General features: G+C 41.6%; 2 protein-coding genes across 3 annotated transcripts; one reads left to right on the plus strand and one right to left on the minus strand.

Annotated features, from left to right (window-relative positions):
• Window positions 1-12,906: 12,906 nt before the first annotated feature.
• plekhm1 (pleckstrin homology domain containing, family M (with RUN domain) member 1) lies at window positions 12,907-73,146 on the minus strand. 2 transcript variants are annotated; one of them, XM_060848928.1, is made up of 12 exons: window positions 73,008-73,146; window positions 56,195-56,268; window positions 54,227-54,465; window positions 47,602-48,249; window positions 42,376-42,892; window positions 40,724-40,949; window positions 38,394-39,314; window positions 35,701-35,846; window positions 34,785-34,978; window positions 33,770-33,833; window positions 30,084-30,241; window positions 12,907-14,471 (listed from the first exon to the last, which is right to left on the minus strand). In XM_060848928.1, exons 2-12 carry the CDS (start codon window positions 56,246-56,248, stop codon window positions 14,363-14,365), a joined length of 3,276 nt encoding a protein of 1,091 aa, XP_060704911.1. In that variant the 5' UTR covers window positions 56,249-56,268; window positions 73,008-73,146; the 3' UTR covers window positions 12,907-14,362. The 2 variants fall into 2 exon arrangements, with proteins under 2 accessions (XP_060704911.1, XP_060704912.1); XM_060848929.1 differs by lacking the exon at window positions 73,008-73,146 and adding an exon at window positions 72,907-72,929.
• A 61,545-nt stretch (window positions 73,147-134,691) lies between these two features.
• Window positions 134,692-136,338, plus strand: ifnphi4 (interferon phi 4). The gene is made up of 4 exons (XM_060848584.1): window positions 134,692-134,823; window positions 135,177-135,266; window positions 135,902-136,141; window positions 136,240-136,338. The coding sequence occupies exons 1-4, from the start codon at window positions 134,692-134,694 to the stop codon at window positions 136,336-136,338; spliced, it is 561 nt and encodes a 186-aa protein (XP_060704567.1).
• The last annotated feature ends 7,841 nt before the right edge of the window (window positions 136,339-144,179 follow it).

The raw sequence follows: 144,179 nt of genomic DNA on the forward strand, positions 1-144,179 counted from the left end.
CTCAGTTCTGCATTGCAATGCCATATTATGTTCAAGTTTCAAAGGAATGCGATCAGCTATAGATTAGCATTCTTTGGCCTGATGTTTTTCCCACTTTGCACTTCCCTATGTAGTGTGAATGGAACAGGGAATTAAGTAAACTAGAGTGAGCTTACAAGCTTCTCTACTTCATGACTGAGTTTCATGTTTCAAAATGTTATACGGAACTACAGAAGAAGAAGATGGTCCTTTTGTGTGTGTGGTTTTTTTTGAGCAAATTTGACATTGTGAAATATCCCAAAACACTTCCTAATTTTGTAGCAGAACTGAATATGAGTTAAGTTGAGGGTTAGATCTAATGACACAGAGTGGTCTAAGTAGTGAACTTTAAGATGACCTTTGAAATGTGGCATAGATGTAGGTCTAGGAAAGAAATTCCAGATTATGTGAAAATGAAGGTTCTGTCAACAATCCTGGAGAATGAGGAGGGAGACCTGGTTAGCACTTTTCTCTGCTACATGAAACGAACATCAGATTATATGTTACATAGACAACAGACCAATGAGAAACAAATTACTTTTGCCAACCTCTTAACAGTTTTTGTTAATATTTCACTTCAACAACAAATAAAACACTGGTGAAGTTAAGCGTCACAAGCAGATACCAACTCTCAGCAGTCTGCTGAAAGTTTCATAAATAACTTGCATGTGCTCTCTGAATCTTGCAACTATGAAAATTTACAATGAGTTCATTTGTGACAACATTGTTTTCTTCCATAAATTAATCATTAAAATTCTTCAATCAACTCTAGAAAAAGAAGTTCAAAGAACAATGAGTATAGAATTTCTGAAATTCTTCAAGAAGCATTATACAGAAAAGGTTCCACTTAATTCAGTGCATTTTACAGAGTACAATACAGCATTTGACAAGAGAAGCTAAATGTCTTTTCTGAAAGATGAACATGACAATATGAAATCCTAATGCTACAGAATCGTGTCACAGATATGGTTCCAAAACTCTACATCAGCAAAGACAAAACTATCCAACCGTACTCCTACAAATGTAAACCCTGTAGGAAAAGAGATGACTTTTCAAAGACGTGGCACATTCTGAAGAGCATACTGAGCATGAAACTAAATGGCTTCTAAGCCGATATAATTGTTCACATCTTGGATATGAATCTTGAACAACAGGTCAATATTGCAATGACACAATTTCTTTATATGAGGAAAGCCCACTATAAATGAACAACAGTACGCTTTTCTCAAAGAGGTAAAACTATTAACCCGAAATGTCATTATTAAATCGAGAAGAATAAACAATTTAACTTATCCATATGTTCTTGCAGTTACATCAATACAAGTACTACTCATTCAGGCCATGTATAAGGCTGCCAGATTGATTAAATCTTTGATCTAATGGAAATCCACAAGTATATCTAAAAAAAATCTATTACCTAACTAAAAGACTTACCAACTTCACCTCAAGTGTTTCTGTACTTAGTCATAGAATTTCCTTCTCCACCTATCACCATTGATGCATAAAGTCAAAAAATGGGGAGAAATATAGATATAAGGGAAAACAAATGAGGAGTAGATATTATAAAACGAAGTAACCTAAGTAATTCACATGAGGATGCATAAAAAGGTAATCCAATGTTGATGACAGGTGGAAAAACTGTGGGGAAGTGTGTTATGTAAGGGTTTTAGGATCCTTGAGGAATCTCATGATTATGTCATGAAGTCGCTTCCTGCATAGTACTATTTCGGCAGAGAGAGATAGAAAGTGGATATATCAAAAATGGAAGATCAATAGAGCTCACATAACAATATTTTTGTGGGCGGCACGGTGGTTAGCACTGCTGCCTCACAGCGTCAGAGACCCGGGTTCAATTCCCGCCTCAGGCGACTGACTGTGTGGAGTTTGCATGTTCTCCCTGTGTCTGCGTGGGTTTCCTCCGGGTGCTCCGGTTTCCTCCCACAGTCCAAAGATGTGCGGGTCAGGTGAATTGGCCATGCTAAATTGCCCATAGTGTTAGGTATGGGGTAAATGTAGGGGTCTGGGTGGGTTGCGCTTCAGCGGGTCGGTGTGGACTTGTTGGGCCGAAGGGCCTGTTGCCACACTGAGTAATCTAATCTAATCTAAAAAAATTTTAATAATGTCAAAATAAGGTTACAACCTGGTGGATCTCAGACTGCCATATATAGTTGAATATAGTGCTAACATGGAATAATAGAGTTTTACAAAAACATACACTTTAAGTGACTTCATGACTTTGCTTTCCCCTGGAGCAGTCTGTCTTCAGTCCAAACTCTTACATATGGCTGTAATAGTACATAACAAAAGAGAAACATTAAAACTATAAGTGCCTTATCCTCAAGTATAAATACTAGTTAAATTACTTTTTAAAATTATTTATGGAACAAGCTTCCACCACATTTATAGCTAAACTATTCCAGAACACATCAGCTCAGAGTAGGAATGATTTCTTGATCTTAGATTTGTGCCATTGATTTTAAATTTAAGGGAAAATCCTTACTCTATTATAAATTCCTTATTATCTGGAAAATCTCTTCAGTCATCTATTAATCTTTTCTGTTCCAGGAATGTTAGTGTTAATTTACCAGCCTCCACTATAGTTAAAGCACCTCACTCACAATGATGCCTCAGTAAATCTTCTCTGTTCCCTGACTGAGGATTTTGTTTGTTTATCGAACTCTATATTTTTAATGCAGCCCATGTAAGTTTGTACGCTAGTTTGGCCTAACTTCCTAACTTGTCATTTTAACTTTCAAGCAAACAGCCCTATTAATTATTTGATTTTTTAAAAAAATGGTCTTAATCACGTGCATTACTAATTTCAATGGGTTGTGACAAAATAGTAACATTGCAACGTGCTTCCAAATGGATTCAGTGCACAAAACTATCAAGATGATCAGACTGTTACTGGTGTGATGACTGTTATTGATGTCTTTAAGTACAGTTAAAGAGAACAATTTAAAATGAACATTTTGAACAGCTGAGTATGCAGTGTTTGTATGTTACATACAGTAGTCACAGTAACAAATGATGTGGATTCTACTTTAATACTGTTCTTAGGCACATGAATCAATTCACAAACTTTATTTTTTTGAAATACGCATTCATTAGGCTATTTATTCTTAACTCATCTTCTGCAAGAATACAGCCCACAGCAATATCTTTTAAGAAATTACAGATGAATTGATCTTTGGTTCAGTTGTGCTGGTTAAGGCGGGAATGTTAGTCAGGATATTGAGAGAACTTCCTGTATCTCAACTGTCTAAACCACTTGGACAGATAGAAATGGAATAATTCAGCTAACATCAGGTCAGAAAGCCAGCTCACTCCAAACAACATTGCAGTTCTGCTTCAATGGAATATAAAATGAGGTGAGATTATTGGGTAATTTTCTATGTTGATTTGACAGTCCTGCAGGCTAGAAAACTCCCCAGTCAACCACACAGAACAGGAAATAGTGTGAAAAATTAGCTCTTTGAAGCAAGTAAACACAAACATTATAATTCTGCAATAAAAATAGGATATTCTGGAAGTATTTGACAAGTCAAGCACAGTTTATGGAAAGAAAAATAAAGATAGCAGCCTGAGTTAAATAGCTGGGTTAGGGTGGACACATCCTGGCAGAAAGGTGGAGTTAATCCTGCAACAGCAATTTTCATATGCCCTGACGGATGTTTTCTAAGTAAGAGAAAGTGAGGATCGCAGATGCTGGAGATCAGAATCGAAGAGTGTGGTGCTAGAAAGGCACAGCTGGTCAGGCAGCATCTGAGGAGCAGGACAGTCAATATCTCAAGCATTCCTGATGAAGAGCTTATGCTTGAAACATTGATTGTCCCGCAGACTTTTTGTAAGTGTCAATCTGGCTACTCACTAGCTGCCTGCAATTGTGACTCCCATTCCTTTCAGGATGGAGGTCACCGTGCTCCCTCTCCCCAATCCAAAAGAGTTGGCAGCCAATTGGAGGGCCAACAAATCTTTGGTCTCAGCAGCGCCATCAGAGGTAGTGGCCACCACAGCAGACCAGGGTCAGCAACTGTAAAGGAAGCCCTGGAGTGAAGGAAAATTGATTGATTCAGCAGGACCTAGCCAGGGGCTGTTTCTTCATGGAGGATATGGCAAGGGGGGGCGGGGGGGGGGTCTCTTTCAGAGAGGGGGGACCTTTCTGTTCAGAGGACCCTTCATGGACTGAAAGTGCCCAAGCAGGAGGATGTTACCAATCCGACTGTGCAGGAGAAACACCAATCTTTTCAGTTTCCCCATGTAGTGTGTCAGCCCTGTGATACCAGCACAATTGGGGTACTGCCCTTCAGTACCATAAACTGGCTAATTACAGATATCCATTGGCCTCCTGACCAGAAAGTAATTCTAGACTTCCCCAACCTTAACTTAATCATGAGGCACCACACTCCAGCACCTTCCTTCCTGGTCCCTCAGTGCCTCTCAACGCGTTCCTGGAAGTGGGGTGGATATTAAATTCCAACTGTTTCAGATTGAAAGTTGGAGGTATAACATCTACAAGATATACTCCAGTTTCCTCCCACAGTCTAATAACACAATGAGCCTCCAACAACAACTTTGTAATGCAACCCAGAAGAATTGCAGCAGTTATAAGCAAGAACCATCACCTGCAAGTTCCCATCCAAGCCACTCACCATTCTGATTTGGAACTATGTCGCTGTTCTTTCACTATCACCGAGTCAAAACGTGGACCTCCTTCTGAATTCCACTGAAGGTATACTTAAGGACGAGAGCTCATCAGCACCTTCTCAAAACTCATTCCTGGACTTACCAGCAACATCTGCATTCCATCTATAAAAAGTAAACAATTTGCTAAGAAAAAATATTGCCAATGGACATGTTTTTGATGAATAAACCACACTTGTGCATTTGATTTAGATGTGAAATTACTGTGGCAGTGCTCAAAGGACTGGTAGCTTACAGTGATTGTCTCAATGATCTGAAACTTGTCACATGCTGAATTCATTGAGATTCTGATATCTGTCATTTCTGACCATTTCTAAATCCAATGCCAACTGTGAGCAACTTTTTTTTTTATCTCTTATGAATAGAAACAACGATCAAAATGAAATTGATTTGCTAAAATTAACTAAGTATTCCTTTACTTTATCTATTTCATCTGATTCCAGTATTTATCATTTATCTTAGACATTTAAATTTAATTTACTATATTCTTTAACATAGTAAAATGCTTCAAAGAGTTTTGTAGTGAGGAGCAAGAAATCCATAGTCAGAACTTAAGACACGATCTTTGATAGTAAAATAAGATAGAAGTAGGCAATTTTGGTGATGGCAATGAACTGATTGAGAGGTTTGAAATTCAGGTTGGATAACTACCCTGCAAGCCGTCAGGGGGCATCTAGCAACATAAGTGGATTTTCATCATTTAATTGGGCATTTGTCTCCTTGTTGTTTGTGTGGGTTCATTTTCCCTCGCAATGCAACAATATTTCATTGACCAAAACAATTGGGACCTACGACTAAGCCAAGAAGGGCACGAAAAAACATTAGAATTGTCTTTTTACCACATTTCTAATAATGGGCAACTTTCATCATTCCAGTTTCTTCCACACTTTGGAAAGTGCCAAACTGCCAACTTGCCTGGCAAAAATGTATCCTGATTGAGTTGCCACCTTAAGAGAGCAGCTTCAAGTTGCATGAATTTACTCTGACAAGAATTATCATGCAATCAAATGTCCAAAATGCCAGAGCAAACTATATTGTGTCTTAAGGGATGTTAAAATCTTCAAAGATTTAACCAGAGTCAGTAAACTTAAAAGTATTCATCAGCAATCTTAAGTTCTATCACCCTAAGATCTAAGGCAGTAACCTTAGGGATCTAGTATTTGACTCGTGAAAAATTACTAGTCTTCAGAAATTGCTTTGCGATCGACTCTGGAAATTGTTAATAACCAAAGATGCGGCAAACATAATGGTGACAAAGATGGAATTCAACATTTGTTATAATCCTAAACAACGCTGATAATTACAATGAATTGTTCTAATTGCCTCCAAAGACAGATGGTTGAACCTAGGTACCATGGTGGTAAGCTTCCCGGGAAACATTGATCATTTATATTCATTTGAACAAGGTTGATTACAGTACCAGTATTTATGCTGCATAGTCATACACCAACAAATCATTCCAATTAATGCATGGGAATTTAGATTAGTTTTTAGTTTTACTTAGTATGGAAACAGGCCCTTCGGCCCAACAAGTTCACATCGACCCTCCGAAGAGCAACCCACCCAGACCCATTCCCCTACATTTACCCCTTCACCTAACACTATGGGCAATTCAGCATGGCCAATTCACCTAACCTGCACATTTTTGGATTGTGGGAGGAAACTGGAGCACCCGAAGGAAACCCATGCAGACACGGGGAGAATGTGCAAACGCCACACAGACAGTTGCCTGAGGTGGGAATTGAACCCGGGTCTCTGGCACTGTGAGGCAGCAGTGCTAACCACTGTGCCACTGTGCTGTCCAAAATGACTAAAATTTAAATGCCCAAAATTTAAATGACTAAGTTGTTAAGAATGTGCTCAGCTCATTGATGAATAGTTTTAATCTGTAAAATATGTAAATACTTCAGGTTGCAGTATCTGAAGGCAGGAGGAGAAAGTGAGGACTGCAGATACTGGAGATCAGAGCTGAAAATGTGTTGCTGGAAAAGTGCAGCAGGTCAGGCAGCATAAAAAGAGCAGGAGAATCGACGTTTCGGCCATGAGCCCAAAGAAAGGCTCATGCCCGAAACATCGATTCTCCTGCTCTTTTTATGCTGCCTGACCTGCTGCACTTTTCCAGCAACACATTTTCAGTGTCTGAAGGCAGGTCATTACTTTTAAAGGTTGGTGATCAATCAGTTGATCACCACTATAAATGCTCAGGAAGAAACTCACACAATCCTGAATGTAAATAATTTCAGTACAGATTTATGCAGGCCATTCTTTGAGACTACCTTATTTCTCGTGTGACTAGTTTCTGATTTCTGCTGGCAGACTTTTTCTTTAGCAAAAAGGATCAAGAAAAGGAACAAACATAATCACATCATTGACCTCCCACTAGTGAGTACCTAAGAAAAACAATGGGCAAGTCAGAGGCAATAGAAAAGGTAGAACTTGCAACAATTAACATCTATGGGGAAATTAGGATTGAGGACTTTCAAGTCCCATGGGTCCAGTGGCCTACATCCGAGGGTATCAAAGGAAGTAGCAGAGGAGATAGTGGATCCATTGGTTAAAATATTCCAAAATTTCCTGGACACAGGTAAGGTTCAAATGGATTGGAAAATGGCTAACGAAATGCCTTTATTCAAAAAAGGGAGGGATGCACAATGTTAGAAATTAGTTAGTTTGATGTTTGTTGTTGGGAAAGTATTAGAATAAATTATCAAGGAAGCAGTATCAGAACATTTGGAAAGTCAAAACACTATCCATCAGAGTTAGCATGGTTTTACGAAGGGTAAATCATGTTTGACTCATTTGCTAGAGTTCTTCAAAGATGTAATAAGCAAAGTAGATAATGGAGATCCTGTAGATGTAATATATCTGGACTTCTGAAAGACATTTGATAATGTTCCGCACAAAAGGTTAATTTACAAGGTTGGATAATATGGGATTAGGGGTAATTTATTAGTTTGGATAGATGACCGGCTGATGGACAGAATAGAGAGAGTCAGGATATTTTTTTTTCTGGATGACAAGATGTAACTAATGGGGTACCAAAGGGTTCAATCCTTGGACCACAGCTATTTATGACTTTGATACAGAGATAGAAGGCTCTATAGCCAAATTTGCAGACAACCCAAGAATAGGTAAGCCATCAAATTGCAATGAGAAGTAAAGAACCTTAGAAATGAATATATATATAGGTTAGGAGAGTGGACTACAATATGGCAAATGGAGTTTAACGTGGATAAGTGTGATGTCATGCACTTGGGTCAAAAAAATTGGAAAACAACCTATTATCTTAATGGGGAGAGACTTTGAGGTGCTCTGGTGCAAAGCAGACGACTAACATGCAGGTACGGCAGATAAAAAAGACAGCAATTGGAATGTTGGCGTGTTTGGCTAAAGGAATGGAATACAAAGGTAAGTAAGTATTGCTGCTACAATACAAGGCATTGGTGAGACCACACCTGGAGTACCATGTGCAGTTCTGGTCCCCTTATTTGAGTAAAAATGTAGTGGTATTGAAGGCAGTTCAGGAGGTTCACTAAATTGATTCCATAGATGAGGGGTTTGTCCTGTGAAGAGAGATTAAACAATTTAGGCTTATATTCTCTAGAATTTAGAAGAATGAGGGGAGATAGAATTTAAGCATTCAAGATGATAAAAGGTATGGATAAAATAGACGTGGATGGATGCTTCCTCTGGTGGGGCATTCTAGGATTAGATTCCCTACAGCATGGAAACAGGCCCTTCAGCCCAACAAGTCCATACCAACCCTCTGAAGAGTAACCCACCCAGACCCATTTCCCTCTGACTCATGCACCTAACACTATGAGCCATTTAGCATGGCCAATTCACCTGAATTGAATATCTTTGGACTGTGGGAGGAAACCGGAGCACCCGCAGGAAACCTATGCAGACACGGGGAGAATATGCAAATTCCACAGTCAGCCACCGAAGGCTGGAATCGAACTTGCGACCCTGGTGCTGTGAGGCAGCAGTGCTAACCACTGAGCTGCCCCATGAGAGGTCATAGTCTTAGGCTAAGGTGTAGCAAATTTAAAACAAGAGTTGAGGAGAAACTACTTCTCCTAAAGGGTTGTAAATCTGTGGAATTTGCTACCCCAAAGTGCAGTGGATACTGGGACAGTGAATAAGTTTAAGGAGGAGCTAGACAGATTTTTAATTGGTAATGGGTTGAAGGGATATGGAGAGAAGGCAGGAAAATGGGGATGAGGAGTATATTAGCCATGATTGAATGGCAGAGCAGGCTCAATGGGCCAAATGGCTTAATTCTGCTCCTATATCTTATGAATCAACAGAGATTATTAAATTCTGACAGAGGGAAATTACAGGGGGAGGGGCGCAAAGAGATACAGAAAACAACAGACAGACAGCAAGACACACAAAACTGGGGAGAAGGAGAGAGACACTTAAAAGCAAGGGAGAAAGTGATATGGAGAAATACAGAGACACACATACCAATAGAAAGAGATGGAGACAGAGACAGAACAAAGAGAAGCATAAAAGTAATAGTACGGCAGAGTAGGCAGGAAAGTGAACCAGGTATAACGAGAGGAAGGGAATGCCAGAGTAAGGGGAACAGACACCAGAAGAATTGGTAGAGGACACCAGAGAGAAGGACAGTTGAAAGGGATCAAGAGAGGGATGGGGGAGAAAATATTATAGAGAAGGAAAAGGGCACCAGTGAGACAGAGCATTGCTTAACAGTCCCCGTATTCAGGTGGAGGTGTTGGATGGAGGCAACAGGGGTGACGGGGTAGTGAAGGATTGTTGGATAATGTGGTGTAATCTCCAAAATTTGACGTTGAATCGCATAAGGAGGTTAATGGAAATGATCAAACATACACTCAAAGTCAGGTTTTAGGCAACATCTTAAAAGGGAAGGATAGAGTTAACAAAGCTTACACTTTAAGGAAAGGGATTCCATAGCTTAGGCACAGCAGCCACTGGCTGCACAATTAAAATTAGGAATGCTCAAGAGACCAGAGTTAGAAGAGCCAGAATTATAGGATTGTACGATTACAAGTAGTTAGAGGTGGGATGGGACAACAGAAGGATTTGGAACCAATGATGAGAATTCTAATTATGGAGGTTTTGATTAAGAGCCATCATACTGGAGCATAGCTGTCTTGAATGAATGGGACTTGATGGAAGCATGATATAGACAGGATATGGTCTAGAGGCACTAAGTGGATGAATGAGGGTTTCAACAAGAGATAGCTGAAGCAGAGGCCAAATTGGGAGATTTTATGGAGGTGGCTGGATTTGGTGATGGAGCAAGTTTGTGTTTGGAGGGGAGTCTGGAGGTGTCACCTATGATATCAAAATTGCCAGGGAGAAGGGTAGAATTGTTTGGAGGTATGGGCGTTAGGGATCAAATGCAATATCTTCAATCTTCCCAATATTCAAAACATGATATTTCTGAACATTCAAAAAAAAAATGTCAAATAGGATGTGTGTCAAGATTAAAGGGGTTGTGAGAAGCAATAGTTATGTTGAGTTAGGTATTGTTATGAACCAAATGAGGCACATTAATCCAGTTTTGAATTATGTCATAAAAAGGCAGGATATAGATGGAAAAAAAAGGGGCCTGGGAAAAGCTGAGGTAAAAAGAGAGGTAAGAGAAGCTCTGACTATGACTCGATGGACTGGAATGCAACCAAATGAATGCAGTCCCACTCATTTGGCCAGTGGAGGACAGGCATTTAACGAGGGTGAAGCAATCAACCGTGTCAAAGACTAAAATGAGGAAGAATAAATTACCATGAACACAGTCACCTTGCATGTGATTGTGCCATCTCATAAGGCTCATTTCAATTGCGGCAATGGCAGAAACCAAATTGGATACAATATCATGGGAAATGTAGGCACGGATTTCAGAGCAATAACTAGTTTGAGGAACTTGGGGAAAGAAAAAGACAGGCTGCAGCTAGGGAAGTAGTATGTGAGTCAGAAAGGTTGAAAGTTGATTTTCAGGAGATGGTTAATGATGGAGATGGGCGGTATGGTGGCTCAGTGGTTAGCACTGCTGCCTCACAGCATCAGGGTCCCAGGTTCAATTCCGACCTCGGGTAACTGTGTGGAGTTTGCACATTCTCCCAGTGTCTGCGTGGGTTTCCTCTGGGTGATCTGGTTTCCTCCCACAGTCCAAAGATCTGCAGATCAGTTGAAGTGGCCGTGTTAAATTGCTCATAGTGTTAGATGCACAAGTCAGAGGGAAATGGGTCTGGGTGGGTTACTCTTCGGAGGGTCGGCGTGGACTGGTTGGGCGGAAAGGGCTGTTTCCACACTGTCGAGAATCTAATGTAATAAAATGTAACGAAGATAAATTTGAAGAGACTAGAAACAGGACTTACGGAGAGGAAACCATTAACTATATATGAAAAGATGGAGGCTAGGAAGGAGCACTATTATTCCAATAGATTCCACTTGCTTGGACAAATTTATATTTCTGTGCCATTTTTCAAACTTTGGGTTCCAACAGTGCTTTTAAAAATTGTTTTTGAATGGGAAAACTGCATGTATGAAACATCCTTTTTTTTCTAAAATATGCCTACAACAAGGGCAAGATGCTCACTAGCTATTTAAATTGACGAAAAATATTTCAGGTTTTCTTCAAGATATCTAATGAGCAGAGAAATCCAGAATGCCAGAACACTTAGATTGTCAGACCCCAAATATTTGCATATATGTGCCCATAAAACAGAGCAAGCATACAAACCTCTAGCACCTTTTATTACATATAATTTAGTATGATTCACTCTGGCAAATTTGTTAGGGCATATTTTGAGAATATTTTGAGAAATGCAAAATACGGCAAGATTGTACATGGACCTTTGCATAGATGTGCAATGTTTTTACATTCAAATCAAAATCATTACATTAAAATTACGACGATATCATTTTACAATTTAAATCCATGAAAGCACCAGAACCAAAAACAAGAGGGCACAGATATGGAGTGATTTGCAAACATAATGTGAAAAGAATGCTTTCACTTAAATTCATGAAAAGATTGCACTGCCTGGGAGTGTGGTGAATGCAGAGTCAATTGGGACATTCAAGACAGCATTGGAGATTATTTGAAAAGAACCAATGCATAAGGGGATAGGGAAAAGACAGGAGAATGCACTAACTTAACCATATTCAAGGCTGAGACAGTCAGGTTTTTAATCAGTATGGGAATCAAGAGTTATTGAATAAAGGCAGGAAAATGGAGTTCAGGACCATCACATCGGCCATGATCTCATCGAACAGTGGAGCAGACTCAATGGGCTGATTGGCCTACTTCTGTTCCTATGCTTTATGGTTGTATGGCATAATGCTTTTAGTTCAGATACAATGAGCTGAATGGCCTCTTCTGTGCAGTAACAGTTCTGTGATCAATCACAAGTTTGCAAGGCCATTAAAATAAACAAACCAAGGAGAAGGTTGACTTTTAAAGAGACAGCATTGAAAAGAAGGGAAGTTATATTAACCAACACTGAACTTTGGTTTTCTACTACTGTGCAGTTCTGCTCATCAAATTACAAAAAGTATTTAGAGGCAGTGATTTACAAAGATGACACCAGAAATAGCAGGGTACACATTGTCAATCCTTTCCTGATATACAGTCTGAGTGTCTTGAAAAATAAGGTGGTTGGGGAATGATCAAATAGAGGTCTTCAAAATTATGCAACATTGAGAGTGTGGATATAAACAGAATAGGTTCCCTCATGAGAGAGCACAACTAAAGACCATTAGGGTACTCATCAATAACTAACAAGCGATTCAGAGAAGCTTTTGCACAAAAAGAGAGAGTGGCAAGAATGTGGAACATGCTACCATGTGAAAGACACGAAACGCAAAGTAATGATACATTTGAGGAAAAATTAGAAAGGAATGGATAATTTACAATGGTTGATTCAGACAACAAAAAGCTGGGGGTAGATTGGAGTGGAGAATAATTACCAACCTGGATTAGCTGGGCTGAATGGCCGGTTTCTGTCCCATCTGTCCTATATAATTGCATGCAGAGGAAACACAATCTGATTATACTGAAATACACCCTGCCAGAAAGCTAATTCAACACTGCTGCCAAGATTGTCACACATTTTGAATTTAAAATAAAGTCCAAATATTCTTTGCACATTTAAAAATCAAATCTTTAATGACAACTTTGTTCTTAAGAAAATAGAATTTGTCTACAGAGATTGTTTAGTAAATCTAGTCATGATCTTTGATTGCATGAAAGCATATAGTCTGTATGCCAAAAAGCTGATAATACAAAAAGGAAAAGTATAAAATTTAAGATTATTATATGGCCATTATGTCCACAGTTGGAAGACCGCAAGTAGTAATGCTCTTACAAACTTACAACACGCGTTATAATAAATCCAGAATGGTTTGAAACATCTAGATTATTGTGTAGTTATGAATCTCAGTGACATTAAACACTGCTGCTTTTGGATTTTCTTTGTTCCAATTAAAGTTGTACTCAGTCCAGATTTGTCTGCCAGAATTATATACATTTCTACAGGGCTGACAAATTTAAACACAGATCAGGAATGACTTGCACGAAGTGCACACAAAAATCACAATAATTCACAAATGCAAATGTTAAAGGGTACATCTCCTTTCACTACAAATGCTCTTGATATTATTGAATATTTTACAAAAGGTTCTGCAAGTTTAGCACCTTTGCATCCATTTTGGGCCAATTTTGAAAATCAAGTATAAACTCCCATTGGAAAATAAGCAATTTCTTGAAAGCTATGGAGAGGTAATATTAAATTTGTGCATATTTATGCAGAATGTTTCAGAAATGGCATTAAAATATATCCAACGACATAAATGCATCAGGATGATAACAATCAGTAACTCAAATAAATGTTCTCAAGTCAAATGCTTTAGAAACTGATCTATTATCTGTATTACAGTTAATCTTTTAAACCAAAAAGGATATGAAATCTCTGATTAGCGTCAGACATATCAAGAAAAGTGCACATGTCCTTTTGGCATGAGTGTTAATATATTTCAGACATCCTGCCATGTTGTGGAAATTTAAATATTTCATGTGTATTTACAAGGGTTAGTTTGCAAAGTGCAATTCAAAGCAGCAAAGTCTAACTTTTTTTACAGCCATTTTAATCTATGAATACCATATGTACACATTCTGTACACATGGTATACATTCAATATCCTTAAACGGGTGATATAATTTACATGTTATAACAAATCTATATTTATGGATTTTAAAAATAATTAAAGCATTACAAAAGAGAAAATGGAATTGTATGAGTCAAATACTTCCTAACAACATAATATTACATAGGTGAAATCGAAATTCAGCTGTAGGCAACTTCCTTCGTAACAGAGCCCATCTCAGTGCACCAGTGTCTAACATTCTGAATCTACATTATTCTCACAGAGGAAAAGAAGCTGCACACCTCAATAAGACTGATAGTTCGCTTGAAAGGAAGTGAGTGAGAGTTTCTGCCTTCAGGAGTGGGTTGTGGATCAGTTTATATTGCACCATTTCTGATAAGAGTTTGTGTTGCCTTTGAAAGCGGCAGATATTCAAAGATCCATATACAGTATATAAAGTTCATCTTCTCCCACACACATGGTCTTCAATGCAGATCAATAATTAATACTTCATCTTGCTCTGCTGGTACTTTTGTTTGCGCATACAACGGGGACAAGACAAGACCCCAGCCTTGCAATCCTTGTGGAAGACGGTCTTGCATTCTTTACACCTGAGCAATGGAAGGAATAATTAGGTAAGTTGTGGGACTGTCAATTAACTGCAAATACCTTCTGCACTGAACATGCTAATTTTTCTTCATTTGAGTGTAATACTTTTCAGTACAATCACTAGTAATGGAAATAAAACTGGAGTTTGAACAGATCTCCCAAGAACCATAGCTTACTTTCAAAAGCCATTATACTTTTGTTTAATGTCAAATATAAAATTAGTTCACCAGAAGCTTCTGGTGCCTGCCTCAATCACCAATGCATCCTAGCCATCCAAAACTTTTTAGCTGTGAAGTGTAGGATCAAGAAAAATAAAAAAAAACAAATACAAAGAACATGGGAAGTCTCACAATGTGAATGGGCTTAGTGAACAATACATTTCTGCTCAGCTGATCTAGATGGAAAGACACCACTGCATTACTTAGAGCAGAGGGGGCAGAAATACTTCACTTTTTATAAGGATGGTTAAGATATAGGGTTAAGTAGGAAATACATTCAGTAGTAAATCAAGAAGAAAAATTAAAAAGTCATGAGCGTAATGGAATTAATAACTCAACAGAACGCACTGGAATGAAAAAATGGAAACTAAAGTAATATGGAGTGAAGTTTTAAAAGTACAACAACTGCCAATTTAATATCTTATAAAAAGCCTGATGATTCATTTCACAGAAAAGCGTTTATATACTGAAAACTGAGTTCCAATGTCAATCTGAGCTTTTGTATACATAGGAGAAGGAATGGCACTGCATAGCATGTGCTTCATTATGAAACAAAATGAGTAGTTTGAAATATGCAATTTCTAAAAATTCATGTCTCTGGGAGTACAGTTCCAAGTTCAATCCAAATTGAGGGGATGCAAATCTTTTGATAAGGTTACTGAGTGAAATATTTCTAATACATTTCTCATTCATCATCGATACAAAACTATCACGAATCGAACACTTAACATTGACAGTCAAACTCAAACTATAAAGCATCAAAAACTGCCATTTGAGCTTTAAGAAGTAATTTTGACACAATTAGGCTAAAGCACACTTATTGAACAGAATGGACATACAGTTTTATTCTGCATCTAACTGCACTAACTTTTCACTACTTGTTAATACATTCAACTGAAATCTGCCTGGGGAACCTAATATACTGATTCATCATTAATCCTTCATGTTGACAGGTCAACACTACTCATAAAATAAGCTCAAATTTCTGAAAGACTGGCACAGCGTCTTAACTACATCATCAAGTGGCCATCATCAAAGACGATGCTATCAACTTGCTGCACAACTTTCCAATTATGTTCTCGATGATGCTCCCAAAATGGTTAGAAAAGACAAACCTAAATCAAAGTCCAGTACAGCAGCAAAAGCTTCAGGAGCTGACATTTTCCCAGCTAAAGGTCCTGTTGGAGATAATCTGCTATCGGGGTACCTACATTGGGGCTAGGGAGGGGAGCACCATTATTAAAGCAGACACTGTCAGGTACCAGCTAAAACACAGCCATGTAAAGTAAACCCAGCCACTGCAGGCCACATTCCTTGGGGATTAGAACATGTCCGTCAGTTTCAGATCATCCTGTTACAATCTCATTGTTAATAAAGGAAACCGGTAACTATCGGATAGTGTAAATCGCACCGATACTACACTTGATTGATAAAGTACTTGCTAATGCCTCCGCTGACGTCAAACTCATTCGGGTCCTGTGTTAAATGATAATACCTGTATATTCAACTATGGAGAACTATTGTGAACGCCCAGACAGCCAGACGCATGGCAATGAGGAAACCCTTCCAAACAATAAACTTTTAAATTACAAGATCGGAAACTGCTGAACCCAGGATGTCTGCCCATTGTTCAGCACAGCAGAAGCTGGACAGGTATCTCGGGGCAGCCAATAGAGACACTAATCCCTTCACAGACAGGTGAACCAACCAATGAGAGTACCGAATGAGGGGAACCTGACCGGGAACTCGAGGAAGCGCGAAGTATAACTGCACCAGATCCGAAGAGAAAGACGGTACGCCTTCTCCAACGAATTGCATGCATTTGAATTCGTTGTATAGCTTGCCAGTCTTGATTCTGTAATAAACGGTGTTTTTGCTCCAAACTCTAACCGGTTTGATCTCTCCTTCCAAAGAACACGTGGAGACGAGACCCTACGGTTCCGTCTCAACAGATGGTGAGCCTGAACGTGGGAAGGGAAAGAGACGACCGCAAGTTGGCCACGTTGGCGGACCGGAGGGCAGACAAACTTTCGGCCGAACTTTTAAAAGGTGAGGAAGCGCCTGTTAAAGCAAAGACTTCCAGTAGGTAAATTTTTTAGTTAGTCAGTCTTTGTCTGCTCCCTGATCCCCACCAACACAAACAGTACTTTTAAATCAGTTTGGCAGCAACGTTGCAGAGTCCATACTGGTAAGCTATTTTCTCACTTCTTCACTAATACCTGCCTGTGCTCGCGGTACTGAAGTGACTAATTGATCCATGGCTAGCCTTAAGTTAATGTGCAGTTTTTTGAGTTGAGTTTTACGCGTGGATTTCGGATCCTGGACGCGGTTTTTGAGTTAAGTTAATGCGTGGATTTCAGATCCTGGACGCAGTTTTTTGAGTTGAGTTAAGGTAAAGCTTGGCTTACGGAGCCTGGACACTTTTTGAAATTAATTAATACAGCGCTGACCGCACTTGACTGATTGGATCCTTTCTCTTTTTAATAAGCACTTTAACTCCGACAACTATCGATAGACACACTCACTGCTAGCATCCTAAGGGGACAGAGGGCGGATCTCATCTCCTGGATAGGGTTTACCTGCACAGGCGTTTGCCTTAGACCGGTTGTTAAGAGCAGAAATCTGCCACGCGAAGGTCAGGCTTTTGAAAAACGCACTGGGTTTAAAGCGGTACCCACCAGGTGAGATCCGTCATGGGGGACTTGAACTTTGGACCACCAAAAATGACCCAATGTCGACCAATACGCGCCGGAGTGCCCTGGTGGCACCTCACGGTTGGCACCGACGTAACTTGGCATGCCCATTTACTACTGGACAGTGTAACAGTGCACAAGACAGCACTGGATCAAGTGTTTAACCAAGCGCCCGCCCAAAAAGACCTGATATTGACGAGACTAAAAGAGACCTTCACAGATACGGCGCTAATGACCAAGATTTTAAACGGTCTCCTACTCTCGCCGCAATATTCAGTGCGGCAAACAATAGCCCTAGGGAAACCCACTACTGTTTGGGCACCACCGACTGCCGATAAATCCCTGGGGTGGAAGACGAAACTGTTAGTCACATTCAACCCACAATGGCAAGAGGGCCACTGTACCTCCACCACAGCCCCAGCCATTTCGGACGCCCCCGACCGAGATTTGCACCACCTCACCGCCACCGTTTCCATTCCAGCTGATGCACACACCACCGAGTACACCCCACTCCCAAAGACCCCGGAACCGCCACCCCTTATGGGAAAGGTGCTAGACGGGATTCGTGCACAGCTCAGAGAAAACAACACCACCAAAGAGGCTCAGCGGACACTCCGCAACCTCAATTTGTGGCGGCGCAAGGGCTGCTTTCCTGCTGCTGACCAGCCCTTTTTCACACCGGTACATTCTGAAAACTTCCAAACCAGTCTCCACACCTACTTAGATGGGAAAAGAGATGGGAAGAAGAAAGTTCTTTTCAATCTGTCAAAGCCTTCTGCTAAGGCAACTGATGAATCTGTCTCCCTACGGGAGCTCTTAGTAAGGTCTCTGACCCATTTGCCAGCCCCGCCCGCAGAGACGCCGAGTCAGAACGAACACGACCCCCTCCCGGAGTATGAACCCGAGTGGATTCCCCACCAGGCCCCACTTTACCCCCTTCCCCACCACACACCGTCAGTTCTACAACCAGCCCAAGCCGAAGTGCACAACATCAGTCTGCCGCCCCCTTCTCTGGATGCGCTGGGCACCCTCAGGCTAAAGTTCAGGGACGGTGTACATGAATATCTGGTGAGGGCCACGGACCTCTGGGAGACTGGCACAGGGGAAAGGCCCAATGGCTCCCCCTTGCCAATAGCCCGTTTTCAACGGGGGGTAACGGAAGAACTTCCCGCCCCAGTACAGAGCAAGTTGAATGACCCTGTGGGGGTACACTCAGTGCCGGAGGACCAGGGCAAAAAAACAGGTACACCACTATCTATCCAGGTACCGAGCATCAGAAACGGCGGAAGCTGAGAGACAGGCTTCCAAACTGCCTATGCAACTTATAGAGCGACTCGAAAAGGTTCTTTTACTGTTGGAAACGAAGGGCGCAGTGCAGGGGCTTATGCCTTCGGCTCCACAGACATGTAGTTCCCCTTCGCCCTACGCCCAGGGACTATTGCCCTCGCCCTCCCTTAACAGGGCGGACAGTTCAGTACCACATGCCTACCCGCAGTAGACCGACCCGACCGCCCGCTGGGATACGGAAGGGCGGAAGGACAGATCCATTACCCGGGCGTTGTTGGAAGTGTCGCGAAATTGGACATAATTCTTATAAATGCGATATGGAGACAGATGACTCATGCTGGATTTGTAATGGGTCAGGACATAAAGCACGCCACTGCGGCAGGGAAAGGGTGCAACAAGCGGGGTCCACACTCCCAGCTGGCTCACCCTCTTATAGACACCCTGAGTCTAGGCGCGTCAAACCCTGGCAACGGGGGGAAAGAACCAAGGGATTATGGAAAAGGGCCCCAGGACACGGGATAGACAGGAATGGGTGGATGGGTCTTGCCTAAGAATGGAAAACCACAAGGGTTACTTGACGGGCCCATGACAAAGGGGGATAGCATGATGAGCTGCGCAACTAGTAAGAACTGTTTTACTGGGGATCGACTGTGTAAGTTTTCCTCCTTGCACCTCACGGTCCGTCCCTGGTTCAATTGGGACTTCCCTACAATCTCACATTGATTTGTTTTAGGGATGGTAACTTCTGTCCTCCCACAACTAAAAAACTGCTTCACTATCAGCCTTTTAATCAATCTTTTGTCCTTTCACAACAATAACACACGGGAGATTATACACCATGCTTCCAATTACATCCTTCCCAACAGGTTGTAATCTTTACTTTTTCCTGAACACCAAGCAATGACATGTTTTTGTACGGCCGACTTTATTCGGGATTATAGAAACCGGTATTAGCCTACGATTTCACACAGATTGTCAGTTTCTGCGAGGATGTAATGCCTCGCAACATGTCACTAAAACTGGGGACAAGGGACTGCGACAGGCTGAGACGGGAGTACGGACACACCGACAGTATGCGTGGGTTGGCATGTACGTGGATGAAAACCAGTGTGGGGCCGGCCCAGTGAGAGAGAGAGTGAGTGAATGAGTGCAGTGATTTTTAACAGACGTGGCGAACGGAGGTGTTGCAGCAAATGTTTCATCCCAGGTCTCGGTGTACAGTGGACTGGCGCCGACAGCCTGAGTGACGGAGAGGGACCGTGGGAAGCCGCCCAGCAGCCGAAAGCAGTTTTACTGGTATCGGAGTACGTGAGTGTTGTTCTCTACACTTAGCGGTTTGGGATTGATCACTTAACGGTCTGGGATTTTTCTCCATAGTCTCGTCTTGATTTTTAGGATTAGATACCTCTTGTCCCCCCACGATCACTTTTAATTACTCATACTTGGAAAGGAATACCTGGATGTAGGGAGGGGGCGCAGGAAGGGATGGTGGAGCTTTTCATTTTAATAACACTACGGTTGTGGAATCCTAAGACGGTAAATCCCGGGGTGTCCCGTGCTCACCCTAGTTTTGGCGGGTCACCTTTCTCTGGGCGGGTCACCTTAGTTCTTGGCGGGCTTTCTTGCTTTTGGCGCGAAGGCTCAGGTTGGGCGGGGCCAGCTGACTTTTGGCGCGAACGCTCAGTTGGGGCGGTGCCCGTTCGCTTTTGGCGCGAATGCAGAGTCTAGAAGGGGCTGCTCGCCTGCGGACGTTCCGCGACCCTATTAGCTCAACTACCGCGCCACCACTACACCGATGGGTCTCTCAAGCGTCATTGCCCTACTTCATGGGATTACTCGATGAACAGGTCCTCTTCAGTTACTGGGATGTCGATATGAATCATGCCTCTAACCACATCTTCTCTGACAGGTTGTACCTTTTTAACTCTAACGTCCCGACCAACAACATGCGCATTGCCGTATCGCCATATTGTGCGTTTTCATTTACAACGTTTTGTATGTCGAGTGTTTTGGCCGTCCCACTGTCCGAATATCCCCCAACCCACTTATTTTGTCTCTCTCTTTTTCCCCAGCTGGTCACAGGCCTCAGGCCTCCAACTAGGACCTGCTACTCAGCACACAGCAGGGTGCTTGGCCCATCTCTCTTCCTCGCGGCCGCTCACTCATCTTTTTGTCCGCCGACATGGGTGTTTAGGCCATCCCTTTTTCCCCTCGTCTTCACAAAGTGCCAAGAACGAGGGGGGGCCCAACCACTCCTTCTTCCGTCAATGCCCTCCAAATTTTTCTGCCCCCTCTCACGAACCCATTTTTATCTTTTCTCCCAAGTCCACAGATTTTTTTCTTTCCCTAAAGCATTATGGACGCTCATTTTAAACCAATTTCCTCCTGCTACTTGTCCCCCCCCTCCTCAAGGTTGCGGCTAGGGAGGGTTGAGCTACTGCTACCACAGACACTGCCATTTCCAGTCCCTAAAGCGGGTATTGGCAACCATGCGGGGTGCAGATGCCAGCCAGTCTACCTGTCTGAGGCTACACTCTCCAATGCTTTGAATGTGCAACCTGTAACTGCCAGACACTACCAAACCTTCCCCAGTGGAATCTAGTACAGACTCCTCTTGCCCATTGTGCTGCCCTATCCTACACCCCGCTCTCCATTCCCCACGCCGTGGTCACGCCCCTTCATCGTCTCCTCCCAAACCTACACACTTTACGTTCACCGCCGGATCTGAGGTCGTCTTAGCTTTGTCTTTCACTCAGCCTGCATTGAATTCACCTGTTTCTCACTGAATTGAGGATCCGCTGATCCCTACGCTCCACCTCCTTTTAAGGTTTTAAGCTCCCTGAGGTTTTCTACCAGGACACAGTAACTCATCTTCTGGCCTCATCTCTCCATTAGGGCATTTCACTCACTATGCTTCTACTGCCTTGCTCTGCGCCCCATCTTCTTTCCAAAGTCTCATGCTCCCTGAGGTTTGCTACCAGGACTTCCCAACCCTCATGCCCTGCCCAAATCCTTCAGTCTCCTCAGCTGCGAGTACTCCTCGCCAATTCATCTGTTCATATCTTTTGCGACGCACAGGTACGCACTGAGAACGGCAGGGTCACCAGGTTCCTTTATGATCCTTTTCCCGGGGTATCTTTTAAAGGCTGTTACTTCCCTCAAACTGATCAAATCCTCAAGTATTAAACGGAGGAAAGTGCTACACTGACAATTTCTGTCCTGACCTGTCTGACCAGCCTTTTGTAATTCTCTCTCTCCTTCCCAACATGCCCGCAGCACCTGCGCACACTCTTTCGGCTAGGGCACACGGCCCCCTCACACAAGCAGGTTCTTGCATATACAAGGATTGTACTTGCACCTCTCGTTCTGTACCTCATTCAGGGAAACAAGCCCCCTCAGGCAAACAGTCCAACTTCGTTCCACCGCAAATCTCCTAATTGCCCAGAGTTTTGCTTTACTCATCAGGGTCCCGGTGAGAAAGGCCCCCTCTCCATAATCATCATCATCATCATATCTTATACTGAGCTGGCTAGAAACACATAGGCCACTACACGCACCACTTCTCTCATTGCTCCAGGTCAGCACAACCTAATATATCCCTAAAATCACTCGATGAGACAGGACCTCGCGGGGAGGTGCAGACTGAGATGGGAACATGCAGCCCCACCTTGACACGGCCCGACATAGGTCCATTTCACTGATATCTTTGCTCTTCTTGTACTTTATTTCGCTGTCTAAACTCTTCATTCAGCCTTATCTTAAGAGATCCACCTTGTTTATCATGGACTCCGCTGCGAGCGAGCAAATAGCCATCAGGATAGGATTGTGCCCTTTAGTTGGTGCTTCAACCTCCTTTTTGTCTACATTTGTCTTTATCCCTTGTGTAGGCACCTTTTTCTGATGTTACCCATACTTTCCGAATCACAGTCGCGGTTCGCTCCAATTATCGTACCCAAGTGTCTGGGGGCGAAGATCCCTGCCCTGCCCGCTAGACGGGGTCCCGGCCGCCTTGAGGCTTACGCTGCGCGCCCTGAGAGGTTAGGGGGATCTCCTGCGCTGTGTCTTCCCTAACCACACGGTGGAAATTTACCTGCTCTATTGTCCTGTTGCCACAGAGTTGATGGGGATCCTCATCATTTCCACATTAATGACCCTTATCCTAAACGGTCTCCATGGGTGACTCAAACGATTGTCCTACGACAACCCCATTGGTTGTGCGCCCGCAGCACGGGCAGTTCCCCGGGGTGCAAATCGAAATTGCTTGCGCCCCTTACCGCGCAGTATCAAGGCGTACCGTAGGCCTTCCCCTATGTAGTCTATTGTAGTTCCCTTCTCACTATTACCAATCCCACTTCCTTCTTGAGGGACTTACTCTATTTTTTCGACACAACTCCTGGACGAATGTTTTTACACTTCAAACATTGCGTTTTAAAACATACAGGCGCCTGCGCTCCTGCAGCTGCTAACACACATTCCCATCGAGTCATAACTGCCACTCGTACCATCTTGCATTTGTATCAGTGTCCCGACTTTCATCTACCCCGTGTAGTGCTGCTGCTCAAATGGACACGGATTATCCTATTAATTGTCTTCCACAGTCTGCGCACACTTAATTTTAACTTTGTCAGAATATTGCGACTTGACACAGTTTGCGTGACTGCTCCCCGCAATTACCTCACCGACACTGGACCAGTGTCATGATTAAGTTTTTTACATTTTTCTTCTGCCTCTTCGTAATTCGACGAACATTAAAACACCTATAGGATAATCTGGCTACCCCTGCCTCGACTGCCTTTTGTAGCAGCCCGTGCTGGGGAGCCTTTTTCTCTGATTTGAGATCACGAATCCCTCTGACTTCCTTTGTGTAAAGTTGTACCCTTTCCCTTACATGAAACCACTCCTTCTACCTCACACAGAGTTCTCTCTATTTTGATGGGACTCCTTTTTGTGGATATTTTTCATTGAAATACTGCCACGTACAGGTCCGCAACTCATAAGAATGGTTAAGGGTTTCACACTACCTTCATTATTTTCACCATTGTCTTTTTATATCTGCCCCCCCATTCCTCTTACACAAATGGTTGAGTACACTCTTCCTGGTTGCATTTGACAGTCCACATGAGCACAGACCTTATGTTCAGGAGTACTGACTGGAGACTTTGGGGACTGCCTCCCGTCCATTCCGGTCTCCCAGACATGCCACCCCAAAGACCCCATACAACACAACACTTTATTTCCTATAGTAGTCACATAGTTCCTGACTGACCCCGCCATATATCACCCTGGTGATGCGGGGACTCCTTTTTACTGCATTCCCACAGCCCCATCTCACTGATTTAAAGGTGATGAGGTATCATTACCTTTCAACCGGACCCCCATACGTTGAGCTCCACAGGAGACGCCGCTGCCACCAACTCCAACAACACGACAGCCTGTGTGTGACCTCCTACAAACGGACAGGGACACATCCAATACATGCTGTAATGCGACTTCCGCTCGTGAGCCATGATACCGGGTTTTTTGCTTGCGGCCGGTTGCATTAAGGGCGTGCGATGGGGGACCCGCCAGTTAGTCTCTCCACTGGTCAACTACCGCCTTTACATGAGCTCGCGGTTCGGGCGTAGTAGATGCTATCTCTCCGGTGCGTGTCAGCTCCCTCAATGACTTTCTTTCGAATTCGTCTGATCCTGTTGTACTCATGACTAACTTTTCATCTTCATGTACGCTAAATGAAGCCTGGTTGTCCAAAGAGCCCCCACTTATTTATTTTGCCCGATTAAATTGGGGATATGTGAATTGATCCTTCCATAACAGCGGGTGGGTGAGATGTACTGTGTGCCCTGGCAATCGAGACACTGCTGTTCTCGCAAGCGGCCTTTGCGGACTGTCCAGTACTCCTGACTGGCCTCAGCCACCCTCGGAGGCCACTGACCATGCTACTGAGCTGCCCACGTCTACTCAATGCAGCATGACTGGTTAGCCAATGACGGGTAAGATCCCTCGGGCGAGGGACAACCTAAGACAGGCACAGTCGCGCACTGACATCGGAACGGGTGGCCTCCGTTCGTCTCCATTTGATGAGATTTCTGCCTGCTTGCATCCGTGTCGGACGGTTGGACAGCACTGCTGCTCTCTGGAGCATACTGATCTACGGGACCACCGGGGCACAGTACAGTTTCACACTGGGCTTCAGATCTCTAGCGAGTACCTAACTGCTGGTACCAGGCTGTTCCTACTCCCTTTCCAAGCTTACAACGCTTAGTTACATTTGCCGGCTCTTTGGACTACAGACTTGCGTTTACTAAATGGCTTACTCATTCTAACACACTCGCGTGCATTTCACCAGCTCTGAATGACTTATTGAAATGCTTGTCTAATCCTGTGCTTTTCATTATTTCTGCAGACACTGCCTCAATTACTTCAACTATTAGTTTAGCTTAGCATGCAGCTGTGACTATCTATTGCTTAATTGTGTAGCGGCACGTTTTTCAGGGCACCCTTCATCCCCATATGACTGTCTCCTTAGAACCGGTGAGTCCGGTCGATACAACACCGGACACCAGTCGCCTCGTGGGGTTGCGTTCCTTACGGGATAAGGGGGTGTGGCCTCTTTCGAGGCCAAGGGAGGGAATGTTGGGGATAATCTGCTATCGGGGTACCTACATTGGGGCTAGGGAGGGGAGCACCATTATTAAAGCAGACACTGTCAGGTACCAGCTAAAACACAGCCATGTAAAGTAAACCCAGCCACTGCAGGCCACATTCCTTGGGGATTAGAACATGTCCGTCAGTTTCAGATCATCCTGTTACAATCTCATTGTTAATAAAGGAAACCGGTAACTATCGGATAGTGTAAATCGCACCGATACTACACTTGATTGATAAAGTACTTGCTAATGCCTCCGCTGACGTCAAACTCATTCGGGTCCTGTGTTAAATGATAATACCTGTATATTCAACTATGGAGAACTATTGTGAACGCCTAGACAGCCAGACGCATGGCAATGAGGAAACCCTTCCAAACAATAAACTTTTAAATTACAAGATCGGAAACTGCTGAACCCAGGATGTCTGCCCATTGTTCAGCACAGCAGGAGCTGGACAGGTATCTCGGGGCAGCCAATAGAGACACTAATCCCTTCACAGACAGGTGAACCGACCAATGAGAGTACCGAACGAGGGGAACCTGACCGGGAACTCGAGGAAGCGCGAAGTATAACTGCACCAGATCCGAAGAGAAAGACAGAATGCTTTCTCCAACGAATTGCATGCATTTGAATTCGTTGTATAGCTTGCCAGTCTTGATTCTGTAATAAACGGTGTTTTTGCTCCAAACTCTAGCCGGTTTGATCTCTCCTTCCAAAGAACACGTGGAGACGAGACCCTACGGTTCCGTCTCAACAGTCCTCAAGGCTGGAGGTCAATTTTTGGTCAAGAAATTCAATGAACTCTTTCAGTTCATGTGGGAACAAGGAACTGTCCCAAAGAATACATAGAGGTCTGCATTATCAGCCTGTACAATTAGGGAAAGAACTCAATCTTTCTCAATTACAGAAAGAACTCAAGAAACAATCTTGTGGCAAGCATAGAGAAATCTCATGCCTCTTCATCACGAACAACATCTTTGCCAGAATACATGTTGTACCTAGTACAACATTGCAACCAGCAGCCACTGCCAGAGAGGGAGTGCTATTTCAGAAAAGATTGAGGAATGACCATATGGTGTTTGCAGATACAACAGTTCCAAAAGAAATGCTAAGCCAGAAAATTTCCCTCTACATAACCCTGGTTGACCTGACCAAAGATTTTGACACAAATCAGTCACGCGATCCTTTGAAGATAACACAAATTCATCATTCAGGTTCAAAAGCTTCATGATGCCATGCTTCTGAGGATCCTGGATGATGTAGAATCTTTTGACTGATTCCAGTGTGAGGGAATCTGTATTGCTGTGTTGGTGAATTTTCAGGGTGGGGGGCAAAGACAACTGCTTCTTGCATGCTGGAGCTTGTGCTTAGGTGCAGAGTGTAGAGTGGAGTCAAAAAAGTGATGGTGTCCTGTCATCAGTACTTATGTGGCATATTGCCAGCACTGACACAATGTGGAACATGGTACGGCGATGGGCTGCATATGCTGGGTTTTCAGATCTTGTTTTGCCAGCTTACATGGATTAACAGCATATCTGTGTGGTGAGATGCTGCAAATAAATGACTACAGGACCAGTACTGAGTAAACGCAATCCCATATGACAGTCAGGGGCTGAACAAGTATGAATTCAAGTGCTCTCAATAGCTCTGTGTGTAGCTGGGGCTCTGAGATACCTTGGGGCCATTGGTCATTTCCTCCATCCAAGAACTGAGGTTCAGGGAAGCACAACAGAAGTACTGGCTCATGCAGCTGGGAGAGCATGGGTTGTGCCACTGGTTGATTACAGAACTTCAACTTTGTGAATCCAGTAAGACACCGTCTTAGGAAAACAGACTGAGCAACTGGGAGGTGAGCTGTCATCAGAGCAGTCAGATTTCAGAGCGGATTTTGAAGAAAAATTAGAAGCTGTATTCTTGAAAGCAGAAGACAAAGTTTTAAAGGATTTGTGATTCAGTGATGACTGACAAATTTGTTAGCAAATTCTGGATTAGTGGTGTTGGAAGAACACAGCAGTTCAGGCAGCATCCGAGGAGCAGTAAAATCGACATTTCAGACAAAAGCCCTTCATCAGGAATACAGGCAGAGAGCCTGAAGGGTGGAGAGATAAGCTAGAGGAGGGTGGGGGTGGGGAGAAAGTAGCATAGAGTACAATAGGTGAGTGGGGGAGTGGATGAAGGTGATAGGTCAAGGGAGGAGGGTGGAGTCGATAGGCGGAAAAAAAAATAGGCAGGTAGGACAAGTCATGGGGACAGTGCTGAGCTGAAAGTTTGGAACTAAGATGAGGTGGGGGGGAAGGGGAAATGAGGCACTGGGGAAGCAAATGTGGCTGTGGTAGTGAGTTTGTTTCAGGACCTGGTTGAAGAGCTTCAGGGCAGAGGAAATGATCTGGGAGTTGCAGTGGGAGAGGGACTCCCTGAGATTCTTGTAGAGAGAGAGGATGACTTCCCCCTACCCCTACTCTCTTCTCATTTATCTTTCCAACCTTCAGGCTCTCTGACTGTATTCCTGACGAAGAGCTTTTGCCCGCAACGTCGATTTTACTGCTCCTCGGATGCTGCCTGAACTGCTGTGCTCTTCCAGCACCACTAATCCAGAATCTGGTTTCCAGCAACTGCAGTCATTGTTTTTACCAAATTTATTAGCAAGTCATTCTGATAAAATCTGTTTTAGTTGTTTCTGGCAATTTCTGATATGTTCACCTGCAGTTTGCCAGTTAATTCATATTTGCCTCATGTTGATTCTGGCTGTCAGAGGAGAATGCAGATATTATTGACTGCTTATTGACTCTTGTGTAGTTAAAAAGTTAACTATTAAAATTCTTGGCATTTTGTGGATTCATTTCTTTAGTAAATAAAAGAGATTTGAAATACTGCCATTACAACCGTTGTCATAGTTGCTGACTGGAGCGTAAAAAAATCTGGGAATCTGGTTCAGGATCGCAACACCAGTCACTAATGGAGTTAAATAGGACTGCCTCTTCTTCTCCACCATATTTTGAGATCTTTTTCATGATGCCTGCACACAAACAGTGACCTCAAAATTGAAAACGCAATGTGATTTGGACTTGTTTTCTATGTATGTGATAACTTGGATCTTATGCACAGCACAAAAATAAACTGAACTAATGTAACCTGCTCCAGGAATATTCTACTTTAAGCCCAAAGCTGAAGTCAATAAGCAAACCTTTCAGCAATCGATGTTTATTTATCTCAGCAGAACGTGCTCAAATTGTGTGTTGCCAATTGCACATATCTTGTTGCCAAAGTATAGCCTTTGGCAGACTTTGACCATCAGTCTGAGAATGAAGGGTTGCAAATCCAGCAAACTGAAACTTGATCCAGGATTGTTGAACCTTGTGCTACCAAGTTAAAAAACAGAACTGCTTCCTTCAAATGGAAGCACACATCAGAAGCAGAGAAAAATGGGAGAAAACCGAGTCAGTAACACATTCAATTATATGCAATATCCTGTCCTGTTTGCACAGGATCTTCCAGGTACAAATTAGCCTCAGCAGTCATCTGCATAACCACTGGAATCCAATATCTACACCAGTTGAAAATCATGGCTACCTTCACCTCAAAAGGACAAATAAGAATTGAGGAACAATAAGTAGACTGCTAACACAAGAAATGTTCTGAAAACATGAATTCAAATTCCAACACTGAACTTGATGGATTTAAATTCATTTAATTAATTAAAGCTAGAAGGAAAGGTATTAGAAATTATAGCCACAGCATTACTAGATTGTCACGATAGGACACCCTTTTTATCATGGTGTATGGCATTATCGTCATGCCACATGGGATATATTCAGAACAGAACCACTAATTCAAAACTGAACCATCACAAGAACTCGATGAGCATTCAATAGCAGCGCATGGTCCAGCATATCTCCCATTCTACTCCTATCATAAATTGAAGGATCAACCCTGATTCAAGGTGGAATATTGGACAGCATGCCAGGGCAGTACCAGGCATACCTTCAAAATGAGCTAATCAACCTTGTGAAGCTATACCACAGGACTATATGTGGACAACATTAAGAAATTCCTTAACCAATAGATCCGATCAAAGCTTTGCCATCCTGTCATATCTAATCATGAGCAAAGTGCTTAATTAAATAACTAACATCGGAATATTCTCATTCTGAGTGATGGCAGAATGCTGAGAGCATTTTCAACCAGAGATTCCAAGTGGATGATCTATCTTGACTTTTCCTGGAGTTCCATAGTCACAGATGCTAGTTTTCAGTCAATTCCACATCATACAAGAAATTGCTGAGTGCAATGGACAGCAAAGCCTATGGCGCACTGATAGCATACCAATCACAATGGTGAAGACATGTTCCAGAGCAGCAATATCCTAGCCTAAATGATCTAGAAGAACTTCTACAATAACATCTACACGATCAAGTGGAAAAATGCCCAGCTACGTTCAAACAGGGCAGATTTGTCACTGCACAATACTGCCCTTAACAGTCCACTATCAATGACCAAAGCAATGAAAGGTGTTGTTGACAGTTCTATCAAGGTCATTCATTCACCAATAATCTGCTCAGATTGAGTTCTACCAAGTGTACTCTGCTCCAGAGTCAAAATGAACCAACAACTGCAAGTCTGTAAACTTACTTCCTTTAATTAGTAGCATTTTAGTTTCCCCAAATGCAGCTGCATCTTATACATTTTCCCATATTGTGTTAGTTCTCAGGCATGAAGTAAATCTATCATGACAACAGTTTATATATAATAGCAAGGTCATTTCTGCTTACCTTGACGTTGTTTCAAACTCAAAAGGAAAGATAATGTCATTGCTATTGCAGAGCTGGCAGATGAAACCACGTTGAGTGCAAAGGTCACACATATAAACATGATTTGTGGCATATTGGATGGTATGCTGCAAGAATGCTTCAAATACTCCATGTGCTGTCTGTAACAGAAAAGAAACATTGGACATTGAAGTAATAATATTTGTTTTTAATATGGACAGTTTGTGGCAGGCTCACATCCAAGAACTGTCTAATAGAACAGAGTAATGGGCACATTAGTGGCAGCCCCATTTATGGATCATTCTGGAAGAAATAATTATTAATGTAACCTGATGACACATCTCATAGTCGCAAAGGCTGGAAAAAACACAAAGTTTGGGTTTTCTTTTGGAAAATGCAATTTGTTAATGACATCCTTCAAAATGTTGTGCTCACCCTTTCTCTTTCCTCCCAAAACCCCTTGGTCCTCACTTTCCACACCATCAGCATTCAAAAGACCATAAGCCATTATTTCAACAGGATGGCATCACCAGATATATATTCCCCTCCCTTGCTGGTATTCTGCAGGGACCATTCCCTCTGGGACACATTGGTCCATTCACAGCAGCTCCCCACAGCCCTGCCCTTTTACTTCCTCCTATCCAAGGCTGCAGACCCATCTTTCAGGTGAAGCAGCAATTTACTCACACTTCACTGAATCTAATCCACTGTATTCACCACTCAATTTCATCTCCACTACAATGGGAAAACTAACTGCAGGCTGGGCAACTGCTTTGCGAAACACCTACGCGTCCACAGAAATGGCTCCAATCTTCCAGTTGCCTGTCACTTCAACACAGCACCATGCTATCTGATCAACATTTCTGTCTTGGGCCTGTTGCAGTGTCCCAGTGAGGCCCATTGCAGGCTGGAAGCACAGCATCGCATTTTCTGCTTGGGGAACCTGCAGCCTTCAGAGCTGAACAGCAAGTTCAACAATTTCAGGGCCTGATCCGCATTTTCCATGTCCTTTACCCATCCCCACACCCAGGCCTTGTCATCACGTGGACTGCTTCCAGCAAAGCCAGCCTATTTTCAGCTACTTATAGCCCTCTATCAGCTTTACTCCTTTTCTGGAATACGAACATGCATTCCTTTGTTGGCCTAAATGCTTTTCTCTCCATCTGGGTTCTGTGCCCTGCCCATTTTCTCACTTTTCTACTACCTCCCCATCCCATTTTCTGCACTTTCTCCTAGCTATTACTAGTTCAGATGAAGGGTCAATGGACCAGTAACATTGACTCTGCTTTCTCTTCACAGATACCCGCAGACTTGCTGAGTTTCTCCAGCAATTACTGATTTTATTTCAGACTTTGAGAATCCAGAAGTGTTTGTTTTATGTTAAGCCAAGAAATTGTATGTTTTATTCTTTGCTCCTTCATTGACTTGCACACATATACACCCACAGCCCTCGAGAAAGTCTGTTCAAATTGGAGGCCCTCAGTAACCAGTTAGGTAAGGAATGAGAAGTTAATGATGGCAAAAAAAATCAGTGAATTGGAGCTGAGTGCATCCAAAGTATCACACTATTGGCTAAATGTCAGCTGATGCCCCCCATAATCAGTTCCAGGTGAATGACTGTGCCTGCAAGAAACGATACTGTCTGCATCCTACATCTGCTGCCCTCACATTCCTACCTGCCTAGCTCATGAATAGCAAAATGAATAAATGCTCAGCCATGCCAATGGTCAAGTCACTTCTGGAGAGAGTACCTCTACTTTCTCCAGAAATGAGGGAAGCTTTGAATTAAATTGTATGCTTAAGTTTACAAATGGGATGTGCACCCTCAAATCTGACTCAGGTGTGAAAGTGTTATCTTTGAGTCAAATCAATATCTGCATTAACTTGCAATCATTTGGAAAAGTGATCATAATCTTTGACAGAACTCCACACACAAATTTCTTACACAGAGGAACCTCGATTATCCAAAAATGATCTTCAGATCCTGACAGAAACATTACATCAAAGACGTGTTTCCAACAGTGATCGCGTCTTTTGTTTACAGTGATTAAGCAAGAACCATCTCCAAATCACTGACCTCCCGTCCTCTCTCCCCACACTTTTCCTGGAGTTCTACACAGGGTGGTACCCTAAACCCTCCCTCCCTCAGATAATCTTTCCAACATTGTCCTGTACAGGGCAAATGTGGAATCTGTCAAAACATTGCAGTAAAAAACTGTGTGCGCGCTATTTGGAGACTCACCGCACAAAGGCAGCAGCAGTCTTGTTGTTGGTGTCCAGGCCGGCTGGCCCAGGAGAGGTTTGGTGTAGACGTGAGTGGGGGGTGGGGAGGAGAGTGTTGGATGAGGTTTGAGGGGACAGAGTTGAACAGGGTTTGGGGGGCGGGGGCGCTGGGTTGGATGGGGTTTGGGGATGCAGGGGATGGAGTTGCTGGGGTTGGGGGCAGGGTAGTATTGGACAGGATTTGGGGGCAGGGCGGTGTTGGACAGGGTTGGGAGGGTGGGGGCTTGCACGCTTTGTGCTGGGAGTGGGGGTGGCATTGGACCGGGTTTGGGGGGGTGGAAAAGGAGCAGCGTTGGAAGGTGTTTGGGGGGGCGGGCGGGGCGGTGTTGGCCGAGGGCGATGTCGGGGACAGGGTCTTACGCCCTGTGCTGCTGCAGTCTCCTGAACGGGGGAAGCAGACTTTAAAAACTCCGAGCCCCAGAGGAAAGGCATTTAAATCGACTAACCAAATAATTGAGTATCCGAACGAAATAGTGCCCACCCATCTCGTTCAGATAATCGAGGTTCCCCTGTACATGACAATAAATCTGACATTTACTTCATCAAGATCAGCACGATACTTGGTACTAAATTCTTGAGTGCGAATAAAATAATATTTAATAAGCATGCAGGCTTCAGCTGTGTTTTATTAATGGGACATTAAGTACAAGAGTTAACTATTCACATTGTTATTCAACTTTCAAATGAACGAACATCATGTGAAATCATAACTTTCACCGTTGGATTTAAAAATGCAACTCTCCTTCTGTAATGTAAAACAATGTCTAAAAATGAGAGATCTAAATACTTATTTCTATTCAGCAAGACATTAAAAAAAATAACTTGCCATTTTAGACAGAAGATAGAAGGAGAATATATTAAATGACATGTCCCATATGAGGCAGTAATGAAGGGATATTGAAATAACATCTACTTAGCCCTCATTATCTATCGACTGCATATGAAACAAGGTCAGAGTACTGTTGTGAAACCTAATTTGGGCAGTTTGGTGGCTCAGTCATAAGCTATGCTGCCTCAGAACACCAGGGTCGTGGGTTCGATTCCACCCTTGGAGGAGTGTGCGTTTTTTCTGTGTGGGTTTCTGAGAGATGATCTGGTTCTGTTCCACGGTCAAAAGATGTTCAGGTTCGATGGATTGGCCATTGTAAACTGCTCTGTAGTGTCTCAGGGTGTGCAGGTTAGGTGGGTTAGCCATGGTAAAAATAGGGTTACTGAGATAAGATTGCATGTATAAGTGTTCTCGATGGACTGAATAGTCTCTTTCTACACTGTAGGGATTCTATGGTTCTATGACTTGATCTATACTTTATCTATTCATACTGATTGAATATCATACTAAACAAAAAAAGTTACACATCTCTCACCATGCAAGATAAACAAAAGAATAGGATGCCAGACTCTCTCACCTGCTGAAGATCAGAAACGCTGTACAAATCAGGTGACTCCAGGAGATACTTCTTTTGCTCTAACCTGAAAGAGAGATAATAAGTGTTAGTTGCTTCATACAAGTAACATCAGACTCTGCTATGGAGAAGAAAAAAGTATCTGAAAAGAAAGACAGATTGCTTAAGCTGTCAAATTTAATGTGACCATTATATCTACTGTTAGATTTTATGATTCAGTAGCATTTGGAGAACAATCCAGAGTTAATTTAACAACTGATTTAAGATAATGAGTTGAGCTTGTAATGCCTTTATAAATGATTGTGAAACTGTCAGTGCTCAGTTGTTATAACTGAAACTGAGAACAATTTCTGGTATTTGTGCATATGTAGTTAATACAGAAGTATAGAGGTTGGTGTCAGTGATTCCTTGTACCTCTGTAAGGACGTACAAGGTCCATGGAGCAAAACAGTAAAAATAACTTGAAGTAATGTGAATGCCCCAGGTTCGCACAAACATCAGCGCACTAATGACCAGAGGGTCATGTATTGGAAATTTTGATCGAGGTACAGACAATTTGACAGCTCATTAGATCTACTATTTTTCAAACTGTGCAAAGGGCAACTTTGCATCAATTAGATCACGCAGACCTACCACTTAATTTCAAAGATGGCATCTCTTATTCTTCAGTATGACCCAAAACCATGTTTATTGCAAATTAACGTAAACGCAAGTTACTTGAACAGAGTTCAACTTATAGAAACACATTCAACTTTAGGCAAACAGTATCTATTACATCCACATGTGATCAACTGCAAACATGGTTTCAATATCTATTCAGGGTAACATTATCATAACAAACTGACCAAACATATCAAATCCGTAAAGTTCAAGCTATTTCAGGCTTACACATAAATAACTATTAAACACATTTCCTTTGATTGTAAATATTTCAAAATGCACTACTGGGCAAAAATTGGACTTTATTTAACATAACACTTTACAACTAGTGAATGAAACTAAAAGCAGCGATCCTCACTTTCTGTAGAATTCCTGGACTGCACCACTCCGACATGTAAGGAGATAGTCTTCCAACAGCTTCAAACGCTTTCTACTCTTGCGGGCCTGGGCCATCTGCTCAATATACTGGTACAGACTTGCATTTATGAGATTAATATCAATGAATGGTTCATTTTGAATCTGCTGCAGGAATTTTGCAGCTACATTGGAAACCTTTGTTAGAAAAAAAAAGAGAAAATTTTAACTTGAGTAGTGATAGACACAACTTATTGCTCTGTATTCAAAACAGCATTTTCTTTAATGAAGTTTATGGCTTTTACAGATTTCGTGCTACTCCATTGTTATATTAAAATTCCAAGTAATTTTAATAATGTTACTGCGATTTCCTATTTATCATATGGGATGACATGACTACCCATCATAGAAGCTTTGAAGCTTTCCAAAGATGAGTGAGGAAACAAAAAAAAAAATCAATTTCCAAGTATTAGAACTGTTCAACAGATAGATACAGTTCCAATTCACCATACTTTTAAAATATCTTGCATTACACAGCTCACCACTTCATTATCAGGGCAACCACAGATAAAAAACAAATGCCATCTTGGCAGCACCAATTTTTGTTTTATCAGCTCAAAAAAAAAACACCCTTCCCCTTTAAGACATTGAAAGCACCCAACACTTAACAGATTTTCCAAATACCATACTTGTGGGATCACAACTTAAAGCACATTTTACGAAGGCCAAACAACACCTCAGTGCACCTCCATCCCACAATACAAGTGGGGCTGGAGGGTGAGGGGTTGACGTTGGCACCATACATATCCCATTTCACCCTCCATTGCATACAAAGAAAGACCCCCTCCTGTATATGGGGATGGGAGAGGTGCATTGTAGCATTAACGAAAGATAAGCAACATCAAACACAGCTTACTCACCCCCTTTTTCACCAAGTCCCAGTTATGGATCATTCTGGAAGGGATAATTATTAGTGTATCCTGATGACACATCTCACAGTAGTAAAGGCTGGAATAAGCACAAAGCTTGGGTTTCCCAAAAGAAAATCCAATTTGCTGATTACATCCTTCAAAATGAAAATAGAGTTTAAAAAAAAAAGACTATTTTGCCCAGTAAAAATAACTTCCTGTCATGACAGGACATGATTCTCTATGATTCTGTATTCCAACAAAAACACAAGAACAACTTCTCCTTTTTTCATGTCTGGAGGATGTTTGATGACCTGACCGCAGGGAATTCAAGGAAATCAAGTGAAGAGGCGTATGTGTTCTTAACAGAGACTGCCCAATTTGACACACATTAACTTAATTAGATGACATTTTAGTGTTTCCCTTAGAATCAATCATCTCCGTCCAATTTGATTTCTGACACTCTAGTATGTGTTTTGTGTTTTTTTTTCTTTTTATTCTATAATCAATTTATGATCATTTGTGCAAAATAATGAAGAACAGCGAGAAGAAAAGAGCTTTCACATTCCTTTCCAAAGATGTTTAAATATGGTGTGCTACGCTTGTTTTTTTGCTGTGATTTTCTTAAAACAAGCATAAAAGATCAAACAGTTTTAAGCACAAATTACAATCTACACAACTCCAGCATGTTGCACAAGTTTAAAAATATTGCCCTAGAATCAGTACCAACATCAAATTAACTGCTCTATTAACTTCAGATCTTTAAGGAGGCTGTTAAAAAAAAATTGCTTCCTGAGTGCAAAGACACTAACACCCATGTTTTAATAGATTTCAAACATTTTAAATGTACAGAAAACTGACTACTGTACATTAATATAGCTGGGAAATGGTTATGCGCTTTTTGTAGCAATATTATTTCAAATCAGGTTATTCTGAGGTACTGGATGAGACAAAGAGATGGCTAATGGGATGCTCTTAATTTTCCAAAATTCTGTCAATTTGAGAACAGTTTCATCAGACCAGAAGGTACCGAATATGACATCTCTATTCAGGCAAGTGGAAAACAAGAAATTATTGGCTTGGTAGCTTGGTATCCTGTCACAAATCAATAAGATTATAGCTATGCACTTGGGTTTTCCTAAGTCGGATTGGTTTTGTGAGAAGGAGATCATGTTTAAACAATTTCTTGGAGCTCTTTGAAGGAATAACATGTTGTGGATAAAGCGGAGGCTGTAAATGTATTATATTTGGATTTCAAGATGACAGTTGATAAAATGCGACATTAAAGTTTTTGCAGAAAATAAAAACGCATTATGTAGTTTTGCTCAGGCTCCTTGGTGCCCTACTTAGTCAAATGCAGCCTTGATACTAAGGGCAATGACTCTCACTTCTGGAAATCAGTTCTTTTTTCTCATGCTTGAACCAAGGAGTAAAGGACATAAGGAGCCAAGTGGCCCCACTGGAACCCAAGCTGGACATCAGTAAACAGGTACTGCTTGATTGCACTGTTTTTGACACTTTCTATCATTACTGATAAACAAAAGTAGACTGATGGGGTGCTAATTTGCCAGATTGGATTTATCCAGCTTTGTGTGTGGATGACATACCTGGGCAATTTTCCACATGCCAGTGCTGTAGCTCTAATGGAATAACTTGGCCAAGTGTGTGGCAAGTTCTGAAACACAAGACTTTAGTACTGTTGCCAAAATGTTGTCAGCCTCTATTTCTTCATATTACTTTGACCGAAGACAGCTGAAGACTGGTATCTGTGATGCTAAGGGTACATGGAGACTGCTGAGATGGATCATCCACTCAGTGCTGCTGGCTGAGAACTGCTGCAAATGTTTCAGTCTTGTCTTGTATATTGATTAGCTTAACATCCCGATCATTAAGGATGGTTACATTTGTGGGGCTACTATGCCTGTTCATTTCCTACTTAAAATAATATCTGATCATTCGTTTGATAAAATTTCCATTCTAAATTGTGGATCTTAAAAGTTAAAAATCATTAAAGCATCTATGACATTATAATCCATGCAGGCAGATAAAAAGTAGATCAAAATATTCTATGATCTGTCTTTGTTCAGATACAATTATTTCCTTCCCAATATCAGCTAAAATAGGTCACAATGATTAAACCAGGTGGAGTTACAAAACGTGTGTCAGATTCGCAATTGCAGACTCGTTCACAGATAACCTCGAATTTTCTGAAAATTGAAAGCCTTTTGTTTCGAGAAAATATCAATAAGTCTGCTTTCCAACGCACAGACTATAGATTACTAAATGACTCAATACTACACGGACTGCGTTAAGTGAAATACGAGTAACTACACTGTTGTTTCAGTTTTCTAATCCAGTTTCATTTAATACCATGAGCATCTGTTCATACTGACAGGACTCACCACAAAATGAGTTTAAATAATCTCATTCTTCTGCAGAGTAGCGGTAATTTCACAGCAAGAATAAGTGAGATTGAATACAATTGCCCCTGATTACCAATGCAGTGGAGAACTGGATGGAAACAGACCAAATCAGTTTCTGAGAGACCCTTTAAATTAATTAACAGAAGATATTTTATATTCATTCAGATTGCTTTGATTGAAACCTGGGCCCTGGATGTAAAAAGAAGAGTGTCTAAACGTTGTCAGCCATCCAGACCCTTTGAGAATTTAGATTTAGACCACAAGAGGTAAACAACATCATACCTGCACATCGAAAATCTTGTGCGTCCAACCCTTTCTCCACAGGAACAACAGTTAAGCACTGCAGCAGATTGATGTGCTCATCCAAGCCAAGCTCCCTAAGTCTTCGCTCATTCTTCTCAATGGTCATATTTGCTGCCAAGGCATCTTCTTCCGCTTCCAAAAAAGATGAAAGAACTGCACGAATTAGCTCCCGCCATGATTTTGCCTCGGCTGCACTTTCTGCTCGAAGCCTCAAAGTGATTTTTGATGTGATTAATTTAAAGTAAGCCGGGCTACCAAGTGCAGTATCAGGTATAACGTCTCTAAAGGTCTCAATTCTGTAGCTGTTGCATAGAATTTTCTGTTGGCCCTGAAACTGAAAACATTTCAGTGTTTCCAATGACAAAGAAAAAATATATGGTGTCCACGATTTTTCTGTTAATTGATAAAGTACAGATTCCTTAATTGCATCCAATTGAGGCTCAGCCTGAGAACTCCAGTTAAACACTTGCTGGAAGCCATTTTCTTTCTCATTGTTTGACTGTTCAGCAGATTGAGTACATGGGCTAGACACGTGTGATTTCTCACTCACTGAATTCTCTGTATACATTGCTTCTTGTTTTGGAGTTTGATGAGGCCGGCACTTTACTAGAGCTTCCCGAATCCGGTCAAGCCAGTCATCAGCTTCATCTTGGGACGGTGCGCGCAGATACAATCTTTTGCCAGCAAAAACCAACTCAAACCTCCCATCTGTGTGGGCAGGTCCAACTGATTCACATCTTAATAAAGAGCAGTTGTCATAGCAATTGCGGTCATCATCATTTTGGTACAGTCGGAACTCAAATGGTGACAACTCACAATAATACTCCTTCCAAATGCCAACGTGGCCTCGCCTCTCTAGGTTACCCAGTTTCAGAAGTCCTCGAAATGGGTTTGAAATGCCTGTTTAAAGACAATAATTCCACATAATCAAGAGTAAAACCAAATACTGCCATGTTGCCAAATCTATTAATAAACATCCTGTAGCATTACGGGACTACATTTGGCATTAGAATAATATATTTCAAATTCTCTGATGGCCTTTTGGATAAATTTATTACATGATGTGATAACATGATTCACATTCAAATGGAGGCACACAGCTGAGGTGTTATAGAGCTGCTGACACTTAAAGAATCAGCTTTAAGACAGCATGAATCAGTTCTAGATCTGTAATGGCGTTCTTGTCTGAATCAGGAAGCTGTAGGTTCAAATCCCATTCCACAGTCTCAAGTGCATAACTCAGGCTGACACATCAGTGTAGTATTTACGGACAGCTGCCCTGTCAGATTGTCTACCAGACGAGTTGTAAAATCAAGCCCTTATCCACCTTAAAGACTTCACATCACTATTCAAGAAGCAACAGGGCAACTTTCCCAGATATCTCATGTTTCAACCATAGCAGTTTACTTACAATTTTTCAGATTATGTGCTGGATTCAATTGTTTAAGACACAGTCTTGTAAACAAACGTTGTGTCCCTGCAATCAGCAGTGGACTTTCACAACAAAGAATTGAAATTACCTGGCTAGTGCCCAAAACATTTGTCAGACTGGTCACCAAGCACCTTCTCTTATCTTTCTGACTGACAAAAGGAAAACCCTTACAACAAAGCAATTCAGCAAGCCAACAGTTTACTTTATATTAAATACATCAAAGAACAGTTTTAACGATATTTCTATTGCTCACTATTTAATGAAACAAGCATGTACACTTTCAAGTTATTATGGGGTCAGATTTCACTGTCAGGATAGCTGGTACTTCATGTTACAAGCTTGTTTTCTTGCTCTGTTTAGCATATCTCTCCTAATTGCTCTTGCACAAGTAGGAGGACATCAGCAAACAAGCATCAATGGGCCTTGCCCTTATATTTGGATATAGGGTAACCAACCTTCTGAACTTCCAATCAAATATTATCATGCTGACTAAAATGCTTTTCATTGATACAAGAATTTTCCTATTTGACTGCCTTGCTAAACACCATCACAATGGCATAACTGGAAACTAGGAGACATGCAGAAAAATGTTCCATGATTATTTGATAATATATTATGTTTATTCAACAGCTCAAGTCACTATGGTCTCTAACCACAATTTAATATCTGCTGGCTAATACCAAGAGAAATTTATGTTCTCTCTCTTTTGGAGCTCCCTGCTTTCATAACAAAACCTCTACCATTTAGTAGAATTTCAAATAATAACATATGCAAAATGGTAACCAGTAGCTATATATGCAAAAAAAAGTAGTGATTAGATTAGGAAGTGATTATAAAAGTGCCATATCCTGCAATATCTAGCGGCAAACCAGCTTACCTGCCTTTCGGCGATGAGTTACTTTAAAAGATGAATCCCCCTGACCGTGTTTACGCTGAGAGAAATCGGATGCTGAGTTTCCGTGTGTGTTCAGCTGGAAGCTATTTTCATTCATAGATCTTGAGCTTACTGAACATTCAGATGAACTTTCCCTTGTGCTTTTTGAGAGCACTTCTCTCGGAGATGGTTTGCAGATGTCATCGTCTGATATCCAGCTATTTTGTTTCTGAAACCAGAAGGTTCATGCTTACAATGAATCAAGTGACATGTATGTAGCACAAGTCCAGTAGTTATTTCAACATTAGACACTGGAAATGGCACCACATTGAAAGTTTTAGAATTTATTAAAATTAAGTGCAAAGTTCCAATCACAAACCCATTGATGCATTTGATTAAAATATACATTTAAAAAAGCATTGAAACAAAGTTAACAAAAACAATGTTGCAAATTTAAGAAACAAAGATGTTTTCAAAGAAATAAATAGGCTTCCCTATTTGTGCAGCTTCATCAAGCTTAAATAAGTACAAACTTGAGCATACAGTCATTGAGATGTACAACAGATTCTACGGTCCAACTTGTCCATGCCGACCAGATATCCTAACCTGATCTAGTCCTATCTGCCAACACTTAGTTGTTAAGTACTTACGCATCTTCAACATTGAATCTTACCCAAGTATAAAGATCTGCCCTCACCACCTTGTATCCAATAGAAGTATTTGATAAGAATTTACTTGTAAATTTCTGATTACAATTTATAGTCATTCAGTATCTCATTCAAGGACCAAAGTATTTGATGCAAGAAAGTGCTTATAAACAGTTGGGTTCTTTATATTTACAGTCCCACAGCCGAAAATTTTTAGGAAACTCTTAGAGAAAAAAAATCAGTACAGGAGATTTGCTAGGTTTGGTAAAAATATCAATGACATTGAGGATTCTCTGGCTACTGGTTCAAACGGAGCAACGTAATGCCCTAGAAATCATTCAAAAGGAGACTGACAATTTGGATTGAAGGATTAATTTTAAAAAATCAATGTGATCTAGACCCATTTCAAGTGTGGCATAATGCTAACTAAACACTGTTTTAAGACAGGAAATAGAGAAAGTTACAAGATACTACAAGATGTAACCAGAAATTAACAGGAAAAAATCTTTAGTATTTTAAGCACAGAGCAGATTAATTTGATGACAATTTCTCCTTTTGTTTTCTCCACCTCTTCATTCCCATGTACACATCTACTTATCAGAAAAAAGCTGATGTATCTCAAGTTGTTGTAAGAGCCTGCTCAATTAATGCCTCCTCTGGTGCAGTATAAGCACAGGGAAGAGATGAAAGACCCTCTCCCAACTTTATTTGTATTGTTGTCATTTCACTCTCTCTGCTCCAAATGAGAATTACTCACAACCAACTCCTAATACCCACAGTCTCTATATGGGGCTTTGATTTTCCAAAAGGGATAAATACATCTGTTGTAACACACATCAGTAGTACAGCAACACTATTAGTCAAACTGCATAACTGGAATACTGCAAAGCAGTCAATAAGAGAAGTTAGTGAAGGAGTTAGTAAAATTATTTTCTCTCAAAGCAGGATATATTTGTTGCGAAATTTGGCACAGGCCAAATTGAAGCATTCAACAACAAAAAAACTCACATGATTGTCTCCTGGTTCAGTCAACTGACTGCTGAGCGTGCTCAATTTTTCCACTTTATCCATGCCACTAGTTATTTCTCCCACAAGAGAAACCTGCTCTGCCACTTCCATGTAATTTTGGTTGCTTTTTACTTCCTGTTCTTGACATGCTACAGATTGTGAATGAGTTGTAAAGTTCACATGGGACAATTCTTTAGCATGACCAGTGTTTAGCACCTCATCAGCAAGTGGAGCGATGATCTTGGTATCACTTTCATTCACAGATACTGGACACTGCAAAGTTGAAACATGAATACAGTGTGGTGGTGAGGATTCAACTTGTGAATGGTTTGCCGTCGCCTTTGGGTTCGTCTCCCCATTGCATATATGCAAGTTTACCACTTGTTCATCTGACACAGCATTAGTTAAAATAATCTCTTCTGGAAGCTTTGAGGGCAACTCCAACTGTGGCACAGAAATATCAAAATTGTGCTCTATGGAAACTGGTGTTTGGTCTCCTCCGAGTTCATCTGGCACCCTTTAAATAAACAGAATAATTATCAGCAAGCTAGTTAGCAAGAAACCAAAGGGATGCATACAAACAGGTCAAAGCAAACCTGAGAAATCTCTGGTTATCAGCTAAAGACATGAAATGCTGAATGCACATCAGTAATTCATGCTTTTATTGGGCTCACCTAAATTGAGTACAAAGCAAAATTAAGAAAAATAAACAAAAGGAGAGAACAGAACGAAAGAATTCAAAAGGACAATAGCTCCTAAAATTATTTCAGGTACCATAACATATAATAGCACTTGAATAGTGAGGAGATTAGAGACTTCTAAAAAGTCTTCCAGAAAACGTTATATTTTATCAACCTATTGGAATGCTTTTGAGCAAGTTACTGAGTAGTAGATGGTGTGATTTAGGCAGTTTTTTTTACACTGTGTGCCTGGATTATCAAAGGTTTTAGACAATGAATCATGCAATGGGTGGAGTTCTGAGGCATTGGCGAGCAAACTTCAGTCGGGATTTAAAATGTAGAGAGGCAGAACTTTGTTATTAATTTCATAGTGGTTCAGTCTGGGCTACTATGGAGTGTAAACACAACAGTATTAGGTAAGGATGCAAACATACTTTTTGAAACATGCTTAAATTATTTGAATTATATCAATTGACTGTTTAGAAATTAACAGGCATTTACTAAGTTTGGGAGAAGATTTGTAGCTTGGGTGCTCGTTGTTGTGGTTCTGTTCGCCAAGCTAGGAGTTTTTGTTGCAAACGTTTCATCCCCTTTCTAGGTGACATCCTCAGTGCTTGGGAGCCTCCTGTGAAGCCTGAGGCTTCAGAGGAGGCTCCCAAGCACTGAGGATGTCACCTAGAAAGGGGACGAAATGTTTACAACAAAAACTCCCAGGTCGACGAACAAAACCACAACAGGCATTTACTAAACTAAAACATTGAAATTTCTTTCAGCTCTATAGTTTAAATTCTATTCACTAAAAGGTCACAGAGCAATGGGTAGCAAAGTCTCACACAACATCCTCAAACATTACTAATATATTTTCAAAGGAAGTGTCATTTTTGTGCAGCATTTCTCTCATGTTTTAGCATTGATGGCAATATATTAAAAACAGGCCAACACTTAAAATTAACCATTCAATTGTTTTCTAGTTTACATCCCTAGTATTAGGACAATCTCAAATCTTTTTCCATACATGCTGCCAGACTTGGGATTTTCTGTATCCAATTTACCATTTGCAGTATTACAGTTTTATTACCAGTGTTACAACATTGCTCTTTGCATTTTTTTGTCAATGATTTCAAAGAATGCATTTGAATAAATGACCACAGATTTACAGATGAGGGAGATCTCTTGACATTTAGATCTTATATAAAAAAATAGATTAAAAACAGCTCTGCATCTGATGAGGAAATGGATTCATGATGGCCAAATGATCCTAACTTAGTATTACATACCAGAGTAGAACTCTGGCTAACTATGTGCAAACCATGTAGGATTGTGAATTTAAGCTTGTTAAATCAGTAGAATTGAGTGTGATTCACACAAAAAAATGCACAAGGATATAAAATATACAAAAGACAAACAGATTAAAAAACAAAAACCACCGCCCTTGTACCATGGTAGGTCTCATCTGGAATAATGGTGGGCCTCTTATAATGGGAGGTCGCAGATCAAACAAAGCCTTAAAAACAGTAGCCAGTAGACTGATTTAGTTGAATTTAAAGCACCTTTGTCAACTGGATGGCTTTACTAGTATTTTGCAAACTAGCTTCAAAATACTGAAGTTATTAAAAATAGGTCCATATGGATTGGTTACAAGTTAAATAAATCAGAAAGGACTAGAAAACCTGTATAACCATTACCCAAGTCTGAAATTAAAACAAATATGTTAGTTCAAGGGGTGTGAAAGGGCATAATTTCAAAGAATCATTGACCTTTACAACAAGCTGCCATGAAAGGGAGTTCTATTTGGGTGCATATTTCATAAAAGAGCTGGATAGATTCCTAACTGTATCTGACATCACAGCAAAACATAGATGGAGAGCTACTGAGTACATATCATAATATGGTGTGTTTCCTGGCAGTTATTATCCAGAATTTATTCAATCACCCACAGGATTCAAACAGGTCAAAGAGGAACATATTCAGCTCGTCTTCACCAATCTGGTACTTTTGTAATGTATAACATGTCTCGTCAGGTACTAGTGTTACAAGTTTTCTAGCTTTTGCCCATAGCTCATCCACCGTCTTCATTTCTGATGCTCTTTGCAGCAAACAGATTTTAGTTGCAATAATTTCTAAATTGCAAACAGCTGTCGTAAAGAAACAAATTCCCATTTAAGATGTGGCATTTTGCCTTGGTTACAATATTTTAAAACATTTTTCTCCCCTGAAGGCACTATCTCCATTGGACTGTTTATCTAGATTTCAATAGCATTTTGGCATCTTGGCTAGTAGCTTGTTTGCAGCTTCTCACCTCTGTATTGAAAAGTAATGGGTTTGAGCTCTATATCACACTTCAAGTTCCTAACCTAGGCATAATATCTAGTATAGTCTTGACCAATTGAGACACTACTGAAGATACTTGTCTTTTGGTTCTCCCTTCTGTTCTGAATAGCAATCCCTAAAACTAATACATGCATAAACAATGATCTGGTCAGCATCACACTTCTGCTTGTGGGGCCTTGCTATGTACAAACTGGCAACCGAATTTCTTAAAATTATGACAGTGACTACACTCCAAAGTACTTTTCATTGGTGTATAACACCTCTGGGAGGTCCTAAGGTGATGAAAGACACAATGTATGTAAGATATTGCATTTATAAGATGCTACTATGTTAATATGTAATGGTAATTAGATCACTTATTTTTACAGTTGATGATTGCAAGGCCTTTTTTAAAAATTTATCATTCATAGGATGTGATTATTGCTGTCTGGGCAAGGATTTCTTGTTGATCCTTAACGGCCCTTGAGAAGATGATGCGCAGCTTCCTTCTTGAACTGCTGCAGTCAACGTGTTGCAGGTACACCCTTAGTGTTGTAACCGTTTCTATGGCCTGAACATTATTTGTCCCTTACATCCAAACCCGACAGTAGCCGGGGTATGGATTATCCTTGTCGTCCTTTTTTAAAAGGAATGTGTAATATTTACAAGTCTTCAATCCTCAGAGATCATCTGTATTTGAGGAGAATGGAAGATTTTGGCCACAACTCCATTAGTTTCATTCTTACTTCCCTCAATATTTTCATCTGCAACAAATCTGTCCTAGTAACTACTCAATTTAAGTACTGGCAACTTTTCTAATACCCCTTTGTCAATTTCAATCCATCCAGCGTCTCAACAAGCTCATCTTTCATAAGACTTGGTAGCATTTTCTTATTTAGCAAAGATAGATACAAAGTGTACATTTCATATATCCATCACACCTCTTTCTTTGATGTATAAATCCCCCTTTTGGTATTTAATCTGTTCCACTCTTTTTATTTTTGATTAACTATTTATATATCTATGAATGACTTTTGGATTCCCTTTTAATTAGCGGCCAGTCTCTTCATAAATTCTCTTTGCTGCATATTTCCTTTCTTACTTCCCACCTATTCTTTTAAAGAAAATCAAGGCATTCTATCACCTTTTATAGATATTTTTGATCAACCTGTTCAGACATGTTATGACACAGCTCTGGAGCAGGTGGGATGCGAAACTTTTGGCCCAGAGGTAGGGATTACAATTCAAATATCCCCCTTCTCCTACATGGTATTCAAACCCATATCCTCAGAACATTAACTGGGGTTCTGGATTACTCATTCAGAGACGTTATCATTATACCAATACCTCCCCACTTGCTTCCTCAAATTTTTATATCCATCTGGTTCTCGTTTCTAAGCTACTCAGAACTTCTTTTCAGCTCAGACTACTTACTGAACACAAATAACTGCTTCTCTCATGAGAGAGAACTCTTCGGTCTGAATGAATCTCCACAATGTCCAACTTCTGGATTGTTCTGACTGTGTTACTGGACTCCTGTCACTATACAATGGCAGTTTTATTTCCTCTCACCTACACTTTACTTCTTTTGCATAAATCCTCATTTAATTGCATACAAACAAATCTCCAGACGCCCTGTCACTTCTCACAGAACAAATCTAAAATTAAAGTTTAAAAAAAAGTATTCCTCTTCAGAAAATAAAATTATAACTTCAAAATGAGATGTTTATACCTGTTCGGAATATCAGAGATTTCTCAGGGAATACGCTACGTAATGGTAGTGTTTATGCCCCCATTCATTATTTTGCGAAGTTATACAGAATGTTTTCTTTAAGTTTAAAAGGCATAGTGCTCAAACTGACAGCATAAAATAGGAAACAGTTACAGAAAGAGGCAGTCACATGATCTATTTTAAGTGCCATCGCTGGAAATCTGATGTCCAGCTGTCTAATGTCTGATGAAATCTGCGAACTAATGTTACCAGCACAATCTTATAACATCAACCTCATCTCAATAGTCCTTTAACAGAAACCCATATTGACTTCATAAAATTGTTTCAAAGATTGTGGGAGAACCTATCAAAACAAAATGTGTAAATTACAGATCGCAGTCAAAAACCATTTCTTAAAATGCAAGGAGTCCTTAAAGACAAATATGTTAATGTTCTTGGTTTCATAAATGAAATTCAATGACATATATTAAAGTACAGAGGGGAACAAGTAAAATTAACACTCACCCTTGTAGAGATTTGTTGGAGCTTTCTGCACTTGCAATACCCTTGTCTGTATCACATGACCACAACTCTTCTGTGGCTTGATCAGGGCTCTTCATTCCATTTGACTGAAGGAGACTATCAGAGCTCAGACTGGATGATAGTTGGGATGATCCAGTTGTTTCCAAACTTAGATTAGACGATGTAAGTTTTAGTTTTCCTGAGATGTGACTGCCGTGTGCAGTCGTGGAACCAGAATGAATTACATCAACGATATCAGAACCAGAGGACTGAGAAACTGAATCCCAAGATCCTCTTCTTCTGCCTTCAGAAAAGTCAGGCAATGAGTGTTCGAGTAACTCTGATGCTGGACATAAACCTGCCAATGCCAGGGGAGTTGTAGTCCATTCATTTAGCACAGCTGATTTATAAGACAGTGCAAATGAAAGAGATGATAGACCTTGCAGATAGCTCAATAAAACTTCGCTGTCCTCCGAATCAAGCAGTAAAGCCACAGGGTGATAGAAGTCACACAAGTTGTCCTTTTCACGGAATAGAGATACTAGATAACATTCCATCAGGCCCTCATTCAGTGCAAGCCTGACCCATGCTCGGCATCGTCCAATGTCAGTGTTAATAAAGTTCAAATGCTCCAGTTCAGTCACAACATTTCTGAAAGATGTTTAAACAAATTGACAATCAGTACTCAAGATATTTTTTAGACAATTGTGTAGAATCAAGCAACTTAAAATGTATTCCAACATGAATAAGTGCAATACACAGAGTTAATAAAAACTACTTTTAAAACCCAACTGTTCCACTGTATGCTTTAATCTGGCTTCATTGATTGGAATGCAAAGAGGTGTTGCTATCAATGAGCCACTAATTGCAATTAGCCACAGGCAATAAAGCACCCTGATCCACCATAGGCAATGTCACAAGTGAATCCAATACTCACTCTAGTTTCAAACAAACTGAAAACACTTTTTCAACTTATTGTCAATACATGTGAAGAACATGAATAGTAAAACCAAATGTGCATCATCTTGCGTTCAATAATAATGCTCTCAGAACTAACAATAACCACAGAACCAAGCCACATGCATCTTAAGCATTTTTGCCAATTTCGACTTTCAGGTCAGAATGAGGGGCTTGACTCCACTGAAGAGAGGTTTGTCTTTTGAGTTGATATTCAGCAGTTCAGGCTTATACTCTGTAGAGTTTAGAAGAATAAGCGAGATCTGATTGAGATATACAAGAGATACTAAAGGAGTTTGATTAAGTAGGTGTAGAGAAAAGGTTTCCTCTTGTCAATGAGAGATCATAATGTCAGAATAAGGGGTTTCAGATTTAAAGTAGAGATGAGATGAATTTTCTTCTCTCAAAGGGTTGTGAACCTGCAGAATTCACTCCTCTGGAGTGGTTGATCAGACAATAAGTAAATTTAAGGTGGAGATAGTCAGATTTTTAATTAATAATGGGTTGAACAATTCTGGAAAGCTTGTGGCAAAGCAGAGTTGAGGCTGGGAAGAGATCAGCCGTGATCATATTGAAGAACAGAGTTGGCCCGAGGGGCTGAACTGCCTACTTCTGCTCCCTAGTTCTCATTGTAATTACAACGTAATAGGACTTCATAAAATATACAGCACAGAAACATTCAGACTAAACAATCTATTTATGCTTGACTCAAGCTTTCTTTCATCTTTCCTCATCAAATCTACTATCGTAACCATCGATTCCCTCCTTGCTCAATGCCTGCCCTCCTTCCTCTTCAATTCATCCATTCACTTCAACTGCTCTGTGGTAGCGGGTTCCACATTCTTTCTAGTCTGTGGGGGAAGGAAGGTCTTTTGTATTCCTTATTGCACAACTTGTGGACTATCTTAAATTGACTGTTTCTCATGCCAAATGTTTACACACAGTAATAGTGTGCAAAGATTGAGAATAGCAAATTACTACTTCTTTTGGTATTGAGGTTTAATGTGTAGATACAGCATCCTGAACTGCCTCAATTCTAAAGCATATAAATTAGGTTAAATTATCCAGTGCTCAAAATAAAATAATAGAAGAAAAATAAAATCAAATATACAGCACAGTAACACACAAACATATGAATTAAAGATTAGGAGCAAGCCATTTGGATCTCAAACTAGCACCAAATTCCTTCTAAATCCACCCTGTCAAGCCCTCTCAAGATTGTGTTTCAACCAAGTAATCTTGTAATCTCCCGAACTCCAACAGTTACAAGTCTGTCTTCTTCTTATCATTATCTGCTGCTTTAAAGGTATTAACCTAGAAGATCTTCTCTAAACTACTTCCAATGCATTTACATCCTTCATTAAACAAGTCCAATACTGTAAATAATATTTCAGAGTTCTTTACGACTGAAGCATAACTTATTTATTTTTGTATTGAATTGACTTCATAAGAAACAATAACATTTTATTAGTTTTCCCCAATTACTTGCTTTACTTGCATACTAATTTTCTGCAATTCATGCACGAGGAGACTCAGATCCCTCTATCTCAGTTCTTCAATATCTCACCAATTAGATCACGTGTTTTGTTCTTCTTGCCAAAAATATGCAAATTCACATTTTCTTACATTACCTTTCATTTGTCAGACTTTTTCCCATTCACCTAACCTATCCATATCCACTTGTAGCTTCTTTATGTCCCTTTTACAATTTAATTTTCTAACACTAAACAAGATATGAGAGAAAGCTTTATAGCTGTCAGTGAAGCAGTATTGCACTCAGTGAACAGTACTTCAGAACGATATTTCTCACCCTAACCAGTATTCACACCAGTGCAAAACAGTATTTGATGGGTACATCAAAATGGTAACTGCATTGGACATTTCAGCCAAGCCTTATCCTCTCCTCACTCCATTCCACACATGGGCATTTCATCATTATGACGAAATTACAACACATCTGGATAACAGTAACAGGATAGATCTGAGTCAGCATGGATTTAGGAAGGGGAAATCATGCTTAACTAACCTTCTGGAATTTTTTGAGGATGTAAATCTGAAGATGGACATGGGAGATCCAATGGATGTAGTGTACCTGGACTTTCAGGAAGCCTTTGATAAAGTCTCATAGAGGAGGTTAGTGAGCAAAATTAGGGTGCATGGTATTGGGGGCAGAGTACTAACTTGGATGGAAAATTGGTTGGCCGACAGGAAACAAAGAATAGTGATAAACGGCTCCCTTTCGGAATGGCAGGCAGTGACCAGTGGGGTACCGCAGGGATCAGTGCTGGGACTGCAGCTTTTTACAATATATATATTAATGATATAGAAGATGGTATTAATGGTAACATTAGCAAATTTGCTGATGATACAAAGCTGGGTGGCAGGGTGAAATGTGAGGAGGATGTTAGGAGATTACAGGGTAACCTGGACAGGTTAGTTGAGTGGACAGATGCATGGCAGATGCAGTTTAATGTGGATAAACGTATAGTTATCCACTTTGGTGGCAAGAACAGGAAGGCAGATTACTATCTAAATGGAGTCAAGTTAGGTAAAGGGGCAGTACAGAGAGATCTGAGTGTTCTTGTACACCACTCAATGAAGGCAAGCATTCAGGTACAGCAGGTAGTGAAGAAAGCTAATAGCATGCTGGCCTTCATAACAAGATGGATTGAGTATAGAAGCAAAGAGATCCTTCTGCAGCTGTACAGGGCCCTGGTGAGACCACACCTGGAATAGTGTGTGCAGTTCTGGTCTCCAAATTTGAGGAAAGACATTCTGGCTATTGAGCAAGTGCAGCGTAGGTTCAAGAGGTCAATTCCTGGAATAGCAGGACTATCTTATGTTGAAAGATTGGAGCGACTGAGCTTGTATACCTTTGGGTTTAGAAGACTGAGAGGGGATCTGATTGAGACATATAAGATTATTAAAGGATTGGACACTCTGGAGGCATGAAACATGTTTCTGCTGATGGGTGAGTCCCAAACCAGAGGACACAGCTTAAAAATAAGGGGTAGGCCACTTAGGACAAAGAGGAGGAAAAACGTCTTCATCCAGAGAGTGGTGGCTGTGTGGAATGCTCTGCCCAGAAGGCAGTGGAGGCCCAGTCTCTGGATTCGTTTAAGAAAGACTTGGATAGACCTCTCAAGGAGAGTGGAATCAAGGGTGTGGAGATAAGGCAAGAACAGGATACTGATTGAGGATGATCAGTGCAGGCTTGAAGGGCAGAATAGCCTACTTCCGCACCTATTCTCTCTATTGTCTATCAGTAGGAGCCACTGGCTAATAATCTGTAACTACAAACTTAGTTAGCCTATCTTTCCTACTAGACCAGGATAACCATAGTATCCCAGTCAAATATGAGTTCACCAAACTCAGCTCAAACCAGGAAATGACACTTGGGTGTACTAGTCTGCATAATTTACTGATGGTGACAGGCGTTAGGACAAGCGAATGATAATTTTAACCACTAAGCTTCAAAGAACTAAATATTTGTTATGATTCTGAAGACTTGTGACCAGAACATAGAAGTTTATAGTATAGCTTTCCAATAAGATTTATTCAGCAAATAGATGCTCAGGTTTTATGTTACAAAAATTTGTTATCACCAAACAAACGGCATAAGTATGTAATTAATTTAATATGAGTGAAAAGATGTAATGTGGAAGAGAGATGAAAGGGCATGTAAATTATGGAAGGGTGTTTGTAACAAATCCCAAATACTATAGATCTAACTGCCACATTCATGTCAGAATGAAGAGTCTATGGATTTCAAATGGAATTCCAGTCAAAATAATCCGACTCTCCCGCTAGTGAATCTGTCACTACACAAAGTGCATGAGTGGGCTTAAACACGTGTTTGTGATGGCAGTAAGTGGAGATAAGATTTGGCAAGTGCAAACAAGAATTCAAAAATAATAAAAAGGAGCATTAATACATTTGCAGTTTTTACAAGGCACAACTGATTGCTTAAGAAGATGAACAAAAATTATTAGAAGGCAGTTTGTTTCGCTTACTGATGGCAATTTGCAGTGAGAAATCCCCATAAACTGGCATCAAATACCTTGGAAAATAATTGGGTTGAAAGCACTGATTGGTAAATACGTAATGTTTCTAACAGTGAAAAAAATCAAATGATTAAGTATGCGAACAATTTTTAATAGACAAAACGTTAAAGAGTCAACTTCTACATGGCTAATATTTCTGAGGAGTTTACTTCCAAACCACGCAACCTGCCCAGCACATCAAATGAGAATCTCAATTGAATTCAAAAACAACGAATGGATACAAGCGATGCGACTCGAATAATCATTGGTGGTTTCTTTATTTTTATTAAGGAGCTGTCCCACCTCCCCAACACACCCAAGGAAGGAAATGACATGCTGTTAGAGCATGTTTGGTATGCTTCCTTTTATCAGAGTATTGAGAACAGGAGCTGGGAGGTCATGTTGCCGCTGTACAGGACATTGGTTAGGCCACTGTTGGAATACTGCGTGCAATTCTGGTCTCTTTCCTATTGGAAAGATGTTGTGAACCTTGAAAGCATTCAGAGAAGATTTACAAAGATGCTGCCAGAGTTGGAGGATTTGAGCTCTAAGGGCTGTTTTCCCTGGAGCGTCGGAGGCTGAGGGGTGACCTTACAGAGGTTTACAAAATTATGAGGGGCAAGGATAGGGTAAATAGGCAAAGTCTTTTCCCTAGGATGGGGGAGTCCAGAACTAGAGGGCATAGGTTTAGGGTGAGAGGGGAAAGATATAAAAGAGACCGAAGGGGCAACACAGAGGGAGAAAGTGGTGAAGGCTGGTACAATTACATCATTTAAGAGGCATTTGGATGAGTATACGAATAGGAAAGGTTTGGAGGGATATGGGCCAGGCGCTGGCAGGTGGGACTAGATTGGGTTGGGAATCTGGTCGGCATGGACGGGTTGGACCGAAGGGTCTGTTCCCATGCTGTACATCGCTATGATTCTAAGTCATGCTGATACACCCGAAATCTTTATCGAGGGCTTGGTGCAGTGAGATGGTACTCAGTCAGCATTTATATGGGCTTGTTTGCGTGAACGTCTTCTCACCTTCTCAGGAAAGCTAAGACAATGATGAGAGACTTAAAGATCAGACACTCACTTTACTTCATGTTTGGTCTGGAAATCAGCCTCTGGATCCTGTCTTCAGGACCACTGCTTATCTTCTTTTTCCGCTGAACTGTCAGTTTTTCACCATCCTCCCAGCCCCTCAAAAATCAAAACTGATCTACATTCGTTCTGTCTTAATTGATAGGGAGGAACTGAAGACAATACAGTAACTGTAATTTGTGTGTGTTTTGGACTGGTGTTGCAACTGGAGCGATTCTACTTCTATTCTGAATTGTTTAAATTTTGATCCCCAAAAAGCTAGGGTGGAACTTTATTTTACAGGTTATTAGGGCCAAATATTCTCAGTTGATTTTACCACAATGTTTTATGACTTTTCCATTTGTGTATCTGACAATACAAACTATAGAAGTAACATTACATAGCTTGTTATCAGAGTAATTCTACAGAATTGATCAGTGTTCTTTGATCAAAAAAAATGTACAAATGCAAAAATTCATCACGTAAAATTAACTTCCAAGTTTAGAAAATGCAGTGATATGGTAGGAAATCAATCAATTCTCCAAAATTACACAAACATACCGATGAGTGACTGTTTTAAGCAGAGTCCAAAAGACTGGCTCTGGAAGAGGTACTCTATTTCGTCCTCGTTTTCCTCCATCTGTTTTGACATACTTTGATTTCAAGCCGTGCACAAACACCGACTCCAAGACAGAGCACAGAACATTTGCATCACTGTCATCACTGGTAACCACATCATCTGAGTTTACGTAACGTTTCTGTAAGCACTTCAGAGAACTTGCCAGTTTCTTCTTTATCCGCTGTGAGGAAAAGTAGATATTTAAGTGTCCACATTTATATTAAATAAATCCCTACTTCACAAAATCAGACAAACAGAAAGGAAAAAGGCCAATGATTCCTGAGTTTAGGAACTGACATTACTGATTCACATAGCTTATCCACTGACCTAGTACTACAAAAGTGGCCTGAAATGACACTGTACAATAATTTCCACAAAATCAAACCTGCGCCAAAAAGCATTCTACATATGAACGGGAGATTCAGACCTAGAAAACGTACATACTCCTGAGAACTTCCTTATCCTCCAGAACCTCATTCTCCACAATATTTCACCAACCAATCAGCTTAATTACCGTCATGCCCACCTGTAATGACCCTGAACACAATTTGTTTTTCCCTCCCCCATCTGCCTCCTGGACTACAATCACATACTGATCTGGAATGTTTTGCAAATTTGGCATCCTGGTTTACCTTGAACTGAGCTTTCAATACTGCATCAAACTTCACCATAATGAGCACCTACCTCTATCTCTGAATTATCATCCACCTCCGCGAATCAGCTGACAACTCCTTGTCCACACTTCAGTCCAGCTGGACTCATTTTCCAGCTCTACAAAAATTAACTCACCCAAACTTCTCTTGCTTATATTCAATATCATAACTAGTCATGTGCCTAACATTACCAGGTTTGCTGACCTACACTGGAGGAATTCAGAGATTGGTAATCAATTTAAAGACTTATTTTCAGGTTTATATCTAATGATGGTGCACAATTCTCTCCACCTCTAAACTCTGCCTTACAATCTATTCAAAATTCAGTTCCTTGTACTCCGGCAGTTTATACATTTCCCTCCCCCTTTGCCTAATCACTTCTTACCGTGCTTTCAGAATTTTAGATAACAACCTCTACAACTATCTCTCGAAACCTTTTTGCTTGCTAATCTTTAAATCCCTACTAAAACCTATATATTTAAATCATACTTATAGCCTTGTCTCCTAATAGCTCATTTTTAGGGTCAATAATATTTTTGTCTGATTAAACCTCTGTGAACCACCTTACAGTCATAGACTCATTTAACATGGAAACAGACCCTTCGGTCCAATCAGTACACACCAACCATGCTCCCAAACTAAACTAGTCCCACCTGTCTCTACTGGGCCCATATTCCTCCAAATCTTGTCTATAGTTGAACTTATCCAAATGTCTTTTAGACATGGTACCTGCATCCACTACTTTCTCTTCACTTCATTCCACACACAAACAACTCTCTGGGCAAAACAGGTGCCCCTCATGTCATTTTAAACATTTCTCCTGCCATCTTAAAAAATATGCCCCTAATTTTGAACTCCCACCCTATGGAATGGACCCTTGTCTAAGCCCCTCAAGACTTTATACACCTCAACCTTTTCATCTGAAAGTATATGTCTACCTTAAATAAATGCAAAGTGATGTTGTACACTCCAAAACTAGTGATCAATCTGAGGAGTCCTTAACACCAGTATATGTAAATATAGCCACAAAATGTCACTCCAAATATATTTCATTTGTGTGGAAAGTAGGTTTCACTTGTGTTCGTTCAGGTAAGTTTTGACTTCAATAAATATTCTATGAATGACAACTGTGCAATTATTTACTGAATGAGACATTTTTACTTCACAAAACTGAACTTTACCATAGACATTGCAAAAGCAGAAGCAAAACCTCTATTTTTGAGTTGTCAGTTATATTACTGTTATGCTTCCACTCACCTGTTTAACTTCTCTGTCCGCAAATAGGTTTTCTGATGTGTGCGTAGAAATCATTGTGCACACTCACATGACACCTTTAGATGAAAGAATGAAGAAATAGTTATGATATTTTTCTTTAACTAAAATAACAAACAAGCAAAGCTTGACAAATCAGAATTTTCTTTTTTATTTGCTCATGGGATCTGGGCGCCACTGGGAAGGCTAGCATCTATTGCTCATTCTTAAGTGATCCCTTGGAACTGAGTGGCTTGCTGGATCATTTCAGCAATCAGTTAAGTGCTGAGGGTCTGGATTCACATATTTGCCAGACTTCAGAAGGATGACAGGGCACTAGTGAACCAGATGGGCTTTTCCTACAATCGTCGGTTGTAGGAACTTGTTGGACTCTTGATTCCAAATTTTTCTTAAATTCAATTCTAACATTTACCACAGTGGAACTTGAAGTCAGGTTCCTGAACATCAATAATCTAGCAATAATACCACTAGGCCATTGTTTCCATCCATTGTTTTCCTCAGATGATACAGTAGTGATACAGAGTAATGCCAGTAGCATGGGCCAATTCCTGCATTGGCTGAGATTACAATGAAAGTTCTGCTATCGCGACCTTGTTTCACGTGTGACCCTCAGGTTAAATCACCAGTCCTCCTCTTCGCCCCTCTGTCGGTCTAATGACAGAGTAGGCCCATAGTTCATTGAGACAATGGCGACTTATGAGAACTGGCAATGGTTGCTATCAAGCCATGTTTTAATACAAAATTTTTATTGAATTCTAATTTCACTATCTACCACGGTGGGATTTGAACCCGTTTTTCCAGAATTAGTGCAGGACCCTGGGTTGTTAGTCTAGTGACATTATCATTATGCAGCCACTTCTGTGGGATACAATGTAAATTAGGCTTTCACAAGAATTTCATCTCAACTCACTATTTACCTTTAGAGGATGAAATGTTAATCATGACACAGGTTCCAACAGCATAGAGTAGGTGGCCCAAGGCAGAAGTAATCAAATAGAGTGTTTCTCTCCAAAACCCCACTTTAGTATTAGATGGCTAAATCAACACTTTACTGGATCAGTTCACAAACAAACTCTACAACTTAAGAAACTTCTTCCCAATTTCAATATTCTCTATTTCAGGGGGAAAAAAAATCACTTTTGGAATGTATCTGGGAAAATTAATAAACAGTAAAATTCATAACTGATCTTGGAGGAATCTGTTTGAGAGAGGTCACAGCACAGAGACAAATAAGTGAATAGTTTTAAGTGTGGCCTTGAGGAGTCTGCAGTAGTGAACACAGTGGGCTCTTTCTTGATTATATGTTTTACTGAGATATGTCTCTAGATTAAACTTAAAAATATAAGCCATAGTATTAAGATAGCCTGGAGCAGAGTTTTTGCAGAGGAATAAGACGGTGCTATTTTCTGGGTCAGCAGATTGGAAGAAGCAAAAATGGCCCCAAGAGTAATATGCTTTTCTTGTCGGATGTGGGAGATTGGGGAGAGTTTACGTGTTACTGAGGATTATATCTGCAATAAATTTGATTGGTTGCTTAAACTGTCAGATCGAATGGAACGGTTGGAGTGACAGTAACAGGCAATGAGGAATTTACTAGAGGAAGGGAGTCTTCTGTGGCTATCTCGATTTCAAACAAGTATACTGTTTTGGAAAATGCAGGGGGTGATGGATTCTCAGGGGAATGTAGCATGAACAGCCAAGCTCCTGGTACTGAGATTGTATTAGAGCCAATGAGGGGTTCCAAGAGATCAATTGTGTTCGGGGACTCTCTAGTCCAAGATACAGACACATGTTTCTGTGTCCAGCAGTGAAAAAGCAGAATGGTGTGTTGCTTCCCTGGTGCCACAATCAAGGATGTCTCAGAGAGGGTACAGAATGTTCTCAAGGGGGAGAGGGGCCAGCAAGAGGCCATTGTCCACATTGGAATCAAAGTCATAGGAAGGAAAAAGGTTGAGATTCTAAAGGGAGTTTATAGAGAGTAAGGCAGGAGTTTAAAAAGGAGGTCCTCGAAAGTAGTAATATCTTGATTACTCCAGGTGCGACGAGCTAGTGATGGTTGGAATAAGAGGATAGAGCAGATGAATACATGGCTGAGGAGCTGGTGTGTGGGAGAAGGTTTCACGTTTCTGGATCATTGAAATCTCGTCTGGGGTGGATGTGACTTGTACAAGGAGGACAGATTGCATCTGAATTGGAAGGGGACTAATATACTGGCAGAGATTTGTTAGAGCTGCTCGGGAGGATTTAAACTAGTAAAGTGGGAGGGTGGGACCCAGATCAATCTGAGATTGGTACAGCTGAGAAAAAAAGCAAGTCAAACAGTCAGGGCAAGCAGGTAAAAAGCAGAGAACAAGGTGGGACTGATAAATTAAACTGCATTTATTTCAATGCAAGAGGCCTAACAGAGAAGGCAGATGAACTCAGGTCATGGTTAGGAACATGGGACTGGGATATCATAGCAATTACAGAAACATGGCTCAGGGATGGACAGGACTGGCAGCTTAATGTTCCAGGATATAAATGCTAAGAGAGGCAAGAGAGGAGGGGGAGTGGCACTTTTGATAAGGGATAGTATTACTGCTGTACTGAGGGAGGATATTCCAAGAAATACATCCAGGGAAGTTATTTGGTTGGAACTGAGAAATAAAAAAAAGGGATGATCATCTTATTGGGATTATATTGTAGACCCCCTAACAGTCAGAGGGAAATTGAGAAACAAAACTTGTAAGGAGATCTCAGTTATCTGTAAGAATAATAGCGTGGTTATGGTAGGGAATTTTAACTTTACAAACATAGACTGGGACTGCCATAGTGTTAATGGTTTAGATGGAGAGGAATTTGTTAAGCATGTACAAGGAAATTTTCTGATTCAGTATTTGGATGTACCTACTAGAGAAGGTGCAAAACTACACTTGGAAAATAAGGCAGGACAGATGACTGAGGTGTCAGTGGGGGAGCACTTTGGGGCCAGCAACCATAATTCTTCTGGTTTTTAAATAGTAATGGAAAAAGATAGACCAGATCTAGAAGTTGAAGTTCTAAATTGGAGAAAGGCCCATTTTGATGGTATTAGGCAAGAACTTGCAAAAGCTGATTGGGGACAGCTGTTCGCAGGTAAAGGGATAGCTGGAAAATGGGTAGCCTTCAGAAATGAGATAATGAGAGTGCAGAGATAGTATATTCCCGTTAGGGAGAAAGGAAAAGCTGGTAGGTATGGAGAATGCTGGATAACAAGAAATTAAGGGTTTAGTTAAGATAAAAAGAAGGAAGCACATGTCAGGATAGATCAAGTGAAGCCTTAGAAGAGTTATAAAGGCAGTAAGAGCATACTTAAGAGGGAAATCAGGAGGGCAAAAAGGGGACGTGGGATAGCTTTGGCAAATAAAATTAAAGGAGAATCCAAAGGGTTTTAAAAAATATATTAAGGACAAAAGGATAACTAGGGAGAGAATAGGGCCCCTCAAAGATCAGTAAGGCGGCCTTTGTGTGGAGCCGCAGGAGATGAGGCAGATACTAAACAAGTATTTTGTATCAGTCTTCACTGTGGAAAAAGGACACGGAAGATATAGAATATAGGGAAATAGATGGCGACATCTTGAAAAATGCCCATATTCCAGAGGAGGAAGTGCTGAATGTTTGAAACGCATAAAAGTAGATATCAGATAATCCCCAGGACCTGGTCAGGTGTACCCTAAACTGTGCGGGGAGCTAGAGAAGTGATTGCTGGGCCTCTTGCTGAGATATTTGTATCATCGATAATTACAGGCGAGGTGATGGAAAACCACAGGTTGGCTAATGCCTTTACACACACTTTTTCAGAAAGACGGTAAGGACATGTCAGGGAACTACAGACCAGTGAGCCAGACATCAGTGGTAGCCAACGTGTTGGAGGGAATGCTGAGGGATAGGATGTACATGTATTTGAAAAGGCAAGGACTGATTAGGGATAGTCAACATGGCTTTATGCGTGGGAAATCATGTCTCACAAACTAGATTGAGCTTTTTTGAAAAAGTTTCAAAGAGGATTGATGAGGGCATAGTGGTAGATGGGATCTGTAGGGACTTCATTTGACAAGGTTCCCCATGGGACACTGGTTAGCAAGGTTAGATCTCATGGAATACAGAGAGAACAGGCTATTTGATACAGAACTGGCTCAAAGGTAGAAGACAGAGTGGTGGTCAAGGGTTGTTTTTCAGACTGGACGCCTGCGACCATTGGTGTGCCACAAGGATCGGTGCTGGGTCCACTACTTTGTGTCATTTATATAAATGATTTGGTTGTGAGCTTAAGAGGTATAGTTACTAAGTTTGCAGATGACACCAACATTGGAAGTGTAGTGGACAGTGAAGAAGGTTACCTCAGATTACAATTAGATCTTGATTAGATGAGCCAATGGGCTGAGGAGTGGCAGATGGAGATTAATTTAGATAAATACGAGGTGGTGCATTTTGGGAAAGCAAATCTTAGCAGGACTTATACATTTAATTGTAAGGTCCGAGGGAGTGTTGCTGAACAAAGAGACCTTGCAGAGAGACCTTGAAAGAGAGTCGCAGGTAGATAGGATAGTGAAGGCAGCGTTTGGTAGGCTTTCCTTTAATGGTCAGAGTATTGAGTACAGGAGTTGGGAAATCATGTTGTGGCTGTAGGACATTGGTTAGGCTACTTTTGGAATACTGCGTGGAATTCTGGTCTCCTTCCTATTGGAAAGATGTTGTGAAACTTCAAAGGGTTCAGAAAAGATTTATAAGGATGTTGCCAGGGTTGGAGGATTTGAGTTGTAGGGACAGGTTAAACAGGCTAGGGCTGTTTGCCCTGGAGCATCAGAGGTTGAGGGGTGACCTTACAATGGTTTATAAAATAATGAGGGGCACGGATGGAGTAAATAAACAAGGTCTTTTCTCTGGGGTGGGGGAGGACATAGGTTTAGGATGAGAGGGGAAAGATATAAAAGAGACCTAAGGGGCAACATTTTAATGCAGAGGGTGACGCATGTGTGGAATGGGCTGCCAGAGGAAGTGGTGGAGGCTAGTACAATTGCAACATTTATTGCAACATTTAAAAGGCATCAGGATGGGTATATGAATAGGAAGGATTGGGAGGGATATGAGCCAGATGCTGGCAGGTGGGACTAGATTGGATTGGGATATCTGGTCGGCATGGACGAGTTGGGCCGAAGGGTCTGTTTCTGCTGAACATCTATGACTGTTTGAGGAGGAACATTACACTAACTGAAAGTTGAAACAGTAAATATAAAGCTCCTATAACATGCATGACCATGGAGCTAGGTGGAGACAATAAAGAAATGAAACTAGTGTGGCACATATGCACATATACCTCCTGCTCTCTCTGTAAAGAAATCAGACTTCTTAAGCTACAATGACACTATTCAGCAACGATGCAAAAGTCTTTCTTATTCAATTGCAAGGCAGCATAGCGAGATTTCTGCATCATGCATCACAAAGCAGGTCATCAGCCTGAAACGTTCATGTTTTTTTTTCTCTCAATCAACCTCAGTGTTTCCAGTATTTTTTATTGCCATGATGGGTTAGCTTACATTTTTACCTCTATCAGTTGACTCCAGATTTTAAAGGCAGACTTACAATTAATGTTGATATTCTGTTGCATACAGGGGCAATAATCTATGCATGGAAACTTGGGCCATTTTTTTGATCAAATCGCTGTTAAAGATCTCAAGGCACCATTCAAAGTGGTGTGGCCTTATCAACATTACTCTCTATCAATCTCACGCAACAGCTACTAAAACAAACTGGCTAAACGTTACTAAGAGTAATGTGGAATTGTCGCCCCGTTTCCTCTCCCTCCACCTCAGTTGAAACAAAACACTCAAACACAGTATAGCTTTACCTCCATCTTTATTCTGGGCCCTGAAGGGAGAGAGAACAATCGCCCACGTGCACAGAGACACGAGTTCTCAGTCTTCTCTGGTATAGTAGTTTGTTAATGAATTATATAGCCATTTTACAGGGAGGAGCATCCAGATAAGACAACATACATTTTGATTGGGTGACCATTACAATCAGCGAGCATCAACAGTAAAGATTAAGCCATCTGCTGTTGCACAATGAATGTTCTTAACCATAACTGGCTTCACATAATGAGTATTTTTCACCTTGTTAAACTGACCTTACATACTAAATGCTTTCAATATTGTTAAATGGCTCTAGATAATGAATGCTTTTCCATCTTGTTAACCCATTACCCTTGCGTTCACAATGGGACGCAGGAGGCAAGTTCTTATCTGATGTGAGTCATGCTCAGCTGAATCTCTTGTTTCACAAGAGGGAATACTCAGAACTTAAATCTCTCCCTATTTACTCATATAACTTCTTAGAATGGCTGTGACATTTACAGCTCAAATTGCATCATAAGAAATTATTTCTTCTTGAAATACTCTGAATTACTGAGCTCCTATCATATTGTTGGTATCATTGAGCAGAATGTGCTATGCGATCTAATGGGTTTGATCTTAATTTATCAAAATATCTGTTAAATATCTATCCAAAAAGTATTGTATTTCTGACCTAGAGAGAAAAAACTCCTTTATAATCATAAATTAGGCAACTGGTTCAGTTGTGGGTAAAGTGTTGGAAAAGGTTATAAGAGATAGGATTTACAATCATCTAGAAAGGAATAAGTTGATTAGGGATAGTCAACACAGTTTTGTGAAGGGTAGGTCGTGCCTCACAAACCTTAATTGAGTTCTTTGAGAAGGTGACCAAACAGGTGAATGAGGGTAAAGTGGTTGATGTGATGTAGATAGATTTCAGTAAGGCATTTAATTTAATAATGTTCCCCATGGTATGCTATTGCACAAAATATGGAGGCAAAGGATTGAGGGTGATTTGGCAGTTTGGATCAGAAATTGGCGAGCTGAAATAAGAGCTGAAGAAGGGCTCATGCCCAAAACGTCGACTCTCCTGCTCCTTGGATGCTGCCTGACCTGCTGCGCTTTTCCAGCAACACATTTTCAGCTCTGATCTCCAGTATCTGCAGTCCTCACTTTCTCCTAGCTGAAATAAGACATAGGGTAGTGATTGAAGGGAGACATTCATCCTGGGGTTCAATTAAGAGTAGTATACCACAAGGAACTGTTTTGGGACTGTTTGTCATTTTTATAAGTGACCTGGATGAGGGCATAGACGGGTGGGTTAGTAAATTTGCGGATGACACGAAGGTTGGTGGAGTTGTGGATAGTGCCGAAGAATGTTGCAGATTACAGAGGGACATGGATAAGCTGCAGAGCTGAGCTGAGAGATAGCAAATGGAGTTTAATGCAGAAAAGTGTGAAGTGATTCACTTTGGAAGAAGCAACAGAGTAATGGGCTATTAGTAATTTTCTTGGTAGTGTACATGAGCAGAAAGATCTTGGTGACCATGTGCATAGATCCCTGAAAGTTGCCACCCAGGTTGACAGGTTATGATGGCTTGTGGTGTATTGGCCTTTATTGGTAGAGGGATTCAGTTTCAAAGCCATGAGGTCATGTTACGGCTGTATAAAGCTCTGGTGGAGACGCACTCGAGTGTATTGCATGCAGTTCTGATCACCATATTATAGGAAGAATGTGGAAGCTTTGGAAAGGATTCAGAGGAGATTTACTAGGATGTTGCCTGAAATGGAAGGAAGGTCTTATGAGAAAAAGCTGAGGAACTAGAGGCTGTTTTCGTTAGAGAGAAGGAGGTTGAGAGGTGACTTAATTGAGACATAACATAATTAGAGGGTTGAATAGTGGTCAGTGAGATGCTTTTTTCTCAGTGATGGCCAGCACAAGAGGACATAACTTTAAATCGAGGGTTGATAGATATCGGACAGATGTCAGAGGTAGTTTCTTTACTCAGAGGGCAGTAGGGGCGTGGAATGGCCTGCTTGCAACAGTTGTAGAGTCGCCAACATTTAAATGCTCTTTGGATGAACACATGGATGAAAATTGAAAAATTTAGGTTGGATGGGCTTCAGATTGGTTTCACAGGTCAGTGCAACATTGAGGACCTGTAATGCACTGTAACGTTTATGTTCTATGGTCCAATGGCATATGCATGCATTTGAACAGAAACAAATAGAGCAAGCAATTAAGTTTCAGTTCAGGATTTACTGAGTGGGCACATTAACCTGAAGAGAAGAGACCCAATGGACCAATGTGCAAATCACACTGAACTGAATGCTGTACATGACACAACCTGGCAATGCAAGTAGTTGGACAGTGTCCTTATTGTCCAACAAGTCATATCAGAAAGACTAGTTAACCCTTCAGCAGATTGAAAGAATGAATGAAGTCTAGCATAATATGGAGGCTATCAAGAAATTTTCATTTCCTATGTTTTAACAAAACCATTTCCACACTATTAAAGAAATCCACATATTTCAACTGCGCTTCTCAGCTCCAATATATTTATCAAATATTCCCCTACAGCCTTGTAGCTTCTTTGTAATCCCACGCGTCCCATCATGGCTTTTGCCATATCATAATGAGGTAAAATGAGGAGGCAGCCCCTAAAAACAATTCTGCCCTTAAGCGTATTATAGCATTAGTCTGCACCTGATTTTAGCCATCTATCCAACTCAGTTAACCTGGCCCCAAATCTTTAACTAAGCAACCAAAATGTGGAAAATACAATGATGTGGAGATACTGAGACGTTAAAGGATTAATTTGCTCTGCTGACATGTAAGAAATTGGATGCCGCGGGGGGGTGTTTTTCTGTCTTGCAGGCAAGATGTGACAGTCTAATCATAATTTGTAAATACTGTTTTAAGGAATAATCTAATCACTTTACATTGTTTTTGGGTGGCATGTGACTATGGGGGAGTGGCAGGGGTTGGTGTCTTGTATGCATGACTCTCTGTAATGTAAAATCCTGTATAAAGGGAGGATGGCCCCTTGTTCAGGGAACCTCGCTTGACACGCTCCACAAGCGTCAAGAAGAGTGCTGAGTGATCCTCCAAAAGCTTGTACTTGCTGAAATAAATCATGACCCTTCACAGAAGTTGGCATGTAAGAATCTCAAAATGGGAACCTAACAATACTGTTAACTGAAGTTCGACTTTACTGCATTAAACAGGGTTATAGTTTAATCATATAGTATGCTCAAAGAAACGAATGCTTCACAGTACAGTTCAGACTCCAGACACTTGAGCACAAAATCTCAACTGATGCTGTAATCCAGTGCTGACAGTCTGTTGGAGAGTGGTGTAATTTTTCACACAAGATGCTAACTGTCTTCTCAGGTGGACTATACCACTTCCCATGTCACTATATCAAAGAACAGGGTACTTTAATACTTTACCCAATAACCACCCCCTAATCAATGAACATTACAAATTGTTAATCTGGACATAATTGCACTGTGGGATCATGATGTATTCGAACTGACTGAGATGTTTTCTACATTACAACAGGGGTTACCCTTCAAAGTGAAAAACAATTGGCCGTGAAGCATTTTGGACTGTCCTGATAGCTTACAAATTGCTATATAAATGAAAGTGTTTTTTAAAAATTGTTCAGATTTATGACAATACCTGTGCTTTATATAGCAAATACAAACACCTATGGGTGCATTTGAAGAACATAATGATACAAAGCACATTCTGTGTGGCACCATCACAAACAACTGACTCATCATAATGTTTTTCAACACTGTTACAAAGTGAACAATTTTGATTGCAGCAATGATCACAGCAGCAAGGAAGTGGTCACTACACTAGGAACCTCAACAGGAATAAGTCAACAACTTGATTATGGAGAGTGTTCTATAAACTGGATAACCAAACCGTAAGTAAATTCATGGAACTAACCATGTCCGTGACAAGAGGAATGGCATGCAAGCCAACGATACAGATTTCACTGTGGGAAGGAATCTGGTGGCATCTACCATTACTTAAACCTGTCCCTACATTCTACTGCCTCAAAACAAAATTGCCCAACAAGTTACAGCAAGCATGAGGTGATGACGTCAGGGCAAAGGAAACATGGCTTCATTTTATAGAACAATCAGGTTTTAAAGATTGGGAAGTGAACTCTGGAAAAATTGAGAAGGTGAAGGAATTCATTGTCAAATCAAGTGTGAGGCAGTGTATTGAACATAAAGAAAGAAAAACTGTAACTTCTAAAAAAGCTTCCCCAAGAATTTGAAACTTAAATCAATGAAACTCCAAATCCATTCTAAAAACCAAATGACCTGCGGATGCTGGAAATCAGAAACAAAAACAGAAATGGCTGAAAAAGTTCAGCAGGTTTGGTAGCACATGTGGACAGAAATCAGTATTAACGTTTCGGGTCCAAGGAAGGGTTGCTGGAACTGAAACTTTAACTCCTACTTCTTTCCACAGATACTGCCAGATCTTCTGAGCTTTTCCAGTAATTTCTGTTTTTGCTTCCAAAGTATAATAGCTACCTTTCAACCCTAGAGAGGCTGACTAGAAGCAACTAATAATTCAAAAGGTGAAATGCTGTTTCTGCTACCCTATAAAGCAGCTTAGTTCGCATCCACTTCATGACAGTCAATGGATGTCAATGGTGAACCAAACAGCAAAGCACCATTTTGTGGAATTGTGTAGCCTGGACAAGAAAGCTTGGATACGCATTCTTAATATTTTCCCCCTCAACTGCAGCCAATTTACCATTTGCACTGTAATTAAAGCAAATACCATCATTTTGACAGTAAATTTTAACAATAATAAAGTTACATACGAAAAGTACATTTACTCAGAAGAATCATAAAGTAGGGAACATGGTTCTTGGAAAAGTTACTGTCTCTAGTAACCCACTCAGTTTCTTTCAACCAGAAACAGAAAATAGCATGAACAATAGAAAAAGTAAGGAACTCAAATAAAAACAAAACAAGGCCCTAACCAGCAGAAACTCTTAGACAGAAAATTAAGGTCAAGTTGTTCTTCCAAATTATCCCTGAAATTGAAGACACTCCTTTACCATATTACTGCCCCTCTGACTTGGAAATCAAGCACTATCAACTGGAACAACAGACACATAAAACATTATGTTCAGTAAGGCAGCAAAATTAGGGCAGTAGGTGGGGTAGCTTTAATGACCTTTTGTCATCTTTTCATCTTAAAGACTTATGTTCACTTGAACCCTTGCAACTTTTATTCTTACTGATGTATATTTTTCACAAATCCTAACTGCTCATGACAAGAGAAATGCTAGCTAAAGAATATATACTTATGTCTTGAAAGGCTAACTTCTGAAACACAGCTCACATTTGTCTCACCAAATTAGGCAAGTTACTCTCCTAAAATAATGATCACAAAAGAACTATAATATACTCCAGTGATAGTCATAATCTTGTGTTATTTTCTATTATTTCACTCAATTCGAGTAACAGAGAAATGCCTTTACACAGACTTGCTGTAAAACCATAAGGCATTGTGGAAGACAGTTAACGATCAGACTATTCGACCTGCCTGTATCAAACATAAATAACCAAGACATTTGAAAATGATCCAGCTCCCTTATCATTGCCAACATACCTGCTTAAAAAGCAGATAACTTTTTCTAATAATTCAAAGATTTTTAGGGAATTTTGCATGACTATCAAGTATCTTTTAAGTGCACATGATTCGAGAAAAGAAGCACCAGTTTCCAATACACACTTCCTCCAACACAACTAAACTTTTCAGGAGTCGCTCAAGCTAACTTTTGAGCAATCAAATTTACAGAAAACCAGCAAATTTACTTTTGAGAGTGCAACTTCCTCTGCAAGACTAGCATGTCAGGAACCAACAACACTAAAAATAAAAAAACAGAAACGGTCAATCTTTAATTCAGAGTACATAATTAATACCATTACTTGCCCAAGGCAGTTGAAATAAGTTTGATAATTGATGTCATGTTTAAGCTGTACTGGAACTTGTCTAAAACAGCCAAGGATATCTCAGATAATTTGGAATACAGCAACTGATTAGCAGTGAAGGGCATTTTAAATTTAGCATTTCTGTAACTTCATATTTTAGATTTTTGTCAGAAATCTCATTTTGCTGTGAGGACAGGTATTTGTAATGTTCAGAAAGGTTTTGGCCTAGCTCTGGACCAAGCAAGACTGGAAGCCAGCATTCTCGTTCAGAGGCAGGGACAACCATCATGCCATAAGAGCTCTAACACAAGTCAGGCAAGGCTTCAGGATAGATTATTTTCAATCCACCCATTCTGATAAGTCACAACACACATCAGGGGCAGGTGGAATTTGAACCTTGGCCTGCTGACTAAAGGGTAGAAATACTATTGGGTCGAAATATTTTTGGGGCGATTTTCCCTCATATGTAAATGACAAAAAATAGAGGACCCAGCACCAATCTTTGTGGCACTCCATTGGTCACAGGCCTTCAGTCTGAAAAACAACCCTCCACCACCACTCTCTGTCTTCTGCCTTTGAGACAGTTCTGTATCCAAATGGCTAGTTCTCCCTTTATTCCATGACACCTAACCTTGCTAACCAGTCTCCCATGGGGAACCTTGTTGAACGCCTTACTGAAGTCCATATGGAACAGATCTACTGCTCTGCCCTTATCAATCCTCTTTGCTACTTCCTCAAAAGACTCAATCAAGTTTGTGAGATATGATTTCCCACGCCTTTCCAAATACAAGTACATCCTGTCCCTCAGGATTCCCTCCAACAACTTGCCCACCACCGAGGTCAGGTCCACTGGTCTATAGTTCCCTGGCTTGTCCTTACCACCATTAAACAGTGTAACCACACTAGCCAACCTCCAGTCTTCTGGCACCTCACCTGTGACTATGGATGATGCAAATATCTCAGCAGGAGGCCCAGCAATCATTTCTCTGGCTTCCCACAGAGTTCTAGGGCACATCTGATCAGGTCCTGGGGATTTATTCACCTTTATGCACTTCAAGATGGACATTTTGAAAGGTGTCACCATCTATTTCGTTACTTTCTATATCTTCCATTTCTTTTCCACAGTAAATACTGATGCAAAATACTTAGTGCACTAATCAACCTAACCTCTGAAAATGGGGAGACCGTCACTTGGCTCCAGGGATTTCCACTCACTGAATAAAAATCATACATTCAAAAGGAAGAAAGATTGGAAGAGGGTGGTGGTCAACACTATCAAAGGCTTCCGACAGGTTGGGAATGACAAGGAGGACAATTTATCATCAGTCATATTGTATGTAATTTATGACTGATGAAAACCATTTCATTATTGCGATATCATAGAAGAAAGAAAACTGTGTCAATCCTGTCTGTTTCCTGATTGGAAATGAGTAGATTGTTACTTTATGTCACTACTAAATTGCAAAAGTTCACTTCCTGTACAATTTAAGCATCGTGCAAGCATTTAATCATTTGAATATCCTACAGAGCAGCCGTTCTTTCCATTTATGTAGGAATTAACACCATGAAAAACTGATCTGTTCAGGTCATTTCCATCTTATAGAATCCCAACAGGACAGATAGAGGTCAATTGGCCCAACAAGTCTGCACTAACCCCTCCAATGAGCATCCCATACAGACCTATACCTCCAATTCAACTCTATTACCTCATATTTACCATGGCTAATCCATCTAGCCTACACATCCTTAGTCTCTATGGGACAGTTTAGCATGGCCAATCCACCTTACCTGCATACCTTTTGTGGGAGGAAACCCATACAGCATGTGAAGAATGTGTAAACTCCACACAGATAATCAACCCAAGTCCTTGGCACTGTGAGGTAGCAGTACTAACCACTCTACCACTGTGTTGCCCATATCTTTCTTACCCATTAGGTAACATTAAAACCAATTTGTGTTGGTACAGATTTTAGCTTGACTGTAAACTGATCTGCCGATGTTGCACTGTGATTCAAATATCTGTGGGAGCCTTGCAGTGAATTCTCAAAATTCAGTCATTTAGGGCCACCTGATATCTTATGTAACCAAGGTCAGAGCCCATTGGGGTGATGTATTGGCATTGGTAGAATACTAAATAGTTAATAGGAAAGACAGAGCCAGGATAAATAATCATTTTTAGTTTACGTGACTAATGGAGTACCCTAGGGATCAATGCTGGAGCTCAACTTTTTACATTCTGCTTATCAAGAGGATATAAAATATCTGCAACAGGGTATAGATAAACAATTTTTAAAAATTTCAGATGGAAAATAATGTGGAAAACGTGAGGTTTTCCTCTTTAGCAGAAAGCATATAAAAGTAGAATTACTTAAGTCAAGAGAAAACAGCAGAAAGTTGCAGTATAAAAGGATCGGAATATACATGAATCTCAAAATTAGCTTGCACATACAGCACACATTTAGGGAGGGGAATGGAATGTTGCTTTTATTATAAAAAAAGTTGAAACATACAAGTAGTGAAATTTTGTTTTATACAGGGCACTGGTGACACTGTACTTGGATTCTTATATGATTTAGTCTCCTTATTTAAGGATTTGGCTACATTGGAAGCAGTTACTAGAAAGTTCACTGAGCTGGTCCCTGATTGAAGGGTTTGAAGTTGAGCATGTGGTATCTACACTGATTGAACAATAGAAGAGTAACAGATATTATTGAAATGCAAGGTTCTGAGGAGGCTTGTAAGCAAAGCAACTGAAAGAATGTGCCTTTTCATAGAGGACTCTAGAACTAAGTGGTGAAAATAAGTGTTCAAAACTAAGCAACTTTCTATTTAAGACAGATGAGAAGGAATTTCTCCAATAATAAGGTTACTAAATGCTTGGAATTCTCTTCCCCAGAAAGAAATGAAGGCTGATTCAATGACTATATTCAAGCTGGAATTAGACAGACTTCTGATTGACAATGGAGTCAAGTGTTACAAAAGGACGGACAGGAAAATGCAGGAAAACATAACGAATGCCAGAATCAGATCAGTTCAGTAGGCCAAATGGTCTACTCCTTATGATCTTACAACCTTACAAGGCAGGCAATAGAAGAAAAACAGACAAAAAAAAAGCTCAATTTATTTCATTTCAGTTTAAAAATAAGTAAAACAAAATTTAAAAAAAGCATAATTTCAGGGGAATAAGCAGAGAATAAAAATAGAACTCTTTTTATATCTGAACTAGCACTTTGGTTTTTATTTAGTACATTGCCGTTAACAGTACATAATAAAAACACTCCCTCCTGATCAAATATAATTTTTACCCTTGCTGTTGTATAACAAAAGCAAAAAACTCACTAAAAAATTGGCCTAAAAGTCATAAATTCCTAACTTGAATTTTAAAATCCTCCAAATGAAAACAGAAGGCAATGCTTAACCCAGTGTTTTGTGACCATGAACAAAAACATCAGGCAATTTTGATTATAGTACAAAAGGCTGCAAGCTGACAGCAACCATAACTCAAAAATTTAAATGTTAACCATTCAAAGGACAGACTAGGAGTTTGACTTAATGAATATTTTTTTCACCTTGATAATAACACAAAGAACTGCAGATGCTGGAGTTCTAAGAAAAAAATGCAATGCTGGAAAAACTCTGGCAGCATCTGTGGAGTGAAAACAGAGTTAGCACTGAGTGCAGTAACCCATCATGAGTGTGTTTTTCCTCACTTTTGCAGCCAAACTTGCTGAGTTTCTGCAACATTCCATTGTTGTTTCCATGTCTCTTTTATAATTTTATTGGCCAATTAGCTTTCTGCTCTCCTGAAATATTACCAACTTGCTCAGGTACAGACCCACATGAGGTCTTGCAAAAGTTGCCCCCCCTAATGAAGCATCTGTGACTTGTTTGACTGCAGGTAGTTATACATACTCAGACTTTCAATTGGAGTTTATTATAGACCAATGAAGAAAACACATCTTTTCTCTAATACAAGGCCACTAAGGCCAATTATGACAGTTATTCTACTGAACTCAACAAACATAGCAATTCATGGTTCTAGTAAGAGAGTGATAGAACCATGCAGATTCATCATCAGTAGTGGTGTCAAGCAATAGAGAAATCTCAACACAGCAGCATTCATAATTCTTTTCTGCCAATTTTTCAGCATTTTAATGAAGTTGAACTTTTTTTAAAAAAATCAAGAGTTTAACAAATAAAATTGAAACTATTACACTGTCCAGAATTCTGCTCATTACAAGGTGGAGTTTAACATAAAAGCTCCAACTATCAAAAGTAAACTGAGTGTGAGGGGGGAAAAATTTACAAGGGACCTAAGGGGCAACTTTTTCATGTAAAGGGTGGTGCGCATATGGAATGAGCTGCCAGAGGAAGAGGTGGAGGCTGGTACGGTTGCAACATTTAAAAGGCATCTGAACGGGTATATGAATAGGAAGCATTTAGAGGAATATGGGTCAAGTGCTGGCCCTAGGACTAGATTAGGTTAGGATATCTGGTCAGCATAGACAAGTTGGACCGAAGGGTCTGTTTCCACACTGTACATCTCTATCACTAAGAGCTGAAGTTAAAATAAAAGTACTGAGAGTCAGAGTAATAATACTGCAACTTAGAAATTAGAAATATCCCCAAAGAATAAGAATTGACAAAACATTTTGTTGAGAAACTTTGAAATGAGTGCCTGATTGGATTAGCTATAACATTACAAACAGGAGGTATAGTACAAGGTTTCATTCACAAAACCAACATCTCATCCCTATTCCGGTTAGGTTTATGCCCAAGGTTACTGGATCTCAGAGTGGATCCCTTTCACTTTGGGGTGAAAGATACAGAAATCTCTGAGAGTCATCCGTCCGAGGAGAATTCCAAGCTCACCTGTCCCAATGCCCGTTAACACTTTCAGCTCCTCCCAACATCCGTAAACCTCCACCTCTAGTCCGAAACTCGGCACCCTGTGCTATATTTTCTATCCTTACCCTCACAGGTTCGAAGCTTTCAGACCCTCAGGCTCCTGCTGTCAGCGTCGTGCCCAAACTGAAAATCCAACCAGATAAACAGCCTCCTCCCAAGGACTCCGCCAGTATCCCAGGCCGCACCGCGAGAATAAGCTTCCTCCTCCTCAGGATTCCGTCAATATCCCAGCGCGCACCGCGAAAATAACTTTCCTCCTCCTAAGGACTCCGCCAGTATCCCAGTGTGCATCGCGAGAACGATTTTCGTCGTCGTTCTACTCCTCCTCGGGACTCCGCCAATATCCCGGCCCGCACCGCGAGAAACGGCCTTCATTCAGACGCGTTCCCAGGAAGTAGCCTCCACCTGGCGACGGACTGCAGCAACTAAACCTTTGCTTAATCCCTATTCCGAACACAGGTGTCCCATATCGCTGTTCTCAGAGTTTGAAATAATCAATTTTTACTTTCCAAATATTGGCGCCTTGTCAAGTTCTGATGTGGCCTTTATGTACCTCTTGGAGAAGTTTTTTCTACATCATGTTTGGTGCGATTAGGCTGAATCCACCTCGACAGCACTATCTTCCACTAAGTTGCCCTCCCTCTGTGATAGGCTAATTTTGCTCTATGGTTTGTTGTGATTGCCACGTCTTATCAGGCTAGGTCAATTGTAGAAGAGACGATCTGTAACACCAAGTCTTTTTGCTACTGCCATTTCCCATTTGACACAATCTTGGTGATTCTTTAAACCTAGGTTTTGTATCTGTTGTAACTGAGCTATGGCATCTACCAGCACCATTTTTGTTCTTCACTTTGTGAGAAACAGAACTCACTCACAAATCAATCAGCATGAGACAAAGCCTTGAAAACAAGAACAATTTATTACAGCCTTGCAAGGACCGGACGCTTCTGCAATCAAGCAGAAATGTGTGCGAAAACAGAGCATGTTAACTTTCTTATTCAGTTTACAAGTTGAGGAATCACGCCTCCCTTTTCCCATCCTATCATAAGCCGATTACCTCAGTTGTTAATTATTTTCTTATCTGTCCTTGTCTGCATTCTTTGTTCCTTATTTGTTACAGTTTGTTCTTTTATCCAGTTTCTCTTATATTATAAGCTTTATTGTGAAATGCCCCTGCTGCTTCTTTTTGTGGTCAACTACAACACTCTGAAGTTATTTCCTAGCTTAAAACTATTTTCTTTAAAAGACCCTCTATATTCATTAAAGTCTTAGCCTTAAGTATGCTACATCCTACAAGAATTCTGCGACTGTTTGTATACTGTTCCCCTTCCCTCCACTACACCCCCTCACCCATCTGCAAAAACAACATTCCTAATCTCCACACTTGTATCTCAGAGTGGAATCATAACTGCAGCCTCGAAAGCCATTCAGTTTTGTTGGTGTCCTGTGTATAGTTTGTACATTTGCTCTAGAGTGCAGTGATCTTTCTCCCACAACAATTTGTATGTCACATCCATACACAGCCTCTAAATGTTGGCATTTCTCGTCTCTAATTGATGTAGAGTTTTAGATGTGAATGCTAGCGATCTTCCCTTCTGTACTAAGGCTGCTTCTCGTCCTTCTGTGGAAGTACCTACTGAAAAGCAACAGATTTCCTTTTGTTGTTACAACAGACTTGTCCCTTGTCCTACTGTTTTGAAATTGTTGAATTCCCTCTGATGTGACACTGAGCATCAGTACTCAATGTCTTTTTTCATCAGCTTTCATAGATGTGCTGTGCTTTCTGACATAAAGATATGAAGAGTATTCAAGGTTGAGATGGGCAGATTTTTAATCAGTAAGGGAATCGAGTTATGTGGAAAAGGCAGGGAAGTGTTGTTGAAGATTATCAGATCAGCCATGATTTCAGTGAATGGCAGAGCAAACACGATGGGCTGAATGACCTATTTCTGCTTATTTATCTTATACTCTTATGGTGAAGTATGAAAGGACACATACAGGTTCAATCCAATGAAACTCCTCAATTCCGTCTTGTCTCTTGGAACTTCCATCTCCAAGATAACTGACATTTTCAGAACTCTGCATAGCAAGGTGCTAACATTCTGTCACATTTGCAATGTATGTCTCTATGATTAGCTTGCTCTGCATTTCTCTAGTTCTCTCCATGGATTCATGTATATGGTGACCATGATCTTTGTATCTACACCATATATTTGGATATCATCGGCAATGCTAATAGCTCCTTTACATTCTCTGTATGCCTCATCTATTTTCTACTGAACTTTGGCTGACGATAAGGGAAAGAGGTAGTTGCAGTAAATTTTACTAGCTGCAACTCATTCACTTGGCTTTGAATGTTATCATTCATCACAATGGAATTTACCAAATCTATAGACTGTGTGAGCCTAGCAATCAATCTCTCGCTTGTGATCAGAGGGCCGTTTGCAATGGACACACTACTTTCAATCCTCACTATCATTTATTTACTTCACGATATACTGAGGTAAGCTGCATTGGGGATGTTTTGAGCTGTAGAATCTCCGTTCCTTGTGTGTCATTCACATGATATTGGTCAGTTGCAGAGCATTGGGTAAACAGTTGCAAATATTCTGGAATGATCTTCTGGTTTAGTCTGAGCAGAATGATGTTACTCTGTACTCTGGTATAGAGCTTCTGCTTCATATTATTAGTTGTGAGCTTTTATTTCTCACCCTCCTTCTGATATGTTTGGTTATAGGATTTTATTTTTCCTTGGGAAATGTCACATCCAGACATTTCATGTAACTATGGTTTCTATATCTTTTGTGTTCACAAACTCATTGTCATCTCCCAGGGTACAGGGATGTTTAATTTCTCTAATTTCTCATTCACCCTGTTGCATTGTCTCTGATAATTTGATTACAACCTTCTTTTCCCCATGACTGTGTTTTCACGAGATGATTAATATGTGGGATGTATTTATAATTGTAGACTTATAGTCATCCACTCTTTGTCTGACATGTATTCTTTTGCTGCTGATTCACCCATCAGTCCTGCTGCCTTTCTTGAGACTTAACCAGTTGTTTGGGTAATTGGCATTTTCTTCTGTGTACTCATGACTACAAGTGTCATACTAGGCTGTGCATATAGCTTGTGATATCATGAGATTCTCCATTCCAATTAATTCATTTTGTATTCCACGGTGTGAAAAATCCCAAGTAAGCCATTGCATTCACTTTTCATCTGTTTCCTTGAATTTATATTATTTGGTTGCATTTTTCAGTATTATTAAGAAATTGTGAACAGGCTCAACTGCATTCGGCCATAGGCTCTGAAATCCCAATTGGTCATAGAATCCCTACAATGTGGAAACAGGCCATTCGACCCATTAAGTGCTCACTGACCCACCGAAGAGCATCCCACACAGAATCATGCCTCTACTCTATCCCTGTAACCCTGCATTTCCCTAGACTAATCCACTGAGCCTGCACATCCCTGGATAGTATGCACAATTTAACATTGGCGATCCACCTAGGCTGCAAATCTTTGGACTGTGGCGGAAACCAGAACATCGAGAAGAAACTTCACACAGACAGTCACCTCAGGCTGGAATCATCAGCACTGCTGCCTCACCGCACCAGGGATGAACACATGTCGCTGGTGCTGTGAGGCGGCAGTGCTGATGATTGCTGGTACAGTAACAGTACCAACATGCCACCATCTTCCCCAAGTATACGTGTAAGTTGATTCTTTCCTGAAATACTCAGTATTTTCAATAGGAATGTTAAATGAAATCATCTGGTGTAGGATTGCTCTTCACACTAGGTACTACAATAGCTCACTCAAGTGTGACACATGGTTTGCATATTGCATAGACTGTCAGCAGTACCAGATGAAACAGCTTGTTCTAAGGTAACTGGGCTAATTTTAAGTGTTAAAATAGGTAACAGTCTACTACATTGTTTATTGATAATCCAATTATCCACCCTTCACTGTGTTGCTATATTATAGGGAAATCCAATGTAACCATCAACATTAAGTATCATACCTTTCCCTGACCATCTGCAGTTGTGTTACTTTTGTGACAGAAACAGTAAAAGTGCAAACACCTGCAGGATCCTTGACATAGAAACTGATCAACAGATGAACAGGTGGATAAATAATGTAGATTTTAAAAATTACAGGACCTATACTGGATAGGTGGCATAACTGTACAATGAAAACACTTGTATAAATATATCTTCCTTTATAAGATTGATAACAGGTCAAAGGTAGTCATGCTAAAGCATGGCAGGGAGTCTATCCAGAGAATCCAACAGGTGCTGAAAAAAGTCAAGTTTTTTTTAAAACGTTTGTTCAGGAAAACAACTGAATTGTACTTTCAAGACAAACTATGGAAATTTGCCATTCTTTTAGACTTGCACAAGTTTTCTGACTGATGATACAAATATTGGTAGGAGGGCTTGAACAGTACATGTATCAATTCTGAGTAAGGGTCACTCGACCCGAAATGTTAACTCTGATTTTGTTCCACAGATGCTGCCAGACCTGCTGAGCTTTTCCAGCAATATTTATTTTTGTTTTGAACATGTAGCAGCTGTCTGGACTTGTACTGGTCAAATAACGGTCATCGAATAATGCATTGCACCAACAAGAAAATGCTGTAAACCTACTCTAGCCCCACTGGCCACCACTTGGCTCATAATCTTGAATGTTATGATATTTCAAGTGCTTATCCCCTCTGTTGCAGAGAGATATAAAGAGGAGTCTCAAGCTGTGTGTTCAGCAGTACCATTGATACATTGGGCGGCATGGTGGCACAGTGGTTTGCACTGCTGCCTCACAGCGCCAGAGACCCGGGTTCAATTCCCGCCTCAGGCCACTGACTGTGTGGAGTTTGCACGTTCTCCCCGTGTCTGCGTGGGTTTCCTCCCACAGTCCAAAGATGTGCGGGTCAGGTGAATTGGCCATGCTAAATTGCCCGTAGTGTTAGGTAAGGGGTAAATGTAGGGGTATGGGTGGGTTGCGCTTCGGCGGGTCGGTGTGGACTTGTTGGGCCAAAGGGCCTGTTTCCACACTGTAAGTAATCTAATCTAATTGATCTTTATTGGAGTTCTTTTACCACACGTGCAGGAGAGGCCAGAGACTATTCTCAATCTTGCTTTCATTTGGGGTTCAGTTGCACCCTCTTAATAACAGTTCAGATCAGAGGTCAATGACACTCTGATTTCTCCCGTGAGATACTGCATTTTTATATATTTAGCGTTACAATGATTACATGCAACATTGGCATTGTTCATTCCCCCTTAATCCCCCTTAATCTTAGTGAGCGGCACGGTGGCACAGTGGTTAGCACTGCTGCCTCACAGCGCCAGAGACCCGGGTTCAATTCCCGACTCAGGCCACTGACTGTGTGGAGTTTGCACGTTCTCCCCGTGTTTGCGTGGGTTTCCTCCGGGTGCTCTGGTTTCCTCCCACAGTCCAAAGATGTGCGGGTCAGGTGAATTGGCCATGCTAAATTGCCCGTAGTGTTAGGTAAGAGGTAAATGTAGGGGTATGGGTGGGTTGCGCTTCGGCAGGTCGGTGTGGACTTGTTGGGCCGAAGGGCCTGTTTCCACACTGTAAGTAATCTAATCTAACCTAATCTAATCCAATCCTGTGAAACACCTAATCAATGATGGACACCCCTACAGACGATCCCTAGGTTCCCTGTGATCTCATGATGTTTACAAAGCATTGTTATCATCAGGCACTGGGATCTTACAATGTGCCCCTTTAATTTACATTCCAAAGTTAACAGTTGTACCCTCTTTCAGACATTTCCCAGCCTTGCTTATCTCTTAGGATTGCTCAAATTCTGTTATTCATTGCTATCCCTGTTAAACTCAGTTACTCATCTTGTATTTCCTGCTGTTCTAATCACAGACAATAAAAATGGATGTTAATTCCTACTAATTGCTTTAAGATTTGTAACATTAGTTATAATATACAGTTAATTATGTACAAAGTTTCATGGTTATATCTACTGTTAGAACTTTTCAGCTACTTTCTCTTGTACATGCAGTTACTTTCTCTCCATGTTATACTTGCCTACCATTTATCGAGCTTTTAAATTCTGTTATACAGTTTACTAACCTAATTACTAGATATACAGAAAGATATGAATTTTTACTAATTGGTATAAAATTTGTAATATCAATTCCAATAAAATTATATGGTTAGACCAAGTATTAGAATTCTTTAGGTATGGGGCTGTGAGCAGTTTCTGTCCCTCCTGCCCTCAGAAAGGTAGGTAAACATTGCCCCTCGACCTTGTAGGGGCACTATATCTCATTCTAGTCGCATACTGTCTTCTAAGATGAAATTTACTGACCCTACACTAATTCTTTTATCTAACAAGACAGCATCTATTTCATTAATAAGACTAAAACTCAATCACTTTCACTGCTCAATGAACTTGACTGATCTCCCAGGCTTTTCCTTACCATTTTTATCATTTTGTTATTGTGTAATCATACTTTTCCTTTAATGCTAGCTACAAGTTTCAGGCTGTCTGTTCTTAACATCTCTTATCCGACTGACTGTTACAGATATCTGCAGCTGTTGTTTTTGTAGAACGCTGTATATTAATTTGTAAGATTCTTTGTTCAAAATAGACCTGTTACCTGAGGTTATCTCTGTTCATTCTGCGAACTTAAGGCATTACTTTCATGCTGGATCAAGCAGGCTAATTCTGTTATTGGAGCCATATTTATGCCAACAGGTGGCTATATTTTGCCACCTCTGACCAGGGGCTACACCAACACCCTCCAAGTACTTGGAATCATAGAGTCATAGTGTTGTACAGCATGGAAACAGGCCCTTTGACCCACTCGTCCATGCCGACCAGATATCCTAAATTATTCTGCTTCCATTTGCCAGCATTTGGTTTACATCCCTCTAAACGCTTTCTGTTCCTTTACCCATCCAGATGCGTTTTAAATGTTGTTATTGTACCAGCCTCCACCACTTCTCTGGCAGCTTGTTCTGTACATGCACCCCCCTTAATGTTAAAAAGTTGCACCTTAAGTCCCTATTAAATCTTTCTCCTCTCACCATTAACCTGTGCCCTCCAGTTTTGGATTCCCTCACCCTGGGGAAACTACCTTGGGTTATTCATCTCATCCATGCCCCTCATGATTTTATAAACTTCTATTAAGGTCATCCCTGAGCTTCTAATGTCCAGGAAAATAGCTTCAGCGGGGTCTCGCGTGCTGTGTGCTGCTGCTAGTCTCCTGAACGGGGAGCAGTCTTTAAAATTCCAAGCCTCAGAGGAAAGGCATTAATCAATTAACCAAATAATCAATTATCCGAACGAAATAGTGCCCGCCCATCTCGTTCAGATAATCGAGTTACCAGTGTATTCCAAAAGTGACCTAACCAGTGTCCTGTACTGGTGCAACAGGACTTCCCAACTCCTGTACTCAATGTACTGACTTGGAAAGGCAAGATTATCAAATGTCTTCTTCACTACCCCCTCTACCTGCAACTACACTTTCAAGGAACTGTGAACCTCCACTCCAAGGTCTTTTTGTTTGGCAACACTCCCCAGGACCTTACGATTAAGTGTATAGGTCCTGCCCTGATTTGCCTTTCCAAAATGCAGTACCACTCCTTTTGAAAGTTATGAGGTTTCCTGCTTCAACGACCCTGCATTCCAGGTTCCCCCCACCCTTGAGTAAATGCACAATGATGTTCCTGATAACCAGGGAGTTCAAAATTGGGGTCATGGTTTAATGATACAGGATAGGCCATTTATGACTGAAGCAAGAGAAATTTCTTCACCCAGAGAGTGGTGAGCCTGTGGAATTCTCTGCAAGAGAGGTTGAGGCCAAAACGTTGAATGTTTTCAAGAAGGAATTAGATATGAATCTTCTGGCTAAAAGGTAGGGGAGAAAATGAGAACAAGGTACTGACCTGAATGATCAGCCAAAATCATATTGAATGGCACTCTAGAATCCTACACCTATTCGCTGTGTTCTATGTATCAAATTTCCTCTCAATTTTCTTTGTTCCAAGGAGAACCATTCCTGCTATTCCAGCCTAACTTGGTAACTAAAATCTCCTGGCCCTGGGACCATTCTAGTAACTGTTTTCTGCATCCTTTCAGGCACCCGCATTTCCTTCCCTAAAAGTGTAATGATTTTATTTTTGCTGATAAAAAGAAATAAAACAAAACACTTCTGATGAAAAGTTATGATCCAATATATTGGCCAGAATCTTTCATTATGTAGTATAGCTTTGGCACAGATATGAAAATAGGTATAATGTCTGCTCAGGGACAGATTGGCTGCTTGCATAACGATGTGGTTCTCAACTCCTTATATTTGTATGCCCATGTAACTTGGCTATTGTTGCAGGAAGGGTGTGCAGGACATTGCACCCCAACCATCCTTCCATTTTTAGCAAGCTTACTTGACTCATAGGCATTGTATTCCAGCCTCCCTCCCTCGTTCATCCTCGGTGTCCTGTGCAACTTAGACCACCACACCAAATGTCAATCATGGTCCAGCATGGACAAATGCCCCTCAAAGTGGACAAAGCAGCAGTTACTCATGCCAACTTTCAGCATGCGCAGTTCCTTGCCAGCCTTTTGTATTCAGTCTGAATACAGAAGTCCCATATGTCTGCTCCTATTCCTCCCTCTCATTAGAATAATCAAATAAAGATCTGAATATTGTGCCCTGCTTCTCCAATGGGTCCAAACCTCACTGCTTTCCCATATTGGGGATGGCGCATCATGCCCACTTTGGACTCCCATGTTGGTACATTCTGAAGGAGAGCTCAAGTCCAGCCTTGTCACATCTTCACCATGCTTATAGCTTTTTCCAATCATAAAAGCTGTTCTATGGCAGTTGCCATAACCCTTGGAGCCTCATTGGTTTGATTTTTGACAAGTATTAAGACCATAACATATTGGAATAGAAGCAGGCCTTTCAGCCCATCAAGTCTGCTCCACCATTCAATGAGATTGTGGCTGATCTCTTTCTATCTTTTCCCCATAACCCTCAATACTCTTCCTGATTAAAAAAGCTATCTTATTCTTAAAAATACTTAATGATACTGGTTCTGCAACCATCTGCAGTAAAGAATTTTTCTATCCTCTGGGAGAAGAAAATGCTCCTTTTGGGCAGCATGGAGCTCAGTGGTTAGCACTGATGCCTCACAGCACCAGGGACCAGAGTTCAATTCCTGCCTCAGGCAACTGTCTGTATGAACTTTGCACATTCTCCCATTGTCTCCGTGGGTTTGCTCCAGTTTCCTCCCACAGTCCAAAGATGTGCAGGTCAGGTGAATTGGTCATGCAAAATTGCCAATAGTGTTAAGTCCATTAGTCAGACGGAAATGGGTCTGGGTGGGTTACTCTTCGGAGAGTCGGTGTGAACTTGTTGGGCCGAAGATCCTGTTTCCGCACTGTTGGGAATCTAATCTAATCTTTGATTCAAGCTGTTGATGCCTTCCTCTGAGACCACATTCTCCCATAAGGGGAAGCAAAATTTCTGCATTTACCATCTCACAATCCAAATAATATTACAGTTTTTAATAACAGCCCCTCTCATTTAACTGAACTCCAATCAGTAAAGGTCCAATTTATTCAACCTTTTCTCATAAGGAAATCTCTCCACACCTCGGATCAATCTTGTGATTCTGTTCTGGACTGCCATCAATTCAAGTACATCTTCCCTTAGAAAGGGGCAACAAAACTTTTCAGTGTTCTAGGTGTGTCTGACTAGTGCCTTGCATTGTTCTAGTAAGTTAAAAATCACATAATACCAGGTTGTAGTCCAACAGGTTTATTTGGAAGTATAGCTTTTGGACCACTGCTCCTTCATCAACTCCGAAAACTAGTGCTACCCAATAAACCTGTTGGACTACAATTCAGTCTTGTGCGATTTTTAACTTTATCCACCCCCGTCCAACACTGGCATCTCACACCTTGTTCTAGTAAGACTGCCCTATATTTATACTTCCTTGAGATAAAGGCCAACATTCCAATTTCCTTCCCAATTACACACTGAACTGGTACGCTAGCTTCTTGTCAGCTTGTTTTGAAACAGTTATTGAGGCAGTCACTGCCCCTAGCATCTACATCTTAAATGTGCTTCCAAGTCTGAAGATGTAGGGAGTTTGAGTGTCACAGGGCAAAGATATCATTCCATCTCCCTTGGTCTCACAAATAAACCTGCATAAGCAAATTTCAGTGGTTGTGCACCAGCAGCACATTGACAAGTATGGAATTCCTGAATATTGACACATGTTCTCAGTCTGTGTGGAAGCACTCAACCTGTATGCATATTCAGTTGATAAAACCCTGTACCTGTGAGAAGCCAGTGAGAGAAACCTGTGCATTCATTCATTCTCACTAACATCACCGGCGAAAGTCATATAACTACCAGCCCTGGCAATTAAACAATCAATCATTCTCTTGCATATGTGACATACTGGCTCAGAGACTCTGAATATGTTTCAAGTCACATGCTGGAAGGATCTGAAGTTAAAGAATTTAAGAGTTTTGAGAATCTGGATGTAGATTTGCTCACTGAGCTGGGAGGTTCATTTCCAGACGTTTCGTCACCATACTAGGTAACATCTTCAGTGGACCTAAGGCAAAGAATCAATGAGTTAGATCGAAGGGTCTGTTTCCAAACTGTACATCTCTATGACCTTATTAACTGGACTCTTTGGTGGACTCCTTGTGCAATCAACATGACAGGAGGTGGAATTGCTCCCAGCTATGAGATCGTCAGGTCCGTTTGCCACCTGTGCCATATTAAAAGCCCAGCTGCATACCACTTTAGACATCACAAGCCAGAAAGTATCTCTCACATGGTAGTGTCCCACTGTTACTGCTGAGGGAAAGCAAGCTGGCATTCCACTCCACTGAGAGGGACATGAAAGTGATGGTGCCACAGCCACTGGAAGTTGCTGATCTAACTGGACTTGCTGACAAAGTTGAAGTAACAGCACAAAGGCTGGTGTCCCATCACCAAGCCACCCTTTATTTACTTGTATAATGACTGTGGCCAGCCAGCTTAGAGTCAATCCTCAAGTGAGGATATTCTGATCTCCTGTTTTTTAAAAAAAATTTATCAGTCAGTACAAAATACAGTTAACAATAAACAGAAAGCAGCAGTTCATTAAAAAAACCCACTACATACAGGAGAAAGAAGCAAAGCCAAACCTCAAACTTCACCGTTCAACCAGTTTTCAGGGAAGTGAGGACAAACTTCAAGTCTCACTGTCAGTCAAAGATAACAGTAACAAACACAGACAAGACGTGCAATCAAATGAGAAACAGTGCATAGAACACAGTCCCAATATTGCTATAAAAAAAACACCTGACACCCATCCGCACCATATACTGATCAGACTGTCCTTGGCTAGCCTTTCTGCAGGACAGTTGTCTGGCCTCCCTGCGTACTGACCGATCCTCCCCAGGTCCTCTTTCTTCCAGGCTGGCCATCGACCACCCAGCTCCCAGTTTCCTCGTGTACTGACCAGACTATCCCAGACTTTCCTACAAGCCGGTTGTTGGCCTTCCAGTCTCCAGCCACTCTGTGTACTGACTGACCCTCCCCAGCCCACTTTTCTCTGGGATGGACTTCGGCCACCAGCTCCCGGTCACCCTACGTACTAACCAAACCACCTTGACCTGCTTTCCTACAGTCAGGCTGTCAGCTTTCCAGCTCCTGGCCACCCGCATACTGACTGACCCTTTCCCCTGGCCAGCGTTCCTATGGAAGGGCCATCAGCTGTTCAGCTTCCAGCCTCCCTAAGTACTGACCAGTCCTCCCCCAGCTCAGCTTCCCTCCATACTGACCGGCCTGCACTATACTGGCTTTCCTGCGAGGATGCTATCAGTTGCCTGGCCTTGCCCACCCCACGCATTGACAGGCCCCTCCCGGCCTGCTTTCCTCCAGGCCAGTCATCAACCCTCGGGCCCCAACCAGCCCGTGTACTGGGTACCCCGCCCTTGAAACACGGGCTCGCTGTCCACTGCCTAGCCCCCAGTCACTTTGCGTACTAACAGACCCCTCCAGCTGGCTTTTCCCCAGGCTGATTATTGACCCTCTAGCTCCCAGCCAATCCACGTAGTGACTATCCCACTCTGGCCCACACTCAAAGCACAGTTAATTAATTGTAAACACACATACATTAACAGGAATTCACAAAATCCTCACAAGGCAGAGTTCATGCCAAATGCAGCAAATGTACACAGATGTTTAGTCTTGACAGAGGCCTAGTCACCCACAATGTGCCAGGTGTACCCATGCAGGAACAGCTCATCTGGAAAGTTGTATTTTTCACAAGGGCTCAGTCCAAACACCAAAAAAGTGAAAACACATTCAAAAACAAAAAAAAACTGCGAAAGCTAAGCCCTGCTTCAAAAATCAACACAATCTTTTTCTGTACGTAAAACAGAAAAGAGTAACACCGGCTGTATCCAGCCAGTGAAACAACAGTTCCCTAATGAGAACTGAAACACATTGACTATGTAAATCAGGCAGTTTAAACGTCAGTCCTCAATAGAAAAAAGGAATACCAGCTAACTGGCTTTGTAAATCAGGCAGTTTAGGAATCAGGCTTCCCCCGCAAAACAATTAGAAACCAACAGCAGCAGTAACAGCACAGAGTCAGTCCCCTAAACTGAGGAGATTCTAAATCTGTTTCTTTTTTAGTTATTTTATCCTGGCTTTTTAAGAAAAATTAAACAATGCAGTTTACAAAACAATTAACATTAACAGGTAGGGAGGAGGGACTTGGGGAGGGGCGTTGGGAATACGATAGGTGGAAGGAGGTTAAGGTGAGGGTGATAGGCCGGAGAGGGGGTGGGGGCGGAGAGGTCGGGAAGAAGATTGCAGGTCAAGAAGGCGGTGTTGAGTCTGAGGGTTGGGACTGAGAAAAGGTGGGGCGAGGGGAAATGAGAAAGCTGGAGAAAGCTGCATGTCCTCGGCCTCCTCCATCGTCAGACCATAGCAATACGACGCCTGGAGGAAGAGCTCCTTATCTTTGGCCTAGGAACCCTCCGAACACAAGGGATGAATGCAGATTTCTCCAGCTTTTACCTTAGCCTGCTTGGTACACCCTTCTCATTCCTGAAGAAGGGCTTATGCCTGAAACGTTGATTCTCCTGCTCCTTTGATGCTGCCTGACCTGCTGCGCTTTTCCAGCAACACATTTTTAAGCTCTGATCTCCAGCATCTGCAGTCCTCACTTTCTCCTAATTCTTTGTATACAGAGAAACAGCACTTTACAAGGGAGAGGAGCGGCAAAACCAGGCCCCAAATCAACCAGTTTTCAGGGAAAGGTGGAAAAACCTCAAATCCCACTTTCAATCAGCACAAAAGAAACAGTAACAAATACATACAAGACAGTCCAATATTATAAGAAACAATGTGTAGAATACAGACCCACCCCATACCCAGCAAGCCTCCTGTCCGTCCCACTTTGAAGCCATTCAAAGGCAGCCCGTCCCCTAGAGCCCATTCGGCTCTCAATCTGCCCCGAACACCTTCCAGCCCCTCTAGCTCAGCCCGTCCTGTTTCCCCAAACTCCCACTCCCATCCCAGGACGACAGCGATCAGGACGGCCTACCCCCTTTCAGGCTTCCCTTACCATCTTTTGCACCTTCTGGCCACTTCTAGGACAACCCGCCCCAGTACCTTCCCAGGGTGACAGTGCTGAGGATAGCCTACCCATCTTCTAGCTCTCGGTCTGCCCCTACATTCCATCTAGCTCTTGCCCTCCCCAACGCACCATCCGACCCGTGGACTGCCCTGACACACCTTCCCTGGGACGAAGGCTCACAGGGCAGCCCACAAGCCTTCCGGATCTCAGCCTGCCCCTATGCACCTTCTGCTCCCGGCCGCTCTAACACACATTCTGACCACGTCTAGGATAGCCTGTCTCAATTGCCCCTTCTCAGGACAACAGGACTCAGTGCCTACCCACTTGCCAGCTCTCAGGGCAACTGGCATCAGAATGGCCTACCTACCTCCAGCTTTTGGGACATCTACCCACCTTCAGGTTCACCGGACGGCCTACCCACCCTCCGGCTCTCAGGGTGACAGCTTTCGGGACAACCTATGATCCTCCCAGCTCGTAGAGAGGCCTGCTAGACCCAGGGACACAAGACAGTGTAGGGGATAAACCCCAAAAACAACAAGACAGTCAATTACCAAAACTAAAACAGTCCTTTCTAGTACACAGAATCTATTACCATAAACAGTTCTCTTCAAAATATAGAGTCCATTCCCAGGAACCGAGTCCACTCCAGTATACAAAGTGCCTTGTCAGAAATAGAGTCCACTAAAACTACAGAGTCCATTGCTATAAACAGAGTCCACAACTGAGGGTAGAGTTTGCAGCAAATGCAGACCCCACAGCGCACAAGTGTTCAGTCTCCAGAGAGTACTGGCCCATTCTTGGAGAACCAGGCCCACTCACAGGAACACTGTACTTTTCTTTCTTAAGGACGGTATCGCATCACCAAGTCTCCTTTTATCTACACATGCATAGTCCCTGACACTGACCCAGTTCCCTCAGAGCCAGCTCTCAGAGTGAACAAAACCTCGGACACTCCTGTTTCTTTTTTCTCCCATACTACCTGCGGTAGTGCTTATTACTTTTTCCCCAGCACCCAGTTTGTGTGTGCAGGTGTGAGACACAGTGAAAGACACAAGGTGCACGAATCTTTATTTAATTTCCACCACCAGGAAGAAAAGAAACACCCAAGTGGCCAGTGACAAGCGGTGCCCTTCTCATCAACGGGCAATGCTGCGTGGTTCAGCAGTGAAGGGGAGGACAGGGATTAAATCAAAAGAGAGTTAGATGGGGAAATAATGTACTCCATTCTCTGTGGTGCCCACCTCTCCCTGAACAGCTCAAAGGTGTTGGGAGACACTATGTGGTCCTTGTCCAGAGATACCCGGGCTCTAACATAACCACAGAATTGGGGCAGGCAGACAGCCCTAACAACCCCCTCCATGGCCTGCTGCCTGGACCTATTTATGGCCATAAGGAGGTCTTCAGACTTGCCCTCCCCCCTCTGTACCGGGTGCCCAAAGGTCAGGAGCATGGGACTGAAGTGCAACCAAAAACAGAGAAGATTTTTTAGACAATCAAAAAAAGGAGCGCAAGGCCCAAACCCAATATATAGATGGTCCACGTACTCCACAGCATCAAAGAACAAGCAGTTGGGTGGGAGTCCATGAACCACCGCAATCTGCGTTTGCAGGGGACCACTGCGTACAGCACCCTTCACTCCAGATCCCTGTGAGAAAGGGGGAGGACTCCCATGTAGAGAGCCCTCCATTGGGGGTCTCCACCACCCAGTGGTAAATGGGCATGCCAAGGCATGTCTGGGCAGTGGATGAGGGTGAAGAGGTGGATGGTGTGCAGCAGCAGTCCATACAGAGCTCACCATGATACAACCATGTTCCAGACAGTGATCAGATCTTGGTAAAAGACAGGCAGCGTCCTGAGGGCAACCTCCAAACCGTCATGGTCAATGAACAGCAGCTGCAGACGGTCATGGTCGATGAACAGGAGCTGCGTGTCGTAATTGAGGTTATGCAGAAAAAATACATCGCCAGGGCTTACCACCCAGGAGGAAGCTCAACTTAAAGGTATCGCTGCAAGGTCTGAAGGCAGAAAGTCGCCACCTGGGTGCGGACACACACCAGCGACTGACTGTCCTGCTCAATAGGGAGACTCAGGATCTGCACAGCAACACAGTGCGTCCTTTTGTCCCAGAAGAAGTGAACCAACGTTCTCTGGATGTCAACGACAAAACCAGGAGGAGGAACCAAAGGGACCAGCTGGTTTATGACCAACACTCGCCTCCTGTAAGACAGCACTCTGAGCAGTCCTGTCCAGCGGCCTAGATGAGACCTTGGCCTCCAGCTCCTGCCAGTTTGCTGGCCAGGATTCCTCAGCTAGGCTGAGGTAGACCCCCACGTAGGAGAGATGGGTGGTACTCCAGCTGAACCCCCGTAACTTCTCCAGCAGAGAGTTCACCTGCCATGGACCGACCAGTAGTCTGGAACATTTGGCTCAGTTGATCCTGGCGGAAGACGCTGCCGAGTACACGGCCTGACACACGCGCATTCTCCCCAGGTCAGCCGGGTCGGTGAAAGTGAGGAGCATGTTGCTGACGTAAGCCAAGAGCTCCACCCCCGTGCCTGTGTTGTGCAGCCCTGACAACCTCCTCCGCAAGAGGCACAGGAAAGGCTCCATACACAGGATATACAGCTGGCCAGACAGGAGGCAGCCTTGACATACTCCTCTCCCAAAGCGAAGGGGTGTGGTCTGGGACTCGTTAACTTTAACCAAACACTCTGCGGCGGTGTCAGATCCGGGCAACAAACTGTGTCCTGAATCCGAATGCCCACAGAGCCCCAAGTAGATACTCATGATTGACCCTGTCAAACGCCTTCTCCTGGACAAGAGACAGAAGACGCTTGACAGACCAGCCCATCGACAGAAATGGAACAGGTCCTGGACCAGATGGATGTTGTCGTGTATTCTCCGACTGGTCCGGGTGAATCATGTGGGCCAGCACGGAAGCCAGGCGAGAAGACAACCCCTGGTGAAAATTTTGTAATCCATGCACAGCAGGGAGATCGTATGTCAGTTCTTTAAAGAACAAGGGTCTCCACTCTTCAGCAGCAGGATGATGATGGCCCTGCGCCAAGAAAGGGGCAGCTCTCTGGCATTTAAACACTCCCCCAGGACTTGTGCGTAGTTGCTCCCTAGGACATCCCAGAATGCCCTGAAGAACTCCACAGTCAACCTGTCCAGCCCCGGGGACTTGCCCCTCGTGAGCCGGTCGAGTGTGCTGGCCAGCTGCTCTAAACTGACCGGAGTGTTGAGCCTTCTGGCTTCTGCCAGGCTGAGCTGCAGCTGGTCCTCCCACAGAACTCTGCGAGCATCCTCGGTGGATGGATCCGGGGAGAACAGAGCTGTGTATTAGGAGTGAATTTGGGCCCTGTAACCCTCTGGATTAGAGACGAGGGACCAGTCATCGGCCAGCAGCACAAGGAACTGTTGACGGGTGCTGCGCCTTTTTTCCAGCAAGTAGTAGAAGGGGGAGCAGTGGCCCGGGTCCTGGAGGAGCTGGATCCATGACCTCATGTATGTGCCTCGCGACCCAGCGAGCTGTAGGTCTCAGAACGCGGCTTTCTTTGCTTCGTACACCCCGCGCAGGGCTGGGTCCACATCAGGCTGACGGAGATATGACCCCAGATCAAACACTTCCTTCTCCAACTTCTTGATCCTGGATTTCCACCTCTTTGTCAGCCCTTTCGCATACCCCTGACAGAAAACACGGATGTGAACCTTGCCTACATCCCACCAGAGCCGCAGGGAGGGGAGGCTTGCCCCGCTTCCTTCTCCAACCGGCCCAGAACCAATGAAACGAATCCCGGAACCACTCGTCCTCCAGCAGCCAGTTGTTAAAGTGCCAGTACGCGGACCCGAGCCGGGCGCTGACCAGAAGAAGTTCCACCCACACCAGGTGATCGTCCGTGCACAGCACCTGCTGCATGGAAGCTGCCGGAAAGCAGAAGGTGTACGCCCGCGAAATGTACAGGTGGTCGATTCTTGACGCGTGACTCCAGGCCTCACAAAGGTGAAGGTGATAGAGTCAGGGTGGAGATTCCGCCAGACGTCCACCAGGTCGAAGGACTTGACCAAATCCCCCAACCTCCTCCCAGACGCTCAACCAAACCGGGCACTGCCGTGGTCCCTGTCCTCGAGGACGCAGTTAAAGTTTCCCGAGGACACTGCACTGGCCTCCATCAATGGAGGCGAGAGGAGCAGCCACTGCTCTGGAGAAGCACGTTTGCTTTGGTCCAACTACAGGAGCATAGACAGGCGAAGCAAACAGCCTGGCACAGGTTCCCTGGCCCCCCAAGATCTCCGGCTGAAAATATAGGGCCAAAAGGATAGCCACCCCACCAGATCTGAGGGTGAGGGGACTCATGTGGACCCCCCCACCTTGCCACTCCAGGAGCCAGGTGGCTTCGTCTCCCAGGGGGATGTGGGTTTCTCACAGGAAGCAACCAACATACTTCCCGTCCCGAAGGAACGAGAAGGTCTGGAATCTGCGCTGTGACTCCCTGCTGTCGTTGATGTAGAGGCTGGCTATAGTGGTCTTCACGTTAGCAGTATTCTGGATCAGAATGCAGTTCAGGCAGCATTAGAGGAGCAGGAAAAATCGATGTTTCATTGTTTTTAACCTTGTCAGCAGTATTGTGCAACCACCACCAGTACAATTTAAACTATATACATTTACTGGGAGAACAAGGGAGGGGCACAAAAGTCCCTCGCCCTCACCAGGAGTGCACCCAGAAGTTCCTGACACGTATTCGCTCATTTGCATCCAGCCCAGGTGCTTGGTAAGCAGGCTGGGCCAACTGATAAACCAGGTCAAAGGAGCTCCAGCAGTCGAGTGCCAATTGGCTCTAGCCTGGCGATTGCGAATTTCCTCAACAAATGCCTGGAGTTCCTCAAGGATGATGGGGTGGGGGGGGTGGGGGAGGTGGTAAGCCTGGGATTCAAAAACCTTGTTGGAGACGGACTCTGCATCGTCCAGAGTTCACCACTGTGCCCGAACCCTCCTCTGGGAAGTCACCCTTGGAAAATTGCCCCTCCCCCACTGAGAGAGTGGGGGTTTGGTTCAGCACTGCCAGCTGGCCTCAAGCCCCCCAGCAACCACACCCCCAGGGTCACCGGCAGTACCCTCCTCAGCGCACCCCTTCTTGGACTTCCAAGGCTGGGTTATCGGGCAGCAGAGGCTTGGGGCCCAGCTCTTCACCCGACACCGGGATGCCAGCTCCTCAGGAAAAGGCCCTCCCCCAGGGCCAAGGCTCCCAGAGAAACTCTGTCAGGGAGTGAGGAGTGAGGATAATACCATCCTCCCCTCTGCCATTCGATGATCCAGCAATGTTTAAAATACTACGGCCCACATTGGTTTCTATTTCATCCCAGGGGGCTGGTGGAATGGCAGCAGAGAAAGACCTGCTGCTGCCCCCAGAGGTTCAGGCACGGTTCCGGACAGGCAAGAGATGCTGCAGGCTCATCCCCTGGGGAGAGGCGTGCTGGTGTCACTATCCCCGGGAAGTCCCTCCTCTCCAGGGGCAGCACCTCTTCCCCAGTGAGAGCAGGGGTACTTTATGGGCATTTCCTTCCCCACCCACCTTGGTGGTCTTGGGACCTGAGGCTCCTCCTCCCAGCCTCTCCATGAACACTGTTGGCTGGGGGAAAGCAGGGAAACTAGCAAGGGCAGGGAGAGCCAGTTGTGGCACTTTCTGTGCTGCCCTGGGGATGTCAGGTGGTGGGGTGAGGTGGTGGTGGTGGGGAGAGGGGGGGGGGTGCGGCCCTGGCCCCACTTCCTGCTCAAAGAGACAGTTGCAGCAGCAGCAGAGTCCAAGGTCAGAGTCTGTTTCTGGCTGGGTGCGACAGGGCTCGAGAACCTCGGGGCCAGGCGTTGTAAGGTGGACCTCAGGCACAGGCTCCCTGGGGTTGTCGCAGTGGGGCAGGTTCCAGTCATAGGGTCAGAGGGCATACATTCCCCAGAGATCAATGCCATGAGGTGGGCGTCAGTGACTGGATCAGGGTACGGACATTCCAGGGTGGGCTTACAGGCACAGAATTGGGAGCATTGGGGTCAGGGTTCCCGTCCCAGGAACAGAGTCCACTCCAGTATACAAAGTGCATTGTCAGAGATGGAGTCCACTCCAAACCGCAGAGTCCGATGCTAAAAACAGAGTCTACAACAGAGGGCAGAGTTTACTCCTGAAGGCAGCAAATGCACACCCCACAGCACACAGGTGTTCAGTCTCCATAGAGTCCTGGCCCATCCTTGGAGAACCAGGCCCACTCACAGGAACGCAGTACATTGTAAAGGTGCAGTTAACTCATGGGGGTTTGGTCCACTCCCAGAGGCAGGGTCTACTGCCAAACTCCAGGATGCAGCAAGTGCTCACCTCCCAGCACACATACACAGGTGTTCAGTCATGGCAGAGGTCGAGTTCTAGGGTCAGGCCTACCACAAGGAACAGCTCATCTGGTAAGATGTATTTTCTCACAAGGGCTCAGTCCAAACACCAAAAACACAGTAAAGACATACAAAAAAACAAAGAAGAGTCCAAGGACTAGGCCCTGCCATAAAATTAGCATTGTCCTTTTCTCAAAGGAAAAGAGAAAAGAGTAACACACAGGATATAACCAGCCAGTGAAACAACAATCCCCAAATGAGAACTGAGTTACACCTGAAACACATTGATTGTGTGGATCAGGCAGTTTAGAAATCAGTCCTCACTTAAAAAAAGGAATACTAGTTTACGAACTGGCTTAATAATTCAGCCAGTTCAGGAATCAGGTTTCCCCCAAAAAAGAAGCAGAAACCACCAACAACAGTAACACGATGATTGTAGCACCAGCCAGCTCAGAGTCAATGCTCTAAACTGAGGTGACTCTAAATCTCCTGGTTATATTTTGGTTTCTTTTATTCTACACATTCTACTATTAATTTGCACATACTCCCAACTCCCTTTTGTAAATCTCATTGGCAAGCCAAGATAATATTCAGGCAAATGTGCTTGAACACAGGAAGACTGCTAGGTACCAGCTACTAAAATATGCATATAAGCACCTCAAATTGATCATAGTGCAATTTACTCCTGCTTCCAGTACTTTAGATTACTGAGCAACCTATAATTGCCGTCTATATTTTTTTTCCTTACTGTGGCCCAGCCAGCACAGAGTCAGTCCCCTAAACTGAGGATATTCTAAATCCCCGGTTTATTTTATTTCTCTTTTTTGTCCCCCACATGACCACCCAACTGCGGTAGTGCTTATATTTTCCCCAGCACCCATGTTGTGTGTATGTGTGCAGGTGTGAAACACAGTGAAAGATAACAGATGTACAATTCTTTATTCAATTTCCACCACTAGGAAGAAAGGAAACACCCGAGTGGCCAGTGACAAGCAGTGCTCTTCTCAGAGGGCAATGCTGCGTGATCAAATAGTGAGGGAGAGGGCAGGAATCAAATCAAAATAGAGGTGGAGGGGGAAATAATAAGAGACTCCACTCCCTGCAGTGCCCACCTTTCCCTGAAAATCTCAAGGGTGTTAGTGGGCACCGCGTGTTCCTTCTCCAGGAGCACCTGGGCTCTGACATACCCACGGAAGAGGGACAGACAATCGGCCATAACAACCCCTCCATGGCCCGCTGCCTGTTTATGGCCAGTTTGGCTAGGCCCAGGAGCAAACCCACAAGGAGGTCTTCTGACATACCCTCACCCCCTCCACACCAGGTGCCCAAAGATCAGAAGCATGGGACTGAAGTGCAACCAAAAACAGAGAAGGTTTTAAGGAAATCAAAAAAGGGAATACAAGCGCCCAATATATACATGGTTGATGGACTCCACAGCACCACAGAACAAGCAATTTAGCTGCCGGTGTTGGCTAGATAACATTCTGGGTGGGGCAGTTCTTCCTTATGTGCTCCACCTCACGGCACAGGTGACATCGCATGCTGTCCACCATCTAGAAGACATGGTAGACCATGCCTTCATGGAGGAGGGTAAATGAGCCCTCTGTTACTTCCTCCCAGGCCAGGCAAATAAACACCTGGTGCCAGAAGGAGTAAATGTGTTTGAGGGCAGGGTCCTTCAGACAGAGCAGGAGCAGTTGCACACCTGATTGGATTTCCTTCAGAGTTTGGAGATGGGGGAGAAGGAGCTCACTGGCAATGAAGGGTGGGACATTGGAGATCACGACCCTCTGGGCCATGACCTCCAATGGGACAACAGGTGGGAATGTCCCGACCACAGTGAATCCCTTCTGCACGGCCAGCTGAACCGCCTGCTCGGTCTTTCAGAATAATACAGCCTTCCCATACATCCGGGCTGCAGGGACGATCGCCAGTGGGCCAACCATACTAGCCATGGCCTTACTGCAGGCCTTGATGGTCATGGCAGGTTCGGGATAGGCCTTGCCTCCCAGTTGCATAGTGAGGTGCCTGAAGGTGGCCGGGGTTGCAGCCAGGGCTGAAGCAGCCGAGCCTAGGGCAGTGGCTACCCAGGCTTAGATACGATTGGGGCTGGCAGTCGTGGTGCTCACCATGCTGTGCTGCTGGATGTTCTCCCAGATGGCCCAGGCAACAGAGCAACAATCTGTGGTGTTGTACGGCCCCAAGCAGCAGCAATGGAGGCAGGCCCTGGGCAACAGCAATACTCTCAAGTCCAGAGGTGGGGTCCCAGGCAGCAGCAGGAATTTTAAGTCTGGCGAAGGGACCCAAGGTAAGTCCCAAGCAACAGCACCTTTTGTCCAGGGGCCCTAGGTGAGTCCCAGGCAGCAGCGATGGAGGCAGGCCCTAGGCAGCAGTGGTGGTCTTAGGTCCCGGGGGGAGGTGGAGGGGGGTGGGGTGGGGGGGGAAAAGGTGGATGGGGGATCCCAGAGTAGGCCCCAAGCAGCAGCAGTCTTAGGTCCATGGAGGGGGTGGTGGGGGCAAGGCAAGTCCCAGGCAGCAGCAAAGGTGCAGGCAAGACCCAGGCTGCAGTGGCAGGAGTAGGTCCAGACTGAGGCAACATCAGTGCTGGTGGCAGCTGAATTCAGCTCAAAAATAAAGAAAAACAAACAAAAAAGAAACTAGTATCTGCTCTCAACAAAAAAAAGGGGAGGGGGAAGACAAAGAAACTCTTCTTCTCCTTAGAACCAGTCAGCACAGACTCAGTGTTCTAAACTGAGGAGACTCTAAATCTCCTGGTTATATCAGTCAACCAGGGCTTTCCTGATTCCTGATTGTCCCAAGTTAACAATCCCAATCAAGAAACTCATAGTTAAAGAGGTCAATCTGGTCCCAATCACTACAAAGTTGGAATTGCTGTCTATGTTGTCTTCGAATTTGAAGTAAGACTGCAAGGACTGCAGTCACATTGGTGTCCACATCAGATATGTGAACAGATGATCACGCAATTTTACTGAAGAAATTCCTGAACCCTCACAACCATCACAATGAATCCTCACGTTATGCCCTCACATTGTGTGACAAGCTGATCAATATCCTGCCTTCATAAGGAGCTCTGAGAGATGTGATCTCAGAGAAAAGTTTCATATACTGAACACAGTCCATCCCATGGACTGATGGCTCCACAATTGTCACCCTTGACTTCACTAAGGACTGCTCCCTTTTGATTTTCAGACATGGCCATTTGTTGTGGTTCTGTTCGCCGAGCTGGGAGTTTTTGTTGCAAACGTTTCGTCCCCGAAACATTTGCAACAAAAACTGCCAGCTCGGCGAACAGAACCACAACAACGCGCACCCGAGCTACAAATCTTCTCACAAACTTTGATGGCCATTTGCTTGAAGCAATATGATTGCAGCATAAGCTGCTGACCTGCCCTATAGGTGTTGATGTAGCCCAATACCATATAGCAACATGTCCACTTATTTGACTGAGCAGTGTTCCTCACCATTACAACTTTTATGCCCCTCACATGGCACTAAGAAACAATGTGAGCCAGACAGGTTGTAACTGAGCAGTGAAGATCCTTTATGCCAATAAATCAATGAGGGCTGATTCTGAGAGCTGGCATGATGATGTGGTGAGGCTCTTGATTTGCTGTTGCTGATCTACCATGGATGAAAGGTTGAGGAGTCTGGTAGCCATGGAGTATGAGGAGAGAATGTAGTGAGGACAGAATTGAATTATGGCTAGAGCAAGCAATCAATGACCTGCAACCACCAGTATCCATTCTGACATGCATATTACAAATTTGCACTGTTTGATTTCTTGAGGTAGGAGAAGTGAGTTGAGGTGGGCTATTAACGATACTGAAATAAAGTAGTCACCATTCAATGGTAAGATTCTAAAGTCACCAATTAAAGTTGAAAGGGAAATTTGGAAAAAATGTTCTGACATTTTCATTTTGCTGTATTTTCCCAACTTTCTTGATATTACCCACATCACAAAGGAAAAATTCCACTCTATTTTTCAATCCTTTGTTGTTGCCTGGACTGCTGAATATCTGTTTAATCTCATTGTAAGCCTAAAGGTTGATAGTAACACTTACATTAAATGCATAGAAATATATTATGCCCAGATATTGCAGCTATCCATTGGAGTCTGAGTGCCATTTATCTCACTGTTCAAGTGTATAATTTTGTCAAAGTGAAATCTGTGGCAAATTTCTACAGCTTTTTATTATGAGTCATTGAATAGAAAATGAAACTGAATGCAGCATTTGATTCCATGCCAGGCCAAAACAAGTACCATTTTTATTGGCCAATTCAAGGGAAGGTTGAGAAGAACAGAATGTAATTTGACTGTCTGTTTTCACAGTATTCTCTGGGGAGGAGATCAACCTCCTACATGCGTGCAACTGATCAGTATTTATACATTAATTATTCTGCATATTATGTATCACTGAGAAGAAGTTTCGCCTTGGTACTGATTCAAAAGCCCAACATAACTGAGAAAGAAACTGGCGTGAGTTTTAAGTTTCTGCAGCTGACATGAAATCAGCTCCATGAGGGTAACCCCATCACACAATCTTCACCCTGAAGTGCAGCTGCCCTCCCTCAGGTTAATGATAAGATATGTTTCTTACTAGAACAAACAAAATGCTGAGGACAATTTTATTTCTTCAGCTGCTCTGTAGCCAAGAGTACACAGTATGCAGGCATTGAATCTAGGTTTGCCTCTTTAAGATGACCATTTGCAATAACTATATGCAGGTATTCAGCGATCTGATAGTATTAAGATAATGATTAAAATAAAACACTGATGCAGGAGATGTACAAAAATCACCTTGAATTTAAGAACGTAATAAGTGAAACACACACTAGTAAACACACATATCTCAAAAAGATAGACTCCGAACATGCTTTGTTCTTTTAATATTTATTTTACTCTGCAACAAGTCAGGTAAAACTTCATTTTACAGGAAATATTACAACTTCTTTAACTGGTGTGGTTTGAAGTTAGTGTTCCCAAACAAATAGGGTCATAAATGATTCTTTTCAATTAAAGTAATCTGCAAAATTTAAAAGCAGCTTCTTGTAGAGATGTCATGCTTCAGTCAGCATAATTCTTAATTTGGAATATAAATTATACACATACTGAACTAAATAAACTGGGATTAAATATCATTAAATATACTTACAATAAATTAACACAAATTATTTTGCTTTTTGGTTAGAGTCACAGGTTACTTGAATATGCAGTCTGGGTCTAACTGGAACATGATTGCAGATAGCAATGTTACGGTAGATCCCAAGACTCTGCTCTTGGCATGGAGTCTCACTTGGCAGGAGCATAAATTGGCAAATTAGGAAGAATGTTGGAGTGCCTAAGTTCCAATGTACTTTTTGGCGATCATTAATTTGAATTGTTTTCCCAAAAGGGACTTCTGTGAATCAGGTGCTTACTTATCCAAAACTCCAATTCACTCTTTTGCCAGTGCCACAGTAGATTTTCCTTCTGTGCTAAGACCTTCAGAACACAGGGATAACTTTATTACTCCTTGGCCTTTGTGCACAGCAGGGCATTGCTTGTTGTTTCCCACAATCTCTGTATCATTAAAGATACCTGCTAAAATTCTGGACTTATGCTGCCAGTGGATGAAAGTCAACAACAGGGCAGAAGTTTGTAAAATAAAATCTTAATTCATTTCTTAATTCAAATTGATATTGCTATTATATCATTATTATTGACTAACATTAGAATATATTGTTTTAGAAGAGAAACAATCCTGTTGCAATCTTTGACAACACTTCCTTCATTAAATGCCAGCCTAGTGCAGCTTATCATTTCAATGGGTAGTGTGCCCTGTAGAAAGTCCACTTTCTGCATTAGCATGAAGCTGACAGTCATAGAGTCATAGAGATGTACAGCATGGAAACAGACCCTTCGGTCCAATCCGTCCATGCTGACCAGATATCCCAACCCAATCTAGTCCCACCTGCCAGTACCCGGCCCATATCCCTCCAAACCCTTCCTAGTCATATACCCATCAAAATGTCTATCAAATGTTGCAATTGTACCAGCCTCCACCACATCCTCTGGCTGCTCATTCCATACACGTACCACCCTCTGTGTGAAAAAGTTGTCCCTTAGGTCTCTTTTATATCTTTCCCCTCTCACCCTAAACCTATGCCCTCTAGTTATAGACTCTCTAACCCCAGGGAAAAGACTTTGTCTATTTATCCTAAGCATGCCCCTCATAATTTGGTAAACCTCTCCAAGGTCACCCCTCAGCCTCCGACGCTCCAGGAAAAACAGCCCCAGCCTGTTCAGCCTCTCCCTATAGCTCAGATCCTCCAACCTTGGCAACATCCTTGTAAGTCTTTTCTGAACCCTTTCAAGTTTCACAACATCTTTCCAATAGGAAGGAAACCAGAATTGCAAGCAATATTCCAACAGTGGCCTAACCAATGTCCTGTACAGCCGCAACATGACCTCCCAACTCCTGTACTCAATACTCTGACCAATAAAGGAAAGCATACCAAACGCCGCCGTCACTATCCTACAAGATTTTGGAGTTCCACTGATTAAACAGAAGGTGAGTCTCGAGGTTGACATTGTTTGCAGGTGTGTCTAATATTTGTAACAATTGTAAGATTGGACAACATTTTTATCCATTTGGACAGCAAGGAGACGAGGATTACACATAAGATGCAAGAGGCATTACAACCACTGACCTGCAACCCTTGATTTTCCATTTGTTTTAAAAAAATAAATGAATGGACAATCACAGATAGCACAGCAGTGGATTATCAATGTACATTTCTTCTCTTGGTGATTCTAAATGTCATGAAACATATCTCTTTCTAAGGCAAATTAAATAATGGAAAAGGCTGAGCAGATCTGGCAACATCTGTGGAGGAAAACGTCAAGTTATTGTAGGGGTATGGTAATAGCATGGTTTGTTATTGGACTAGTGATCCAAAAGTCTATTTATTAGCCCAGAGATGTAAGTTCAAAAAACACTTTAGAAGCTGTAGCATTTAAATTTAAATGAAGCTGCATTAGCAATGATTACCATTATCATAAAAAGCCATCCAGTTCACTAAGCTGTTCTAATACAATCTGATTTTAACATGATTCTACAGGGAGATCTTGAAGTACAAGGGATAGGATCCATTCCTCATACATTGGGTCTTACACAGGCTATAGTCCATGGAAACTGTCCTCCTCCCTTCAAGTGGCTACTAATCATCAGTTGTGATTCCAGACCATACAGATGTGGTTGACTCTTGCCTATTCATATGGCATAGCCTAGGAAGCCATTCCATTGCAATGAAGAAGACAGTTCAACCATACTTTCACGTGGCCATAAGAATGGACAATAATTTCTAATTCTGCTAGCAATGTTCACATTCTATGAAGGTAATGACCTTATATTGGAACTCTTGAACCTATTAATTCTATTTTTTTCTCTCTACAGATGCTACCTGAACATTGATTCACCAAAGTGCCTAGCAGGTGACCATTAAGGTGCCTAATAAGCACAAGGCCTGGTGAGCTTTCTGGGAGATTGGGGAATCCTGCATGTTTTGGCATTTGGCACCACACTTAGAAAACAGACTTACAAAAAATTCAAGTCATTAAATTTGTTTCTCATCACAGATGCTGCCTGACTTCCTGAGTATTTCCAACATTTTCTGTTGTTGTCTCTGCAACAGTTTGCTTTTGCTTTTGGCATTTCAGATTAGTAAAATACCAGTAAAGAAGTGTTTTTAGTTCTAATTGTCAAATTGATGATACTTGCTTTTTAAAAGAACATATCAACAGCAGGATTTTATGCATGACATAATTACATTATTCCACTAGGTTTATGGCTTTTTCCAAGTTTTTCCTGCTTTCATTGCGGATCATTTCCCAGGCGCATCTATTGTACCCCTATAAAGAGAACAAGGATTAATACCTTGAAGAACAAATACTATAGTCACAGAATTAATGAACCAATGTAAAAGCTTTTAATCATTAGAAGCCTTTTTCCTGCTCAAAGTAGGATAAATTATACATATACCTTATTTTGCAGAAATGTTCTCAGCTTTTGGAAATATGTACGAATTCTTTTTCTCCCAAACATTTTAAAATCTGGCTGACGTTCTCCTAAATCCTGGCTGAGCTCCTTCAGCTGCTGAAACAGAAGCATTGCAAAATCTTCTAATCCATTCTTGTCCCACATACTGGAACAGGCATTTATTCTGTAAAGCTTGCTGGTGTGGCGCAATATTTGATAGAAGATCATAACTTTGTCCTCAGCCTGTATAAAATGCACAACATACTACTCAGCTAATGGTGAAAAGCTTATGAATGCGTGAATGTGTTTGAGGGGAAGCTTGATAAGCACATGAGGAAAAAGAAATAGAGGTATATGATAAATTGAGATGAAGTAAGTAGGGAAGGACCTAATATGGAAGGCAAACTTTGATATGGGCCTTAATTTTAAAAATCAAATTACTGTGGATGCTGCAAATCTGAAATAAGAACAAAATAATTTAGAAATATTCAGCAGGTCAGTTAGCATCTGTGCAGAAAAATAAAATTGATACACCATGTCATGATTACCTTTCATTTGAACTGAAAAGCCATTTAAACCAGAAACATTAATCCTGTTTCTCTCCTCAGATGCAGTCCAACCTGCAGAATATTTCCAACATTTATCGATTTGATTTTAGGTATCATTCAATGCGCTGTACCTGATATTCATTGGTAATTTTATTGGTTAGTCATATATAAAACCTTTTTTAAGAAAACACTTTTTTCTAAACAAAATACACTGACTTGAAGTTGCTGCTAGTTTGTACCTGTGGAGTCACATTCCATCCCATGAAGACAAAGTCCATGGAGACCCCAACAGACATGACGGCATCCCTGGAGATGTGAACAAGTCCTTCTCATTCATAGAAGTAGAAAATGGATCATCAAAAGGAGTTAATGGCTGAGACAGTAAAAACATTGATCACCTCAGCTATAAGGCAATAGCTAAAGGGAAGCTATATGAGACATGAAACAGTCTTCAATATCTTTTGAAACATACAACCAAAATAGATAGAGCTATTGTGATATCACTTTTGTGTGAAAGTTTTATTCACATTTGAGCAGAGAGCACACAAGTAAACAATCTTTCTCTTTTTCTGTACAATACACCAGTTAGGCAATAAAGCCCACCCTGCTGAGAAACAAAAGTGTGTCTATGATCTTACAGCAGACATATATTTTACAGAAAGCTGTTGGAGTTCTACAACACTGATTTCTAGGTGAAAGGAAGATTTGCAACCATAACTTCAAATTAACTGCTTCAGCTGATGAAATCTGTGGATGCAACCAGTGAACATGTACTAACTGTCCTTTTTATTAATCTGTATTTTAACTTGGCCAAGTTTATCCTCTATATTTTTTCCTATTCCTTACTCGGGGCCTTGGGTTCATGTTGCACTACAGGTTACCCAACCACACTATACACTCTCATACATAGCTGAAAAATGTGTTGCTGGAAAAGCGCAGCAGGTCAGGCAGCATCCAAGGAGCAGGAGAATCAATGTTTCGGCATTAGCCCTTCTCCTGCTCCTTTTTCAGCTCTGATCTCCAGCATCTGCAGTCCTCACCTTCTCCTACTCTCATACATACACAAACACACTCATGCAAACACACTCACATAGACCCTCGCTCGCACACTCGCATACGCACACACACTCTCTTTCAGATGCATATACTCCCTCACACTCTCACACACTCTCAAACACACACACTTTCTCTCCCCCCCTCCACCCCATACACACACACACTCTTCCCCTCTCTCATCAGCACACACACACATGCATGCAAGCACATATATCTGTCGGGTGAATTTGCATTTGCAGATTTGTGTTTGCAGATGCATTCTATTGTGTCAAAAAGCACACAATTAGAAGACAGTCAGTCAATGTGGCATTTTATAGACTCCTACTTTGGAAATAAAAACATAGACAGATTCCAAACTAGAACTCAGGCCTAAAATAAATTGTCTGACCAAGGTTGTCTCAGGGCAGTGACTTGAAAGAAATTCTGGGATTTGCATCAATTAAAACCTGCACCTCCATTCTAACTGATTAACATTTTAGAGCCATCTTAAGTATGTTCAGTTCAATCTTTTCCTTATAAATTCTTTGTTTAAGGTCTTCCTCTCTCACCAACATCTGATGAAAGAGCAGTCCACCAAAAGCTAATATTTTCAAAAAAATCCATTAGACCTGATGCTGTGTGATTTTTGACCTTGGGTTTTGAATGTGTGCAGGCATACATATTGTGGGATATAAGCCATATTTTACACATTTTCATATTTTTGATAGTGTGTATTTTTATAATAAAACTAACTCTTCACTTGCTGAATTCAATAATGCCAGTTTGGCTTAGATCTTTTAAACCACTGTACATAGCTAACTACTCACTGAATTGGCAATCCCACTACCCTGTTTTAATCTCAAAAACCAGTTGTGACCAAATGAGGGGTTGATGAGGAAAAAGAGCAGTTATCCTTCCTCATCTGATTATAATACTGGCATGGATCTTTTGGGCTAAGTAACCTGAATCTGCATTCTACAACTATACATAATATAATCTTCTGACAATTGTCAACTCCCTACCTGCTCTAAATTTTCTTGCTCTCTTCTCCTAAAGTCACTTCCTCTTGCTAGCTACAGTTCCACAGAAACTAAAAGGTTTCTGATGCAAAGTGACCACTGTCAAGATGTCTGAACTTTGATGAGTGTTGACGAATGGCTGATAGGGGTGGGGTGGAGGGGAGGGGAGATGTAGGACATCATAACTCATGCAAATCCATATATATATTAGCAAAGCTCAGTGGATAGCAATTTGGAGCAAGATTTGAACTTCATATTTTGCTTTCAGTTATCCGTTAATGATTGGTGAAAATAGTGAGAAAATTATGAAGATAGGCTTGCTGTGGTTTGTCAATGATTTGTATGAAGCAGAACAATGTAATCAATATTACATAAATTGTAAAACATTTCATTGATTTGTAAACTTAATTTTTAAAATTGTAATTGTTCTATTAGTATTTTAAGCATCACATTGATTCAGCATCAGAGAGATAGAATAGTACTTTTACACTCTTGGGACCAAAGTTTTAATTTAGTCCAAGGTGAAAGATGAAAGTCTTCCCATTCTGTTGGTGTTAGGGCAATATTTAAAATGTTATTAAACAGTCTCAACACTCTGTGGTAGCTATGGCTTCAAAAGCAAAAATGTTGAATACCACAGTGTGATTTTGACACAAATTGAATTATCTCACACAGAGGATTTATAAGGAAAAATGATGTTAGGAATCAGAACTGGTGCTTAAGGAATGCTTTGATGGCATTTGATGGCACAGGCATAGTGACAATAACCTTAATCTGCATCTAAATTAGATACCGCCCCCAAATGCGTTCCTTTCTTGAGTCATGGAGTTAGCTCTTATCGTAGCTGCCTCAAACTCTGCTTTCTTATTAATTCTCTTGCCTTTTCTGTCACCTGCATTTATCACAGTGTTGAAATCACCTGCACATTAAATTACCTGGCAATACGTTGTATTGTCTCCCACTCTGACAAATTCACTCCTAGGAACAATAACTATAATAGTAGCAAGACTTTTCACTTTTCTTTTATCGATTAAAAATTCATTCATATCTTTTTCAACATTTTTATGTCCTATGTTCCAGGTCATGCCACTTCATTTCAATTTCCTAATAATGGAAAGTTTGAAAGAATTGGTAACATTTGATTGCAGTTACCTGCATTTCCATTATTCACTTTGGAACACTCGTGCAACATGTTTGAAATTAAACACTTGTCAGTTTCAATGTTAATTACCTTTGCCTATTGTCTAAGGGGCAATGGCACCTTCAAAGTTGGGCTAATTATCTTTACCACCTCATTGTCAGAAGTGCCATCTATCACCGGTCTGCTCAGATGGATATACTAAGAACCTAAGGCACCATTTCAGAGATGAGCGAGGGAATTTGTCCTGGTATCCTGAACAATATTTGAGCTAACATCACACTTCCTACATTACAATCTTCAGAAGCGCTTAATTCTTCTGGGACGCCCCTCCTATTTCTGTTTTCTCAATCTCTGGAATGCATTCATCACAATTACAGCAAAACGCACAGATTACCTTCGCATTTTTTCCAATCTCCGTCAGGTCAAGGCTTTTGATCTCCTTCCCCAGTTTTCTACAATGAACTGGAAAGGCGCCCCCCTAAAACAAGAGCAGAGATTGTATTAAGACATTAGACTCTGCGTTCGGAAGTTCAACTGCATTGAAGTCCATCCGTAAACTCACCATTGCATTCAATATTTCCAAAATTTCGCTGGTGAAACGCCGGTGGAGTTCCATCCTTATTGGATAGTTCTGACTCAAGGCCCCAAGCAACAGGAACAATGAAATAACAAATTGCCAAGTGCAAGCCAACGCCATTTTCCACAGCAAATCTGACCTTTAGTGCCACAAAGTGTGAATAAAAAGTCCACGTTCAGTATGGAGAAAATTAACGAATAGGATCTACCGAGTGCCTAAGGACCTGTGACTGGACGGAATTGGCTATCGGCCGTCAAATAAACCGTATTCTACAAGACACAACTGTTTACATCACAAAAATGAAAAATAGTCACATTCATTTTCCGATCTGAGAGGTAAGAAAATGATTTCGATGAGGAAAAGTACCGTGCATGTACGTCATGTGTAATCATCTTTGGTGGAGAAAGTACCCGGACAATCAGTTTTTATTTCAGTCAGTTTAGGGCATGTGTTGGTCTAAGCGGGACTACCAAAAAAGTGAGTGAAATTGGGACTTCTACAGCAGCCGACAGCACCATGGGGAAGACATGCAAATAATTCTACCTGACCTGTGTGGGGCATCAAACTTGGGAAATCTCTACAGCTGCCCTTGTGGTTATGGGGCGAGAGAAGGCGGGCGAGGGACGTTTCACTGAGAAAGCTGCTTTTGGGGAGTGTTTGGGTGGGAGATTCGGGGATAAATAAATAAGCCAGGAGTTTCTCTTCAATTAACGCCACTATAGTAATGTGTGATGTAAAACTAAACAAGGAGAAACATATAACACTAAACAATAATCCATGCTTATATCGGTGAATTCTCACTCATAGGTTCTGAATGAAAATTAATTTCCCAACTAAATATGGGACAAGATAACTAAGTCCGAGGAAATAAAGGACACTTGGACCATGGGATGAGGATGTGGGAAAGGTGAGGGGGTTCGTGGTTGATGATCAAATATGAGGTGATCATAAAGGAGTAGGCTTTGAGGCAACCAACATGTACAACTTCTGTTGAGGAGTCACACCATCCCCATGAACCTGTTGGCTTCCTCTCAGCAACCCGGCTTTAATCATTGGCCGAACGCTTCAATTTTTTTCCCTCCAGCTGTCCTAGAATTCAGGGACAAAGGCGTCCCTTGAGGGAAACAGGGCAAACAATCAAAATGAAAGACAGTCCCTCAAAATAAGGCATAGTTGGTGAATGTGTTAAATGTTCTGTTCTTATAGAAAGACTAGGCACGCTGGCCGAATTGCTGAGCTCCGAGATTCCTCTGGGTGGCGATGTACTATAACACTCAGAGGAACTTTACTGAAGAGAAACATCTAAGATCAACTTTATTTCGTCATCATATAAAGATGATGGGGAAGCCCTTGTGGTGATGTGGTAGTGTCCCTATCTCTGAGCCAGGAAGGCCAGGTTCATCTTAGCTCAGAGTTGTATCATTACATCACTGAACAGGTCGAATAGAAAATAGTTTCTTCTAAGAAAGATGTTGTGGCCATATTGGCAATGCCCTACCTATATGCCAGGAGGCTCAGGTTCAGGTCCTATCCGATCCAGAAGTCATAGAATTATAGAGTTTCGAAAGGTAGAAGCAGGCCATTCGACCCACTTATTCCGCACCAACCCTCCAAACAGTATGCCACCCAGACCCACCCCCGACCCTATTCCTGTAACCCTGTATTTCCCATGGCTAACCTACACTTCCTGGACACTGTGGAAAATTTGGCATGGCCAATCCACCTAACCCACACATTCTTGCCAAGACATATCTGAACAGGTTGACTATAAATAGTGGCTGTTGTGGCAGTGTCCTTACCTCTGATCTGAGTTCATGTTCCACCTGTTCTCAGGGTGTGTTATAACACGTGAATAGGGAGATTAAAAATACCAATAAAGTTGATGGAGTTGTTGACTAGCCACAGCAATCTATTTTTTCCCCAGATACCTACAATACACTGAAACGTGGTGATATTTTGGAGCTGTAAGTCCAAAATTTGTTTAGCTCCCAGCATTCTGTATTCAGCAAATACTATGTTTCAAATTACTATTACACTGCACGTCAAAAATATTTTTTGGAAAAAATCCATCTTACATAAATGTAAAAAAAATAGCAGCTTCCTTTTAGTCACTTGTAGCCTCTGTCAACTTGCTTCCTAAAATATAGTGTTTCACCAGATTAGAGTCATAGAGTCATAAGATGTACAGCATGGAAAGAGACCCTTCGGTCCAACCTGTCCACGCCGGCCAGATATCCCAACCCAATCTAGTCCCACCTGCCAGCACCCAGCCCATATCCCTCCAAACCCTTCCTATTCATATAGCCATCCAAATGCCTCTTAACTGTTGCAATTGTACCACCACTTCCTCTCGCCTCTCATTCCATACACCTACCACCCTCTGCATGATAAAGTTGCCCCTTTTATATCTTTCCCCTCTCACCCTAAACCTACGTCCTCTAGTTCTGGACTCCCCAACCCCAGGGAAAAGACTGTTGATTTATCCTATCCATGCCCCTCATAATTTTGTAAACCTCTATACGGTCACCCCTCAGCCTCCGACACTCCAGAGAAAACAGCCCCAGCCTATTCAGCCTCTCCCTATAGCTCAAATCCTCCAACTCTGGCAACATCCTTGTCAATCTTTTCTGAACCCTTTCAAGTTTCACAACATCTTTCTGATAGGAAGGAGACCAGAATTGCATGCAATATGTCAACAGTGGCCTAACCAATGTCCTGTACAGCCGCAACATGATCTCTCAACTCCTGTACTCAATATTCTGACCAATAAAGGAAAGCATACCAAACACCGCCTTCACTAAACTATCTAGCTAAAAACAATGGCTGCAGATGCTGGAAACCAGATTCTAGATTAGCATGATACTGGAAAAGCACAGCAGTTCAGACAGCATCCAAGTAGCAGGAAAATCGATGTTTTGGGCAAAAGCCCTTCATCAGGAATACAGGCAGCGTGCCTGAAGGGTGGAGAGATAAATGAGAGGTGGGTGGGGGTGGGGAGAAAGTAGCATAGAGTACAATAGGTAATGGAGGTGGGGATGAAGGTGATAGGTCGGGCAGGAGGATGGGGGAAGGTAGCAAAGAGTACAATGGGTGGATGGGGGTGGGGATGAAGGTGATAGGTCAGAGAAGAGGGTGGATAGGTGGAAAGGAAGATAGGCAGGTAGGACAAGTCATAGGGACAGTGCTGAGCTGGAAGTTTGGAGCTGGGGTGAGGTGGGGGGAGGGGAAATTTCAAGGAGCTGTGAACCTGCACTCCAAGGTCTCTTTGTTCAGCAACACTCCCTAGGACTTTACCATGAAGTGTATAAGTTCTGTTAAGATTTGCTTTCCCAAAGTGCAGCACCTTGCATTTATCTGAATTAAATTCCATCTGCCACTTCTCAGCCCATTTGCACATTTGGTCCAGATCCTGTTGTAATCTGAGGTAACCCTCTTCACTGGGGTTCAATGTCGAATCTCCTGTTGGATGCTGCCTGACCTGCTGCGCTTTTCCAGCAACACATTTTCAGCTCTGATCTCCAGCATCTGCAGTCCTCACTTTCTCCTCTAACCCTCTTCACTGTCCACTACATGTCCAATTTTGGTGTCATCTGCAATCTTACTAACTGTACCTCTTATGCTTGCATCCAAATCATTTGTGTAAATGACAAAACATAGAGGACCCAGCACCGATCCTTGTGGCACTCCACTGGTCACAGGCCTCCAGTCTGAAAAACAACGCTCCACCAGCACCCTCTGTCTACTACCTTTGAGCCAGTTCTGTATCCAAATGGCTAGTTCTTCCTGTATTCCATGAGATCTAACCTTGCTAACCATGGGGAACCTTGTCAAATGCCTTACTGAAGTCCATATAGATCACATCTGCTGCTCTGCCCTCATCGATCTTCTTTGTTACTTCTTCAAAAAACTCAATCAAGTTTGTGAGACATAATTTCCCACGTGCAAAGCCATGTTGACTATCCCTAATCAGTCCTTGCCTTTCCAAATAAATGTACATCCTGTCCCTCAGGATTTCCTCCAACAACTTGCCCACCACTGATGTCAGGCTCACTGGTCTATAGTTCCCTGGTTTGTCTTTACTTCCCTTCTTAAACAGTGGCACCACGTTTGCCAACCTCCAGTCTTCCGGCACCTCACCTGTGACTATCGATGATACAAATATCTCAGCAAGACGCCCAGCAATCACTTCTCTAGCTTCCCCCAGAGTTCTCGGGTACACCTGATCAGGTCTTGGGGATTTATCCACCTTTAACCGTTTCAAGACATCCAGCACTTCGTCCTCTGTAATCTGGACATTTTGCAAGATGTCACGATCTATTTCCCTACAGTCTGTATCTTCCATATCCTTTTCCACAGTAAATACTGATGCAAAATATTCATTTCGTATCTCCCCCATTTTCTGTGGCTCCACACAAAGGCCACCTTGCTGATCTTTGAGGGGCCCTATTCTCTTCCTAGTTACACTTTTGTCCTTAATATATTTGTAAAAACCCTTTAGATTCTCCTTAATTCTATTTGCCAAAGCTATCTCATGTCCACTTTTTGCTCACCTGATTTCCCTCTTAAGTATACTCCTACTGCCTTTATACTCTTCTAAGGATTCACTCGATCTATCCTGTCTATTCCTGACATATGCTTCCTTCTTTTTCTTAACCAAACCCTCAATTGTTTTAGTCATCCAACTTTCCCTATACCTACCAGCCTTCCCTTTCACCCTAACAGGAATATACTTTTTCTGGAATCTTGTTATCTCATTTCTGAAGGCTTCCCATTTTCCAGCCATTCCTTTACCTGAGAATATCTGCCTCCAATCAGCTTTCAAAAGTTCTTGCCTAATACCGTCAAAATTGGCCTTTCTCCAATTTAGAACTTCAACTTTTAGATCTGGTCTATCCTTTTCCATCACGATTTTAAAATGAATAGAATTATGGTCACTGGCCCCAAAGTGCTCCCCCACTGACACCTCAGTCACCTGCCCTGCCTTATTTCCCAAGACGAGGTCAAGTTTTGCACCTTCCCTAGTGGGTACATCCACATACTGAATCAGAAAATTGTCTTGTACGCACTTAAGAAATTCCTCTCCATCTAAACCTTTAACACTATGGCAGTTGTGAAACTGCTCCCTTCAAATATAATCTGTATCCTCTGGTTTTGCTGCTCTGCAGAATTTGAAACAGACTGTCATTGTCAAGATTTCCACATTTCATTAAAATCTTAATTATGGCAATCACATCACTTCCCAAACTTTTCCACACAAGTGCAAATTTGCCCAATTACATACTCTCTCCTCCAAATCTAGTTGCTTCACCCACTCAGGTGTTCTTGGTTCACCTTTTTTGCACCTTTTTTTCATGTTTGCCCTTTTCTCTGTCATGACTTGCTTCCTCTCTGTCCAACAAAATTGATCCTGTTGTATCAAACTCACTACTTATAGCCTTTGTGACTGCAGTCCTGTCTTCTGTTCCAATATGCCATTCTATCCTCTGAGACATTTGACAGAAATCACCATTCAATCCTTCCCAGTCATCTCTTGATGCCCTCCTCTTATTGTTCAACTCACAACTGTCCCAAAGTATCCAACATACCTGCATGACCCTTTTCCCTCTCCTACATATTCACGCACGATGCTCCCTGCTTTTCATTTGTGTGATCTCCTCCATTGTTGTCCATAGGTGCTGAGGTAGTTTTAAATGCCTGAGGTTGTGTGAAGTAAGAGAACTCTTAGCTCTGTGCCAGAAGCTTATGGAATCAAACACCAATTAAGGAGCTAAGAAAATAATTCATACTGACACTTCACTGATATAATGGGGAAGTGCCACTTTTCCAGTAAATATGATCTTACAGCTTAAACATTACCTCTTTCATAGCTCAAAATATTTTGTGGCTCTTTTCAAAAAGAAAAGAGCTGTTTAGCAGCATCATAGTGAACATTGCTCTTCAATCACGCCATTGAAAAGTAACATTCATGGCAGAAAAGTGACCAGTAATGAACGCCTTTAGTAAGATTTGATTTGATTTCTTTTATTGTCACATGTATCTAAGTCCAGTGAAAAGCTTTGTTAGTGAACAGTACAAGCACATCATAGTAAGCAGAGACATACAGACAATAGGATGCTTAAACAGAGTGAAGCATACACGTTACACTGCGCAGGAGGTGCCTGAAGGAAAATCAACATTAACAGGATCAACATTATTTGAAGTTAGAGTCCATTCAGCAGCCTAATAACAGCAGGGAAGAAGCTGTTCTTGAACCTGTTGGTGCATATGGTCAAGCTTCTGGATCTTCTGCTTGATCGAACAGGTTTTAGGAGAGCTTTGCTGGGGTGGGAGGGGTTTTTGTTGATGCCTCTCATGGCAAAGAGATGTATATATAAATGGAGTCCATGGATGGAAAGTTGGCTTCCAAGATGGTCTGGGTGCACACAACCATGTGTAGTTTCTTATGGTCCTGGGCAGAGCTGTTGTCGTACCAGGCCATTATGCATCCAGATAATATGCTTTCTATGGTGAATCTGTCAAAGTTGATGAGGGTCTTTATGGACATGCCAAATTTCCTAAGCTGCCAGAGGAAGAAGAGATGTTGTTGTGCCTGCTTGACCATCATATCTGCATGGGAAGTCCAGAACAGGTTGTTAAATATTGTTGCTCTTAGGAACTTGATGTTCTCAAACCTCTCAACCTCCACTGCATTGATGAAGATGGGGGTATGTTCTCTCCCTTTCTTTCTGGTCAATGATCAGCTGTTTTGTTTTGCCATCATTGAGAGAGGGGCTGTTCTCCTTGCACCACAGCAACAAGCTCTCTATCTCCTTTCGGTTTTGTTACTAATTGTTGTTTGATATCCATCCTACCATGATGGTGTTGTCAGAAAACTTGTAGATAACGGTCTTTTGGAATTTAGCAACACAGTCAGGGAGTACAGTCGGGGCCTGAGAATGCATCCTTGGAGAGGGGGTGGGGCTCCAGTGTCGAAGATTATTGTGGAGGAGGTGCAGTTGTCACTGATTGCGGTCTGTGGATCAGGACGCTGAGGATCCAGTTGAAGAGGGCAGAGCCGAGACCTAGATCTCAAAGTTTTGAGATCAGTCCAGAGGGGATAATGGTGTTGAAGGTGGAGCAATAATCGATAAGCAGAAGTCTGACTTAAGTGTCCTTTTTCACCGTATATTCCACAGATGAGTACAGGAATAGTGAAATGACATCTCCTGGGGAGCTGTTCTATCTGTAGGCAAGTTCCAGGGGATTGAGGCAGACTGCAAGGCTGGCAGCATTGATGTGAGCCGTGACCAGCCTCTTGAAGCACTTCACAATAATGGTGGTCAACATCACTGGACATTGGTCATTAAGGCATGTTACGTGTGCTTCCTTAGGTTACCGCGATGATGGTGTTCTCGAAGCAGGTGTGGACTACAGCTTGTCGGAGAGAGAGTTTGAAGATGTCAGTAAGTACCTCCGGCAGCTGGTCCTCACAGGATCTAAGTACATGGCCAGGAACTCTGTCTGGACCTGTTACTTTCCTTGGGTTGACTTTCAGGAAGACTGACCTGACGGTGACAGATGGATCAGGGGCAAGTGACACCATGCCACTAGTGTTCTGCTTGAGCTGGGCATAGGAAGGGTTAAATACATGAGGGAGGGATGTATTTTTGTCCAACAGGGTCTAATCACCTCGTCTTAATATTCAATTGATTTATCTTCAACAAATATCCTACCAACAAAACCATGGGAGTTAATATTGATCAGAAATTCAACTGACCAGCTAAGTCAATAATGTAGTTATGACAAGGTCAGAGTGGATACTCTTCAGTAAGTGACTCACCTCCTGACTTCCTGAGATCTGTCCAGCATCTCCAAAGTAGAAGCCTAGATTGTGATGGAATACTCTGCCCTTTCCAGGATGAGTGCAGTTACAGCAGCACTCGAGAAGCTCAATACCGTTCAACCAAAAAAAACAACCTGGTTTATTTACACGCCATTCACCACCTTCTACATTCACTCTCCCCACTACCATTGCTGCAGTGTGTACCACCTAAAAGATGCTCTGCAACAATTCATTAAAGCTTCTAGGTAGGGTCTTAAGGAATCTTAAAGAACACAGTGATCTTGGAGTTCAGGTGCACGGTTCTCTGAAAATGGAGTCACAGGTAGACAGGGCAATGAAGAAGGCTTTTGGCACACTGGCCGTCATCAGTGAAGGCATTGAGCATTGAAGTTGGGAATTTATGGTGCAGTTGTACAGGATGTTGATGAGTCTACACTTGGAGTATTGAGTTCATATTTGGTCACCTTGTTATAGGAAGGATGTTACTAAACTGGAAAGAGTGCAGAAGAAATTTACAAGGATGTTGCCTGGACTCAATAGTCTGAGTTATAGGGAGAGGCTGGACAAGTTAGAGCTTGTTTTCTTTAGTATATAGGAGACTAAGGGAGGACCTTATAGTGGTGTATAATTTCATGAGAGGCATGGGTAGGAAGAAAACATTAAGTCTTTTTCCCAAGGTTCGGGAATTGAGAGCGAGAGTGCATCAGTTTCAAGTTAAAGGAGAAAGAATAAAAGGCAACCTGGGGTGGGGGACAACTTTTTTACACAGAGGATGGTATGCATATAGAATGTGTTGCCAGCAGAAGTGGTTGAGGCAGGTGCATTAGTAAGATTTAAAAGGCATTTGGGCAAACACATGGATAGGTACGGTTTCGAAGGATATGGACTGAATGAAGGGAAATGGGGATAATAGACAATAGACAATAGGTGCAGGAGTAGGACATTCTGCCCTTCGAGCCTGCACCACCATTCAATATGATCAAGGCTGATCATCCTTAATCAGTATCCTGTTCCTGCCTTATCTCCATAACCCTTGATTCCACTATCCTTGAGAGCTCTATCCAACTCTTTCTTAAATGAATCCAGAGACTGGGCCTCCACTGCCCTCTGGGGCAGAGCATTCCACACAGCCACCACTCTCTGGGTGAAGAAGTTTCTCCTTATCTCTGTCCTAGATGGTCTACCCCGTATTTTTAAGCTGTGTCCTCTGGTTCGGCACTTACCCATCAGCAGAAACATGTTTCCTGCCTCCAAGGTGTCCAATCCTTTAATAATCCTATATGTCTCAATCAGATCCCCTCTCAGTCTTCTAAACTCAAGGGTATACAAGCCCAGTCGCTCCAGTCGTTCAGCGGTAAGGTAGACCCGCCATTCCAGGAATTGACCTTGTGAACCTACGCTTCACTCCCTCAATAGCCAGAATGTCTTTCCTCAAATTTGGAAACAGAACTGCACACAGTACTTGAGGTTTGGTCTCACCAGGCTCCTGTACAGCTGCAGAAGAACCTCTTTGCTTCTATACTCAATCCCTTTTGTTATGAAGGCCAGCATGCTATTAGCCTTCTTCACTACCTGCTGTGGCGTGGGCAGACATTTTGTTCAGCAGGCCCAGTTTTGGTCTGTCTCCGTTCTGTTGGACTCTATGACTCAATGACTCAAAACAATTTCCCAAAAGCATGACCTCTACCAAGAGCATTTAGCAAATGAGAAAGCCACCTGCTATTTGCTCTTCAAGTCACACATCATTGTGACTCAGAAATATATGAACTGTTTAACTTTACAGCTATAAGAATTAATCTGGCCTCTTCCTAAATTAATGATTAAATATCAAATTACTCCCCATTTTGCAAATATTTTGTACTTCATCCACACATGACCCAACTTGTATTTGTCATCTTTTGACATACATGTTGTCATTGTTTTTGCTTACCTACTCAAAGTAAATGTTTATTTTAAAAGATTGGCATTGAAAGATTAACACTTAAGACATAACACCAATCATTTTTAGCTATGGAGCTGTTCTCAATTAATTGACATCTCGTCCATCAGTTTCAGTTTCCATTCCCTTCACTAGCAATGCACATTGGAAACAACCATCTGCAAGGTACACTACAACATCTGGTCAAAGCTCTTTTGACAGCATCTTCCACATCTGGGAGCTCAACCAACTAGAAGGACAAAAGTAGCAGATACTTGTTAACACCGCAAACTGCACATCCTCTTCACATCATGCACCAGCCTGATTTGGGCCCATATCACCATTGTAATGATACTGCTCCTTTAACAAGGTTATGTTGTCCTTTTCAAAGGGTTGGTAAAGATACAGGTTCTGAAATGTCTGGGTTTATCTACTTGAAGAAGCCTTTAAGTTTTTTTTAAAAAAAGCTCTTGTACAAAAATAATGAGTGGCTTTTCTCTGATATAATTTGGTTTAGTTTGGTTTTAGCAACAGTCAGTTTTTTGAGGCTTCTGGTCAAAGAAATAGATCCACGCTGATCCTCTCTCTCTGTCTGACACGTCTCCTGTAAGAACCTGTATTTGTTTTTACCTGTTTTTGTCAAGGGGGTGTTTATGGGGCTGTTGCAAGTATTTGGAGCAGCATCATTAAGTTGTGATATAGTTGGTTGGGTGTTCAAATAGTTATGTTATTCAAAATTTGGTTTGCTTTTGTTCATGTGTAAAATAAATTCTGTTTTGTTTGAAACTGAGTGGTTGTGCCAACTGCATCACACCTGGGACATCCACTGTATACCTGCTTAGAACAACGAGCAAAGTTAAGGTCTGGGCTACCCTCTTGCAATGTTTTGAGGGGCTCTGGCCTGGTCCATAACAGACTGTGGGCTCTTTGTGGGATTCATTCTATAGTTCCAATTTGGGATTAGGGTTGTTGGACATGAAGGCAGCGAGTGGTAGGTGTTAGGGTCTTTTGTTCAGGGTGTTGATTTCAGTTGGTTTCAACAGTGCAATAGCTCACTCAATCACTAAGAGTTTTCTTGGGGTGGAAGAAGTGACTCTGAAGGCTTAATGAAAGGTGAACAAGGAAAAGCTGCTGGAATTGACAGTCAAGCTGGAGTTGGAGCTGCCTCCTTTTGTGAGGTGAGGAGAGATAATTACAGCAATAGCGCAATATTGAGATTTACTGGAAATGTCATCACAATATTTGGAGATGGCTAAAATTTAATTGAAAATGGAGCAGCTTGAGCTTGAGGAAAAAGAAAAGAAACTTTGAATTAAGATTAAAAGCAGAGGAAAGTGAAAAATTACAAATCGCTTTAGCAAACTGGAAGGAAAGAGAGAAGAGGAAAGGAGAGAGAGGAAAGGGAGAATGAGAGTTTAAATTTCAGAAATTAGCACTTAGACAGGAAAGTCAGCTTACAAGGATAGATATGAAGGCTGAAAGTAGGCTTAGAGAGTAAGACAGTGAGGATGAACAGTAGCCAAAGACCCGATGGCGATCTGTTTAAATATATCCAGGCATTTCCTAAATTTGATGAGAAGAATGTAGGAGCTTTTTTCATCTCATCTGAAAAGGTGGCTAAACAAATGCAGTGGCCAGTGGCCATGTGGGCTTTGTTGATTCAAACAAGATTTATAGGTAAAATGAGTGAGGTCTTTGCATCACTATCAGAGGAGGTATCTGGGGAATATGAAGAGGTGAAAAAAGCTATTTTGAGTGCTTATGAGCTTGTTTCAGAAGCTGACAATGTTTCAGGAATCTAAGGAGGGACCCTCATCACATCTACATTCAGTTCGAAAGTATCAAACAAAGTAATTTTGATAGGTGGATTAGGTCATTAAAAGTAAAGCAAACCTATGATGCTCTTAGAGCGATGATTATTGTGGAGGAGCTCAAAAATTCATTTCTTGAAGCAGTGAGAACTCATGTGGAAGAGCACGGGGTTAAAAGGTCAAGATTAGCAGCTGAAATGGCTGATGATTATGAGTGGCTTCATAAATCAAAGTATGGCGTCCAAATTCAATTTCAATTTGTGAGGGATAGAAATTGGGGAAAGGAGAAATCATCCTGTGGAAAGGGAAAGGTAGATCTTGGTGAATATCGTATGGATAATTTACCATTGGGTAAAAAGAACACCCTGGAAGGGGAAAGAGAAGTTAAAAAGTTCCAGTGTATTCACTGCAAAAAGGTAAGCCATATGAAATTATAGAGTTGTGGGTTAGAAAAAACACTGGGAAGCCAGCTGTAGGAAAACAGGATAAGCCAGTGAATTTTGTTGGAGTGGTAACAGAAAGCACAATGGAGGCTAAAAAGCTGCAGCAGAATGTACAATCTGGTTGGTGGTTGGTTAAGGAGCAAGTGCCAAATCTTCTTAAACCATCCACTTGCAAAGGCAAAGTTTACTCGCATAGGCCAGGACAGCAGGTAAAGATGTTCCAATATCATGAAGATCCTCTCAATCTTTGATGTTGAAAGATGAGGAAATATGTACTTCTGAAGAGCTATTGACGGAAAGGTGCTAGTAATGGGAATTCGTGGTGAGCCAAGGAGCACTCAATTAGGTAGAATGAGATTAGAGTGTCCAGTGAAGAGTGGGGAAGTCATGGTAGGAGTCCTGGACAAACTGTTAGTTCCAGGAATACAATTTGTTCTTGCTAACAATATAGCAGATCCACGGGTGGGAGTGCTGCCTACTATGTTTGAAAAGCCAGTGGAAATCCAGGCAACTGAACTATTAAAGGACACATATCCTGGGATATTTCCTGATTGCGTAGCAACGAGGTCACAAGGTCACCAGTTGAAACAGGAGAGATCAAACAGTACAGATAAGAAAGGTGAAGTGGAATTAGCAGAGACTCTGTGTGATCAAATGGTTGAGATAAAACAGGAGCAAATAGATGACAAAGCAGACACCATTAGTTCAGAGAAATTAACTGAGTTACTGCAAAAAAATGAGAAACTAAACCAATTGTATCAAAAGGCATACAAGGTAAAATAATCCAAATGTATCCCAGAATGCTATGATTTTAAAAATGATGTCTCAGTGAGAAAATGGAGAACATCATACAGTCAGGCAGACAAGAATTAGGCAGACATTCATCAAGTCATATTGCCAGTGGGTTATAGACAGGAGGTGCTGCGCAAAGCACATGAACTACCAGTAGGGGGTCATTTGGGGTAAGAAAAATTCAAGCTAAAATACAAAAACATTTTTAGTAGCCTGGACTGCAAATGGATGTGGTTGAATTTTGCCAGACATATCATATATGTCAGGTAATTGGAAAACCACAGGCAGTAATAAAATCCATATCTTCGATACCTATTTCTGCATTTGAAGAACCTTTTACAGGAGTCTTAATTGATTGCGTAGTACCCCTATCTAAAATGAAAAGTAGGAAGCAGTATGTGTTAACAATAAAAGATGTGTCTACTAGATTTCCAGAGGCCATTCCATTGCACAATATCAAACTAAAAGGATTGTAGAGGAGCTACTTAAAGTTTTCACTAGATATGGACTACCCACAGAGATACAATCAGATCAAGGGTCAACTTTTTCATCAAAATTATTCAAGGAAGTTATGGACAGCTTAGGAATAAAGCAATTCAAATCAAATGCATACCATCCAAAATCATGGGGAGCTCCAGAGAGGTGGTATCAGATATTAAAGACCATCTTGAGGGCTTATAGTCAAGACGATCCTGATGATCGGGAGAAACTCATTCATTTGTAGTTTTTGCCATCAGAGATGCACCAAATGAATCAACCGAATTCAATCCATTTGAATTAGTTTTTGGGCATGAAGTGAGAGGTCTGCTGAAATTGATTATGGAGAAATTGGTAAGTTATAATTCAGAGACCACACGTTTGGACTATGTGTCAAATTTTCAGGATTTGGAGGTGCTGATGTTGGACTGGGGTGTACAAAGTTAAAAACCACACAACACCAGGTTATAGTCCAACAGGTTTATTTGGAAGCACTAGCTTTCGGAGCGATGCTCCTTCATCAGGTGATTCATCAACCACGTGATGAGAGAGAGGAGCTCTGAAAACTAGTGCTTCCAAAGAAACCGGTTGGGGTGGCACGGTGGCTCAGTGGTTAGCACAGTTGCCTCACGGTCCCAGGTTCAATTCCAGCCTTGGGTGATGTCTGTGTGGAGTTTGCACATTCTCCCTGTGTTTGTGTAGGTTTCCTCCGGGTGCTCTGGTTTCCTCCCACAGTCCAAAGATGTGCAGGTTAAGTGAATTGGCCATGCTAAATTGCCCGTAGTGTTAGGTGCATTAGTCAGAGGGAAATGGGTCTGGGTAGGTTACTCTTCGGAGGGTCGGTGTGGACTGGTTGGTTGGGCCGATGGGCCTGTTTCCACACTGTAGGGAATCTAATCTAACAACCTGGTGTTGTTCGATTTCAAATTTTCAGGAATGATTAAATAGAGCAGGGGAGTTTCTCGACTACATTTAAAAGTATCACAGCATACAATGAACCAGGAAGCAGAGAAGAAATCAAAAACTTGCAATTTTGCTATCGGATATAAAGTATTACTTCCAGTGATTGGTGAACTTTAAAAGCAAGGTTTAGTGGGCCTTATCAAGTTGAAAGGAGATGAGTGAGATGAACTATTTGATAAGGATGCCAGACAGAAATAAATCTCACAGACTGTGTCATGTGAATATGCTCAAAAGGTACTTTGACAATGAAGGAAAACCAAAGGAGACTGTGTTATTGGTTACAACACAGAGTGAAGAACCATGTTAAGACAATTCTGAATTCGATATTCCTCAGACTAAATTGGACAATGAGGAGGTTGTCAAAAATTGGGATAAATGATTGCGTTATATGTGGAAATAAGCTGGGAAGTACTAACCTAATTATGCATGATGTCGATATAGGAAATGCTGTTCCAATTAAACAACATCCCTATCAGCAGAATCCTCTGAAGTTGACACAGGTTCAAAAGGAGATTGAATGTATGCTGCAAGACCACATAATTGAAGTGAGTTACAGTGACTGGGGCTCACCCATAGTAATGGTGCCAAAACCAGATGGTATCCAATGGTTATATGTAGACTATCGCAAAGTCAATGTAGTTACAAAGACTGATGCATATCCAATTACACATTTGGAACACTGTGTTAAAGTGGTGGGACAAGCAACTCATATTTCTAAGTTGGACTTGCTCAGCGAGTACTGGCACGTACCTTTGTCCGGAAGAGCCAAGTCAATTTGGGTGGCACAGTGTGGTGGCTCAGTTGTTTGTACTGCTGACTCACAGCTCCAGGTACCTGGGTACAATTTCAGCCTCAGGCGACTGTCTGCGTGGAGTTTGCATATTCTCCCTGTGTCTGTGTGCGTTTCCTTCCACAGCCCAAAGATGTGCAGGTTAGGTGAATTGGCCATGCTAAATTGGCCATAGTATCCAGGAATGTGTAGGCTAGGTGCATTAATCAGGGGAAATGTAGAGTAATAGGGTTGGGGAATAGGTCTGTGTGGGATACTCTTCAGAGGGTCAGTGTGGACTTGTTGGGCCAAATTCTTGTTTCCACACTGTAGGGATTCTAATCTTGTCTTCTGTAATGTTGAATGGACTGTGTAAGTTCAAAGTCATGCTATTTGGTATGAAAAATGTGCCAGCCACATTTCAGAGACTGACCAATAAGGTCATTTGCGGATTACCTGATAATATAGTTTATATTGATGACCTGGTGATTTTTAGTCACACGTGGAAGGAACATTTGCAACATTTATCAGAATTGTTCAATTGACTTCGGGAGGCAAGTTTGGTGATATACCTGAGTAAAAGTTGCCAAAGCCCAAGTTTCCTTCCAGGGCCATGTTATTGGACATGAGCAATGCCCCCCTCAGAATGCAAACACAAAGGTAATTGGGGAGTTTCCCATACCATTGACCAAAATAGCAGCACAATGGTTCCTGGGGATGATATTGGAAATTCATAAATGTTAGCAGTTTGGCTGCTTTACTCAATGAACTACTAAAGAAAGGAAAGAAGTTTCAGTGGAGAGTGTCACAAAGCTAGTCCCTTTTTTCTAAAAGCTATTCCTTGGCTCAAGGATACTCTGAACTTGATTTTTTCAGAGGGGAAATAAACTGGGCTGGGCTTCAATCAGTCTGTTTTGGTACAGAGATGAAAAGGATTTTGAGAAGCATTTTGTTCATATGTAACTTATGATGAGACTTCAGCCAAAGTGGCTATGTTTTAGAAGTGACCTGTATAAAGTAAGGGGAGTGGTCAGCTCTCGAGCTAGCTGTGCTGAGCTGAGCAGTTTTAGTTCAGTCTGACTGATGAGAAGTTCAACAGGGAGCTGTGTGGAAATGCTCTCTCTCTTTTCTGCCCTTCAACATCAACCTGTAAGCATGCATTCCATTTATACTCGTTTTTAAAGGGAGTTTGTTTATTAGGACTGTTGTGTATATTCGGAACAGCATAATTAAGTCCTGTTTGAATAGACTGAGTTTTGTAGGGGGTTCTTTCTTCTGTTCTTTGTGTAATTTTGTGAATAAATTTGTGTGTGTTTTAAAATCTAGTAGTGAACCCTCGCTAACTTAATTTGGGTAATCAAAGTTTGGGAGAAGATTTGTAGCTCGGGTGCTCGTTGTTGTGGTTCTGTTCGCTGAGCTGGGAATTTGTGTTGCAGACGTTTCGTCCCCTGTCTAGGTGACATCCTCAGTGCTTGGGAGCCTCCTGTGAAGCGCTTCTGTGATCTTTCCTCCAGCATTTATAGTGGTTTGAATCTGCCGCTTGGATAATTTTCACTGTACAACTTAGCGAAACAAATTACAAAGTTATTGTCTTATCTGGCTGCTTAAGAATGTTTTCAGTGGTCTGGCTTAGTCCATAATAAAAGCAGACTGTCAGAAGGCGTTTGACAGCCTGAAAGCTGTGTTAACCACAAACCCCAGTGTTAGCCACACCTAATTACACAAAGCTACTCAGGGTGGCTATTGATGCAAGCGATGTCAGTATCGGTGCTGTGCTCTTACAGGAAGCTGACAAGAAAATGGAAAGACCTATTGGATATTTCTCCAGGAAATTGGACATTCATCAGCAGAAATATTCAACAGTTGAGAAGGAGACTCTGAGCCTGGTGTTGGTGTTACAACATTTCAATATTTATGTTGCCAGTAATGTGTCTGACACAATCATACAGTGTACACTAATCAAAACCCATTGAGGTTTGTGGAGAAATTGAAGGACAAAAATTCCAAATTGTTTAGGTGGAGCTTGTTGTTCCAACCATTCTATTTGAAAATTGAGCATGAGGCAGGACAAGGAAATGCTGATGCATTGTCGAGACTTGGATGAGAAACCGATGCATACAGTGGCAGAAGTAAAACAGACTGAAACAGAACGTAGTACTGCATGTTTGCAGGTTTATAGTCAATGTAATGTATATGGGTGTGGTTGTGTACAAACGGTGTAGTATTAAGGGGATTTAAAATGAAGCCATCTTTGGATATTGATGGCTCATTTTTTAGAGGGAAGGTGTGATGATGCTGCTCCTTTCACAAGGTTTTTTTTTCACAGGGTCGTAAAGGCACAGGTTCTGAAATGCCTGGGTTTAACTACATGGAGACATTTTTAAGTTTAAAATAAAACACACTTGTACAATGAAAGAGAGTGGCCAGTTCTTCCAGCTTAGCTTTTCTCTGTCAAGAGTGTGTTGTTGGGAAAGCACAGCAGGTCAGGCAACATCATCCTGATGAAGGGCTTATGCCCAAGACATTGATTTTCCTGCTCCTCGGATGATGCTTGACCTGTTGTGCTTTCCCAGCAACACAATCTCAATTCTGATCTCCAGCAGTCCTCACATTCTCTTAGCTTTTCTCTGATTTGGTTTGGTTTGGTTTTAGCAAGCTGTCAGTGTTTTGAGACTGCTGATCTAAGAAACAGCTCCATGCTGATCCTCTCTTTCTCTGACATCTCTCCTGTAAGAACCTGTGTTTGATTTAACTGTTTTTTTTGTCAAGCGGGTGTTTAAGGGGATGTTGCCAATGTTTGGAACAGCATCATTAAATTGCAATAGAGTCAGTTGGGTTTTCAAGTAGTTATCTTTTCCTAAATTTGGTTTTCTTTTGTCCCAATGTAAAATGAATTCTGTTTTATTTGAAACTGTATGGTTGAGCCACCTGCATTAATACTGGAACATCCGCTCTCAACCTGCTTAAAACAACTAGAAAACTTAGGGTCTGGACTACTCCCTTGACATGTTTTGAGGGGGTCAGGCCTGGTCCGTAATACCGTTCCTTCACTAAAATCCTGTAACACCCTCCCAAACATCACCGTGGATATATCCACATACCAAATATTGCAGTTATTGAAGAAGATTGCTCACAATCACCTTCCCCAGCACCATTAGTGATGGGCGCTAAAAGCTGGCTTGACAAATAATGCACCAATCCCACAAATGAACAAATAAAACCTCTTATCTCAGGGGTGTAGCATCCTGATGCTCCTTATGCATTCTTTAAGACCAGCAACTTTAGGATGTAAATGCAATAAAATATCTTTTGTTTCTGAAAAAATGCTTAAATGATCTTCTACCTTGGTATGAGTTTATATTATGCTCTCTGTCTAGATTTTCCACTCTGCTTCAGACAAGAGTCTCTAATTAAGTTAAATGTTCATAATATCACGAATAAATGAACAATTTTACAATTAATATAATCTTGTAGTGTAATACAGGAATTAATAAAAATTATGAAGCAAAGAGAGTATGCAAAAATATATTTATTGAAACCCAGATGTGAGTAACAAAGTAACCTTCTAAACAACAATTTTTCCACACTGTTATAAATTAGATTCAATAAATATAAATAATATAAAACGTTTGTGCAATTTACTTCTTTGTGCAACACTAGTAAGCTTGTGCAATACATTATACAATATAAAATAATTTGAGGCCCCTATTACGTGACAATTTTGTTATTCCTTATCATCCCTGGCAGTGAGAGTGGTAAGTCTGTCAATGTTGTAAATAGCAAATAAATCGGAATTACAAAAAAAACATCGATTTCCTCCAGTATTAGAAAATATTCTGATTAAGATGATCGCTCAGCCTCCCTCTGAATTCGTCCTATTATGGTTTGAATCTGCTGTAAGTAAGACATGGTGCGAGAGCGGACTCTTTCCCAGGCACAGTCACTGAATCTCTGAAAGGCAAAAATATTAAAACATGTTAGCAGGACTGCACCGAATTTTAAAGGAATACAAAAGTTGCACATTATTTGAAAGCCATACTCCAGTTTTCACGTGAGAATATCAGCATTCATTTGATCTCAGTCATTTTGAGGCATTGCTAATATCTTGATGCTGATTTTAACGTGATAATTAAATGATCAGAATTTAGATTTACCTACAGTGCGGAAACAGGCCCTTCAGCCCAACCAGTCCACACTGACCCTCTGAAGAGTAACCCAACCAGACCCATTTCCCTCCACAATGCACCAAGCACTATGGGCAATTTAGCATGGCTAATTCACCTAACCTGCCCATCTTTGGACTGTGGGAGGAAACCCATGCAGACACGGGGAGAATGTGCAAACTCCACCAAGACAGTCACCCGAGGCTAGAATCGAACCTGTGACCCGGGTGCAGTGAGGCAGTAGTGCTAACCACTGAGCCACCATGCCACCCTTGAGCTACTGATATTGGAAGCCAAATTTTCTAAGGAATTTCACTAGACATTCTCAGCAGAGGAGCTCTTCATTAATACATCTCTTGACAGTCCTAGTCTGGGTAGTGACAAGTTATGGACTTTGCTACATGGTTTGTCTACACGAACTTCACTATATGTAAAATAGTGAAACATGAATCGCTCACACCTGTTGCGTTAGCAGCTCCCTCAACTTGCTGAAATCCCGTTGAATTTCCTCGCTTCTAGTGGATGCTGCAGGGTCCCCCACACATCCGTACAGATTTGTCAACTGCTCACTCAGATGAATCAGAAAGGTTTCCAGCCGGTCAGGGTACCAGGGAGCAGTATTGAGGTTCTCAATGAAGATCTTGTTGATTTGATCCAATGCTTGGTGGATAAGCAGGAGTGTGTCTTCCCCCTATTGGACACAAAAAATGTTACTTCGCGGAAATGTGTCACTATTCGAATTTTAAAAGAAAAATGAGCAAGGCTGGGCCATTCTGCCATCTTGAATTCCTTGTTTATTTTCTCCATTCAGAATCTCAGATCTACTCAAGGACGAGGTGATCAGAAACCTCCGGGATAGAAAATTTACAGATTCACCACCCTCTGAATGAAGGGATTCCCCCACATCTCAGTCCTACAAAGCCTGCCAGTTACTCCAAATTATTTGGAGGAGCTGGTGTTGGACTGGGGTGTACAAAGTTAAAATCACACAGCACCTGATTATGGTCCAACAGGTTTATTTGGAAGCACTAGCTTTTGGAGCGCTGCTCCTTCATCAGGTGGTTGTGAAGTATAAGATCGTTAAATTCCAGGTCTTTTTCAATATATAATTTCAGTTACATCATACTGTAAACTTCTGCTATAAATTCTGTGTCTTATGATCTTATACTCCACAAACACCTGAAGGAGCAGCGCTCCGAAAGCTAGTGATTCCAAATAAACCCGTTGGACTCAAACCCGGTGTTGTGTGATTTTTAACTCACTTACTCCAAGATATGGCTTTGTGATCCAGTATTATTTTAACATTGAGAATACTGAGTATTTTGCTAGGTACAACTCAGAATCTGTGCTGGCTACATACCTGAATGTTTTCCGTGAGATCAATGAGGGAATGGCTGTGGGGCATTCGTGTCATTTTCAGGCAGCGCAGACTGAGTTTTCCACCCTGCAACACGAAATTCAGAGGTTAAAAAACGCCACATACACAAATCCTGGCGAGGGGAATCGATCAAGATCAGTTCATACGCACCATTAAAGTCAGTTTGCTTTTCGTCTCAGCATTGTGGAATGCCAACTGCTCGCAGCCCAGAGTCAGGCTACCGGGGACCAAGACAAACGCCACACAAAATCTCCAGATGCACGAAAGAGCCATATTCAGCAGGACAGTGCGGATCTGAAATAGAAAGATATCGTTATTAGACAGCAACCTTCAGCAAAGTGACTTAAGTGCTCCTGAGGTGGTGAAAATAGCAGCGTTTTTACTTCTTGATAATGGACCCCGCTCTCAGACACACGACTAATGTCAGCGCTCGAGTGAACTGACAAATTGGAGCGCCATGGCGAATATAAAGAATGATGCTTGTGTTAGAAAAGTGAAACACCGGATTTACAGCACCTCAAGAAATTTTCTAGCCACATTCGTTTTTCAAAATGAGAGGAATTTACGTTGAAAAAGAAGACAATCGAAAAGGAAGAGAGTTAATCTGCAAGAAACAAAAACAAAACCCGCAATGTTGCTCGCAGGCTGTATTGGTAAACCGCACTGTTCACAACTGAGGAAATGTCAAAATCTGGTTAAATGTGAATCAAAAACAAAAGTGCACAGACTCAGCTGGAAAATTTCCTCCTGTCTTAGAGTCTACCGCTGCTCAGAAGACCAACCGAGACCCCAGGTTTATTTCCCGCTTTCCTCAGGGTTCCCTAATGGACCCCAGCCTCAGCATTCCGAGCTGGGAAGATGTACTCGGCATTGCAGTCTAGGTTTTGGGAGTATTCTTTCTTGCAGTTGTGCGATTTAACGCCTTAAACCCAACCTTTTGGTTCATTTTCCCCAGTTCTCGTGTTTTCCCAATATCTGAAGAGTTCACAGGTATTGCAAGATATTTTCTAATCAACCTGTTCAGAGAAATCACAACACGTCTTTGGAGCAGATGAACTTATATCGGGATGTCCTGTTTCAGTGGTAGACACACTACAACTGTCCCAATCTCTTCCCTCTAAAGCTGCTGTAAGTTATAAGCATTTTCTGTTCTACTGTTCCAGCTATTAATACCTTATTGCTGCGCCAACCCCAAATTGAGGCAGATCCCATTGTACCTATGGAACGGAGTAGGTGCATTCCTCAAATTGAAGGTACAAGTAATAGCTAGAGAGCAAGCCAGCATGATTCTTTTGGCATTGTTTCAGTAAAGTTATAGGAGCGATGAAGCTACAACTGAAAAAACTTAGGTGGCAAGGTCACTCAGTGGTTAACTCTGCTGCCTCACAGCGCCAGGGACTCAGGTTTAATTCCAGTCTTGGGTGACTGTCTGTGTGGAGTTTGAACATTCTCCCTGTGTCTGCGTGGGTTCCCTCCTGGTGTTCTGGTTTCCTCCCACAGTCCAAAGATGTCCAGGTTAGGTGGATTGGCCATGGAAAATACACAGTTAGTGGGTGGTATTGGTGAGATGCTCTTCAAATGGGTGGTGTGAATGGCCTGTTTCCACACTGTAGGGATTGCATGACTTCTACAACTGTGTACATTAATGATCTGGACATGGAAATAGAAGACATGATCAATAAGTTCATAGGTGATACAGAAATTGGTGGTGAGGCGAATAATGAGAAGGAATGTCTTAGATTACAGGACAACATGGACAGCCTATTCAGATAGGATTAAGAGTGGTAACTTAAATTTAATCCACAAATGTGTGAGGTGATGAATTTTGGGAAGGCTAACATGACAATGGAGAACTGGTTGAATGGTAGGAACCTAGGAATGACAGAGGAACCTGGTTTTTATATCCATAGATCCTTGAAGGCAACAGGACAGGTAGATAAAATGGTTAAGAAAGTATATGGCTTACTTGCTTTTATTAGTCAAGGCACTGAATACAAGAGCTCTATACAACATTAGTTAGGCCACACATGGAGTACTATGTGTAATTCTGCTCACCATACTAGGAAGTATATGATTGCACTTGAAAGGGTGCATGCGATTCACCAAGATGTAGCTGAATCTCTCCAGCTCAGGCAATGAAGAGAGGAGGGATAGGCTGGGGTTGTTTTTCTTGGAGGAGCAAAGGCTGTGGAGGATCTGATTGTGGTATACAAAGTTCCGAGGAGCATAGACAGGGTAGATAGAAGGAACTTTCTTCCTCTTAGTAGAGGGGTCAATAATCAAGGGTACAGTTTTAAGGAAACCACATTCATTTTAGAGGATATCTGAGAGAGAAAAAAAATCATCTGTGGGTTATGGATATTTGGAGCTCACTGCCTAAAAGTGTGATAGAGATCATAACCCTCAAGAGCAGTTTAGAATTATTTAGATGAGCATTTGAAATGCCATTTCATACAAAACTACTGGCTAGTGCTAAACAAAGGGTATCAATAGATATCTGATGATTAGCCCAGACACAATGTTTTTTATGCATTTTAAAAATTCTGTCACCCTATGATTCTAAATGGCCTCTTCCTCTGGTGTAAGTACCGACAGTTCTTTGAGTTTTCTTGTTGTTCACATTTCCTTATCACCTCTGGTGTAAGAACAAAGTCTCTGTTACTTACATGTCACAAGCAGATAACCAGTAGCTTCAAATATTAGCTATTTTCTCCCAAAGCAAATTAATGTCCTCCTCAATGTGGCAGAAGCAGCACTGGAATTTATCAGACATTCATAATCAGGCACATTGTTTCACTCAATTTCCACAGATAGAATGCTCTCCCAAAGATACACTGAACTAACCACCTACCTCATCCAACACTCTGCTTTGTCAACAGTTCTCACAATATTTGGTCAAAATGCAGTTTATTTCTTTGCCAATCTGCTAACAGACATATGTTATGACATAATTAGGCAACCGTCAGGTTTTTTTTTGTCTCCACTCCTCTTCACTGTAATGGATGATCTGGAGCAGATACTGATTTCTCCAAGGAGAAAGAGGCAAAGCATTTCATGATACCAGATACAGTGAGGTATGAATGATGCAACCTCCCAATTACTTACTCACTACCCCATTCCCCAGTCTCCTAAGACCATTTGAGAATCTTTCTGACAGGTTGTGCTTAAGGACGGAGGTACACAGAGGCTTGCTGCATGAATGAATTATTAGAGTAGCTGAGTAAGTGTATATTCCACAGAGATAGATCCTCCTACACCAAGAGTGCATTGTAAAGGGTCAATGTCTTGCTTGTGAAGAATTCACTGCAATGCCACTTGACGGAATTGGGGTTAAATGAGAAGTGAAATAGTAACTGATAATTGCATAGTGTTCAACACCATTAACAACTTCTCAGCACTGCAGTATCCTCTGCCCACATGCAGCAAGACTTGAACAACATTTAGGCTTGAGCTGTTAAGTGGCAAGTAACAGCCCATAACAAAATTACCAAACAATGAAAAACTCCAACAGGAGTGACTTTATCCGTCTGACCTGGACGTTCAACAGCATTGTCACTTTTTGAATGCCTTACTGGAAGATCTGGGATGAGAAATATATTGTAATACCACTATCTCCAAGAACACTTCCATGTCACCCACTATTTTGCCTCAGGACCATTGACATGCTTTCATTGTAGTGTGGTCAAATCCCAGAAAGCTGTATCTATCTATCTACACCACATGGACTGCAGTGACTGAAGAGATGACTGAACACCACCTTCTTAAGGACAATTAGAGATGAGAAATAAATACTGGTCTTACCAACAATACTCACATCCCAAGAATAAATAGAAATAAATAATGGTATTGTCACCTCCACTCAGGTGGAACAAGTGGAATTCCTGACAAGTTTACAAACATAGACATTGGTCTATACCATTTATTCAATTTCAGTGAGAAATGATAGAGTAATTTACAGCACAAAAGGAAGCCATTCAGCCCATTGAATCTATTCCGGCTTGCTGCGGAGCAACCCAGTCAGCTTCAGTCCCCTGCTGGTACTTATGCTTCTGGAGACTTATATTGTTCAAATGCTGAACAAACTTTCTTCTGAAATGATTCCATGTTTCCACTTCCATCACTTTTGTAGACAGCAAATTCTGGGCAGTACTACTTGCTATGAAAAGAAACATTCTTCCTCATATTCCTTCAGCATCTTTTGGCGAAGATCTTAAATCTGTGACTCACTATCCCTTGTGCCATCAGGTAATGGTTAATCATTTCACTTGTTTACCTCATCTGAGTTTTCCATAATCCTGTGCCCTCCCCACAATCTCCTTTGCTTGCAAAGTAAAGCCAGCCTTTATGATCTAATCTAGTTATTACAATTCCCATCCATGGAACAGTTCTGGTGAATCTCCACTGAACCTTGTCAAGGGGCCTTCCATCTTTCCAGAATTACATGTACTGCTCTAGATGAATCTTAACCAGCTTCATAATGGCTCATACCAGTGACTTTAAGATTAAACCATCACTGATTGTCTCTCTCAAATGATAGAGCAGCCATATGGTCCAATAGGACTCTGGCAACTTAACATAATGGCTCAGCATAATTTCCTTTTGCACTTAATGCCCTTATTCATGAAACTCATGATCCCATATGATTTATGATTCACTCCACAATATATCCTGTCATCTTTTAGAATTGATGCACATATTTCCTCCTGTCCCTGCATACTCTTTTAAATTGTACCATTGAGTTTATATTTCCTCTTCCTGTCCCTTCAGCTAAATGCATCACACGTCCCTTGATTAAATTCTATCTTTCCTGCCCATTCCGCTCACCTATCTATGTCATGTTGCAGGCAATCTTTGTCATCCTCATCGTTTACTATTCCTCCAAGTTTGATACCAACGGCAAATTTTATTCTAGAAATCCAAAAACAAACCTCGTGGTTTTCTGTCCTCAGAACAATTTCTAAAAGTTCATTTGCAGGATGAGTGTTGTCCAATCCTGCATTTATTATGCAGAGGATAGTTAAGAGTCAACCATATTGCTATTGGTCTGGAGTTAGATATAGACCAGACTGGGTAAGGATGCTTAAAGGGCATTAGTGAACCAAATGAGTTTTCCCTAAAACAATCAGCAATGGTTCAATGGTCATCATTAGACTTAATAATAGATTTTCAGGTTTTTTTTGTTGAACTCAAATTCCATCATGTGTTATGGTGAGATTTGTACTTGGTATCTCTGGATTAATAGCCTTGCAATAATGCTACTAAGACATCATCTCGCTAGTTGGACATTAATCCTCCTGTTCCACAAGACTCAATGCTGTTAATCAGCCTCCTATGTGGCAGCTTATTAAATACTTGCTTAAGATCTAAATAGACAATATTTGCTGCATGCTCTTCATCAACCTGTTACTTTATGAATAAATTCAATTAGCTTAGTCAAACACAATTTGCCTTTCACAAATCCTTGCTGACGCTTTTTAATTAGTTCATATCTCTCCAAATGTCTGTTGCCTTTTCCTCAATTATTGTTGTAAAATCTTAAATTGGCTGGCCTGTAGTTTCAAGAACTGTCCTTACTCCCTTTCTTGAATAACTCTTTAATCCAGCCCAATGTTATGGAATAATAAAATCCCAACGGTGAGGAAGCAGCCCATCGAGTCCACCCCAACCAGATGCAGCACCATTCCGCTCCCCCTCCCCACCCACCACCACAAACAACAACCCTATCCCCATAACCTTACATTAACCGTAGCTAACCCACCTAACCTGCAGATCTCTGGGAATTTATGGAGCATTTTAAGTTGGCCAATTCGCCTAATCTGCATGTCTTTAGATTGTGGAATGAAACCCTACACAGATAGGGGGTGAATGTGCAAACTTCACACAGACAGTCACCTGAAGCTGGAAACAAGCCTGGATCCCCAGCTTGTGTGGTAACCTCCCACATGAGTCAGTGGAAGCTTGAATCAGAAACACATACGTGTTCTTGTTTTATGCACATTAACAACATTATGCTGCATTTCGCAACTTGTTCCAAATGATTTTACTGTTAACCTTTTTGGAAAGTGTCATAAAGCAATTAATGAGATACATAACAAAGATTCCAAGGGTTGAGCGAGTAACCAAAGCCATCCTTTTTCCTCATTAGTTTATCTCCCAGTTTGTTCCTGATGTGCATAGGCTGAACTATCCATTTAAATGTTGCATCCATTGTAATTATGTTAATCATGCCTCAAATTGTTAAGCACATAAACATGCACAGGAAACCTCACCTGATCACCAGCAGGTGGATATCTATTTCTACTGTTGTAACACAGTGGTGCAGTTCACCACATAGATATTTCTCCCATCACTCCAAAATTGTTTGGTCTACATTTGGTCACCAAATATCTGAATTCTCGTTGCCTTCCAATAGATTCTTCACCACCTCTGCTATGTATAAACCCCTAATTTCATCTTCAAATTCTCCATGATTTCTCTTGCCTTAGATGCATTCTTTGGTCTTCTGATCTGAGACGTCTTTTTCCATTATCCCACGATTGGTGATGGAGCATTCAGCTCTCTAATGCTCTTGTTTTTGATCCTCAATCCTACAATTTCTATTGATCTCCATTTCGCTCCTCTACTGATCAAGTTTTTGTCATCTTTCAATGTTATATTCTATGATCAGACATCTATTTTTTTCAACATAGTTTGATTTGATTGGTGTCATAAGGTACATTTTACTCCATTTTTGTTTAAAGTTACCTGCTTGGAAGAAAACGGAAGAGTTTGTATTGTTAAATTCTTCACGTTAATGAATATAAATGTCACGCAATGCTTGACTGCAACCATTATGTAACAATTTTTGGTCTGGGTTGGGCACTTGTGAGACATTGCAAACACCTGACACAGTTCAAACAGTTTATTTTTGCAACTTAAAAAATATAACATCCAAACAGGAGTTACATGATATCAAGATGTACTTGACAATCTCTGAATCACTCTGACATGATCCAGCTTGCAGATTAATTGGCTATTAAACTTAATTCCTGTGTTTCTTTTATTCATTCATAGAATGTGTCATCACTGGCTAGGCTAGAGTTAACTGATCATCCATAATTGCTCATATACAATTAACTGTGGGTCTGAAGTCAAATGTCCAGCAGACCAGGTAGGAATTGCAGATTTACTTCCCTGAAGGACATTAACGAACCAGATAATTTTCACGATCGTCAAAAGTTGCATTATTGCCACTAGACTGACTGTTTATTGAATTCAAATTTCACTATCTACTAGAGTAAGGGTCAAACCCATGAACCCAGAATATAAGTTCTGAATTCAATAATATTGCCACTAAGCCATGACCTTCTATTGGTGTGTGAAACTTGTTTACTATTTTCTTTCCAACAACTACTGCATGTGGCTTTCAACCTCATTGTTGTTGCAATATCACATCTCTGAAATGTACTTAGATGCTGCTGCATCTTTTTTCCAAGCCCTTTTAGATATGTTTTCAATATAATAATAGTCCCAATATTTTAGGATAACTTCTATCCAAAATATTTTCCTCTGACAAAAGGAGGAAGAAGTTTTTCGCTGAGATATAGAAGATGATGTCACTATTCACTAATTGAAGCTGGTGTCAATGGTTCTCGAATTCCTTGAGGCATTTCAGAGGCTAGTTTGGAGTCACCACATTGCCATGGAGTCACATGTATGCCAGATGAGGCAAATGTGGCAGACTTCCTCCCGTAAAAATATTAGAAACAGATCAACTTTCATCATGGTCAATGTTTCATGGTCCTATTGCTAAGACTAGGTTTCAATTTCAGATTAGCTAATTGAATTTAAATTTCACCCAATGCCATTACGGGATTTGAATCCATGCTCCCAAAATATTACCTTAGACCTCTGCATTATCAAACCCAGAAACATTACAAATGCACCACCATTGCTTAGTGGCGATGTTATTGAATTCAGAAACACCACACTGATGTTCTGGATTCATGTGTTTGACTCTTACTCCAGTAGATAGTGAGATTTGAATTCAATAAAAAGCCAGTCTAATGGCTCTTTATGTTTCTCCTCATCTCAATATCAAATGTCTATGCTAAGACTGTAACACTCATTTCTAGAAACATCTGTCAGGGAAAATGCACTCACACCATTGACTCTATGAAACAATTCAACATTTGACATTTTTCAATAGATCACCTCTCATTTTTCTAAGTTCCAGAGAATGAAGATCCTACCTTTTTAATCTACCCTCATAGAAAAGTTCCCTCATCCCTGGAATGGTTTTCCCTCCAAGACTAATGATTCTTCCTCAGGTAAAACGATTGAAATATTTTTAATATCACTGAAGTATGTTCCATTTTATACTGAGGAGGACCTGAGAAGTTTCTGAAACAAGAAGAGATTTTGCATTTTGGGATTTAAATATGTAATAAAATTATATATAATTATTTTGTTAGTCCTTGGGATCTGAGTAGTACCCAAAGTGAAATCTAGATTTGCAATTTTAATATTGAAGAACAGTTTTGTATATTAATTTATCATAGTCATTTCTCACTTTTAATTAAGCAGAAAGTGAAAAATTCTAAATGAAGAAGTTACTTTGACAACGGAGTTGAAAGATTCCCTGAAAATGCATTGTGGTTAGAAGCAAAATCGATTTGTTTTTATCACGTCAAAGGAATACCCTGGTGTACACCTTAAAATGGGACCAGCTCACCCAGGAGGAATATTCCTTAGGAGGGAGAAGGAGTTCAGCTTGTGCTGGTACCCGGAGCTGACGGCTGATTCAGTCCCAATCTGCAGCTTCAGACCACTGTGTTAGCATTTATTGTTTAAACATGGGCTTTCCCGGTGTCTGGGGACTGTGCACTTTGTTTGTCTTGTTGCCTGGAACCCTGAGCCAGGACTGCCAGAGACTACAGTTACAGCAAGTGCTAAACAGGGATGCTCTAAAGATCCTGACGGACATGGTGAGTTAGTAGAAAGATCAATGGTAGAGGAAGACAATTCTCATCTTAACCCTGCTGTTTCTCGGGATATTCTCACTTCCAGAAATTGTTCAGGTTGGGTGTTTTGCATCATGTTATGAAGCATACCTCCTTAAGAGAATAGTCAAGTACTTATAAAAATACGAAATGAAATGTATGGAAAACGGGACGTTTTTACAGCGGAAGTGGCTGATTTAATTCGGCGGACAGTTAAATGTGTGAGGTAAAATCGTGAAGCAAATTGTTCAGTGATAATGAATGGCCGTAGATGCTTTAGGGGAAACATTTCTTGTTTGTGTTCGGAGCCGCTTCTGACAGTTTCTGTCCTATTCTAGGGAGGGTCCTTTCCACTGCAGTGCGTAGCAACCAGAGAATCACTGCAAGTCGATCCCCTGGATCTGCACCAGCTCGTCAACCGGTCACAGGTGAGTGTGTTCCTTGTAAACCCTCAGTTCGCCCAGGTGGAATAAATGTAGGGAAATATCTCCAATCCAGCCAAAACAAGCAGTTTGGCAATGATCCCAAAAGTTGGTCTGAAAGTTCAACGTGTCTGTGATGAACAAACAGGCGAGAAATGTTTTGAAGTTAATTTCTTCTTTTTCGTAATTGTTGCTGTTAACTTGTCAGCCAGACACCTCGGTATTAACCAGAATTGTTAAAAACAATATTGATTTTGTAAATTCAAACATCATATTTGCAGTTTCAAATGTCGATTGCAATAGTCAGTTACACGAGAAATTAGATTACTTACAGTGTGGAAACAGGCCCTTCGGCCCAACAAGTCCACACCCACCCGCCGAAGCGCAACCCACCCATACCCCTACATTTACCCCTGACCTAACACTACGGGCAATTTAGCATGGCCAATTCACCTGACCCGCACATCTTTGTGACTGTGGGAGGAAACCGGAACACCCGGAGGAAACCCACGCAGACACGGGGAGAACGTGCAAACTCCACACAGTCTGTCGCCTGAGTCGGGAATTGAACCTGGGTCTCAGGCGCTGTGAGGCAGCAGTGCTAACCACTGTGCCACTAATGTCCTGTGTATTTTTCTCAGGCCCAGGAAAAGATCCAGATTGTCCACCAAACCTTGCGTCACATCAGCAAGATCTACAGCAGGAGCCTGGGGTCGGTCACCTGGTCCCGGGAGAAGGTGGAAAACTTTCGTCTTCTTCTGGAACGTCAGCTCCGGGAGTTGGAAACGTGTGTGAGAAAACCGGGAGCTGAGTCCAGGCAGAGAAGAAACTCCGCCATTCTCAAATACTTCAAGAAACTGAACAAGTTTCTCAAACAGAAGGTGTGACAATTGATAACTAACTGGCATTCAGTTCATGTCAACCCATTTACAACTGTTCATTTTTCTCATGGGGTTTTCTCTATGTTCCCATTTTACAGAAATTCAGTGACTGCTCCTGGGAAATAATCCGCACTGAGACCAGAGCCCGTCTACAACAGCTGCTGTTCATAACGGGACAACTGAACAAAAGCAACTAAAGAGTTTCCATCGATATTTATTAAAATCAGGGATCGATTATTATTTAATATTTAAATATTGAAGTTTTACAGAAGTGTTGTATTGCTCGATTAAGGGAATCAAGCCAGTATAATTCTGAATGACATTTGTTCGGATTAATATTAAATGCGAGGTTGATATTTATCTGATATGTGAACATTTTTAAAATGCAAAATATTTGTATGTTCAAGTCGCTGAAATATGTATGTTATTTTGTAACCTATTTATGACAAGAGATGTTGCTCAATTACACCAATTAGCAATAAACCTTTTGAATTGTAGCATTTTATTTTGTGGTCTTTGTTTCTACACGGGGTTCATGTCTGTTGGGAATGTGAGATGACCTGGGTGGCTGAGCTGCAGGAATGCCAACAGTTTGGGCTCACTTCCCTGGCTGATGTCCCCATCAAGGACTATCCTCCTCACCCTCTCCCCTCACCTGAAGTCTGGTGACCCTCAGTCACCGCTGTCTGATGGTAGGACCATAGGGCTGATCTATGGTAGCTTCTTCATCCTGCAGTTGGGGAGGGGATGTCGCGTAGCCCAGTTTCAAAACTTCCGGTTTCGACTCCCATCTGGAAGGAATCCTAATGACGAGATTCTCACAGCCATCGTCATAATCTTTCCAAAACTTCCCCACGAGGTGCCAAAGGAAGACGGAATATGAAGATACCATGTTAATACTGTCCTACATGACCCCTGTGAACACTTGCAGTATAAATATCAGGCGCCTTTCTGCTAATATGTTGAACCTTTGAGATTTTATAATTAATTTTAATGTATGCGTTTATATTTTTATCCGAATACAGTGAATATCCTTCAAGTTGAAAAATGTTTGTTGTGTGTGTATTTAACTAATTTTATTGCACTATGGTATTAATTGGCGTCAGACTCTCAAATGCAACTTCGAAATAAATATTTTGTACTCTGTTTATGAAATGGTTTCAAATTTTAACGTTAAGTTCCTCTCGTTTGCATATGTATGTGTTAGTCTTTGCATGATCTTGAAATTATAATTACGTTTCATTCTTTATTTATCGATTTCCAAGTGATTTATTTGCTTTCTCTGGCCATGTTCTTCAAGCATTGAATCCTGTCACTTTGTGGAGTGATTCTTCCAGAGCAGGCTGTTGTCTGTATTCCACTAAATGAAATTTATCAAATTGCAGATACTCATATGGTGGTTACCGAGAGTTGTAAATGTACCAGTGGTAACACGTCTTTGTGGGGATGGGGGATGGGGAAGGTACAGCAGAAACTTCTTTCTTGTTTATATCACCCCTCTCCGCCCAACTTCTCCCAAACCACCCCTCCCCCCCCAACCCATAACTGTTTATCAGTATTCTTGCTTGAATGAGTTAGCCCATGGCAAATTTTAAAATAAAATAATTTGTGAACGAAATTTAACATCAATTGGCCACTTCAGAGATAGAGATCTCTGCCATTCTACACAGTTACAAACTGAGAATTACTTTGTAAAATTTTATTGAGTGGAATGACTATGGCTAAAGTTTGCATGAGACGAAATTATCAAATTATTTGCAAAATTAAGTAGAAGTAAGTATTAAATGTATTCTAAATAAATCTCAACAATTCAAAAAATTAATGTAATAGTTGCATCCAAAGATTGTAAACTACAAATAAAATCAGAAAAGATAGCTGCAGCTGGCCCTTGTATTTGGGCTCCCAGTCTGTCTAGGCTGTCCAACACAAAAATACTCATGGTTAGAACAGGGAGGGGACAATGGGAAGCATGAATGCTAAAAATGATTTGAATAAATAATTACGATGTCATTCATTTGCAATGTTTTTATCCCTGAACATTCACACTTACTACAGATTGACACCAATGTGAAATGGCAGAGATTTAGAGCACTATTACTGTATTACCATGTTTTAGCAGCACCTTTATTTTCATAGCACATTCTCTAAAGTTGCTAATATTAATGGCATGATACGCATGAGGATTTCCAAAGCAAGCATAGCCTTCAGTAGACTTTGGCCATCAGTCTGGAAATAAAAAGGAGTAAGTCTGTCTACCAAGTGAAAGCTCAGTGTACAATGGCCTTGCCCATAATTAGAACAGAGCTATTGGAAGTATTTAATAAGACTCGAAGCATATGTGGAGAGAGAAACAGTTAACATTTTGAATCAAACAAGATTCTTCAAAACTAAAAGAAGAAGAAATGTAATGGGTTTTATATCTTTAGAAAGTGGGACGAAGATGGGGATAAAGGGAAGATTTGAAAGTAAAAACTATGGATGGAATCAGAGTAGCAATGGTAAAATTAGATGGGAATGACATTCTTTGCTTGAAATTATCAAATTTGCTGAGCCAGGAGACAGTAAAGATTTGCTAAAAGATGAGTTGCTACTCCTTGAACTTGCATTGAACTCGCAGGAGTGCTAAAGCAGATCAAAGGTAGAAATGTGAGACCAAAATGTTGAAGTAAAATGTTAACTAGATTATCATAAAATGTAGGAGCGAAAGTAGGTAATTCAGTCCACTGAGTCTGCTTTCCCATTCGACTCCACTTTTCTGCCTTTTTTCCATGACTTATGGTTCCCTTACGAATTACAAGCCTATCTTGAAGTTCAATAAGGAGATTATCCAATCTGTGTTTGCTCTCTGCATTATGGATCAGACTAAATTGAGAGCATTAAATGCATATATTAATTTGGAAGTATGACTAGTAAATTAAAGCTTCATCTGGAAGGAGTATTTGGAGCCTTAGATTATAATGAGACAAAGTCCTTCTAATTCTGGTCTTGTATAGTGTACTAGCAACATGCCAAAAAGCGTCACTGTTTTCACATGAGCTGCTTGTGAATATAAGAAGCTTTTGAATATCAGAAAGCAGAAATAAGTGCCAGACACTGAAATGCACATCTGAGCTCCATTCTATTTGCAGCAGCACCTTCTGGGAACAGTTTCGTATGTCTCAAGTCCTATCAAACTTCCCAAGTGATAAAATAAAGTGAAGTGCTAAAGAAACTCAGCAAGTCTGGTAACATCTGGGTAGAGAGAAACAGTGCAGAGCAGTGTGTCAGATATCTGTACTTTACTGAGGAGATCTTGCATTCACATACCCACCTACCATAACTGCAATCGCAGTGTAGGGCAATGACAGGAATGCCATTGTTTGTGGTGGTTTGATCAATTGCCTCAATTCCTATCAAGCTGTGTTCAATGTTCCATGGAACACCTCCCATTTTCCATCCATTTTTGCATAAGGGGAATTACTGAGCTGTGTATTCTGAGACAGTTGAATAACTTTCAGTTACTCCTGCCAAAAACAAGCAGACAGAAGGAATGCACCGCATCACGGAAATTACAGGTCTTCCACTTGTGTAGCGTAACATTGACTACGTTTCTTACCAGGTGCCACATATCAGTTCTTAAATGCACTGGAAATTAGAAAGAAATATCCATTCCTTAAAGCTGGTGTGACATGCTGAGCACTACGTAGGTCAACATCTGGTATCCTGGCAGCAGTCAAGATGCCCTTCATTCTGCAGCAGTCAAATGTGCAATCTGCATTTGGCACCAGGACAAATGATGATGTGGAATATCCTCTGACTATAGCTCATGACTTGAATCTGCAACCTGTACATGAATGGACAGCATGGATACAAGGAATGTCATGTCATTAGATGAAATGTTAAAGATCAGGCCATTGGATACTGAAATGATGCTTTGGTACAGAATCAGAAGAGGTTGGAGCATGCTCTCCAATCTGATGTGTAGTAATTTTGTCTTGTAACTCAAAGTCTTGTCCATAAATAGTTTCAGTATCTATTCCAGCCATCATAGTGATGCAGGCTAGCTTTAAGTAAGGATATTCTTGAACAAACTGCTGCTGATGCATGCAGCCACTTAGCAGTGTGTTCAGCACTAGATATGTGCAGCAATCTGACATGTTCAGTTCGTTCAAAATTCTGCCTGCGTCAGGAACTATTGACATGGATTATGAGGCACCTAATTTGAGACATGTCTGATTTCATCCCTGTTACTTGCTACAATGCTTGCTGGTCATGAAAGGCCTGAAACACATAGACTCCTGCCTCAAAACCAGATACGCAACATCCATGCCATGAAAAGTAGATCCTGAGTAATGTTCCCAAGCTGACCACATTTATTCCGGAACATTTGCTATTCCCAGTCCATCTTGCAAACAAGAACATGTCTACATGGAACCATGTGTGATTAACAATTTTACTTTGAGATGGTAGGGACTTAAGTTTTGTTTGTTTTTGCCTGTTATTACAGTATGTACATGGAAAACAACAATAGTAATAGTGGATGAATGAGGTATCATGCATTTTACAAACTAATCAATATTGATCAAAATTATAATGAAAACAGAAACAGCTCAGAAAAGTCTGACAGAAACTGTGAAGAGAGAAACAGAGTTAATGTCTTGAATCAAATAAGACTTTCTATCTCTTCTATCTCCTGGATGCTACCAAGCCTGTTGAGTATTTTGCAGCATTTTCAGTTTCTATTCTATTTTCCAACACTCGTAGGATGTTTCCTCTGTAAAGCAACATTTATTTCATGATAATGAAGGTAGCTACAATAAAAGAAAATTTAAAACTATTTCATGCAACATATGTTGCTGTGACAGGAAATTGAACGGACATTGAAAAGAAAAAAATTATATCAAACTTTATGCAATAATGACTGTCTCAGAATGAGACAGGAAATGGTGGCTTACTTGGGAGAAGCAGTAACCTCCCAAGATGGAAATAATGACAGTTAGATAGAACTAAGTTCACAGCTGCATTCCTTTCAATGTCATAAACAAAGCAATAGTTTCAATGAGGAAGATTCACATGAACTGTAATCATTGTTAACCATTGAAACAAATTTAGCAACAATACAGATTCAACAGACAATTTAAATCTGGAAAGACTTAATAAGCTTTCCTTTCAAAAAGACTAAGAGGTGGTTTTTCTCAAAGTTATGAAACAGTTTGATGTGAGTTAGACCAGTCATGACCAGCAAACACTGTAGGAAGTAGCAGGGATGAAATCAGACATACCCCAAAGTAAGTGCCTGATAAGCCATGTGTTAGAATTCAACATTGGAAGTCTTAAACATAAACTGATCACTGGCTAGGGGTGAACACAGTGCAATGGCAATGTCATTGCACTAATACTTCCAGAGCCTATATTATTGCTCCAGAGTTAGAATTCAAACCCTACCTCTAAAACAAATAATTGGTGGACATTTAAATTCAACTCCTAAAATATAAAATCAAAAGTATCGTAAATTGCTATTCAAAATGGTTTCATTAGTTTCCCTCCCTTTGGGGAAAGAAATCTGCCATCTTCACATGGTATGGCCCGCATGTGTCTCTACCACAAAAGGCAGTTGACTCTTAGGAATGATAGTGATGTGCATGTCATCTGAAAGAAATACACTCAGTGTAGAGTTTCTGCAGCTATAATGTGGTTAAGAAGGAGAACTTGCTGGTAATTTGAAAAATAATCAAGATTGACAAAAAAGCTTGCTTAACACACATCATTGAGCATTCTGCACATAATCACTGTCTTTCAATCTTGAACATGGCAGTAGCTATTCTTTTTTTTATTTGTTCATAAGATTTAGGGATCACTGGCTATGCCAGAATTAATTGGCCACCCCTAATTTCCTAGACAACTTAAGAGTTAACCACATTGCTGTGGTTTAAGAGTAACATATAGGCCATACTGGGAAAAGATGGCAGATTCTTTGCTTAAAAAAATTAGTTAACCAATTTTTTTAAAAAAGCAATAACTGTGGTTACATGTCACCATAAGGCGAACTTTTTCATCCAGATAGCAATGAATCAAAATATCACCAGCCGCTCAAACCATTAATTTCGGAATTCTGAATTCCATTTCAGTATCATTACTTCCACTGCCTTCCCTTCCTAACTGAAGCAGATATGGGAGATTGAGCAACACAAGGTATACTACTGGAAAAGAGAGAAAGAAAACCAAGAGGAGGAGCTTTGATATCACAGAGAAATAAACAATAAACAATAGGTGCAGGAGTAGGCCATTTGACCCTTCGAGTCAGCACCACCATTCATTATGATCATGGCTGATCATCCACAATCTGTATCCTGTTCCTGCCTTATCCTCATAACCCTTGATTCCTCTATCTTTAAGAGCTCTATCTATCCCTTTCTTGAAAGTATCCAGAGACTTGACCTCCACTGCCTTCTGGGGCAGAGCATTCCATATATCCACCACTCTCTGGGTGAAGACGTTTCTCCTCAATACTGTTCAAAATGGCCTATCCTTTATTTTTGAACTGTGTCCTCTGGTGCTGGACTCACCCATCAGTGGAAACATGCTTCCTACCTCCAGAGTGTCCAAACCTTTGATAATCTAATACGTCTCATTCAGATCCCCTCTCATCCTGCTAAACTCAAGCATATACAAGCCCAGTGGCTCCAATCTTTCAATGTATGATAGTCCCGCCATTCTGGGAATTGACCGCATGAACCTGCACTGCACTCCCTCAATAGCCAAAAGGTCCTTCCTCAAATTTGGAGCCCAAAACTGCACACAATACTCCAGGTGCAGTCTCATCGGAGCCCTGTATAGCTGCAGAAGGACCTCTTTGCTCCTTTATTCAATTCCTTTTGTTATAGACGCCAGCATGCCATGAGCTTTCTTCACTGCCTGCTGTACCTGCATGCTTGCTTTCATTGACTGATGTACAAGAACACCTAGATCTCATTGTACATCCCTTTTATCTAACTTGACTCTATTTAGATCGTATTCTGCCTTCCTGTTTGTGCCACCAAAGTGGATAACCACACATTTATCCACATTAAAATGCATCTGCCACGCATCCATTCACTCACCTGGCCTGTCCAAGTCACCCTGTATTCTCCTAACATCCTCCTCACATTTCACCCTGTCCCCCAGCTTTGTGTCATCAGCAAATTTGTGAATATTACTTTTAATACTATCACCTATATCATTAATGTATATTGTAAACAGCTGCAGTCCCAGCACCGAACCTTGTGGTACCCCACAGGACACCGCCTGCCATTCAGAAAGGGACCCGTTTATCACTATTCTGTGCTTCCTGTCAGCCAATTTTCAGAAAGGGACCCGTTTATCACTATTCTGTGCTTCCTGTCAGCCAATTTTCAATCCAAGTCAGTATTTTGCCCCCATTACCATGTGCCCTAATTTTGCTCACTAATCTCTTATGTGGGATTTTATTAAAGGCTTTCTGAAAGTCCAGGTACACTACATCCACTGGCTCTCCCTTGACCATCTTTTCAAAAAATTCCAGAAGATTAGTCAAGCACGATTTCCCTTTCATAAATCCATGGCGATACTGACTTATCCTGTTACTGCTATCCAAATGAGTCATAATTTCACCTTTTATAATTGACTCCAGCATCTTTTCCACCACTGACGTCAGGCTAGTCGGTCTATAATTCCCTGTTTTCTCTCTCCCTCCTTTCTTTAAAAGTGGGACAACATTAGCCAACCTCCATTCCACAGGAACTGATCCTGAATTTATAGAATATTGGAAAATGATTACCAATGCATCCACAATTTCTCGAGTCACCTCCTTAAGTACCCTGGGATGCAGACCAACAAGTCACGGGCTTTAGACCTAAGAGTCTATCCAACACCATTTCCTGCCTAATATAAATACCCTTCAGTTCATCTAATACCCTTGGTCCTTCTGCCAGTATTACATCTCGTGAAGACAGATCCAAAGTACCTATTCAATTCTCTGCCATTTCCTTGTTCCCCATAATAAATTCACCCTTTCCTGTCTTCAAGGGCCGAATTTTTATCT

This window comes from Hemiscyllium ocellatum, chromosome 32 (assembly GCF_020745735.1).
Source record: "Hemiscyllium ocellatum isolate sHemOce1 chromosome 32, sHemOce1.pat.X.cur, whole genome shotgun sequence".
Lineage (NCBI taxonomy): Eukaryota > Metazoa > Chordata > Chondrichthyes > Orectolobiformes > Hemiscylliidae > Hemiscyllium > Hemiscyllium ocellatum.

What these genes read in the sequence shown, in the direction of transcription:
- plekhm1 (XM_060848928.1), bottom strand. Translation starts at nt 56,248, where the DNA reads ATGATTTCTACGCACACATCAGAAAACCTATTTGCGGACAGAGAAGTT. An exon ending in GGGACTTGGTGAAAAAGGGG is followed by an intron (nt 34,979 to 35,700) that starts GTGAGTAAGCTG and finishes TTTCTAACAAAG; the next exon opens with GTTTCCAATGTAGCTGCAAA. An exon ending in GCGTTTCTGATCTTCAGCAG is followed by an intron (nt 30,242 to 33,769) that starts GTGAGAGAGTCT and finishes TTTCTGTTACAG; the next exon opens with ACAGCACATGGAGTATTTGA.
- ifnphi4 (XM_060848584.1), top strand. Translation starts at nt 134,692, where the DNA reads ATGGGCTTTCCCGGTGTCTGGGGACTGTGCACTTTGTTTGTCTTGTTG. An exon ending in AGCTCGTCAACCGGTCACAG is followed by an intron (nt 135,267 to 135,901) that starts GTGAGTGTGTTC and finishes TATTTTTCTCAG; the next exon opens with GCCCAGGAAAAGATCCAGAT. An exon ending in ACAAGTTTCTCAAACAGAAG is followed by an intron (nt 136,142 to 136,239) that starts GTGTGACAATTG and finishes CCCATTTTACAG; the next exon opens with AAATTCAGTGACTGCTCCTG.